The sequence below is a fragment of the Bufo bufo genome, chromosome 2, assembly GCF_905171765.1.
Source record: "Bufo bufo chromosome 2, aBufBuf1.1, whole genome shotgun sequence".
Lineage (NCBI taxonomy): Eukaryota > Metazoa > Chordata > Amphibia > Anura > Bufonidae > Bufo > Bufo bufo.
The window spans coordinates 284,027,379-284,171,557 of record NC_053390.1 but is presented as its reverse complement, the minus strand read 5'-3'; the positions used below and the strand labels follow the sequence as shown (position 1 = coordinate 284,171,557).

At 41.0% G+C, this 144,179-nt stretch overlaps 1 protein-coding gene across 7 annotated transcripts; it reads left to right on the top strand.

Moving 5' to 3' along the window:
• The first annotated feature begins 48,436 nt into the window (after positions 1-48,436).
• TBX5 (T-box transcription factor 5) lies at positions 48,437-121,339 on the top strand. 7 transcript variants are annotated; one of them, XM_040416642.1, is made up of 10 exons: positions 48,437-48,556; positions 48,669-48,802; positions 53,119-53,279; positions 53,606-53,700; positions 57,658-57,777; positions 69,509-69,656; positions 109,088-109,240; positions 110,998-111,089; positions 117,623-117,852; positions 119,949-121,339. In XM_040416642.1, the coding sequence occupies exons 3-10, from the start codon at positions 53,133-53,135 to the stop codon at positions 120,521-120,523; spliced, it is 1,560 nt and encodes a 519-aa protein (XP_040272576.1). In that variant the 5' UTR covers positions 48,437-48,556; positions 48,669-48,802; positions 53,119-53,132; the 3' UTR covers positions 120,524-121,339. The 7 variants fall into 7 exon arrangements, with proteins under 7 accessions (XP_040272576.1, XP_040272575.1, XP_040272579.1 ...); XM_040416641.1 differs by having other exon boundaries at positions 53,114-53,279; XM_040416645.1 differs by lacking the exons at positions 48,437-48,556; positions 48,669-48,802 and adding an exon at positions 49,876-50,017.
• The last annotated feature ends 22,840 nt before the right edge of the window (positions 121,340-144,179 follow it).

The window sequence follows — 144,179 nt, the reverse complement described above, 5'->3', positions numbered from 1 at the left end:
AAAAATAAAAACATACAGATACACCCATACAGATACACATTTATATAGCTTCTTGAGCCAAAGCCAGAAGTAGACTAGACTGGAGTCAGGTAAAGCATTTGCTTGTCACAGTCTCTTCCAGATATTTTGTATCTTGTTCTGTATTCTGGCATTTGTAGTTCCACAATGGTATCTTGTTCCAGTCTAGTGTGTCTCTTGCTATGTTTGAGATTTATTTGTTGCTGTGCTGTTATATTGTCCAGGCAGGTTAGCAGTTCTATATTGCTCTGTTTCCGTTCACTGTCATTGACTCGCTGTCTACTGGTCCTGTATGCCATACATCTACCATCTACTTCATTGCTGGATCATCTCCTCCTTCCGTAGCCCTCAGCACTTGGTTCCTGTCACCCATCAGTGAGTTTGTTTCAGAGTTATGTTTTCCATATATGTTGCTTTTACAACTCTTCCTTTGCTGTGCAACTGAGCCCTACTTTAATTTCTGGCAGTGTCGAAATGGAGTTCCTTGGGCCCACCAGAGGAAATTATTCTAGGGGCCCAACCGCTATATCATCAATAAAGTCTAATAGAAATTGACCTTAATGGAAAATGATTGAATCCAAAGAAAGCTCTGAATGTTAGTTTTTTTCTTCTGGACCTTTGAGGCCCATCTAAGTACCAAAAGCTATTGGAAAAGGCGGTTGCTATAGGTGATATGCACCTCCGCCATCTTGAGCACAATCGGTGTTACAGTAGCTATATGCTGCTAACATCCCTCCTAATTAGACCATTTCTGATCAATTTCTCTTTAACGTGTTAATACTTAGTCCAGGGGCAGATTGGCCATAGACCTTACAGGGAAATTTCCTGGTGGGCCGATGCCCAGGTGGCTGCCTGAGCCCTCCTCATGGCCGGCCAGTGGAAGTTCTTGGGGATGTATTTTGTGCTGCTGGTGGCAGTATTTTGTGATGGACTGTGGTATTTGTCTCTGTTGGGGAGGTATAATGTGTCACAATATGGTATTGCTGGCCCTGCCTTAATTGTGTTGGCCCTGCCTTCTATCAATTTGGACCGACTACAAAACGGGACCACTTTTAATATTTTTTCCAGGGCCACTTTAAGTTCCCAGTTGTCCAACAAATCTACCATTGATTATACAATAGATGAATAGTCCTTTAACAATTCTTATTAAGAATTCATACCAATAAAACGTGCATCATAAGATTATAATTTAAAAGCAACTGAAAAAACATGGTGCAATCTATGAGACATGCGTTATTTGTTTCTGCACTATCTGATATACAGTGTCTGCCATCGGTTTTCCTTTTATGTCAGTACAAGCGTACTATTGTAGCAGTTGATTTTAGAACATTTGTTACAATAACGTTAGACTATCAGATTATTAGTCTGTGGCCAACATGGACATGTACAGCAAATAATTCCCCAGTATTTTGTTGTGTTGCATTCAAAGCCCTTTTTCTATTATTAAAGTGATTGTAAGAAAGGTTGAGGCCGAACATATGTGGAATAAGTCTGAGAATGTTACAATTCCCTTCTGTATTAAAACTCTCTGCTGGACATTTAGCATGTGCCAATTCCCTAATTCAAGCAAAATGCTGCTTGCTGTCTTGCATCAAAGGGATATATACGTTTCTGACATCGGTGGCTCTCACCCCCAAGTGCTCTGGATTTCAAACTGTCACACATAAGCACTGGAATCAAACCAGGCTCTTACAATGTAAGTGCTGTCCTTCTTTTGACTTTCCATCTGGGGAGTATTTTAGGGTCCTTTCCGCTTCGAAAATTCTTGGCCATTGTACTTAGACTCATCTGATTTGAAAGGTAGAAAACAATATGCCATACTCCGGAAGAACGCGGTAAATAACGTGATTCTGTTTAGAGAATGAAATAACTGTTTCTACACTGAAAAAAGTATAAGGCCCCTTTCACACGAGGGAGTTTTCCGCTCGGGTGCAATGCGTGACGTGAACGCATAGCACCCGCACTGAATCCTGACCCATTCATTTCAATGGGTCTGTGTACATGAGCGTTGTTTTTCACGCATCAGTTGTGCGTTGCGTGAAAAACACAGCATGTTCTATATTGTGCATTTTTCACGCAGCCCTGGCCCCATAGAAGTGAATGGGGCTTCGGTGAAAAACGCATTGCATCCGCAAGCAAGTGCGTATGCAATGCGTTTTTCACTGATGGTTGATAAGAGATGTTGTTTGTAAACCTTCAGTTTTTTTATCAAGCGCTTCAAAACACATTGCACCCGCACGGAAAAAACGGAACAATTGAACGCAATCGCAGACAAAACTGACTGAACTTTCTTGCAAAATGGTGCGAGTTTCACTGAACGCATCCGGACCTAATCCGTCACGGCCGTGTGAAAGGGGCCTAAGGATCGGTTCACATTTGGTAGGTGCACCGTGAATTTGGCATTGTGGATTTTCATGTGGCAAATTGTGTACAGTACGAAGAAAGTGGATGAGATTTTATCTTATCAACATGCTGCGTTAAAAAAAAATTGCAGCATAGATTGAGCTGCGTTGCGGATTTGAAATCTGCAGCATGACAATATTTGCTGTGGATCTATACTATGAATTTCACCCATTACAATGGTGGGGTTGAAATCTTCAGAATTCTCTGCCACAAGACCAGGATGTAATTCATGCAGTTTTTGTTACACTCTTTGCTGTGGAATTTGCTGAGGAAATGAATTCATGTCTGCAGGTAGCCTAAGGCCTCTTTAACATTTCAGTGTCAGTGACACGTCCGTGAAAGAAAGCGTACGTGATTCATCCATGAAGATGTCCATGAAGGATCCGTGGTTGGTCTGTTTTTACCATCCATGTGTCATCCGTAATTCACTGACGTTGCTCAGCTGAAAATTCATTTCCAAAGAATCTCCTATCAGACTTCAGTGAAGAACGGATGGGAGTGTTTGGTCCACATCACGGATCAAAGTACTGCATGTCTCTATGATTTTTTTACTGACCCACAGTCAGTAAAAAAATACTGAAATGTGAACAGACACATTTAAATCAATGGGTACATATGGTGTCTGTGGAAAATGCGGACAGCGCGCGTCAGTTAAAAACAGAAATGTGCACGAGGCCTTAGGGCTCATGAACACGACCGTATGCATTTTGTAGTCTGCAAAAAATGGATCTGCAAAAAAATGACATCCGTGTGCATTCCGTATTTTGCAGAACGGAACAGCTGGCACCTAATAGAACCGTACTATCCGTGGCCGTAATGAGGACAATAATAGGACATGTTCTATCCCTTTGTGGCACGGACATACGGAAACGGAATGCACAGAGTAATTTCAATTTTTTTGTGGACTCCTTGAAATGAATGGTTCGACATACGGACACGGAAAGAAAATATGTTTGTGTGAGGATCTGTAGCAGATCACATCCACTCCATATTTGTTAGTTGCTGATTTATTTGCATATTTAAAAGGGGTTCTGAGATATTTTTACTGATCAGTCAGTATCTGATTAGTGGGGGTCCGACACCTGGGAATCCCATCGATCAGCTGTTTGATAAGGTAGCCTTCTCCAGCTTGTCAGGTAGTCACGTGGCCTAGGCGCAGATCAGCCGCATTAAAGTCAATGGGGCTGAGCTGTGACACCATGCACATCCACTATACAATGTACGGCGTTGTGCTTGGTGACCTGAGTGAAGGTCGCCACTGCCTTCTTTAACGGCTGATCGCGGGGGCCCGGGTGTCGGTCCCTCACTGATAAGATTCTGATGACCTGTCATCATTTAAAAAAAATCTCAGAAAACCCCTTTAATTAGGACCTGTCATCACAAAATGCAGTGCAGTCTGCAGGCACCATGTTATGGAGCAGGAGGAGCTGAGCAGATTGATATATTTTTGTGGGAAAAGATTCCATAAAACTTGTAATTTATACATTTATATCTCTATTTCATGGTGACAGGTTGTTTTTAAACTCTAAAGTAGGTAATGGAAGAAATTCATGACTACTCAGCAAACAATCTGCGAAATAACAGGCATGCTGCACTTTTGAAAGTTCAATCCACATGAAAAAACCTGCATCTAAAAAATCAGCACAGTCTGCTTGTATGCTGCAGATTTGTCCAAAAATCTACAATGTGCGGTCAGTACTGTGGTCACATCCTGGGATGTTTGGCACCAATTGCCTTGAGCAGAACAGTGCTGCTTCGTTATGTATGTTAGAAAATCTTATAGGTTTAGTTAGGATGCAAATAGTCAAGTTATATGGAAATATACAGTAAAAATTCCAATTCATATATTTAAATCACTGCTAAATCTAGGCTTAGGAGTCATGTGGGAGGTCTTATACACTCACCTAAAGAATTATTAGGAACACCATACTAATACGGTGTTGGACCCCCTTTTGCCTTCAGAACTGCCTTAATTCTACGTGGCATTGATTCAACAAGGTGCTGATAGCATTCTTTAGAAATGTTGGCCCATATTGATAGGATAGCATCTTGCAGTTGATGGAGATTTGAGGGATGCACATCCAGGGCACGAAGCTCCTGTTCCACCACATCCCAAATATGCTCTATTGGGTTGAGATCTGGTGACTGTGGGGGCCATTTTAGTACAGTGAACTCATTGACATGTTCAAGAAACCATTTTTCCAGTCTTCAACAGTCCAATGTTGGTGAGCTCGTGCAAATTGTAGCCTCTTTTTCCTATTTGTAGTGGAGATGAGTGGTACCTGGTGGGGTCTTCTGCTGTTGTAGCCCATTTGCCTCAAGGTTGTGTGTGCTGTGGCTTCACAAATGCTTTGCTGCATACCTCGGTTGTAACGAGTGGTTATTTCAGTCAACGTTGCTCTTCTATCAGCTTGAATCAGTCGGCCCATTCTCCTCTGACCTCTAGCATCCACAAGGCATTTTTGCCCACAGGACTGCCGCATACTGGATGTTTTTCCCTTTTCACACTATTCTTTGTAAACCCTAGAAATGGTTGTGCATGAAAATCCCAGTAACTGAGCAGATTGTGAAATACTCAGACCGGTCCGTCTGGCACCAACAACCATGCCATGCTCAAAATTGCTTAAATCACCTTTCTTTCCCATTCTGACATTCAGTTTGGAGTTCAGGAGATTGTCTTGACCAGGACCACACCCCTAAATGCATTGAAGCAAATGCCATGTGATTGGTTGACTAGATAATTGCATTAATGAGAAATAGAACAGGTGTTCCTAATAATTCTTTAGGTGAGTGTAAGTGATTGACAGCTAGCTCATGCATGACTAAGCATACAGGGAAGGCTGTCAATCACTGAGTAGGACCGCCCAAATGACTCAAAAGTATAGAAAGAGCAGAGGTTTAAAGGTATAAATTATAAGTTTTAGTAAATCTTTTCCTACCAAATCTATATATCAATCTGCTCAGCTCCTCCTGCTCTATAATATGCTGCCTGCACACTGCACTGAATGTTCATGATTAAAAGCTCCCTTTACTTTGTGTTCCTCAGTCAGAGCATACACCTTCTGCTGCAGCTGGCTTCAAATGTGCCATGGAGAAAGACTGTTGGGCCCTTAGAGAGCTTGGGACCAGCCCTGGTTTTCTTTCCCCTATTCTTATTATCAGAATCCTGTGCAGCTTCTCTTCTCCAGAGGAACTGCATAGTTAGCAATATGGGTGGTGGGCAAAATTGCTCAAGGGTAATGGAAAGGTATATGGAAAGAAAGGTTATTAGCGCGGGAAACCCATTTGTGCTTGGTGCCAAAACTGTACATCATAAGGTGGGGGGCTTCTATTAATTTTATGCAAAGATACAATATTGTGGGCTGTTAACATCTGTATACATTTTTTTGTTAATTAACCTAATTTGATAGGTATGCTTGATATTATTTGGAATTGAAAAGTACAGATTTCTAAGGGTCCTTCTAGGAGGCCCAATGTGCGGCCATAACAAGTGCCAAATGATAATAAACAAATTGATCAATGCTTGTTTAAAACCCCTCACATCAGCCAGTGGATACTGTATGGGGGATGAATGCTCATCATAGTGATCATTCATCCCCCATACACTTTACATTATATTGGCAGCACATCCCCTGTATACATTGTCCAACCTGCTGCCAACCAATGAGCATTTTTATTCTTGCATAAATGATCCAATCAGTCAACAAATGAACATTTGTCGTCTGCCAAAAGCTAACTTGCATTAAAAAAAAAATGGTGTCATACAACCCCATTCAGATGGCCACAATGCTGCCACAATTTAGGGTCAGTAATCCGGACTCAACTCCTGGCCCAAACAGAGGTCTAATGACAGGGAACGAGAAAACAAGTACTACAAAGTTCCATTTCATTTTCAATAAAAGAACTGCATCCAATACCTTTTGTTTCATATTCGGCCATCACTAAACATTATCCATGAGATGGATTTATATTTTGCCTCACAAATCATACCGGTGCATATAAACACTTAGGGGGAGATTTATCAAACTAGTGTAAAGGAGAACTGGCTTAGTTGCTTATAACAACCAATCAGATTCCACCTTTCATTTCTCAAAGGCGTTGATTGGTTGCTATAGGCAACTAAGCCAGTTCTACTTTATACCAGTTTGATAAATCTCCCCCTTAGTAACTATTCTTTGTTAGAATGTTATTTAAGTCTCTGTTTACACTAGCATCTTGGCTTCATGGACAGGTACCAACAAATTGTGCTAGACCCCATTGACATATCAGAGAGTTTGTCAGGTTTCTGTTGAAGTTCCAATAGTTTTAATAGTAGGAACATTGCTGTAGATGCTACAGAAGCCAATAATGCTAGTGTGAACAGACCCTTAGCTTTGTGGTACAAAATTTTCCGAGATCCAGCAGCCTATATTTCTGAACATTTTATAATCTGGTACTTGTGTCCAGCCCAAAATTACAATATAGCGTGGAATTTCACAAAATCAGTAACAGAAGACTGATTATTATTTTGCTCTGTCTTTCTGGGGGATCTTTACTAGGGAGGAGTGAATTTCATATTTTGAAGTTCGTTGTGAGGGTTCGTGTTGTGGTATTTACAGAATTGCATTATGGATTCCGTTACCACGGACCACAACGCAATTCCATGACGGAATGCATAGCGGAATGCCTTTAGAGGCATTCCGTTATTCATTCCATCATAATAGAAGTCTATGGGCTGCATAACGGATCTGTCCCGTTTCCGTTATGCAGGGGAGTCCTCTCCAGCATAACGTAAACCGGACAGATCCGTTATGCAGGCCATAGATTTCTATTATGACGGAATGAATAACGGAATGCCTCTAAGGGCATTGCGCTATGCATTCCGTCATGGAATTGCGTTGTGGTCCGTGGTAACGGAATCCATAACGGAATTCAGTAATACCACAACGCGAACCCGCACATGAACTTCAAAATATTATTTTCGCTCATCCCTAATCTCTACCCTTACAAGCGAATTTTAGAGATCTTTCTGTTCTCATCTAAAAATTCTGAATATTTGACAATCTATTGGGGTAATTTTACTGTATTATAGAATAATATTTAATATATTTCATAATTTTAACAGCTGCCACCAGGTGGCACAGTGTTTTCCCAGTTGAGCAGCACAAGTAATAGCATGGCTACTGTACTAAATGTATCCATCCTTCATTCTCCCACATGCAGGACCTTTTAGCAAGAAGCTGCATCCCATCCAATGCTTGGTGAACTGAACAAGAGGCGGTCAGAGACAGCAGATCTGCTGTCAAGGAGCTGTTTGATGTTTCCTGTGTGAGATGTTGCCTCTTCTACAAAGCAATCAGGCGATATAATGCATGAAACTGCATTTAGATACAGGGCTGGGGCAACAGAAAGCATATCTGTGACTCTGTATACACAGGCACATAATCAGATACTGCTGAACCAGCAAAGCATTGAAAGTACTGAATCCTGAGATGCCGAGCAAGTTGGCACAGAGCGTGAAGGGTAAATACACTAACAATGTAGGTGCAGGCTTTAAAATGAAATTAACAGTCTGAACATGGCCTTGACAGGAGAGACAGCTACAAAAAAAATGTACTCTCAAAATTATCTCAACTGTTCAAAGGCACATGTCATATAGAAATCATGAATAGACAGTGGGGTGCACAGACTTCCTGAATCAGGAATATCTCAGTAAACATGAATTTAGCTCAGTGCCTCTTCTCTTACCTACATAGCTCAGTCAAGTCCAGCAAACACTGCTCTATCCAATAGCTTTCAGCTCCCCCCTGGGATTGCCCCACAATACATATTCTATAGTTTTCAAACCAGCACCTGGATCTGAATACTTTTGTAATTGCATGTAATTAAAAATGTAGTATAGTCAGTGAGTTATTCACTGAAATCTATCAGCATAGCACCACCTGCTGTTTGTTCTTTTTCTTATTTCTGTGTAGACCTCGCAAGTGGACACAGATGCTCAGTTCCACCCTTAAACTGCCTCCTGAGCTGTTATAGGGAGAGAGCTGCAGTCAGAAATAACACGCCCCAGGAGTTCCAGCTTGAAATAAATGTAGGAGCAACTGGAGCAATGAATGAGGAGATCACTGGATCCATGTGAGGTACAGGGCTGGTTCTAATTTGTTAGAAAGACATTGTCACTGGCGTAACTATAGGGGTCGCAGCGGTCGCGGTTGCGACCGGGTCCCTAAGCAGTGCATCTTATAAAGGGAATACTAGCGCACACTTCCATAATGGAAGCACTCACTAGTCTGCAGGAGGAGGAGGAGATAAGCGCTGTGAGCGCTGTGCAGTACTTACCCCTCCTCCTGCTCACTCTTAGGGCCCGCTCTGCTGTGTCCTGGCTGCCTGCAGCGTCAGGACTTACAGAGCGTGCTCGGCGCTGCAGGAGGTCAGGTGACTGCAGCGCGGGCCCTGAGAAAAGAAGACAGGAGAGGTAAGTTACTTTATTACTTTATTATTTTACAGTCTGATCTGATATGGAGGTCTAATGGGGGGTCTGGAGAGGTCTCATCGGGGTTCTGGAGAGGTCTAACAGGGGTCTGTAGTGGTCTATGGGGGGGTCTGGATGTCTGACTGTGGGGGTCTGGAGCTCTGACTGAGGTCTGAAGTGGTCTAATGGGGGGGTCCGGAGGTCTGACTGGGGGGTCTGGAGGTATGACTGGGGGTCTGGAGGTCTGACTGGGGGGTCTGAAGTGCTCTAATAGGGGGTTCTGGAGGTCTGACTGGGGGTTCTGGAGGTCTGACAAGGGAGTCTGGAGGTTTGACAGGGGGGTCTGGAGGTCTGACTGGGGGGTCTGGGGGGGTCTGACTGGGGGGTCTGGAGAGGTCTGACTGGGGGTCTGAAGAGGTCTGACTGGGGGTCTGAAGAGGTCTGACTGGGGGTCTGGAGAGGTCTGACTGGGGGTCTGGAAGTCTAATGGGGGTCTGATTGGGGGTCTAGAGGTCTAATGGGGGTCTGATTGGAGGTCTGGAGGTCTAATGGGGGTATGTTTGGGGTCTAGATGTCTAATGGGGGTCTGATATGGGGGTCTGGAGGTCTAATGGGGGTCTTATCTGAGGTCTGATATTGAGTCGGGGTCTTACATGGAGGTCTAATGGGGGTCTGATCTGAGGTCTAAAACTGGGGTCTTATATGGTGTCTGACATAGAGGTCTAAAGGCGGCTTGATCTGAGATGGGGGATCTCATTTAGGGTTTTATATGGTGGTCTGATCTGAAAGGAAGGGGGGATTTTTTTTGTACTAGCGCACAATATAAAGGGGTGTTTTTGTACTGACGCACTATCTGTGTGGTACCAGTATTTTCAGGGGGACTGTTTCTGCAGGAAAGTATTGGGGGGGCACAGTGGACACAGTATTGGGGGTGGCAGGATGGGGTGTTGAGAAGGTGAGGAGGAGGATGGAAAAGTAGAAAAGTAAGATATCTGTGTGTTAAACTCTGCAGAGACGAGGCGCGCCTGAAAGAAGTCACCATGGCGGTCTGGTCTGACAGGAGAAGAAGAGGAAAGAGAATATCTACATCAGAGAAGTCACTGGATGTAAGAGGTACATATGTGGGGCTGTATGACCCTGTATGTTCTGTAGCTCTGTATGTTATGTTTTCCAAGTATGTCTTTAAAGGGGTTGTCCGCTTTGTATGAGCGCTGCCTTCTCTGCTCTGTTTACCTGCTCATCACTGCAAATGCTACCGCGAGCAGGTGAATAGAACAGAGAAAGAAGCTCTCATATGAGCGCTGCCCTCTCTTCAAATAGCTGATCGTCGGGGGTGTCGGAGGACCCCGGCTGATCTGATATTGATGACCTATCCTGGGGTTAGGTCATCAGTAGTAAAAAGAGGACAACCCCTTTAACAGTAGGACTGGAAGGAAGGGGGGGCCATTTTAATATTTGCCTTGGGCAGCAGAAAAGCTAGGTGCATCAATGCTGAGTGAAGGGAGGGGGGCCCAAGCTGAACTCCTGCACCAGGGCCCTTGAGCCTCTAGCTACTACCCTCGACATCGTCATGTGGTAAGTAATATCTGCTTTAAATTTTTTACTTTCATCATGGGATAGCTACTTTAAAGTCTACACTACAGCAATGAGTTATTCCTGTGTTGCAATTACAGTCTCACTTTCTACTCTTCAATGACTATGATCACCTGCCTGGCTCTGCACCACCGTCTAGAACCCTTATGGTCAGGTCCGGCTCCTCTGGAGTCCTAGTGCTTTAACATGGGGGGAGAATCCACGTGCAACAACATCCACAATGTGCATTTAACTGCTTGCTAGCACAGAGGAACCTCTACACCCTTCCTGACATACACCCTTCTTCTGTCTCTAGTGGCAAAGTGTTTGCAAATAAAGCACCTAGTAACTCTACCCAGCATGAGCATCATGGCATCCCTACGTCAATCTTCTCCGACACTGGAATGGCTCATTGGTGGAAATATACAGAATACTCAATAAATAACTCAGTCTCTATGTAAAAGCATATAAGCTGGAGAAGTAAAAGGCACTTTGATGACATATGTGTATGTAACATCAGTACTTGTCCTCTGTGTCCATCCTGTGACAAAAAGAAAAAGACATAAGGTACAGTTCACACATATTTCAGGAGGATATGTAAGATGCAGTCAATATTAACATGGGGCCTAAATGGCAATAACACCGCATTCTCCACACCTCACATTAATAATATGGCAGACTAGTGCAAATTTTCTTGACTGCTCTGTGTGGTGATGGCTATGTGAAGAGTTATGATGCATTTTTTTGTCATATAATGATATTTTGTAGTGTTTTGGCCATCATGCAATGAACCAAAAGCTATTGGCCAAAAGCATCGGCCAAACCAAGCATGCATGTGTATGGGAAGGTCGGAAGGAATATTCCAACCTTCCAATACATATGCATGCTTGATTTGGCCAAGCAGGCATGTCTCCTCAGTGTGGATAGGGAATTAGGCCACTGCTAGACACATCTCCTGACAGCTTATCTGCCTTTAAATTCAACATGACTGATCCTTTGCCCCCCAACATCTGCCAAATAATATCCGCTACCACTGAAATCAGCAGATTCCATAGCCAGCGTTAGACAGAAAAACCCAGCATGCAATGTTTTTCCCCCTGGAGTCATTTTATATAAAACATGCATACATATAGCATGAACAAAGTTATGGGATCAGTTTGCCTCCAACATTTCGATAGCATTCCAGAGGGAAACTGAACGGGATGGTCAGATATGTGAAGGGTCCTAATCCCATATTATTAGTTTTCCATTTTATGAGATATGTTTCAGATATAAGTGAATGTACCTTGCACGGGTAGGACCACCATACTCTGACCTGAGTCTATAACCTCACATTTATTTACCAATAGGTTTGTAAAGCCATATGTGAAAGGTCATTCTTGGACCCAGTGGGTTAGACACTGCCGTCTAATCTGGAAATACATGAATCACTCAGCTGGCTTTTTCTTCCTGAAGACAGGCGGAGAGCTTGCTATCAAAGGACTTAAAGAGATGTGTTTATTTTTGTAAATCTGCACAACTTTTCCCCTCCCATCCATTTCTCTAGCCTTCATTCTCTCCCAAAGCCCTCCTTATGAGCCTATTTATCAACCAATATCTGCCATTGCAAAGGAGAGGTACTTAACCCTATACTTTCTGTTATCACTGTGAAGACATAGCATGGGGATAAATGACAGAAATTATGTTCTTAATGAATGTGATACTGGATGAAGGCCATTATTAATAAGAAAAAAGTATTAAAGGTTTGTAAAGTAGAACGAGTCCTAAAGATCAATGGGCAAGCTGAGAAAGTGTTTATTTGTATTAAAATCATCCATCTGGCATGCCTTTCCTGCCTCAAACAGTCTGATAAGCTATTCTAAATGCCTAACCATTTGCATATGCCAAATCTTTAATAGCTTGTCTGAATTAGAATTAGTATGAAGTTTTAATGTTAGTCCCTCCAGTCCCCAAACTAAAATTTGACCATACATTGGAAATGCATAGTACAGTCATCATACTTGGTGCCCTCTGCTTGAATTATGGAGCCTCTATTCAGGGGTGTAACTACCATAGTGGCCGACCATGCGACTGCTATGGGGCCCAGGGCAAGAGGGGGCTCAGTTGGGATCATCCCCTTCTTCTACTGGGGGTGAAAACTTGGTCAGGACTCTACCCTCTAAAGGAACAACTTTTAGTAACTGAAGCAGTGGAAAAAATGGCTTAAGGGTCATTGAAACCCTTTTGTCATGTTTGGGGGGCCAGGCTTGATCCTTGCTATATGGCCCTTACTTCTCTATGTACGCCACTGCCTCTATTCTTGAAATCTGATTCTCTAACTCCCTCTAAATGGCTGCCGGAGTCTTAGATTAACCTATGGAACAGCTCTTAGTAAGTCTAAAAGATGTCCCCAACCAATGCCTGGGGTAAACTAGCACTGACAACGGCGCTGAGTCCATCTCATCTGTGTCCTGCTGTTCATACCAGGGCAGTGTAGGAGGGGGGCATGTCTTAGACTTGCCGAAAGCAGCACAATTGGCAAGTCTAAGACTGAAGTTACCTTTTTGGATAAAAGAACTCAGGGGACCATGTGTTAGGCATGGAGGCACCATAATTCAAGTTACGAGTAACAGGTAAGATGACTATATTGTATATTTCCAATGTACTGTATGGCCAAATTTTTGTTTGGATTGGCAGGTCACTTACAGTAATGTCTTTAGAAATCTAAGATATGTAAGTCAAAAATATCCACCTCCTGTCTCATCCTGATCTTCCATTAGGAAGAAAATTACCACAAATATACAGAAATAAGTCTCAACAGAGGTGTATATTGGATCTTTTTTTAAAAGCTGTTGGTCTACAAACAACATTTCAGTTATGTGGGAGTGACACAGATAGCCAAGCTCTATCTTCAGCAGTCCCTAACTAAATGAATGGAGCAGGTTCCAGCCACCTGGTTCCCCGTCTATCTTCATTGGACGGGGTCACGTACATCCCTGCAGCCATTGACTGGCCTCAGAAGTGACATGTCCCCAAGTGGTAGGTTACCCAGCAATGACACACTGCTTGCACATGGATTTCTCCACAGATCCCAATGGCTAGGTGATGGGAAAAGGGGTGATTTCCCCCTGAAATGTATATTCACATGTAGAAGATTTGTTGAAGATTAGGTTAGTTTAGTAACATAACCGACTAAGCCTAATTCAGAATTTTAGCATCGACTTTGACCAATGGTGAGGCCTAGGCATCACCATGTTCTGCATACTGAGGTCCCAATAGAAAAAAATTAGAAGACATTGTGGCTTCCAGTAGTATTAGAACCCCTTGGTTATGTATATAGAATGACATTTATAAAGAATGAAGTGGTTTTGTCCAGAGCAATCAAGCAGATTCTAGACATGATTATTCCAATGAAATCCAGGCATGGCCATGTTATTGGTAGCTATAGACGAGGACACTGTTTTTTCTTTCTTCACATTAGGGCATGGGGAAATAAGAAATCTAATTCTGATCCAACTTGTATTTTCAAATCTGATTCCGGTTTGAACCAGTTTCCGGTTGAAAACTATAAAAATTAGATAATTTATGCATTGAATTCTACTTAATAATAGAATTCATTTTAAATTGCATCCTAAACAAAAGGAAAGCTGGGGGCTACGTTTTATGTTCTTCTTTGGCCTCCTGCTTATTTCCCACACCCAACTACAGTATATTAACATATATTTCAGGACAGATGCTGTTATATATTACTTTAAGGAAGAAAATATTCCCCAACTCATACCATACTGTATATAAATGCCATTAATTTGCCTGTAAATGTGTTTTTGTGGTGTGTGCTGCACATGCTGTGATACTGCTTCCTTGCGGCTTCCTACGGTGAAAAGCAACATGATGGAATGACAATGTGTCAGTTATAGGTTTATTAAAGCTAAGTCTTCTAAACAGATGGGAGACTGTTTTAATTCACCCGTTGACAAACTGCAGATTGCAGAACTGGAGGCATTTCACTCATTAAGCTTTTACTCCCACCTAGACAGTCAACGAGCCGAGCTTCTGAACAGGTCTCATTTCTATAGATTTTACTTCTGTTCAAGATCTGCAGGCACAGACTCCCATATCTAGCTTGATAAAGTGAAAAGTTGCCAGATCATACAATGTTGTCTTCATACTGACCACATCAATAGCCCCTATAGGTTTGAGAAAAGCTGAAATTATTTGACAAATTTATTTTATAATATTATTTCACAAGGAGAAAGGTTTGTTCAGTTGGTTCAGACACAATTGGAAACTATATTATACTTTTTCATGATTTACATATTCATTCAAAAATGAAATCTTGCAATAAAAGGTTCTTCTGTAATGCAAATATCAGGTTTTGAGTTTCTAAAATCTAAAGTTTTTTTTTCCACTCAAGTCCCCCATTGATCAACTAATCCATGGGCGGACTGGGAAATTAAAGTGGCCTTGGAAATAACACTAAAACTGGCCCCATTTTGTGGAAAGGTCCAAACTGACAGAAGGTGGGGCAGCATTAGTAGGCAAGGACAACAGAAGTAGGCAGGGCCTCAAATACTATAGTGCTGCAAAAAATACTGTCCCAGCAGAACCGAATAGCACAATGCAGCACAAAATACGTCTTCAGCAGAAGGAAATACCACAGTGCTGCACAAAATACTGCTGCCTTCATCATAGTATTCAACTGTGAGTTCAGGAGGGCACCTGCTGGCCAGGTCCATAAATACTTGATGCTCCTAGCATTAATTCTTAGAGTATCAGATTGTTATGTAACCGGCTGGCAGCCGTGAAGAGCCTTCAGGTGGCCCTTTGGGCATTGGCCCACTGGAAAATTTCCCTGTAAGGTCCATGGCCAATCCACCCCTGAGCTAATCATAGGATGTCCCACTTTACGACAAATAAAAGCATTGCATACAGGGTTGGACTGGCCTACCAGAGAACTAGAGGATCCTCCAGTGTACCAGAGGATCCTCCTTAATAGATGATGCAGAGCTTGGGCCCTTAGAATAATTTCCTCTGGCAGGCCAAAGCAAACCCAGTACGATACTGATTGCAAATTACTCATTGAAATGAATGGACTATCTACAGTATGTAATGCAGATCCTCCAGGATGGAAGATGCTCTGTATATATATGATTGCCTAGATGACTGCCTAGGGCATTTGAAATTTAGATTTCTTATCAAGATATTTGATTACCAAAAATAAGAGTGAATTTTTTTTTTTACATTCTTGTTGGTGATCAGTGCTGGAGAAAAGACCAGTGGCCAACACTTGGGAAAAACAACATGAATCATATAGATTGAGTAACATAATTGTATGTCTATAGCCATCTAGTGCATTATTGAAAATGTTTTCATGTGCAAGAAAAGTCTGCATGTCTTTCTTGTGTTCAATGTTCCTCCTCCCTGCTCAGTCACTAACAGTCTCTCTGTCTCCTCTTTGTCTTTTCTTATCTCTTATCTCTCTCTCTATGTCCTAACTCCAAAGCACTTTCTCCCTTTGTGCCCCCTCCTCCAAGCATCCTCACATCTCCTGCCTGTTTTTTCTCCTAAGCTAACTTTCAAATTGTAATTTCTGGTAATTCACATCAATCATTTCTAGCAAAGAAGCTCTAGTTCATGTAACTATATGTGTGCGGTCACATTCCTCCTCTGTGTTCTAGGGACATGGATCTGGACGCAAGCATTATGTTGCATCAGAATAAGTGCAGCTTGTGGCTCTCAGCATCAGGTAGAGCTTTTTTTAATATACATACCATACTGTAAACACATGTATGTGCTTTACTGTGTGCATATCTAGGGTACATTTCAGAAGGAATTTTGATTTGCAAGGATTAGTGAATCATTGAGACATTACACTGACCTCATTCGTTCATTCATTATAATCTTTGCCCTTTATTGTATATACTGAAATTAGAATTCTTGCATACTAAATACTTACTTGCATACTATATAATTTTTCTGGAACTGTGTAACAGAATGTACGCCAGTTACCATTATACCATTATTGAGGAGAGACATAAATTTGTACGGTTTGTAAATCTGTAGTCATTGACCCCTGAGCCACACATGCATTGTTATAGAGAGTTTGGGACAGATAAGGTGTTCTGCCTACAACTGTCTAATGTAAATGGCTGACTGTAGAACAATTTAACGTACCGTTTATGGTTGACCATAGGCTCTGGTACAGAATTTGTATCCCCAGCTCCCACCGACCCCTGAGCTCTAGCAGCTGTTGCACAGTTTAAGAGCTATACTTTGTAATCATATGTATAGTCAAATAGCTGTGCCTCGTGTGGTAACATCATCTATAGTGTCATGTATCCAAAAACTCATCAGTCAGAGGACAAAAACTAAAGGCAACTGAAGAGCAGTGCATAGTCCATCTAGTCATTGATGTGTATGGAGGTGGACCCTCCAGACATGTTCGGGACTCTTGCTATGTTTATTTAATTATAGCAGAAGCTATTGCATTTCTTCAGCTATTCACAGGTTTGCAGGCCACTGCTATTGCTTTACAGGGAGTGCAGAATTATTAGGCAAGTTGTATTTTTGAGGATTAATTTTATTATTGAACAACAACCATGTTCTCAATGAACCCAAAAAACTCATTAATATCAAAGCTGAATATTTTTGGAAGTAGTTTTTAGTTTGTTTTTAGTTTTAGCTATTTTAGGGGGATATCTGTGTGTGCAGGTGACTATTACTGTGCATAATTATTAGGCAACTTAACAAAAAACAAATATATACCCATTTCAATTATTTATTTTTACCAGTGAAACCAATATAACATCTCAACATTCACAAATATACATTTCTGACATTCAAAAACAAAACAAAAACAAATCAGTGACCAATATAGCCACCTTTCTTTGCAATGACACTCAAAAGCCTGCCATCCATGGATTCTGTCAGTGTTTTGATCTGTTCACCATCAACATTGCGTGCAGCAGCAACCACAGCCTCCCAGACACTGTTCAGAGAGGTGTACTGTTTTCCCTCCTTGTAAATCTCACATTTGATGATGGACCACAGGTTCTCAATGGGGTTCAGATCAGGTGAACAAGGAGGCCATGTCATTAGATTTTCTTCTTTTATACCCTTTCTTGCCAGCCACGCTGTGGAGTACTTGGACGTGTGTGATGGAGCATTGTCCTGCATGAAAATCATGTTTTTCTTGAAGGATGCAGACTTCTTCCTGTACCACTGCTTGAAGAAGGTGTCTTCCAGAAACTGGCAGTAGGACTGGGAGTTGAGCTTGACTCCATCCTCAACCCGAAAAGGCCCCACAAGCTCATCTTTGATGATACCAGCCCAAACCAGTACTCCACCTCCACCTTGCTGGCGTCTGAGTCGGACTGGAGCTCTCTGCCCTTTACCAATCCAGCCACGGGCCCATCCATCTGGCTCATCAAGACTCACTCTCATTTCATCAGTCCATAAAACCTTAGAAAAATCAGTCTTGAGATATTTCTTGGCCCAGTCTTGACGTTTCAGCTTGTGTGTCTTGTTCAGTGGTGGTCGTCTTTCAGCCTTTCTTACCTTGGCCATGTGTCTGAGTATTGCACACCTTGTGCTTTTGGGCATTCCAGTGATGTTGCAGCTCTGAAATATGGCCAAACTGGTGGCAAGTAGCATCTTGGCAGCTGCACGCTTGACTTTTCTCAGTTCATGGGCAGTTATTTTGCGCCTTGGTTTTTCCACACGCTTCTTGCGACCCTGTTGACTATTTTGAATGAACCGCTTGATTGTTCGATGATCACGCTTCAGAAGCTTTGCAATTTTAAGAGTGCTGCATCCCTCTGCAAGATATCTCACTATTTTTGACTTTTCTGAGCCTGTCAAGTCCTTCTTTTGACCCATTTTGCCAAAGGAAAGGAAGTTGCCTAATAATTATGCACACCTAATATAGGGTGTTGATGTCATTAGACCACACCCCTTCTCATTACAGAGATGCACATCACCTTATATGCTTAATTGGTAGTAGGCTTTCGAGCCTATACAGCTTGGAGTAAGACAACATGCATAAAGAGGATGATGTGGTCAAAATACTCATTTGCCTAATAATTCTGCACGCAGTGTAATGTATGTATATTGACAATTTATATCTTTATTATTCTTTTTACTTAAGTTTTTTTATTATTAATTCCAACTTAAACTTACAACTGTAACATCACATGAAATTGGCATTATAATATTTATGTTGCAAACTCGAAGTCTTGCCAAAGACCCAACAAAAATCAGGACATTCTATTAGAGAAAGAAATAACAATAGAACTATAAAGAGAAAGGTACATATCTTTGAGCGATTTGCAGTAGCTTAAAGTGGCGGGCTGCTCGACAGGGGGATAGGGTGGAACATTTCATAAAACTATCTAACCTGGATTGGAAAATTGAATCCCTTTAGACATTAACTCAGACCAATTATGAGTAGGGAGGGCATAAAGTTTTTCCATTTCAAAGTTTGCCTGCACAGAGGAGACCAGTTCGCGAGTGGTCAACGGAGAGCTAGATTTACATGTTTTAGCAATCATCGCTCTTGCTGCTAAAATGATTTGGCGAAAGACTGTTCTGATCTGTACCGGTAAATCTGCTAACCCCACAAAGCACAAGACTAGAGACGCTGATTTAAGAATCCGCCAACCCACAACACGTTTGAGAAGAAAGAACACAGCTTCCCAGAAAGTAGATACAATAGGGCACTCCCACCAGATGTGTTTATAGGTACCTACTTGACCACAATTTCTCCAGCAATTTGGCAGGTATGAGTGATTAATTTTATGGATGTGAGCAGGTGTAAGGTACCATCTTAATAATATTTTAAATGCGGTCTCCCAATGAGAAGCGCTCTTGGATATTTGTTTCACTATAGGAAAAGCGGAAAACCATTCCTCTACTGCATGTGTAACCCTTAGCTCTTCTTCCCATTTAAGTACAAATGGAGGTTTTATTGTTGTCGTAGGCATTATAAAGGTGTTGTAAAATAGGGTGATTCCTTTTATGGAAGGCCTAATGGAAGAAAGGAACTCTTGTAATTGCTTGGGACATTCTAATAAATAATTTTGAGAATCAGTTAAAACATGTCTAACCCTCAAGTATTTATAGAAATCTCTTTTTGAGATGTTATATCGAACACGACTGTGCCTTTGAAAAGATGTTGGTTTGTAGAGATGCCAGCCGTCAGCCAGTTATCCAATTTAATATCAGGGATCCATATATTCAAATAATGCAACGGAAGGTTCCTTACTGACAATTTGGCCAGTGGACCCATAAGTGGCAGTGTGTTTTTTCCAAGCTATACCTGATGCTTTGATACTAAGGAGGGGTTGTTGGTCTCTGGGAAGTTTTTAAGGGTGAAAATTGAATAGCTAGATAAGAGGTGTAGAGGACGCAGACCTTTCCAATTCCACCCATCTCTTATCACTATCTCTCTCCCACCAATCTTTTGATTGAGCGAGTATACACGCCCAGTAGTATTTCCTAAGGTCTGGAATACTTATCCCATGGTCTAGTCATTGTAGAAAATTTTAACCTGGGTTTTCTACAAGCCCAGACAGTTAGCAAGTTTGGAAGGGACTTGAAAAATGATCCCGGTACGGGGACCACTACCGTGCTGAAAACATACAATATGACTGGCAACATCATCATCTTGACAACTGCTTCTCTACCTGCCCAGGACAACAGTGGCAAGGAGAATCTACTAATCATATTAGACATCTTCGAAAGCAACGGGGTGTAATTTGTAAGTCTTTGCTAGAATTGGTCAATGTGATCCCCAGGTAAGTAAAGCCTTTGTCCTGCCAATTGAAAGGATATCCGGAGGTGAGTTCCGACCGTACCGAAGGGTCCACACCAACCGTAAAGGCCTAGGTCTTTGTTCAGTTAAGCTTATAATATGAGACATTTTGGAACATGTTGATGATCCTTTGCACACCTGGGAGTGATCTCTCCGGATGGGACAATGACAAAATCATGTCGTCCGCATATAATCCTAGAGTATGCAAGGTGCCCTTATCTAAAATGCCTGAAGTATCGGGGTATGCCTGATCCTTTTTGCCAAGGGTTCCATGACTAGGGCGAAAATTATGGGGGACAATGGGCATCCTTGTCTCGTTCCATTAGAGATAGTGAAACGATCTGACAAGAATCCTGAAGTGAATACTTTAGCCGAAGGGGAGGAGTACAAAGCTAGTATTGCAGATTTAATGAATCCCTGAAAGCCAAACTTATCCAGTGTGGCCGAGAGATATCCCCAGTATACTCAGTTGAACGTCTTCTCTGCATCCAGCGCCAGAAACAGAGAAGTGCGCTCAGCCAACTGAACCAAATTGATGAACCTTCTCGTTCCGTCAGAGGCCTGTCTTCCTGCTACAAATCCCTCTTGACCTGGATGAATCAGAAGTGGAATGTATTTCAGGAGGCGAGTTGCGAGTATTTTTGCATAGATTTTAACGTCTGAATTCAATAAGGAAATGGGGCAGAAATTTGCAGGAGTAGTGGGGTCTTTGCCCGGTTTAGGAAGGGTAACTACATGGGCCATAAGCATCTTCTCCGGAAATGTACTATCTGCGCCAGCTTTGTTAAAAGCCTTCGCTAAGTGTGGTGCTATCATGAGGGAGAAATGTTTATAATAGGCATTGGTAAACCCACCCCATCCTAGAGCTTTATTATAATGGTAAGGATTTGATTGCCGATTGTATTTCTTCACTTGTAATAGGAAGTGGAAGGACCTGTTCTGAGGATAAATGAGGTAACTGGACAGAATCCAGAAAGGAATTAATGGCTTTCCCGGTGGGTTGCAGGGTATGTTCAACTTTTTGTAAGTTATAAAGGGATTCGTAGAATTGCTTAAATTGATCTGCTATTAGTCTAGGGTCGGTAATTTTGTTTCCTTTTTTATCCAACAGATAGCCAATGAAAGATAACGCTGTAGCCTGTCTAAGACGCTTAGCTAAAAAGGCACCTGCTTTATTGTTATGTACATAACTTTGCATTTAGAATTTTTTAATAAAGTATTCCTGCTGGGATGCAAGGATTACTTGTAGGCGCTTTCTAAGATCCCTCAAGGTTATGTAATGAGAGGCGTGTATCAAGGCTTTATTTAGGGTTTCAATTTGATGAATACTGAAGAGAATATCATTAATCTCCTGGTTAAGTTTCTTCTTCATCTGTGCACAGCACTGGATGAGAGTACCTCTCATCACCGCCTGGGGATCCATATCGGGGTTGTTTAAAAGTATGAAACAAGGGCTGACCTCAGTCTTTCTCTATAGTCTGAATGGGTAAGTATTACATAGTTTAGGCGCTATTGGGATGGGAGAGGGGATGATAATTTTTTCTGATAACGTGAGAGTAATAGGGGCATGATTAGACCACATGATAGACATAATATTATAGGAGACTACTTGAAGTAGGGATATTTTATTCACTAGAAAAAAGTCGATCTGCGAATATGAATGATGGGGAGAAGAAAAAAAGGTAAAGTCCCTTTCACTACCATGATGACAACGCCACACGTCATAAAAACCCTCTTCTGTTGCAGACTTTGCAAGTGAGGAGAGATGCCTCCCAGCAGCAGTAGTATCCAATTGATTACCCAAAATGGAGATAAAATCCCCTCCCACCACTAAAATTCATTTTGCTCACTGACTCTATCCTGGGAAGGAGAGACCCCCAGAATCTTGATTGGTGTCTGTTGGGAAAATACACATTAAAAGGGGTATATTAACATTAACATGTTAACATTATTTATATCACAGATTACCCCTATATAACGACCATGTGGATCCACTATTGTGTCATGTAGCGAAAAGGCTACAGTATTTTTAATCATTATGGCTACCCCCTTACGCTTGGCAAGGCAGGAAGCCATGAAGATATGAGGGAACCTCCTGTTCGTGAAATTGTGTGTCTTCCTTTTATGGAAGTGAGTTTCTTGTAGGAATAATATCTCACATCAAAGATTTCTGGCTTCCTTCCAGATCATACTCTGTTTGAAGGGACTATTAAGACCCTTCACATTCAAGGAGGCAATAGTTATTACCATATTAGAAGCATATAGTATGCTGCCTTTGTTTCCCTCCCGCGAGCAGCCACGCCAGCCCATATCACTTCCAAAAAGAGAAATGCATAGCTAGATGTACCTAGTAACGGAAAAACAAAAAAACTGAAAAATAATAACTAGTAACATAAACTATTACTGAGAACCATCTTGCATAGCTTGCCAGTCTCTGGAATAAACTAAGACCAAATCTAAGCATCTAGGAGGGGAGAATATCAGTCCCACAGAATACTTGGTGAAATGGTAATTAGAAACCTAAAGAGAAAAAAGAAAGAAAGAACACAAGTTTGTGTTCGTATCATCACAGACCCGGGCCTTGGGTCCCCTCGGATTCCTTTTTTCACCCCAGCTTTTGACTGACAGGAATTGTGGACCATTTGGCCTCGATTGTGGGCGCCGGATGATGACAATAGCGTTGGGGTGATGTTCTTCCATCTTGCAGGTGCCACTTCTTCACAACTTTCATGCCCTCTGCTGCTGAAGAGATAATGTTTTTTTTTCCTTTCCCCGAAACCAGAATCTTAATTGGGAATCCCCAAAGATACTTGATATTATGTTCCCTGAGCAACTTAGTAACCGGGAGGAACTCTCTGCGAGCTTCCAACGTGGCCGCTGATAAATCCGGAAACAAGGAAAGGGCAGTGTAAGGCGGTGGAAATGAGCCATATTTGTGTGCCTCAAATAAAATAAGCTCCTTAGCATGGTAAAAATGTACTCTCACCAATGTGTCTCGTGGAGCTTTTTAGATTTGGGGATCCTATGCGCTCTATCCAGAGTGAGATCCATAGCGGTCAGATTGGGCACTAAGGTTTGGAAAAGGCGTTTAAGATAGTCCATAAGTTCAGGAGTAGATTTTAATGCTGTTACGTCTGGACCTATCTTCTGCATCTGTAGCTTTGGTTTTGAGCCATTTGACATCTTCTTCTAAGGCGTAAAATGGCAGAATTTTCTAACGTACACAACGAGCTGGTGGATGCGCACAGCATCCACCAGCTCGTTGTGTACGTTAGAAAATTCTGCCATTTTACGTTCCAGGTGGTCAATGTGTTCATCTATGGCGGAGACAATGACTTGAAGTTTCCGGGTGAGGGACGAAACACATGTATTAATTCCATTTTGCAATAGAATGAGCATATCTTTGTGTCCACTGTAACTGGACTGGAGCTGAGGACACTAGAAATTGAGAAATATTATATTGAGGCAATACTGTAGAGATTATTTCCTCATCACTTTGCACATAGCTCTTTTTAGAAATCAGGCTTTTGCTGTTAGGAGACAAAGATGGCGAAGTTGCGGATCTCCTTTTCCCACTTTTTTCACCCACTCTCCTCTTGATGAGGAGATTATCCTGTGTCAGAGAGGAGAAGGCGTCATCTCCTGGGTGGTCTGTGTTTGATAAAGTAGGGCTCGTGGGACGCGGTGAGGATGGTGCTGATTCATTTTGTTCTACTCCGGCAGGGTCAGCAGAATCAAAGAAGTCCGGTAGCTTCCTTGGAGCAGAGGCTTTCAATTTTTTTTTGGTTGATATAGACCCTCTATTCATTTTTCCAGCCCCCTTGTTTGCATGAAAGCCCTGAAAATAGCAGAGGGAATTGGAATGCAGCTCCACTGGCCTAATATTACGGTCGTCTGCCATATCTGAGGTGCTGCATATGTCCAAGATGGTCGCTAAGACGGGGATTGATATTATATGTTTGCCCGCGATGCCTCTGTGCTTGAAAACCGCTCTTGCAGGTATTAGGGAGTGGGATTAACAGCAGTGGATCACGCTTCTTAATGCTGCTCTGACCCCCTCACCTTAACCAACGTTACTCCATGTCTCCTCTGCATGATGAGCCACCTGGATGCGCGCACTGATGTGGGAGCGCTGCCTCCAGTGAGCCGAAGTGCTCCACGTGGTCAAAATGTCCTCTGCCATTCTGTAGTTGGTAGGGAGTGGGAGTGTCAGCGCTGGGTCCCGCTGCTTAATGCTGCGCCTTCCTCCTCACCTCGAAGCAGTGCAGCACCGGAACCCCCTTGCGAGCTGAGCCTGCTGTGTGCAGGTGGCGATGTGGACGCGTTGCCTCAGGTGCACGCCCAATACAAGAAGGATCTCCAAAGATGTCCCCCGACTCAGGATGAGGTAACTTCTCACTTTGTGGATCTTTACACTGGTTTCTTGTGCTGTGAGCCGCTGTGTTCTATCTGTGGCTGGAAGAGCTGAGGACTAGGCAGCCATCTTCCTCAGCAACCCAGCTCTACCCGATATCTTTATTATTCTAGTAGCACTCCTAGGTTCTCAGAATAAATAACAGAAACCTAGTGAAGCCAATTAAAGTTAATGGGATCCGACAGGGGACATTGGTATCCTGCATTTGCCAAATCTAACACTGAGGATTTCCTGTATCTATACCTGAACAGAGAAACTGAACAGTGCCATAGAAACCAACAGTACCACAGATGTGCCACAGACCGAAGCTAGATTCACATTAAGGGCAGGCTGTTCCAGCAGAAAACAGCCTGTCTGCATTGCCATATTCAATAGATCACTGCCGGATCACATTATAGCCAATAAGTACAGCCCTGAGTGCCATGATTGCTTGGGATTAAAATGGTAGATGGGTCCAGTAGAGAATTCAGAGGAGTTTGGATGCAACGTTGCTCACATGGGTGGAGTAACTAATCTTTAAAAGGTATTGCACCACTTACTGATGAAAATAGAGTATGTGGCAAAGTGAGTCAGTGCCTGTGTGTAAAAGCCAGGTTGTAAGAAAGAAATGTTGGCCAAACTAGCAATAGACCACTGAAACTAAACCAGGCAGGCAAAAAATGGGGCAGATTTATCACAGGGGCATATGCTGTGTGATAATATCTAGCTAGACTTTTGGCTCTTTTTCTCTTCCTTCTGCTGTCTGTTGGTTACTGTAAGTCAATATTTGACTCCAAAATTCCTCAATTTTGGTACAATTTTAAGCCCGCTCCTTAGTGACTTTCCCCTTTCTATACACTTTCAAAACTGTCTAGTAAGGCTCAAAAAGTATGACAAATATGGCAAAGGCATGCACGCCAGTTTAGTGTTCAAACTGAACCAGAGTCAAGGCATATTTAAGCCTAGTAAATCTTCACAAATTTCTCTTAAAAGTTCTTGTTAGTCATGAAGGTCCACAGACAGGTGGAATGCCTTAATTGCATATAGAGCACTTTGTATTTGGTCCTATCCATCTTCAGGGGGTCTATTTAATAGGCACAATTGTACCTATAATCTTTCTAAGAACATACAGATACATTATATTCAAAAGGGTTTGTCCTTTATATTCATATTATAAAAAAAAAAGGCTTGACTGGGGCTAAACTACAGCCCGCACATTTACTGCAATCTAGCATTCACATAATATTCTGACCATAGTTATAGTGATAGTTGTTGTCCATATGTTGTTCAAAGCAGGCCTTGAAGACTGACTGTAGCCAAGTTGCCATTATAACTTTTCTGGAAACGCTTACTTAAAGAGGACCTTTCATCTGTTTAGCCCTAGTCTAATTAGGGTCTTACTTTACAGGGCGGCCCCCACTGATGTCATTGCACTTTTTTTTTTTTCAAAGTTCGTCCGCTGTTGTCCCCGTTGATTTTGGCGCCTTATATTCTAATTAGCCGACTTGGTTATACTAGGTCGGAGACTGGAGCAGTACTCTTCTCCCTGGCTGTGAGCACATCCAATCAGAGCGCACCGCTCATAGCCAGGGAGGAGCTTATTCTAAATGTATCCATCTACTCAGATTTACAGCCCTTTCGCAAAAAGTTCCACGTTATCCTTTTAATGCATCCATGATTCCAGTGAATCATTTAGCTTCTGGAACTAATGTAGCATATAAGAAAACTGTTTATGAACCTTTAACTCTAAAAGTCCAACTATTGAATTCCAAGAAAAGATTTCTTCAGGGTTCTCCAATACAGGACATACAGTCAGGTCCATAAATATTGGGACATCAACACAATTCTAATATTTTTGGCTCTATACACCACCACAATGGATTTGCAGTGAAACGAACAAGATGTGCTTTAACTGCAGACTGTCAGCTTTAATTTGAGGGTATTTACATCCAAATCAGGTGAACGGTGTAGGAATTACAACAGTTTGCATATGCGCCTCCCACTTGTTGAGGGACCAAAAGTAATGGGACAATTGGCTTCTCAGCTGTTCCATGGCCAGGTGTGTGTTATTCCCTCATTATCCCAATTACAATGAGCAGATAAAAGGTCCAGAGTTCATTTCAAGTGTGCTATTTGCATTTGGAATCTGTTGCTGTCAAGTCTCAAGATGAGATCCAAAGAGCTGTCACTATCAGTGAAGCAAGCCATCATTAGGCTGAAAAAACAAAACAATCCCATCAGAGACATAGCAAAAACATTAAGCACGGCCAAAACAACTGTTTGGAACATTCTTAAAAAGAAGGAACGCATCGGTGAGCTCAGCAACACCAAAATACCCGGAAGACCACGGAAAACAACTGTGGTGGATGACCGAAGAATTATTTCCCTGGTGAAGAAAACACCCTTCACAACAGTTGGCCAGATCAAGAACACTCTCCAGGAGGTAGGTGTATGTGTGTCAAAGTCAACAATCAAGAGAAGACTTCACCAGAGTAAATACAGAGGGTTCACCACAAGATGTAAACCATTGGTGAGCCTCAAAAACAGGAAGGCCAGATTAGAGTTTGCCAAACGACATCTAAAAAAGCCTTTACAGTTCTAAAAAACAACATTCTATGGACAGATAAGACTAAAATCAACTTGTGCCAGAGTGATGGGAAGATAAGAGTATGGATAAGGAAAGGAACTGCTCATGATCCTAAGCATACCACCTCATCAGTGAAGCATGGTGGTGGTAATGTCATGGCATGGGCATGTATGGATGCCAATGGAACTGGTTTTCTTGTATTTATTGATAATGTGACTGCTGACAAAAGCAGCAGGATGAATTCTGAAGTGTTTCGGGCAATGTTATCTGCTCATATTCAGCTAAATGCTTCAGAACTCATTGAACGGCGCTTCACAGTGCAGATGGACAATGACCCAAAGGATACTGCAAAAGCAACCAAAGAGTTTTTTAAGGGAAAGAAGTGGAATGTTATGCAATGGCCAAGTCAATCACCTGACCTGAAGCCGATTGAGCATGCATTTCACTTGCTGAAGACAAAACTGAAGGGAAAATGCCTCAAGAACAAGCAGGAACTGAAAACAGTTGCAGTAGAGGCCTGGCAAAGCATCCCCAGGGATGAAACCCAGCATCTGGTGATGTCTATGCGTTCCAGACTTCAGGCTGTAATTGACTGCAAAGGATTTGCAACCAAGTATTAAAAAGTGAAAGTTTGATTTATGATTATTATTGTGTCCCATTACTTTTGATCCCAAAACAAGTGGGAGGCCCATATGCAAACTGTTGTAATTCCTACACCGTTCACCTGATTTGGATGTAAATACCCTCACATTAAAGCTGACAGTCTGCAGTTAAAGCACATCTTGTTCGTTTCATTTCAAATCCATTGTGGTGGTGTATAGAGCCAAAAATGTTACAATTGTGTCGATGTCCCAATATTTATGGACCTGACTGTACTAGTATGTCCTTCATCTCTAATCAATTTTATACTTTTAGCAATTTTTAAGACGATGTGGCCCTCGCTCTAGTGGACTCAGCCCAACTATGTATCATACAGTTGCCTATTTATTGTAGTTTACCCCAGATACAGTATATTAGCTAAGGGTAAACTATAATAGTATTTTAGAAACCTGACCCACTGCCCCTAAACTACACGAGATGGTATATGCTATAATTGTCATTATTTGGCCATACTGTATGCATTTATAAATAATTCGTTATAGCTGCTATGCTACTTTGTGCCATAATTGTATGGGGATACTTGTGACTGGCCAGGTGTGTTCTTGACTGTATGGGTTATTTTCCTATTGTCCTTGCACTATTATTTCTCATTTGAGATGTTTGCACAATTTCCAGTCAGCAAGGGTTATATTTGGAGAAAAGATTGTTGGATTTGGAAAAAATATTCCTGTTTGATATACTTACGGCATATTGGTAGTTAATATGATTATTGGATTATAGATGATCGAATATGTAATAACCGGTATTATCACCCCCTTTCTCTCTATAATTTAAGGATAAGGATATCTATTGTGACACATTGTGCCATAATTGCATCAGGGGTTTTTCTGATTCTATGGGCATATTCCATTATACCCCTTGTACTGCTATATCTCATTTATTTTATTCTGATTTTGGATGTAATGTATGACCAATAACGTAATACTTCCCAGGCAGTATTAGGAGTGCTGGATACCTGTGTGTGTGTGTGTGTGTGTGCTGTCTGTATGGTGTCCTGTTTGGTGTGTGGGCATCTGTAATTATGCTCAGGTGCCAGTTTGTGCAAACCACAAACCTCATGTTGCCCCTGGCAACCAGTCTGCATGGCAACCGCGTCACGGTCAAACACCAATATGACCGTGACAATAACAGAACCACCACCTACCATGCATCATTTTTAATACTTCTTACGCAGCAGATTAACAACTTTAGCCCCATCAGACATCAATGCTCAGGTGTGTCTGTGACCTTTGCACCACCTATAGCTACACACCTGAGCAGGACATTGAAATCATGACAAACGTTAGGGGTTTTCTATTGCAAACAACTTTAGGAGTTCTTCCTTTTGTAGATAAGTCACATGAATATAGCAATTACTGCTCCTTTGCTTTTGGTCAAGAAGTGAAGTTTGAGCACACAAAAACTAGTTATCAATTATACTTACATATGCAGCCAAAAGATTTCCCGGTGGGCCGATGCCTAGGAGGGCCAACCAAGCCCTCCTCACAACCGCCAGCCAGGTACATAATGATCTGATTCTCTTACACACCTGGCCAGCAGCCACAGGTGCCCTCCTGAATCCTCAGAACAGTGATACAGTTGAATACTGTGGCACAGATGGCAGTATTTTGTGCTGCCCTGTGGTATTCAGTTCAGCTGGGGCGGTAATATTGCTATGCACTCTGATATTGCTGGCCCTGCCTAATTATTTTGCCCCTCTTAGGTCAATTTGGACCCGCCTGCAAAATGGGGCCATTTTTACTTTTTTTCTCCAGGGCCACTTTTAGTTCCCAGTCCGCCCCTCGCAGCCAAGGATCAAAGAAAATAAAACTGTGTTTATGGTATATTATCAACATCTATTCATTACATCGGATTTTCATGTTCATTGGACTTCAGTCAAGTTCAGTTCAGATGCTTAAGTACAAAAAATCTAAACCTGGCAACGGGAGAATAAGGCAAAAGCTGTGGCCACAAAACAAAGTGAACCTGCTATCTGTTTATCTTGGCTCAAACCAGTAGAGCAGTTAAATCATTCTTATCTGTGCTGGGCTGTACTGGTAATTACAAGTGGTGTGAAATTGCCCAATGTCTGCAAAGTACTCTCTTTTTATGACTTTACGAGCAGGTTCAGTGCTTTACTAGCAGGCAAACTAATGGGAGATCTCCCGATTTATGAGGAGATACTGATTTAAGGTGCACATCTCATCCAATAAGCAGAACCAAAGGTCTGATTTTCCTTATACTGCACCAAAATAATTTTAAGGCTCACATTGGTGTTTTGCAATTTTGCAGTCTTTAATGTTTTTTTTTTTATTATTCTAAAAGTAAAACAAAACAAACCAACGGAAATACTATCTCAATTTTCCAAAGTCATAGCATTCTGTGTTTTTATGAATCAGCCATATTGTGCCATATTGTGTCGGGGATTTTAGGGTTCTGAATCATTTATTTTGTACTGTTTTTCCTCATATATAAACATTTTAACTACTATAGAGGCATAAAAAGATATATTACCGTATCATGGAAGATAATATGGCTAATACAATTAAATTTAATTACATGGCGTTTTTTTTTAATTCTCAGGAAAGTAGAAATGCAAAGATTCAGTATTAGATAACATTTTCCATGGAAACAAATTCTATTTCATTATTCATTTAGGGAAAAAATCTAAAATATACATCTAACTAAGTTTCCCATCACAGATGGTATGTCTAGCCCTTCCATCATGATTCCCTTTGGCATAGTACTAAAATGCTATCTCTTGGTCTAATAAAGTAAGAAATACTAAGATTGCAGTGGACATGTCCTATTCATTTCCAGTTGGGTTCAGCATACTTTTGTGTTGACAGTTGGGAGAGATAGCTAGTGCCTTAACAAGTTAACCTTCATCTATCTAATTTAAATCTAATGTAATAAATCTAATCATTAAATACATTTTGAAAAACAATGCCAAGTGAAACATGAAACATATCACATGGATCCAAAGTACAGTGTCTCTATATTCCATTTGTACCATTGTAATGGTGAACACTTGTGAAGTCTACATTTAAAAAATGTGTAGTCTTCATTATTAGAATTTGTTAAAGCCCTTATTACTTAAAAAGGATGCAGGCAAATTACTGATGTCCGCATATTTGTCCTAAGCCTAACATTAATACAAAATAATCCTTGTTCAAGTCCAAATTCCAGAAAGTCATGCATGGTCTATAACATCTGAAACAAGGAACATTTCAGTTTGCCAGAGTGAAACATGCCCTATACCACTCACTCTCCTGATTAAATTAAACAACACTAAACCCTAACCCTTCCTCCCTTCATCTCCTCCTTTTCATTGATCCTATTTTGTCTCATATTATAGTTAAAACTAAGAAATGTAGAAAGCAATATTTTCTCTGTGTCCCAGGATATCAACCATGTCCCTCCTCCTCATCCACACTGTCCGGTGAGAAATTGTAAGACAACTGGCTGGAGCAAGAGCCTCCCTGCTTTGTCCTGTCTGCAGTAGGACAAAAAAAGTGCTAAGCCTCACCTCCTTTGCTAAGCATCCCCTAGGTCAGTCTCCAGCGAAAGATAAAAGAGATCAGCAGATTAACCTTTGCGTTCTCCACAGGAATTCTACAAAATTATTTGTGTCAGAATCATATTGAAAGCGCTGCAGACTGACCAACAGAGAGGCAACTATATTTCTTCATTTTTACCATTCCCTTTAGGTTGAAGTTGGCCATACACATTCAGTGGCTGTCAGCCAACATCTATTTCTCCAGGCTCACTCCCAACTCCACCATACACATACACTTTCTGTTAAGACGAGCATGTATTTGTTGTCAGTGGGGAGAAAGGAGAAAGCCACTGCAAGATGACAGACATTTCTGGTAGGGACTAATTTCCAGGGAGACCAAAAAGACTGGGCAAAAAAGTTCAGTGTGCCTGATCCTTCTCTCCACCAACATCATCTGTCAGAGGAGCGTAGAGAGCTCCCCATGCACATTAGACTGTTGGCTAAATCCACTGTTCGACCAACAATACACTAATAGGTATGAAGGATTTTAGTGTTTTTGTTTAAGATGAGCAATACCATATAATTCCTATATATAATTTTTTTATCTAAAATAACTTTTCCATCAATGCATGACAATATCCTGGTGGCCTTAGAAGCAGCTGATTGACATTGTATGCTGTAATTAAATCTACTATGCACAAGGACACCCAAATATTTCTCTATAAGTGACTCTCCCAGTGTTACATCACCTAGGACATATGAAGCACAGAGATTATTACTACCAAGATACATAACTTTACATTTGTCCACATTGAACCTCATTTGCCAAGTTGAAGCCCAATCACTCAGAGTGTTCAAGTCAGCTTGTAGTATATAAACATCTTCCATAGACTGTACAGTACTACATAGCTTAGTGTCATCTGCAAAAATAGATATGGTGCTATCAATCCCACCCTCGATATCATTAATAAATAAATTAAATAATAGAGGGCCCAGCACTGAACCTTGGGGTACACCACTTATAACCCGGGACCATTCTGAATAGGAATCATTGACCACAACTCTCTGGACACAGTCCTTCAGCCAGTTTTCAATCCAATAACAAACCATACTTTCCAAGCTTATAGACCTTACTTTAACTATTAAATGTCTACGATGGACAGTATCAAAAGCCTTTGCAAAATCCAGAAACACTACATCCACAGCCACCCCTCTGTCCAGGCTACTACTCACCTCCTCATAAAAACAAATCAGGTTAGTCTGACAACTTCTGTCCTTGGTAAACCCATGTTGGTTATCACTTATAATATTATTTACAGTCACGTACTCCTGTATATAGTCCCTTAAGAGTCCTTCAAACATTTTTCCCACAACATAAGTTAAACTAACTGGTCTATAACTACCTATGGAGGACCTAGATTCTTTCTTGAATATGGGCACCACGTTTGCCTTGCGCCAATCACTTGGCACTGTACCAGTACCAAAATATCTGAAGCATAAACAGCAAGCAATTTGACCAGTGGAGCAGGAGTCCATCATCCAGATGCAAATTCATTTAGTGTCATAGATGTAATGATAATCATTAAAGGGATTGTGCCAAGTTTAGAAGTTATCACCTATCCACAGGATAGAGTATAACTAACCGCTCGCAGGGGATCCATCCGCTGGCATGTGCTCTGCCACTCTCTGCCATTCTATTCATTCTCTAAGGCAGTGGTCCCCAACCTTTTTCGCACCAAGGACCAGTTTCATGCAAGACAATTTTCCCAGGGATCGGGTGGGGGGGTGAGGGGGCGGAGGTTCTGGGCAGGGCTTAGGGGGTGGGCGGGGGTGACTGATTCATGCGCATAACAAAACACAAGGTGCATATTAAAATATATAACACTATATAACGACTATATAAACTGACTATGGTCTCTGCTGCACTAGTCTCTGCTGCACTGGTCTCTGCTGCACTGTACCGTATTTTTCACCCTATAAGATGCACCTAGTTTTAGAGGAGAACAATAAGAAAAAAATATTTTTCATTACACCTCAGGTCAGACCAGCAATCAGACCCCCAATGTTAATCAGACCTCAGGTCAGACCCCCAATGGCTCAGATCAACCCCCAAACCTTTAGCCATCTATCAGCCCCCAATGTCAGCCATAAACCTCCCTAATGTCAGCCATAACCCCCCCCCCCAATGTCAGCCATAAACCCCCCCAATGTCAGCCATAAGCCTCCCCAATGTCAGCCATAAGCCCCCCCAATGTCAGCCATAAGCCCCCCAATGTCAGCCATAAGCCCCCCCAATGTCAGCCATAAGCCCCCCAATGTCAGCCATAAACCTCCCCAATGTTAGCCATAAACCTCCCCAATGTCAGCCATAAACCTCCCCAATGTCAGCCATAACCCCCCCAATGTCAGCCATAAACCCCCCAATGTCAGCCATAAGCCCCCATTAGCCCCTCATGTCAGCCATAAGCCCCCCATTAGCCCCTCATGTCAGCCATAAGCCCCCATTAGCCCCTCATGTCAGCCATAAGCCCCCCATTAGCCCCTCATGTCAGCCATAAGCCCCCCATTAGCCCCTCATGTCAGCCATAAGCCCCCCATTAGCCCCTCATGTCTGCCCCATGTCCCCCAGGTCAGCCATCAGCCCCCAGTGCAAATAAAATAAAATAAAAAAAACACTTACCTCTCCTGCTCCTGGTCACCATCGCGATCCTCTTCATTCTGCTGTAGGCTGGCTGTGTATAGCGGCGCACAGTGTGAGGTCACAGAGAGATAGCCGAGTCGTGGACCAGGAAGTGGTGAGTACAGATCCTTCACCGCTTCCTGGTCCTTCTGTACTAATGAAGCGCTTCCATAATGGAAGCGCTTCATTAGTACAGCGTTAAAGACTGCCCTGATCGCTGCGGCCCGGCAAACCATCTTCCAGGGCCCGGTCCTGGGCCGCGGCCCGGTGGTTGGGGACCGCTTCTCTAAGGGACCTCCAGAAATAGCCAAGCACTGTACTCAGCTAATGTATATCCAGTGGTCCCATACAGAATGAATGGAGTGGCATGTTACATGCCTGACCTGCCCACTCCATCAGATTGGGGAAAAGGATCCCCGTTCTCGGGATCGGTGGGGGTCCCAACAGTCGGACCCCCAGTGATCAGTTATTACATGAGGAATAATACTGGCCATTATATGACTTGTAATCTGATTTTATCAGCAGTTCTCACCTCTATAGGCTCCATTTCTAATTCTTAGTGGATGATGACTAGCTGCTATGATGTCTCCCATACACACCACACAGAGAAGAGATCTTCCTCTATTATCCCTCTGTAGGACAGAATCAGCAGCAGCATGGAGGATATTATACAGCAGTACTAGGCAGAGTAGCTGTGTAGCTGTGGGGGAAACAGAAATAGAAAACTCACTAGATCCACCAGCAACATCTCTGGGTGCCTATCTCTCACTCTGCAACTGCTCCTTCCTTCTCATCCCTTTCCCCTTTCCATATATTTCTATGGGCAGCAGCCTAAGGCTACTTTCACACCTGAGCTTTCCCTTTCTGCTATTGAGATCCATCATAGGATCTCAATAGCGGGGGAAGCGCATCCGTTTTGTCCCCATTCATTGTCAAGGGGGACAAAACTGAATGAAACGGAAAGTACCAGTATGCATTCTGTTCCGTTTGGTTGCATCACCCCATCACAGACAGAATAACGCTGCAAGCAGCGTTTTTCTGTCCGCGATGTGGGGCGGAGCAAGACGGATCCGTCCTGACACACAATGTAAGTCAATAGGGATGCATCCGTTTTCTCTGACACAATAGAAAACAGATCTGTCACTCATTGACTTTCAATGGTGTTCATGACGGATCCAATACCAGACAAAACCTATTGGCATGAGTGGCCCTGTTTCTGGAAGAAAGTCCATTTTATCTAATCTTGGACAACTTTGTATATTTTTTTACATAATAATAATTATTCACTGGTTCTTTTATGACTCAACTTTAAGAACTATATAAAAAGGCAATATGATGTATTATGAGCTTTAGTCTTTTTTGGTTAAAAGCATGTCCTGATTTTTATTCTTTGTAATTCTTGCAGAATAGTTTCATACATGTTCCTAGAAGAATAATCACTCCACGTGTTCAATGGATTTAAATTTGATCTTGCTTCCTCTCCTCTCCCTCTTATCTTTTCTCGCTCAATTTCTCTCTTTAAACTGGAGGTCTGACACACTCTTTGAATTGATCTGATTCATGGATAGTTAGCAGTAATAGGTCAGAAGCCCTATCAATCCCCCTTGAATATGAAAACCGAACTTGTCCTTTAAACTTATATAGGACAATTCTTGATAAACATTTTAGTAATGTATTGAACTGAAGGAATTGCCTTTTAAGATTTTGGAATATATATCACACTTCTACTTCAGTGTCCCTATTATAAAAGGAAACTGCACAAGCACTAGGCGTCACTCATAGTGCATACCACATTAATGTATTCTGATGCATGCATGTATTCCCTTATGTCAATATTAAGGACAACTATATCTACAGGTGAAACTCAGAAAATTAAAATATCGTGCAAAAGTACATTTATTTCAGTAATGCAACTTAAAAGGTGAAACTAACATATGAGATAGACTTATTACATGCAAAGCGAGATATTTCAAGCCTTTATTTGTTATAATTTGGATGATTATGGCTTACAGCTTATGAAAACCCCAAAGTCACAATTTTGAGGCACCCTTTGCTCAGGGGATACGGATTAATTAGCTGACTAGAGTATGGCAAGAAAAAAGCAGCTAAGTAAAGAAAAACGAGTGGCCATCATTACTTTAAGAAATGAAGGTCAGTCAGTCAGCCGAAAAATTGGGAAAACTTTGAAAGTAAGGGCTATTTGACCATGAAGAAGAGTGATGGGGTGCTGCGCCAGATGACCTGGCCTCCACAGTCACCGGACCTGAACCCAATCGAGATGGTTTGGGGTGAGCTGGACCACAGAGTGAAGGCAAAAGGGCCAACAAGTGCTAAGCATCTCTGGGAACTCCTTCAAGACTGTTGGAAGACCATTTCAGGGGACTACCTCTTGAAGCTCATCAAGAGAATGCCAAGAGTGTGCAAAGCAGTAATCAAAGCAAAAGGTGGCTACTTTGAAGAACCTAGAATATGACATATTTTCAGTTGTTTCACACTTGTTTGTTATGTATATAATTCCACATGTGTTAATTCATAGTTTTGATGCCTTCATAGTCATGAAAATAAAGAAAACTCTTTGAATGAGAAGGTGTGTCCAAACTTTTGGTCTGTACTGTATATATATATATATATATATATATATATATATATATATAAATATATTCATTTTGAGTTGGTATTCGAGTCATGCCAAATGCATATATCTGCATATATCTTTTTTGGACAATTTGATCGGAATAACCACGTTGGATAGTAAAGAGGCCATCGACTATTACTTGCCCACGAGTGACACCATTTTAAAATGTTTGACTTGCATGGGGCTCTCTTTCTCTACTAAGCTGGGCCTGCGAAACTAATGATAGAATAGAGAAGTGCATGACTCTAAACAAAAATCTTACCCCTTTCTCTTGGAGATTTCCAGAACTTTGAGCTATTTTGATGGACGATAGCTCCATTCACTTCAATACACATGTATTTATATGTATGGAGAGTCTTAAAGCGAACCTTTCACCAGGATTTCACTTAATAAACTATTACCAGTACCTTATAGATTATCCTCATTGTGTTTCAATGCATTCTTGTCCCGCTTTCCTGGGATGTATATTCATGAAAAAAACGACTTATAAAGTCCTCGTCTCCAGCTCCTGCAGTCACGCTAGAAGTCAAGGGGGTAGCCCTTCCCTCACTCCGGGCTGTAATTCCCCTGCCCTAACCCCTCCTCTAAGTAGTGTAACTGACACCCAGCTCAGTCGCCGGGACCGCGCTTGTACTGGCGGCGCATGCGCCGTCGGTCTCAGTAGCAGCGCGCCTGAAGAACAGAAGATAGGCAGGCATCGGGGACGGACGGCGCATTCGCGATCCAGTTACAGGATCGCGCTTCAGTCCGCGCGATAGACGGGATCGCGCTGCTACTGAGACCGACGGCGCATGCGCCGCCAGTACGAGCGCGGTCCCGGCGATTGAGCCGGGTGTCAGTTACACTACTTAGAGGAGGGGTTAGGGCAGGGGAGTTACAGCCCGGAGTGAGGGAAGGGCTACCCCCTTGACTTCTAGCGTGACTGCAGGAGCTGGAGACGAGGACTTTATAAGTCGTTTTTTTCGTGAATATACATCCCAGGAAAGCGGGACAAGAATGCATTGAAACACAATGAGGATAATCTATAAGGTACTGGTAATAGTTTATTAAGTGAAATCCTGGTGAAAGGTTCGCTTTAATATTTTATATATACATCCCCTAAGGACCCCTTCACATAGGTCTGTTGATCTGGCTCAGTTTCACTCTCGCATGGTGAAGAAAATGCCAGAGGGAAACTGAATCCAGAACTGACCCAATAGCTTTGTAAGGGATCATTCACATACATCTGGTGTATCACTTATGATGCCAGATCCCAACCAGCGCTGGACCTAAGCATTAAGTGCACATAAACAGCTATCGCTTGTGTCTGGCTCCACAAAAAAAAAATGGCTGGACACAAGTGATGTATGTGCACCCATCCTAAAAGGAAATCTGACTTGTTGCTTGCTTTCTAGTGTACAAGCCTGCTCAAACACACCATACAGCCCCCATAATGTTCTCTCATGCACGAGCCCTTATTAGCAAATCCAGTTATGGCTGATTTGGATGCCCCATCTTCTCCCTGGGTACTTCATGCACCTGAATATGTTTATATGGTTATGCCACATGAAGTAAATGGGCTTGATTTACAAACATGCAAAAATAGCTAATGGCTCTGAATAGTTTAGGTCACTGACATAGTAAATTCAACTTTTTCAAAGCGGCCAGTGAAAATAAGAGTAATAAAACAGCAAAATACCTTTCCAAACTAAATTACAACCTAAAACACAACATGCATTCTGCGTAGAAATCACTCTGTCTCGCTACCAAGGAATTACTGTATCTCACCAATCTTCACAAAAGATGTACTTTTGCCGTGTATAGTTCGACTGCCTTAAATTAAAACAAATAACAATTTTTCGTTCACGTGGATTATGTAACCAGATCTAATTGTGCTTCCAGCGGGTAGCCAGTAATGTATTAGATTTATTCATTTCTATCTTTATTGTCTGTCATTTAGTAAGAACATATTCCATGGCGCAGTACACAGAATGCTTAGTTGATTAGAGGTAATTGCTCAGCTACATTAACCTTCTCCAGATCACTTTAAATTTGGCTATATACATCAGATAAGGTTGCTCGAATAATCATTTATTTTACGCACTTTTATAGCACTGTTATATTCCGCACCGTTTTACCGACGCACAATCTAAGTTCTCTATCATTAGGTCATGGAGTTTCAGCAGGATTGGCAGATGATCTAAGGCCCTCTTCACATATATCAGTTGTGTCAAGCCAGCTACTTCAGGCCGGGAGTCGGATGCAACTGAAATATGTATACTGCACTTTAGCGCACAGATCCGGCATCTATACACTGATAGCACCGTCTTATGGATTTGATTATTTTCCGTTATAACCATGCTATAACGGAAAGCCATAATAGAATCCAGAACGCAGATGTGAACCCACCCTAACTGAAAGGGGTTGTCTCACTTCAGAAAATGGCATTTATCATGTAGAGAAAGTTAATACAAGACACTTACTAATGTACTGTGATTGTCCATATTGCTTCCTTTGCTGACTGGATTCATTTTTCCATCGCATTATACACTGCTCATTTCCAGCGGTTACGACCAACCTACAATCCTGCAGCGGAGGTCGTGCTTGCACACTATAGGAAAAAGCACCAGCCTATGCGTACTCTCACAGTCCCGATGCCTTTTCCCATAATTTACAAGCATGGCGACCGCTGCTGGATTACAGGGTGGTCATAACCATGGAAACAAGCAGTGTATAATGTGATGGAAAAATGAATCCAGCCATCAAAGGAAGCAATATGGACAATCACAATAAATTAGAAAGTGGCTTGTATTAACTTTCCCTACATGATAAAATGTAATTTGCTGAAGTGAGACAATCCCTTTAATATCTACTTGTGGTGCAACCCCTTTAACTTAGTTTTGTACAATGCAAAACTGATGCCAAATGTGCCAGTTGGATTCATTCAGTCACAATCTATTGTCTTACAGCCTCCAAAGAACACTGCATGGCTCTGTCCACACTAATATGCCTGTGTCTATTTTCATATTTTTTAGTTAAAGAAAACTTATTCATTCGACTACACATTTCTTTGTTAAACTTTGCTGACAAAGTACAAATGTCATGAAAACAGAAACATGGCCCTGATAGTATCCCTAGATAGATACACAGATAGATACATATTTAGTAGTATTCAGCGAGCATGCTCAACCGAACACCAGTTCGGCTCGAGCATTACGATGCTCAGCCAAATACGTTGTGTGCTCGAGTCAATGTATTTAAATCCAATTTAGCCTCTATTTCTGAAAAGTTTCTGCAGGGATTTGATCTCACAACCTTTTATATTAGAGGCAAGGACTTTAACCACTCAGCTATAAAGCTGAATGATAAACTGTGTCAGTAGTTTGTCATGTAGTAAGTATTCCTATACAGCAGAAGTATCATTTCATATTTCACCGTAGGTTAACATGTAGCTGTATAGCATAGTGGTTAAGCTTCTTGGCTTTAATGTAGAAGGTTGGGAGTTCAAATCCCAACAGAAACTTTTCAAAAATAGAGGCAAAATTTAATTTAAACATATATATATATATATATATATATATATATATATATATATATATAAAGTTTTTAGCCATAATATATTTACATATATTATATATTTATAATATATAATAATATATGTAAATATATTATGGCTAAAAACATCAGTAGTAGTTTCCCACATATTATGCATTCATATATATCAGAAGTATGATTTCATATATATATATATATATATATATATATATATATTATTATTTTTTTATTTATTTTTTTTAGTTATTACACATTTATTTTGTGCCATACATTTTTTACAATTACTATAAAAAATATAAATTGAATCTCTATTTCTGAAACGTTTCTGCCAGATTTTGAACTCACAACGTTCAACATTAGAGATAAGAACTTTAACCACTACGCTATACAGCTACATGTTAACCTGCATTGAAATATGAAATTATTTTCAATCTTCTTGGTCTCCCTGGCTTGCAAAATTCCCTATTCCTAGGTGATTTAATCCCTCCAGTCTGATAATAGAAAGGTTCTTTACCCGGGTCCGGTTTTCTAATGAAGATAATTAGGTGACCAGCGATCTCTTTAATTTCTCCTTCTTTTCTTTTCTTTTCCTTAGTTTGTTGTTATTTGTCTTGATTTTCCTACCCCTTATGTTGCCTTTTCTTAATTGTCGCTGTTCTACATTGGCAGCATCCAGGCGGGTGCCGTAGGACTAGATATCTGTTAAATTCTGATTTGCGTAATATAATTAGTGGCACCGACCACTCTTTACTGGTTTGACGAATATGTCTTTCATCATAAGTGGCTGCGTCCACACTGCAACTGATGTCTTTTATTTCATACCATTTTGACAATAAAAATTATTGTGAAAGAAATATGAAATTATACTTCTGCTATATAGGAATACTTACTATATGACAAACTACTATGAGTTTTTTCTGACATAGCTTATCATTCAGCTTTATAGCTGAGTGGTTAAAATCCTTGCATCTAATGTAGAAGGTTGTGAGTTCAAATCCTGGCAGAAAATTTTAAGAAATAGAGGCTTGATTAGATTTAAATACACTGGGTGTCCCCATGGTTATAAGGGAAAATAATAGCATTCTTAATACAGAATGCTTATTAAAATGTCGATTGAGGGTTCAAAAAATTAACTCACTTGATCGCTCAGCCAGCTTCTTCTTCTTTCAGGACCTGCAAAAGGACCTAATTGCGCTCACCACATGGTGAGCCTGGTGACATCAGCGCAGGTCCTGCTGAATGAAGATAGAAGATCCTTCATTCATATATTGTACAGTAGATAGATAGATAGAGTAGCCCAGATTCACTCCATTGCTCCAGTTTTAAAAACTCACTGTAGACTTTTGCCTAAGTCCAAGGAAAGGCAGCACTTATGGTGCGGTTCTACCACAGATCAACCTATTTCTCCTCTGAATGGCACTCTCTAAATGATTTGCCATATCTTTTTAAGCTTTTAATTACAACCACAACATTGTTTTTGCATGTCACATAAAGCCAAAGTTGACTTGTGTTAAACAGGGATAAGTTCTGTTATTGAGGCACAAGCTATTCCTGAAAAAGGCCTACAGATATCACTAATGAGGGTCTCGGGGTCAGGAGCTAGGCAGACAGAGAATATATCATAGGGGAAAATAAGCCACCTCTGATCTTAAATAGACCTTTTGTGGAGTAGGTAGATGGAGAATAACTGTAGAAGAGTGGAGGTGAGGAGAGAGGTGGAGAGGAGGGAGACACCAGCACAAGGAGGAGATGATGGTAAGAGACCTGATGGCAGAGGTGGAGATGGAGAGGTAGAGATCTGGGTGAGGAAGGGATGAGATCAGCCCTGATCAGAGCTTTATTCAATGTATTCTCTTCCTGCCCTGCTCCCTCCGCTCTCATAGTGTTAATGGGCATTTTATAATAATGTCCTCCACAACTTCCAAACTCTAGTCGTAAAATAAATTTTAAAAGACTGAGAGCAAATCCAAGCCGGTTGGCATCATTCACCGGTGCTAAGGATTGTGCCATTCATTTACTGTCTCTCCAATTCAGAAAGAATGAACGGATATATAGATTTTACTATGCAAATCCAACCTTTTACAGGGAGGGAGAGCGGCCAGAAAGGGCTTCCATTTCTGACCAGCATTTCAATGAATTCTATGTGTGTATATCTTAACACTTCATTCACCTGGCATGGTTGCTGTTCTTCATATGGTATGAAATAAAATAATATTAATAATATAAACACAATTTATATTTACAAGAACACCCCAAGAGTCAAATTGTTTAAAGGTGAGGACCAAAAAAATCTTTCCAGAAGGCATAATGTGATTGTGAATGTCCTTGTCTATATCTGGACAGCAGAGAAAGTCCAGCGAATTCCGGACAGATACAGTTCAGAGAATATTCAGTAGTGTGCAATGGTTGGTGAAATGTAAGGAAACTGTACATATGTGGTGTACTGTACTGCAGAGTATATGTGCACTGGTGTGTAGCATGCACAATGTCTGGGATGGAACATGTATGTATGCTAAACACATAAAAAGTGAGATGAAACGAGAAAAAAAATTACATTTATGTGTGTATATATATATATATATATATATATATATATATATATATATATGTTAGATATATTTATTTATGTGTGTGTATGTGTCACATCCATAGGCAGAAATGCGTAAATTAAAAATATATTATATTTAGATATATAATATATTAATATACAGAAAAAATGTGGGATATTTATTAATCTTTGCTCAGATTTATCTATCTAGATAATGCACACATATATCTAATATTAATACATTTATATATCTGTCCTATATGTAGCTGCATATAGGACACACACACACACACACACATATATATATATATAAATATATATATATAATTTATATACATACATATATGTAAAATATATATACATTTATATTTATTTATATTTACCTTTAGATGTATCTAAAGTGCATTATTATTTTACATTGGAACAATGTGTTATGTCAAGTGAGTAAATAAATGCAAGTAAAATAAATTCTAATCTGTCTGATGATGGAGTAAAAAGCACACCGTTTCGGGACTGTCTGAGTGACAATGTAACCCTCAGAATACCGCAGGTAATAGCGGTTCTGTGCCGACTTTCGGGTTTTATGTCCGCGAGAGAATGCCTTGATGAATTTCTCTTTTTGGAATTATATTAACAGCAGCAAAAGCACAAGTAAAAACAAGTATCTACTGAAATATAGTCAAGAACTGCTGCTGTACTTGCCTCATGATATAAAAGAATATAAACTATGAAGAGTCGTACTGTATTCATGACATAAATGCAAAATCTGAATATGTACCCAGGCATCAATGCTTCTGAAACAGGATGTGTAGGCAGTGTCCTGCGATTTACTGCACTATAACTGTTCTAAAGACCAAGCCTTGTATCTGCTGACTTGTACAGTAATATTATGACACATGTCACAGCTAGCAGAGGGTTAAAGATAATGACGTTTCGGCAGCTCGCCTTCAGACATTCCTCATTGCCTTCCAGTGCACAGCTAGGAAATGATGGCACAGTCAGCTCTGACTCAGGTCTCAGCACCTTTATCTATAGGGAGAGAAAAGTATTAGATAGATAGATAGATAGATAGATAGATAGATAGATAGATAGATAGATAGATAGATAGATAGATATTAGATAGATAGATAGATAGATAGATAGATAGATAGATAGATAGATATGAGATAGATAGACAGATAGATAGATGTATATTAGAGATAGATAGATAGATAGATAGATAGATAGATAGATAGATAGATAGATAGATAGATAGATAGATAGATAGATAGATAGATGTATATTAGATAGATAGATAGATAGATAGATAGATAGATAGATAGATAGATAGATAATAGATAGATAGATAATAGATAGATAATAGATAGATAGATAATAGATAGATAGATAGATAGATAGATAGATAGATAGATAGATAATAGATAGATAGATAGATAGATAATAGATAGATAGATAGATAGATAGATAGATAGATAGATAGATAGATAGATAATAGATAGATAATAGATAGATAGATAGATAGATAATAGATAGATAGATAGGAGATAGATAGATAGATAGATAGATAGATAGATAGATAGATAGATAATAGATAGATAGATAGATAGATAGATAGATAGATAGATAGATAGATAGATAGATAGGTAGATAGCAGCTGCTGCTACTCCTGTATTATAACACCAGGCAAAGAAAAACCTTCGCCTCCATTTCCTTATTCTTATATATCCATTTTCACTGGAAGATTTCATTACACACTGGCTGCACCAGATTATCTACACTACAAGTAATTTATATGAATGGGCAAACTGAGAGCAGAAATAGATAGGACCCTACTTGGGGAAAAGGGTCCAGCACCCACTCACCATTTTTGGAGTGCTGCCTCGTTTTTTTAATTTTGTAGATAGATAGATGAGATAGATAGATAGATAGATAGATAGATAGATAGATAGATAGATAGATAGACTATGCAAGTATGAGCTGTAGAATGTTTTACCCAAATGGTAAAGGAACTGATAATTGAGGCAGATCAACAAGATCTATCACCCTAGTCGCCATAGCTCCTGGCCCTTGGGCTTTTTTTTTCTCTTGCAGGGCTTGGAGCGGGTTAAGGGCCAAATGAAAATAAAAACCATAAGACCCAGTGATATATCTGATTTTGTGCCTCCATTTCCTGCTAAAACCCATAAAAAGCCTCTTTTTCATTTGATTTACAACACATCTAGGAACCTGCTCAGAGGAACATGTGTTCGGTCTTGTAGAAGTGAACCATAAAAAGCAAATTGCTGCAGACTGGAACCCACCAAACCTACCTTCTTTTTATTGGGACTTAATGGGAGAAGCCGGACTGGACTGGGCACTGCACCCTCATTGTGAGGAGGATCAAAGCAGTCCGCGGGGCTGTGGGGCTCTGTACAGGAAACTTGGGTGATGGACAATAAAAGTGAAGGAAGGAGCTGTGCCCAAATCCTGGAGGGATGAATGGATTCTGTATGGAACTATGATATATATATATATCACAAATAAATATAACATCTTAGCATTATTGTATAGGGAATGTAGTCGTGTCTGCCTCTACATACTTCGCCCTCCTTGGCACACAAGCAGTGGTGATTTACAGGCCTGCACCAGTGTGGGAGTGAGTGTATGAGCATACAGAATACAGGCCATTCAATGCAGGCCCCCCTAATGAGCTGAATCGGTGTAATAACCTCAATCACATGTAAAGCAGAATGCACTTATTATGGAGGATTAAGGAAAAACCTAGACTTCATGAACTACATCCCCACTGCATTTCCCCCAAACATACCTAATATATTCCATAACCTATGACAAGCATCCATTTATTTCCTATTCCGACTGCTGGCTATCAACTTGGATTTCAGTTTAACCAGAAAAACAACTTTTTTTCTCTCTGGTAAACCATTTTAATTAAGTGTAGCAGAGGGCTTTTCTGCCCTGGACTAAGGGGACATGGGATCTCAGTGAATTAACTCGTTGGGAGAAGTTTCATTTAGAAGCAGAACAGAGCTATAACCTGGTATAATGTGAGCAAGAACCAGGAGGGGAGGGATTGTAGGAATGTAGAATAGATTACAGCCTATGCCTCAGAGGGAGAAATGTCCTCTACCTATAGATATATATTGTGTGTATGTGCAGAGAATGTGACAGATATGAGGAGGGAGAGAGGTGTGTATGTGTGCTTAAATCACCCACCTGGGCTCTCACTTCTCCTGCTTACAATGTGAAGATCTCGTTTTTGTTTTACATTAACAGTCTAAAATCTTAATCCAGGTGTTGACTAAGTGTTTATCCACTCAGCCCCATGGGAGAAGGAGTGGAGGCCAGGAAATCCAGCTCAGAGCCTACCCTAGACCAGACTGCATTCACAGGCAGCGAGTTAAGAAGCCAACTGTCTAAAATTACAGATATATATATATATATATATATATATATATATATATATATATATATATATATACAGTGACTGCCACAGTGTGAAAGACCAATTATTGTTCATTACTCCTTTATATGGAATTGATTTCACTCATAGCTAAATGATATATCACCATAACTTCCACAAATGTGAGGATTTAGAACTGTTCATTAGCTGATAGGAGGTATTCCCATACCATTATGCCATCGTGTACCACTTTATATAAAAGTATGCCAAACTGTGCCACTTTGTATAAAAGTACGCTAAAGTAGGCCACTTTCTATAAAAGTATGGCAAATTATGCCAAAATATGCCACTTTATATAAAAGTATGCTACTTTATATAGAACTATGCCAAAGTAAGCCAATTTAGAAAAAAAACTATGCCAAAATATGCCACTTTATATAAAAGTATGTCAAAGTAAGACACTTTATATAAGAGTATGCCACAGTAAGCCACTTTATGTAAGAGTATGCCATAGTAAGCCACTTTATAAAAAAAAATATTCCAAAGTATGCCACTTTCTATAAAAGTATGTCAAAGTATGCCAAAATATACCACTTTATATAAGAGTATGCTACTTTATATAGAACTATGCCAAAGTAAGCCATTTAAAAAAAAAAAACTATGCCAAAATATGCCACTTTATATAAAAGTATGCCATAGTAAGACACTTTATGTAAGAGTATCCCATAGTATGCCACTTTATATAAAAATATGCCAAAGTATGCCAAAATATTCCACTTTATATAAAAGTATGCCAAAGTATGCGACTTTATATACGAGTATGCCATATTAAGCCACGTTATAGGGGCGATTTCAGCACTTTTATCTGAGCTTTGTAGAAAATTATAAACCTGCATCTATTCACCTGAATCAATAATATATATTCCAGAGAAAAACAAAAATGAAAAAAAAAAAAACACACACACACACTACTGTATATGGTAATATAACGATTTCTGCATTCGTACCTTTTGTCAAAAGTCAAGTAATATCAATCCATACCATAGAACTATCGTGTTATAAAGAATATGGCATATATATATATATATATATATATATATATATATATATATATATATAATCTTCTTTATATATATATATATATATATATATATATATATATATATATATATGATAAATAGTAGTTGTGAACTGTGAACAGAGAAGCATTTGAGGTGCCAGTAATGGATATAGTGCAGTAAATGAAGGAAATGCCTTCCCATTCTTCCCTCACATGATTCCATGGCTACATGTGCTCCATCATTTCTCTGTAAAGACCAATCAGTAAATCTTAAGCCTGGTGACTCCTCTCTCATACTGCAGACAATCTGGCAGCCCAAGTCAAGTTAATGTCAGAATTACAACAACTAATGTCTTGACATTCCCAATGTTGCCAACTGGAATATCAAAGCAGAATGGAGAGCGTAGGGGTTAGGGGGCAAACAAATAGGGACAAGAATAGCTGGATATTAAGATAGGGTGTCTGACCAGAGATAGGTGATGGAGGGAAAGACAGAAAATTGGAGAGCTGATTCATACCCAATTCCATGAGGATCCCGTTTATATGAACGCTACTCTGTGGAAGGACTCGAAATGACACTCAAGCCAGCAACAGTCAGGCTATTGTGCTTTTTTTCTAGGAGGTGGATAATGGAGTTTGGACTGAATTGTATTCATGGTCGCAGCCAAATTTAAATAATAATATTGATAATAATAATAACAACATGTGTTTTTGTTACATAAAAACTGCTATGCATGACTGCTGCCACTCATAACAGCAATGCAAGATGAAATCATCCATATATATATATATATATATATATATATATATATATATATATTAACACGTATATGGATTTTTCTATCTATTCCCTTTTCTGTCCATACCAAAAACAGCATGCATCGGATAACACATCAGTCACACTAGAGAAAACAGAGATAAGAGCTAAAGGCTAAATGTGCTTGACTGTTGTGGGCTAGGGATGCGCTGTGGCTCACCAGGGGTTAATGCAGAGTTTATCTAGGCAGAAGCAAAGGACGAATCTTTATCATAGAAAATAATTAGTCAGTGGAAGAGAAAAGGTTCAGGCAGGTTATCACTGGCTATATATAGCAGTGGCATGGAAGGTGTCAGTCTGTTCATGTGACGTCCCATTATATGCAAGGAGTGAAAATTAAAATAAATAAATAAATATATAAAATAAATAAACAAGCATAAGTACCCATCAGGCTGTCTATCCGCCTTCTCCCTCTTCTATATTAAAGCATCCTGGTGTAATCTAACGTATGAAAACCCCTCTTCATTGTCACCGAGAAAAAGCTAGCTGGCATAGGGTGCAGGCTGGCAGACCACTGCACATCTCTGCAGGTGATGACGTCACCGAGCCCTGGAGCTGCACTGTCTGCCCCTCACACAGACCTTCTGTATGCTCTGCTTTCACCAACCATAAGCTACAAGATTTCATTTTTTTTTTCTACAGGCATCTGAAAGTTGTCCTAACTTTTCCTCAGGATTTCATAGCTACTAGCTCTATCCAGAAGCCAGGACCCCCAGGGTATTAGTACTGCCACTACTGTGCCACTCATCTGGAGAACTTGCGCCACTTTATCAAAGGTAAGAGCCAAGAAGTCGCAAAAAAATGCTTTTAGAGTTTGAGTATTGTGTGTGCTGGCCTGAATGTCACCTAAGTCTTGAGACTTTACTATCTATCTTGCAACTTGTAATATATATATATATATATATATATATATATATATATATATATATATATATACACAACAGATATGTATTATACACATAGTGTAGTGTATTGTGTGCAGGTATAAGTGTATATAATATACATACACTTGTGAGATTTGCCTATATGTGGGTGATCATAGAATGTACATTACTGCAGTACAGAGAATGGTACATCTAGCACTGTCAGCAGCCCGCATACTGGTTGGGAAGATGCCATCTGTGCCAGTCACAGCAGAGAGGCCTGTGGGGCTTATTTCTGGGGTGAGCTGTACTCCACTGCTGTCAGGGTGAGGGATGGGGGGAAGTGTTCACCTGAAACCCCCACAATAAGTAAATAGCGCACCCGCCATGTCAATCCATCATGTCCAGTGCTGCACACCAGCAAGGCTAGCCTATCTTCTTATGATCGTCGATGGCCATCTAATAAATAAAAATGTCAGATGGTAATATATGGGCAGTAGTGGGAGAAAAACCTAATAAATGTATTTGCACAATTATAGTCTTGACACAGTATGTTAGAATGGCGGTGATATTGGGATGGACTACTGGGTTTACTGGTGTACATGAAAAGCGGCTTGGGATTATGAATTCAAACTATAGTGCTCATAGAGTATATATATATAGAGTGGTAGAGTGGAAAAGAAAAAGAAAGAAAGAAAGAAAGAAAGAAAGCAAGCAAAAGAGAGGGAGAAAGAAAGAAAGAAAGAAAGAAAGAAAGCAAAAGAGAGGGAGAAAGAAAGAAAGAAAGAAAGAAAGAAAGAAAGAAAGAAAGAAAGAAAGAAAGAAAGAAAGAAAGCAAAAGAGAGGGAGAAAGAAAGAAAGCAAAAGAGAGGGAGAAAGAAAAAAGAGAGGGAGGGAGAAAGAAAGAAAGAGAGAGAAAAAGAAAGAAAAAGAGGGATAAAGAAAAAAAGAAAGAAAAAGAGAAGGAGAAAGAAAGAAAGAAAGAAAAAGAGAGAGAGAAAGAAAGAAAAAGAAAGAAAGAAACCCCTGAAGAAGGAGAAGGGGTGATCCATGCTGAGAAGAGAAGAGCAGGAAGGAGAGGGGGAAGGAGCAGGGAGACATATCCAGATAAAACCAATCTCCTTTGCAGTATGACGGTTTGATTATTTTATTATAGCCGGACCTGCTGCTTTGTATACATTGTACCATCAAGTTAAATACTTAGAGCATTCCAGGGACCGAGGACTCTATTTTTACATCTTTTGATGTCTCCAGTGGTGGTGAGGAGCCAGAGATACTTCCTAGAGTTCCAGTCAAGACATGGCGCACTTCATCCAGCCCATGTGCACGTCCTGAGGGGAGGCGGCAGTGGAGGGGTTAATCGGGCAGGGGTTAGGGGGGACTAGCCGCTCAGTGGAGAGTAACCACAGGCAGGGGAGTCAGAGAGACAGGAGGTGAGTATGAGTGAGGGCTGCAGTGAGTGTGAGTGTGGGAGCGTGTGGTTGGGCAGTGTCTACACCCGTGCGCTCTCTCCCCTCCTCCCCAGCCATACACTAGGCTGTGTGCAGTAGAAGGGCTTGTATTTCTCTGTCTATCCAGCGCGCACTGCCCTCCAGACACACCGGAGACACACTGACAGTCACCCCGTCACACGGCTGCCCTTCCTGTCACCCTCTCGTCACAGCCGTGTGCCCATCTCTGGCTGGAAGAAGAGCCGCTGCCGCCTCCATGCTGGCGAGAGGACGCGCTCCAGGATCCGTCTCCCAGGGAAGGGTCGCCGGGGTCTGGGGATGAGATCCCGGCCACACAGCGAATCCAGCACGGGATGAGATGAGGAGGTCGCTGCTGCCCCTCTGACCACCATTAACCCCTCTCGGTCCTCCCTGTGCATGCATTCCGGTGCGAGAAGCCAGCCTGCACCATCTACTGCCAGAGACCAGCACATTGCAGTCTGCAGGAGCCGACAAGGGCCTTCCAGCCGACAAAGGACTCCCAGGTACCGTGCTGCCCCAAATCTGCCCCCCTGTGCCAGGCTCAGTCCACAAGGCTCTGGATCACCATTACACTGCTTCTGACTTGTAGTATCATTAGAACTACTAGGGACTATATTATTATTACTAGACGGTAGATGAGGGGTTACAGGCCTGACTACACTGCTCACATATAAGCCACACTGTCCCATACATGATAGAACAGGAAATCCTATTTCATTTACTTCATATGCACGGGCCTATCCCCAGCATACAGGTGCTTTCCTCCAAAGGGTTAACACTAATTATCTGTAAAAAAGTAAAAATCATGAACTATTACTAATGTGACTGACAATGCACATCCCCAGCACTTCTAGGTCGAGGGACTTGAAATAATGTCATAGTCCTAATAACACTAAACAGAAACTAAAGTTTGTACCTTGTATATTAATATATATCTATATATACAATCTATCTATACATCTTTATAATATATATTTGTGTGTGTGTGTATATATATATATTTATATTATGTAATCATTATCTATGTATATATCTGTAAAAAATTATAATTTTAAAACAGGTTTGTTTTTCGGAGTATTCCTATCTGCAGACAGTGAAGGGTGTCTTCTGGAGCCTACTTAAGGAATGTCAGTTATCTGGTCACTGGCTCCTTGCTAGTAATGTCAGATGGATATAGTTTGGGGGTTAATTAGATAAAGTGAAGTCAGGATAAATGTATATACAGAACATTACTACCCATAGCAACTGCAGACGGCTAAAGAGATAGTTAGATCAGTTGCAGTAGAATGGCATTATGACTTACATTATGTATTGTATATATTTATAAATTTATACTATATCTGTATATTACATTTCTGCATGTATTGAATGTATTTGCTGTATAGAAATATGTGGTTTAATATTTTAGAGTAGTAGTAGTAGTAGTAGGAGGAGGAGGAGTGTATGTATGTGTGGCTACCTCTGCTTTCTACTTGCAGTAAAATAATTATTGAATGTGCACAATATAAAATAAACATTTACCTTAAGGGGTAATATATAGAGCAAGTTATTACACACACACACATATATATATATATACACACCAGTGCAAGCACTGATTGGATTGACAGAATATTGTCTCCCCTCGTCCTTTAAAACTATTTTACAAAACCTAACTTCACTGTAAATATAGAGTAGAGAGATAGATAAATAGATGATAGATAGATGAAAGATAGATAAATAGATAGATAGATAGATAGATAAAAACATGCAAAGAGGCAGTACTCTCCAATAATGAAAAAAGAAACAGAAGTTTATTCATCCATGTTGACACATGAGCGCATAAACTTCTGTTTCTTTTTTCATTATTGGAGAGTACTGCCTCTTTGCATGTTTTTACATTTTCGGCAAGTCTAGTCCCCTTGGGCTTGCACCTCAATTTTTCTCTTTTGTTTGCTTTGGTACTGCTATTTCTCAACTTTTTTTTATATAGATATGAGATAGATAGATAGATAGATAGATATAATATAGATGGATAGATAGATATAAGATAGATAGATAGATAGATATGAGATAGATAGATAGATAGATAGATAGATAGATAGATAGATGGATAGACATAGACAGATAGATATGATACAGATAGATAGATAGATAGATATAGTTAGATAGATAGATATAGACAGATAGATATGAGACAGATAGATAGATAGATAGATAGATATGAGACAGATAGATAGATAGATATGAGACAGATAGATAGATAGATAGATAGATAGATAGATAGATAGATAGATAGATAGATATGAGACAGATAGATAGATAGATAGATAGATAGATAGATAGATAGATATGAGATAGATAGCTAGCTAGATATGAGAATACAAAAAAAAAATAAAGAAAGTAAGCACTGAATAAAGTAAGATAAGGGTGCAAAAAATCCTCCAAAGACCACCGACCCAGGGTACCTGAATAAAGGCAGTCCACTACGTTTCACTTTATTTGGAGTACTATCTCTGTTACTTTTCTGAAGATAGATATGGGATAGATAGACAGATGGATAGCCAGACACATAACAGATAGATAGACAGACAGACAGGGCAGTGGTGTATGTGAAGAGAGAACCCCTTAGCAATGTGTAAAGTAATCCAAGCAGTAATGGGATGGGTAGTAGCACAGACAGGGCCTCCTCCTCCTCCCTTTAGAAGCCAGCTTTGGTGCAGCCACAGGCACTGCTATCCAGAGACATAATACGACCTGCATTTGCTTAAAGCGCAGGGTCCCAGTGTAATATGGCGGACACTGATGAGGGATATGAGATGCCTGATACTCCGGTGGAAGCAGACCCCAAGGAGCTCCAGTGTGATCCTAAGCAGGACAGCCAGCTGGGGGCCAGCAGCAAGACCCCCACCTCCCCCCCAGCCGCCTTTACCCAGCAGGTAAGCAGCCCGGAGACACAGCCAGGGCACACTGTATGTGAGAGACAGCAGCCATGTTCAGAGAGAGGGAAGTGAGAGCTGAGTGCACCCGAGGGTCCTACTCCAGAAACTCCATCTACTCCTAGTCTGCAGCATAGCTATATATATAGAAATAACTTTAGTTTCTTGAAATATTTTGAAATGTATTTTTGCACTATAGTTTTTTGTAATATTTGCAACATTTAGTCACCATTTACACTCTACATGTAGAAATCCCCAGGATTCAGTTGTAGGCACAGGAGCCCACAGGAGTATGAAGTGATTAACATGTAGTGGTCTGTGCCCAGGGCATGGAAGGCATCAAGGTGTTCCTGCACGAGCGGGAGCTATGGATGAAGTTTCATGAAGTAGGCACCGAGATGATCATCACCAAGGCCGGCAGGTAAGTGCACAGACTGCTGGGTTTTAGGAAGAGTGGGTAAGTTTTACTTTCCTATGATAAGTGCATGCATTTATCCTTTATTAATATATTAAGAGCCAAGACCTAGAAACTCCTACACTGGTGGTAAGATGAAACTAAACATTAAGTGTCTCACTACACTATATATATATATATATATGTATATATATATATATATGTATATATATGTATATGTATATATATATATATATATATATATATATAAATATATATATATATATATATATATATATATATATATATATATATATATATATATACATATACATATATATATACACACACACACACAAAAGAAAGACATAGGAAAGTCTGTGGGTACAAATTAGTGAAGAACTTAATACCGGAGAATGCACTGACCATAAAAATACAATGGAAAGCTGAAAAACAAAACAAAATAACAAACAAACAAGACAAAACCATGTATGATAAATGGGTCCAGAAAATGTGCTAATTGGGATCAATGCAAGAAAGTGACAAGCTGGGGCTAAAAATAATAAAAGGGCCAGGAGCCGAGCAGAGGAGGTGGAGGACACAGCCATTATGGAGTCCCTGGAAGGAGTCCAGGATATCGGGCAGCGGCCTGGCAGATCCACAGGATTTTCTAGTGTGATCTAATCTGGAGACATCTCATTCTGCATGTATTATGGAGACCCCTGTGCAGTCCTGGACCTCCTGTATACATCGTGTATGTGTGTGCGACAAGTGGTTAATGCAAGTCCCTGTGCACACTGCTAAAATGTAGATGAATAGTCAGGACGATCCACTTTCCTCCGAGCAGGGAAATAAATGGCCTTTACTGCACTATTGTTTAAAAAAGAGAAAATAGCAAAAATCGCCTTTAAAAGCGGTGCCAGGAATAGGTAGGACTCATGGGCACACAGCCCCGGGCGCCCGGGAGGGTGAATTTATCTACCAGCAATATTATATGCTCCTGTACTTACAGTACGACCATTGCTAAAATACAATGATTTCTAGTGTCTTATGACAGGGGCAGGGAATAATCATCTGCATCTTTGTTATGGTTTTGAATATGGTCAGATTATAATAGTTTTTAAATATTAAACACCAGGCACATCATAAACAACCTAGTAATAATAATAATAATAATAATAATAATAATAATAGTAGTAATAATAACAGTAATAATAACAACAAAAGTATTAATGATAGTAGTAGTAACAGTAGTAGTAATAATAAAAATAATATAATTATTTACGTATAATTACTGTATTACAGCTTTATTACTTTGTGTTTTTTTGTTTATTTATTTTTTGTTTTAAAAGTAAAATGAACCCCGAAAGATGGTGGATCGGGAGCTTGTATGATGGAAAATAACCTGTAGTTATAAAATGTGCAGCTATCAGGAAGCAATGTTCATGTACAGGACAAACACTAATATTAATATTCAAAGAGCGGGGGTCCTGTCTGCGGCATCACATAGGAGAATATACATTACTGCAGAATCTTCCCAGACTTTTCTACTTATGTGATGGCTTCATGTGATGCAAGTGATTCCCAAAGTGAAATGTAACTTCAGTGTAGCCCCGGGTATTCTAGCAATATCAGAGGCTGTGCTGCAGTGGAATTCAGTTGTCAGATGTAAATATGGAGAACATAAGGAAAATGTGCAGTAATCACAGCTAGAAATAATCCCAAACCTTCCACTAAAGTGCTCAGTGCTGAATATATAGACTGCTGAGTAGGGAAGAAAGGTTGTATTCAGCAGTAAAAAAAATATAAAAAATAAATATACATATCAATCTATCTAAGCTATCTATCTTCTATCTATCTATCTATCTATCTATCTTCTATCTATCTATCTATCTAATATCTATCTTCTATCTATCTATCTATCTATCTATCTATCTATCTATCTTCTATCTATCTATCTAATATCTATCTTCTATCTATCTAATATCTATCTATCTATCTATCTATCTATCTATCTATCTATCTATCTATCTATCTAATATCTATCTTCTATCTATCTAATATCTATCTATCTTCTATCTATCTATCTATCTATCTCATATCTATCTCATATCTATCTATCTATCTATCTATCTATCTATCTATCTATCTATCTATCTCATATCTATCTATCTATCTATCTATCTATCTATCTATCTATCTATCTATCTCATATCTATCTATCTATCTATCTATCTATCTATCTATCTATCTATCTATCTATCTATCTAATATCTATCTATCTATCTAATATCTATCTATCTAATATCTATCTATCTATCTAATATCTATCTATCTATTTCTCTATCTAGTTAGCTATCTTATATCTAAATTTACACATCTTCTGTATATACATTTAAAATCACTGTAGCCATTTTTTTTTTTCACAGTTGTACAGTTGACTTGATGTTCCCTACTAATTGCCTCAGTAAAATATCATGGATTTCTACATTAATGCCACCCCTAGATTCCAATTAGAAAAGTCCAGCAGCCTTAGTATGGATCTCTTATGAAAGTCTCTGCTGGGTCTAGGTGTGTTAGAATATATGCCAGCTTTTTATGAAATGCTATAAAAGTTTAATAAAAAGAATTGGAACATGGAAAATCATTCCCACAAACACTGCCTTTAAATTCCACAATGATTATGAAATTACACAAATATTTGAGATGATTTTAAAATAATTACTGCACCAGGAAGTTTAATCTCCTGTATGACCATGCCACTTATGAATAGTTTTCTGCAGCTATCATCAATCCTGTGTCTAGGTACCTTATATCCTCCTATAATTAGTATTTACTAAGCTCTCATGACTGCATAGATGGAAGAACTCCAGCAATAGATTCAGCACCAGTTTTATCACAGAAAAGGGAATTCTATTGAGACCAAATGAATTATTGAGGAAGAGGAATTGTTCTCTGTGACTCTATTTAATTATTTTATAATGAAAAATGTATCATTTATCACAATGGATGGGCTGTATTTCCAGACATACTTCTGGCTGGTATACTTTAGCCAATGCTGTTAGATCAATGAGGAGTGGACCAAAACAGCCATAAAATGAGTCAATTCTTAATTATATATTGCAATTCTGTTAGGCTGTAGATAACTAGATACATGAATGAATGCAGCATAGTGTACTAAGTAATAAATAGGGCTCACAGGTAACATACAGTCAATCTAATAGCTGCAGAGGCCATTTACATCTTGTGATTTTTCAAAGCACTGGTGAATGATCTGTAGTATGAAAATTCATTACAAACATTGCATTATTCTAATTATCTAACAACTTTGCAAACAATAATGATTTTTTTAAATTAGAGGTTTTTATTTTACTTTTTATTTCTAGTTCTGTTTGTTAGGTGTGAATAGAGGTTGTTGAACAGGAGGACAAAACTACCTGATGATATAACAGGATCTTTATGTTAGAATTTATAATCAACCCTATGTAATCACTGAAGGAAGTCTGCCACAAAGTGTGGTTATGGGAAAAGATGGGGGAGTATATGATGTATAAACTGGAGTAAACCTTTGTAATTATTGAACCTTCTAACAGTAGTGTGCCTGCCCCAAATCCAATACTAGGTAGGACACATGAGAAATGGAGATATTTTCTATTCCATTGATATAGCAGCACAGGAAGGCAATCACATATTACTGGACCTTTGCAACATCAGAAAAACTGTTTCTTTGCTGTGTAATAGAGAATGGTATGTCTAGATAAATGTGGGCAATAATTATTAAACAGGGAGGACAGAGTCACCAATTAATCTGTGCTTATGGACAGAAGGCACACCCTAAATAATAAAACTAATATTGCCTGCAGGGATCAAGTGGAAAGAATGTGTACAATTATAACTATGTTCCAGTTTTACTTTTCCACTAAAGTTAAGAGATTGTACTAAAGTCTTTCCTCATATATTCATGCTCAATTATCCTGTTCACAGGCGTATGTTTCCAAGTTACAAGGTAAAAGTTACTGGCCTCAATCCGAAAACCAAATATATCCTTCTCATGGATATTGTGCCAGCGGATGACCACAGATACAAGTTTGCTGATAATAAATGGTAAGTTGCTTATCTTTGTCTATTTAAGCCAAGCGTGCTCATCTAGTCAGAGAATTGATGCTGATGTTTCTTTTTGGCCTATTTTGTTATAATCATCAGTTGCAAAATATGAGGTCAGTGACTACACGCAGGGACTTTTTGATCTGGTGTAAAAGATACTAGGATTTGTGCACCAGTAGAGGTATTTGGAGTTGCTTGTACATGGAACTGAAGGGCTAGACAACAGGGCCAGCCTGTCATACATGAGTGCTGTCCTCCCCTGCACATAGCTGGTTATCAGAATTTGCAAGAATGTTGGGAAATGGGGTACGTTTGGAATGCATATTCTGACATTTTGTAGTCTGTTTTGGTTTTTACTTGAATTAGCAACTTATGCAATGTTGTTTACCTGTTACCATTGAGGAAATGTGCAATGGAAAAAAAAAATGTCTTGCTACAGACACCAGATTAAAAATTAGTATCAGCTAAATTACCTGTATGTCCTGGGCAATGGTCTACTTCTACATCACAGCTGTAACATATTTTCCATTACGTCTAACTTTCAAAAAGCCTCTTATATGCTCGGTTGTGGACATCTCAATGCCTATTCATGTGGTGGTGGACCATAATTAAATTGCAGTTAAATTGGATTGTATTGGATTGGAAATTTCATGCATCCTTTAGGCTAGGGCTACACGGTGACATGTGCCGCGTGCCATTCATGTCGGACCAGTGTCGCGCTACATTTATGGTAATGATAGTCTATGGTGTCGCACTGCGACATATGACATGCTGCGACTGCGACACGACAATCACAAAAAATCCATCCAAGTTGGATTTTTGTGCGACTGTCACGTCGCAGTATGTCGCATGTTGCAGTGAGACACCATAGAATATCATTACAATCAATTTTGTTGTGTAGCCCTAGCCTTCGGTTGGGTTCACACATGACTGATTAGCTGCGGATTGGCTTGCGGCGAATCCGCAATGTTGTACGGTAGTAGCAAAGTGAATGAGAATTTCAGAATTCTCATCCACTTGCTGCATAAAAAAAAAAAGCATATTGCGGATTTAAAATCTGCAGCATGTCAATTTATACTACCGATTTCATTGAAGATTTCACCCTTTTGAATGCAAAAAATGACACTGCATATAGTCTGCAGCTTTTCTGCAACAAAATCCGCAGCATGTGCACACACCATTTGGTGTCCTGTTTCTGCTGCAGAATAGAAGCAGAAATGCTGCAGATTCTCTGCTGCAGAAAGTCCGCAGCTAATCAGTCACGTGTGAACCCAGCCTCACGTTCAGGTTTCCTCGTGCAGTTTTGGAAGCCAAAACCAGGAGTGAATTCAACAAACAGGAGCAGTCATATCTATCCTTTATACTTTCTGTCCTATTATGAGCCACTTCAGATTTTTTTCCAAAACTGCATGCAGAAACCTGACCACGTGGCCGTACCCTTAGGCCTATTGCACACGACCGTATGGCTTTTTCAGTGTTTTGCGCTCCGTTTTTCACGGATCCGTTGTTCCATTTTTTGTTTCCGTTGTGTTTCTGTTTGTGTTCCGTTTTTCCATTCTGTTTTTCCGTATGGCATATACAGTAATTACATAAAAAAAATTGGGCTGGGCATAAAATTTTCAATAGATGATTCCGCAAAAACGGAACGGATATGGAAGACATACGGATGCATTTCCGTATGTGTTCAGTTTTTTTGCGGACCCATTGAAATGAATGGTTCCGTATACGGACCGTATACGGAACACAAAAAACATCCCGTAAACGGAAAAAAAAAAACAGTCGTGTGCATGAGGCATTAGTGTTTTGAACAGTTTTAGGGCTCATTTACATGAACGTGCCGTTTTTTGCGGTCAGCAAATTGCGTATCCACAAAAAACGGATGCCGCCCCGTGTGCCTTCCGCAATTTGCGGAACGGAACAGGAGGCCCATTATAGAAATGCCTATTCTTGTCCGCAAAACGGACAAGAATAGGACAGGACTCATAATTTGTGCGGGGCCACGGAACGGAGCAACGGATGCGAACAGCACACAGAGTGCTGTCCGCATCTTTTGTGGACCCATTGAAATGAATGGTTCCGTATACGGACCGTGTGCGAACGCAGAAAACGGCCCGTATACGGAACGCAAAATACGTTCGTGTGAACAAGTCCTTACCCAGAAATGTGTAACTCTTACGGCTGCAACACAATAGAAGACACTGTCCACTTTATTTGAGGACCAATACTTCTAATAATGTCAGCCCACAACTAATATACACTAATATATTGTATTGAAAGCAATAATAACATGTTGCACACCAGGGAAGCAGAACTCATAGTAGTAAAATACATCAAGACATACATAAGGTGTGCTAAAATCTGGTGAAAAAATAGCTAAGGCTTTAATACATTTCGAAGGATTTACCATGGCAATTTTTCTCGAGTCAGAGTTGGAGTACTTTGCTCCAAATTCAAGTTTGTCAAATTTGCTGGATCTTTAAATCTAACACTTCTGTCTAGAAATGCGACTCCAGGTTTTTATGCCAGCCTCTTACTGGAGTGAGATCTTGATGTTTTTGGGACTTTTTAAATAAGTCACAGTGATAAATCTGGAGTGAAACTCATTAACATAGCTAACCATGCCCACTTTTCTAAAGTGGAGTGAGTGGCGTAAAAATGCAGAAATCCTCATTTTTTTGTACAAATAAGCCCAAAAAATAGCACTTTTATGCCTTTTCAAAGCCAGAATTCTGGGTATGATAAATTCCTCCCATGTTGTATGCTGCAATGTTACTGCAATGATTACACTTCTATTAACACTATTCTTAGGTTTCTAACTGCTTCAGAAATGTGTCCAAATATGATAACTGGACCATTCCCTGGGATCCTGTGGTTTACACAAAAGTAAGAAAGTGTATGGATAGTTTATTGAGCAATCTTAATAGAGCACAGAGAATTCTGGGATCTAATGAACCATTTGAATTGATGTTCCAGATTGGATTGGTGTTACTCCTACTCTAAAAGGAGCTGATTGTAGTATGAAAGGGTCTTTACCAGAGTAATAAACATGGGGGGAAACATGACCTGATAGAGTTTATCAAGTTAATGAGAGTTGCTCTGGCTAGGTGTCACCTTCTGAACTGAATGTGACCAATTCAGCTGACCATGATAGGCAGATGCTCTAATTGTTATGTACAAGATTGTCAATGACTGTACTCTGCAAGTGATTCCTGAATATGGTGATGCCCTATGATACCCCTAAGACCTACCTATGCCATTAATGGCTGCCACTACTAGTTACAAGGCTTTCTCCATTTCCAAACGAGTCATAATATGCTCAGTGTTTTCTCCTAGAAAAACTGTTCCCCGTGCGACATATGTTACATGTACTATATGTGGTGTCATGTTATGAGTAGTCGTGTTTCTTCATATATACAACTTAGAAGATAACAGAAATGTAAATTTGACATCTACACAACATGAAACTAGACAGAGACCTAAGCAGATATCAGTTGCTTGAATAAAATTCTGCTGTTACACTGTGTAAACATTTCAATCTGAAGATAACTTTTACACTTGGAGATGTTACTGCTACTCTCATGTTATGATTGTTAGCCATTTTGCCCACTGTCCTTGGACAGAGCTTCTTTTGAAGGCTATGTTCACATGGCAGATTTTAGCGAGCGGATTCCACGTCTGTGCCGCCATTTATGCGGGAGTCTGCCCACAGTTTATCTCCATTCAATGAGCTTGTCAGCGGCACTGAAATTGAAATATCGAGGTAGAAACCGTAGCAGAATTGGACGTGGATTGTCAAAGTCTTCCTTGAGAACATAGCCTTAGTGATCCATAAATGTAATGTTATTACCGGTCATGAAGTCTGAAAGACTTCCATTGGGCAATTCTTTTTTTATCCTAACTCTACATGAAAACACTGATTATGTAGTTTAGTGATGTTCCTTATATAGAACCAACATTTTCCACAACACTGTACATATTGTTGCCATTTACATCAGCCCTTGAACCTAATGGGGCTTACAATCAGATTTTTCTATCTTAGGCATAGACACACACACACACTCACCTATCGCCTATTTTTTAGATTGTGGGGGGAGAAACCTTAGTGGCCTTGCACTCACAGGGGAGAAGGTACAAAGTACTTTCAAATGTTGTCCTTGGCTGGATTCAAAACTGGGACCCCAGTGCTGCCACGCCACAGTGCCAATCACTGAGCCACCATGCTCAGGTTGCTACATCAGAATACTTCCTCACTGACCCACTTTTTTCAGATTGCTACATCACAATACCTGTATCCTTTCCACACCACATTGTGACAATAAGGTCACGATTTCCATAATTTCCTTCCTTCTGACTTTTTTATTTGGGAATTTTAATTAGCATTTCTAAATTGACATTTAAAATCAGTCTTTTCCTGCTCCATACAATAGAATAGAACTTGTCCTGGTCTGATGCTGGAATATCATTTCTTTGAAAGCAGTTGAGGAGTCCATCACAAGAATCTCTTAAGGATCAATGAAAAATGGAGTATTCTATTAGTCTCCACATAACCCACCGCTTGCTGAGCAGAAGATCCTCGCTCCTGCTCTGGAAAGTTTTCTCTCTCACTTCCACATTCTTGCTGTGCTGTCAGGCTGCCCTTCCACTCATTTATCAGTGGTCCTTATCTGCTTTAGGTCTGAAGGGACTGTGATACTTTGTGCTACATTGTTTGCATCCCTGCATTTGAGAGTACCAAATTCAGTTTCGAGGCACTCAATTCAAACAGCTTCTAGACTCGGCTCAACCTTCCTTTTATCTTGAAGAATTCCCTTCTCTATAGTTATGCGGAAAAAACCAATGTGGACAACTCAACACAGTACCAATAGCAGTTTTCAATGTACCAGTCCACAGTCTTCACTGATGCTTAGAAATTGTAGCTTTACATTTCACATTAGAGAGAAGCTGTCCCCTCTCCCGACATGTCTGTTTTAGTAGATATGTGTATTCTCTATGGAGTAACAATCCAGGAACATGATTTTTTTTGAGAATTCTGTCCTGTACATTCCAGTTATTCCAACTAGAAATGTATTAATAAATTGACCACTGGGTGTTATCATTCTTCGTATCAAAGGGCTGTCCCGACACAATCTGACACTGACAGTACTTATTGGACAATGTCAGACTGTGTAGGGACACCCTCCTCCCACAGTGGTACCATACAGTTGTAATTTTAGTCATACATTTTCTAGTAGGAATAACATGAAGTTATAAAAAAGGATGATACAGAATTGTTACATTATAATGAATTCAAGCATTTACTAAAATAGACGGAATGAAATAATAGTACATTGCATTTTTTAAGTTCGCACTTAGATGATAGTCTGCAACAATATTCGCGCTGGCTAAAATACATCTGAAAATACACCAATCTGAAACCCCTAGAGAAACATGAAGACCCCATTAAAAGTGAATGGCCTATACGCATCCGCCATAGCTGGTATGGCTTTAATTGGGAACTCTATTATTAACTTTAACTTAGATCTGTTAATGATGTAAATAAATTGATTAATTGATACATTATGTTTTGCTATAAGAGGAATATTGGACTTCATAGTATATAAAAAGAGGCAAAATGTGGAGCCGTTACTTAAAGAAACCAATAAGATTCTCACTTTTTTGAATTTGCTCTCAAAATCTTACAACTGGTATATGATCACTTACAATATAATTTTCAATTATAGTCAGAAGAAATACTTTTCATGAAATTAAGAGACACCACATTAGGAGCGGTTCTTTGCCATCCTCATGTATTAGAGATATATTTGTAACTTTTACTAGTAGCTTTAAATATTAATATTGCTCTGAGTTTGGCTGAATGTAGATTACGCCTGTCTTATTGGATTACATTTTCAGTATAGAGAAAAAGTGGCATTGTAAAGTAGAAAATGCCTGCTAACAATATATAGAAGGATGCTACGTTCTGTCGTACACTTTGTACTAGTAATTTGTCATGGTTTCGGCTGAATAATCTGGTCATACGTTAACAGTCACATTTAGTTGACTGTAACAATGTCTTATAGGAGTTGGACACAGTTTTGCTGCTTGGAAGGCTTTCTGATACTTAAGACAGTTTTATTGTATATCACATCTTGTTCTATTTAAGAATGGGCGTTCCAAGCATAAGCCACAGTTTAAATATGTGTTCTTGGCGGAGAAGCAGAGGAACCCTCTCAGTAGAAGCTGTTGATGGAGAAATGCTTCTGTTGATAATTGTTTACCGTAACCAGTAAGTTTTATAATCAAGATCACACCAATCATTCCGCTAAAATCTATTGAGGAAAGTAGGAAATGGAAGCACAGATACAAAGTCATATAGGTACACCGCTACATAAAATAACATTTACTGTAGGTATAAACCACCACAAGAAGGTGGCAAAGCATGTGACATGTCTTCTCCTGCAGGATATCTTATTGAACACGTGGTCCATCCTACCATGCATGAAATGATACACTGCTTATAAAGTAAAAAAATATCACAAAATGTATTAAAATAGTCTACTTAATAGTATGACAGGCACATTTCTCTTTCCTATGCCATTTTATGCCATATACACCAAGATTTTGCACCAAAAATGGTTCAAGCCTTTCATAAATTTGAAGGATTTTACAATTCCTCTTAGAAATACCTCTTTTTTTCCATATTTTTCAAAAATGTTGAGGTAGTCCTAAAAAGTATAAAAAAAAACGCAAAGCAAATTTGATGCAATCCATTTTTGTCACAATTTGTGCTATCATTCCCGCACATTTTGCAGACTAAGGGGTTGTTCACACCTCGCTTTTTAAGTAGATATAATGTATAGTTTAGACATGAAATAAACATATACAAACCTATGCAATTTTATCCTTATCCTTTCAGGTTTTTTTTAACATATATGTTTCACAGATGTGCATACTTTTCAATACATTTGTATTCTTTATTTTTGAGTGTCTCTGTTTTTTGTTGAAACCTTTCTTGTTTAAAATAATGATTTGAAGATTTGAAGGAATCATCTGCAAAAAACGGATACGTTTAACAGATGGAAACGTAATGTCTTACGTTTTCATCCATCTTTCATTGACTACAGTGTAAGAAAAAAAACGAAAGTTTCTATATGTTATTTTTGCAGGACAGAATAGCGCGGTAAGTTACACTATTCTGTCCTTCAAAAAAAAAAACACATAGAAACATAAATAGAGACAAATGGAGTCAAAAGAATTATAGTTTATGGGTACGTCAAGCAGTACATTTCAATATGATTTTACTTTGATCAAATATTTTAACTGTATACTGAAAGTAAAGCAAAATGAGATGTGAACAGCCTCTAAGGGGAAATTTATCATGAGGGATATATTTTAAGTCAGTTTTGCTACAGTCTGCATTGGAGTACTTTGAGCCAAATTTAAGACTCATCGCACGTTGTTTGTTAAATTTTCTGCATCTCATCACCCCCAATTTCCCATCCGCTCTTGAAAACTGGAGTGAGTAATGTAAAGATGCAAAAAGTTGTGACATTTTTGTGCATGTGAAAAAAATTACAAATTCCTATTTTTTGACTTTTTGAACCCAGAATTCTGGAGTACAGGGCTTGCTAAATCTTCAGTGCTTCATCGAACATTACATATGATTGACTGTGCTCAATCAGGTCTCTACATTTCCATGCAGAAATAAAAACACAGGGAAGGAATTAATAGTTAAGTTGTGTTTTTTTTATCAATAGTGTCAAGAAATACACTTGCTTTCATTGCATTGTTACACACCTGCAAAACATGGCCAAAATTGGCAGCAACCTGATTTGGAGAGACAACCTTTTTTTTAGATTTGCTAAGCACACACTTATGAAAATGGAGCACAGTAATAATAAAATTGGCGCCAGTGCAATGTGGTTGCACTTATTTTAGTAAAAGTATGCCAGGAGGATGCCTGGCTTGGAGTTTTTGCGATATTTTAAACAGTGGCACTTCATAAATATGTTACAAAAGTGATAAACTCTGAAATTCTGAAGTATTTACTCCAAATATGTAGGTGGTGCTGGATGGAGCAGTGCTAAAAAGTTGCAAATGTTTTGCGCAAGTGATCCCAAAAAGTCGTAAAAGCTCCTACGTGCAACTTTTTGAAGCCAGAATTCTGGTGTGCAGTGCTAGAAAAATTCCCTCCAAAGTCTCTTGTATTAATTTAAAGGGTTTGTCTGGCTTCCCATAATGATCAATATCAGGGGGTCCACAACTACCTATAAGCTGTTTGAAGAGACCGCAGAGCTCTCACAAGAGACCGCAGAGCTCTTCACTGTTTACCTGCACTTTGTCGACAATGCAGCAGTGAAGCAGAATGAATCCAACTGCTACGTCCAATTCAAGTGAATGGGACGGAGCAGCTGGAATTGCTCAGCAGGGCCACGCCGCTACATAAATTTGAGGCTTTCTCCAACAGGGCAGAGGGACTTTAGAACGTTGAGGAAAAAGCTGGTCCTAATAAAAGACCCCCCAAATATATCACAGTGGTACATGTTGAATAATAAATTTGGTGCAGACACTTAGACACTTTTGTTTAATTCTATACCAAGTACTGGTTGGCTTACTTTGTGACTTTTACATCAGAATTGTGGCACAATTGTGGCCAAAACGGCCCATTCCCATTCCAGTAGCCACACCCCTTTTCAGGTTAGTCATAGATCATTTTTCAAAACCTAGATGAACCAAATTGTACCACATTTTGGTGCAATTTACACCAAGTGCACTGACTTTATTAAATGTGGGCCATTCTGTTATTTTTTTAGTTGTATCACTAGTATTGAAAATATTTTTATAATTAAAGCAACTTTTTTCGACACATCATAGGAGCTATGGGCAAGGCCACATTAATGTTGATGAAGGCCCTGGGTAAAAAATTTGGCTGAGAAACTCATTCCACCTATGGAACCTAGACCACCTAACCCTTTATATCAGCCACATATTGGAGCGATGGCCACATATGCGTGTGTCCTTTCCACTAATATTCATGAGCATTCATGAGTTCGTTCACACGAACGTTTTTTTGCGTTCCGTAAATGGGCCATTTTTTGAGTTCCGTATACGGTCCATATACAGAACCATTAATTTCAATGGTTCTGCAAAAAAACGGAATGTACTCTGTATGCATTCCGTTTCCGTATTTCCGTTCCGTTCAAAGATAGAACATATCCTATTATTGTCCGCAAATCACGTTCCGTGGCTCCATTCAAGTCAATGGGTCCACAAAAAAAAACAGAACACATACGGAATGTATACGGAATGTATGTCTTCCGTATCCGTTCTGTTTTGAAAATTTTATGGCCAGCACATTTTTTTCTATGTAATTACTGTATACTGTATATGCCATACGGAAAAACGGAATGGAACTGGAAACACTACTGAAACAAAAAATGGAAAAACGGATCTGTTAAAAACGTCCCGCAAAACACTGAAAAAGCCATACGGTCTTATGAACAAGCCCTTACAGAGATGTCCAATTCAGTGACTTCACAGACAGAGCTATCTTTTGGCTGGCTAGGACCACCAAACAGTCATATGGAGATCTCTGAGAAGTAGAGGTCCCATAGGGGGTCATTGCATTCAATAACTCTATAAACAGTGGCATAACTAGAAAATGATAGATGAAGATCTAGTGCATGAAAAAGTGTGCTCATTTTAGCTCTTAATACAGTGTGCAAAACAGAACCATATAGAGTGCTGCATTGGGGCCCATTGGTTCTAGGTGAGGTTCAGTTTTCTGGTTCAAACTTACCTTTAGCAGCACAGAATTCACTGCTTCTAAGGCCTCTTGCACACGAACGTTGTGTGCCCATAGCCATATTGCGGCCCACATACGGCGGGTCCGCAATACATGGGCACCGGCCCGTGTGCACTAAGCATCATGGATGAGGACCTATTCACTTGAATGGGTCCACAATCACAAAGATGCGTAACAGAAGAACGGATCAGAACCCCACTGAAGCACTAAGGAGTGCTTTCGTGATGTTTCTGTCCGTGCTTCCGCACCGCAAAAAAATAGAACTTGTTCTATTTTTTTGGGGTGCGGACGGATCACGGACCCATTCAAGTTGAATTGGTCTCGATCCGTCCCGGCCACCGCACGGGTGTTGCCCGTGCATTGGGGACCGCAAATTGCAGTCCCCAATGCACGTAACGGATGCACAACGTTCGTGTGCAAGAGGCCTAAGGCCCCTTTCACACGGGCGAGTTTTCCCGCACGGGTGCAATGCGTGAGGTAAACGCATTGCATCCGCACTGAATCCTCACCCATTCATTTCAATGGGGCTGTATTCATGAGCGATGTTTTTCACGCATCACTTGTGCGTTGCGTGAAAATCTGTGTTTTTCACGCAACACAGGACCCATAGAAATAAATGGGGCTGCGTGAAAATCGCATAGAATCCGCAAGCAAGTGCGGATGCGATGCGTTTTTCACGCATGGTTGCTAGGAGACGAGGGATGAGCGACCCGGGTCCCCATTTAGTTTAATATTTTCCATTATAACATGGTTAGAATGGAAAATAATAGCATTCTGTAATACAGAATGCAAAGTGAAATGTCACTTGAGGGTTAAAAAATAATAAAAACATTACTCACCTCATCCACTTGATGGTGCAGCCGGGATCCTCTTCTTTGTTCTTCTTCTGCAAAAGGACCTTCGCTGACTTCAAATGGTGAGCGCGGTGACGTCAGCGCAGGTCCTGCTGAATGAAGTGAAGTCCTTTTGATGTCAGCGAAGGTCCTTTTGCAGGTCCTTCAAGAAGAACAAAGAAGAGGATCCCGGCTGCGCCATCAAGTGGATGAGGTGAATAATGTTTTTATTATTTTTTAACCCTCAAGTGACATTTCACTTTGCATTCTGTATTAAAAAATGCTATTATTTTCCATTATAACCATGTTATAATGGAAAATAATAAAATCTACAGAACACCTAACCCAAACCCGAACTTCAGTGAAGAAGTCTGGGTTCGGGTCTGGGCACCACATTCAGTTTTTTCTCACGCGCGTGCAAAACGCATTGCACTCGCACGGAAAAAACTGAACATCTGAACGTGATCGCAGACAAAACTGACTGCAATTGCGTGCCTGCTTGCGCAGGTTTCCCGCAATGCACCCTGAACGCATCCAGCCCTCACATGCGACGCCCATGTGAAGGGGTCCTAAGAGAACACTTTGTGCATTCTACCATAGGGCATATGATGGAGCATGCTGCATTTCGTGTTTTTACTGTGTATGCATGTTCCACTATGGTAATGTGCATAACATCCTGTTGAAATGCAGTGACACTATTTTCAGGATCTGTGTGATACTGGAAGTTGCCTCCTTTAACTGTTAAGCGACAATTTACATGAGCCGATGTCTGGGCCAAAAAAAGGATACAAACATTAATACAGGTACTAATGCTCATTTTTGATGATTTGCCCAAGTGAATGTGCCGGCAATCAGCCAACAAACAAGCAAACGTTGGTTTATCCGATTGTTTATGCAGCACATCGTCCTGTGTAAACAATAAAACTGTATGGGGATGAATGATCGTAGTAAAGTTCATCCTCATCTCTTTTTTGTTTGTGTTCCTGTAATCTGTATTCACATTCTCCTGCACTTTGTAAGCAAATAGCCAACTTATTACCTGATCTTGATGAGTATGATCCTTCAGTAATCCTGTGCCATTCAGTGGATTTCTTGGTTTGTGTTCTTGATGTAGGTCAGTTACTGGGAAAGCGGAACCTGCAATGCCTGGGCGTCTGTACGTTCATCCAGATTCTCCTGCTACTGGTGCACATTGGATGAGGCAGCTGGTGTCGTTCCAGAAACTGAAGCTCACTAACAACCACCTAGATCCTTTTGGACATGTAAGTATCCTTTTCCTACAATTTAAAGCGAATGTATCCACCAAAAAAAGACCTTTTGTTTAAATCAAGTTTTTATGTAAAACATTTTTTTTAAATGTTTTTGTTTTCTAGTTTTCCATAAATCTTACAATTTTCACACTGAACACTAAGCTTCATAACAGTCTAACTCTTTCTGTTCTGTAGAGATCACTTCTCAGTAGTCATCTCATTATCATCATAGGCAGGATTACAATGAAAGAGAATACCTATATACAGTTAACAGAGGATCCACCCTTCACAATAGGTGATGGCAACAGCCTCACCTCCTCCTGGTATCTACACAATGACCTATGCACGTGTCAAAGAGCACGCTCACGATACTGTGCCATAGAAGTCAAAGAATAATCTCCAGACAGCAGTTTCCTATGACTCTGTGACTGCTGTAACGCATACCTCTGGATGTTGGTTACATCAGCACTGGCAAGATGGCTGCCTGCATAATAATTTACATAAATACAATCAAAAAGAAAAACAGATTAGAAAAAAGAATATTCCTTCTCACTGCAGTAAGGTCTCTCTTTCTGCCATAGGCTAGTATGATACTTTGCTGACTGACTCCAATGCACGGCCTTGTAGATTTTCGACTTTCTAACTTCTCTTTCAGGAGCAGATTTATGCAGCAAATGTTGTTTAGCAGTAGAAACCTCAGAGGTGAAGATTCTCTGAGCTCAGGCCTAGGAGCAAGCACATATAGGTCCTTCCTCAGCAAATATAGAACAACACTCTCCCCTCAGCCGAGGGTGGACCCAGGTCCATCTCTTGGTAACCTAAGGAGTTTAAGCCAAAGTGTTAACCCTGACTTATCCATACAATACTATTCGGTATATAAATACGGCAAATCAGAACATTTCACTTAACAATATAACATTACAACAATTTAACCTTTTACAGTTATCCTTTTCAGGGGCTTGCACCATTATTTTTTTTATACAGTATAAACTAATGTGAGATAATTATTATTCATAGCAATCGACATGTGAGGACTGATGCTTAATACATTTATTTACGGTAATTGCTATGTATTCTCTTCTCTGACCAATTATGTAAATGACTGTCGATACAGTACATAGAGTATTTTTTAATGGCTTCCAATATGGCTTCCATATCAAAGTCATCTTAAATACAGGTAGACGTAGGATTTACATACAATAATACACAGCTCATATACACATAACTGGTGATCAATCTAATCTGCAGAAAATTATGAAAGCACTGTGTCCTAGCATTGAAATTTTAGTAGCTTAGAACGAGTATGTGTAAATTATGGAAACCAATTTCGCTGTCTTTTGAATATTACATATATATTATCCCAAAAAAAAAGGGGCTTGAGCATACATCTGTCATACATAAGGCTTGGTTCACATCATGTTTTTGCCATCTGTTTAACGTATACAAAAACTATATACGTTAACAGAGGCCTCATACTGATGTCATATAGTGGCATCCATTCATGATAGCGTTCCGTTGTGAAAAAAAGTATACTTTTTTAAATGGACTCTGCAGGATAGAAAAGCATGGCGTGCTACGCTTTTGTATCCTTTTTTTCCCTCAACGTATATGTTAAGAACTTTTCATGGTACACATGTGGTTCAGCACTATTGCTATGCTAAATATGTTTTTTATTTACTGAGCTTCATACTACCGCACCAGGCCGCTTGTATAAAAAGAGAAGCTATTGTTTAGTTCTTTCGGAAAGATGGTGTCCATTACCAGTTTGATATTTAGTATGGTATTACAGCATGTTTTTTTAGCATGGTATTATCACTACTATTTGCATACTTGTACCCCATCATGTACAGAAAGTGGATGCTTAAAGGGCTTCTGTCAGCCCACTAAACCGTTTTTTTTTTTTTTTGCTTAATAATAACCCCTACACTGCGATTTATCCATACATAAGTAAAATAAGAATTTTGGTTCAGTAGAATTTGCTAAAACCCTATTTTTATAATATGTAAATTACCTTGCTACCAGCAAGTAGGGCGGCTACTTGCTGGTAGCAGCCGCATCCTCCGATGGTAATGACGCCCCCTCTGCTTGTTGATTGACAGGGCCAGCGGACGGGATCTTTCTCCGCTGGCCCTGCCTGTTTTCATTCAATATCTGGCGCCTGCGCCGCGGCCGTACCTCTCTTCAATCGGCGCAGGCGCACTGAGAGGCGGCCACTCACTCGGCCGCTTCATCCTCAATGCGCCTGCGCCGATGACGTCACATCTACACCCGGCGCAGGCGCATTGAGGATGAAGCGGCCGAGTGAGTGGCCGCCTCTCAGTGCGCCTGCGCTGATTGAAGAGAGGTACGGCCGCGGCGCAGGCGCCAGATATTGAATGAAAACAGGCAGGGCCAGCGGAGAAAGATTCCGTCCGCTGGCCCTGTCAATCAACAAGCAGAGGGGGCGTCATTACCATCGGAGGATGCGGCTGCTACCAGCAAGTAGCCGCCCTACTTGCTGGTAGCAAGGTAATTTACATATTATAAAAATAGGGTTTTAGCAAATTCTACTGAACCAAAATTCTTATTTTACTTATGTATGGATAAATCGCAGTGTAGGGGATATTATTAAGCAAAAAAAAAAAACGGTTTAGTGGGCTGACAGAAGCCCTTTTAGCTGGGGCTAAAAAATTAGAAAAAAATCACTATTATTTTATTATAATTATTATTATTTATTGTATTTATTTATTGTGGTAAAATTGTAATCACAATACAAATCTTCACGTGCAATAATTCCCTAAAATTTGAAAGTGACCTTTGTGGCTATTCTTAACCTTCTAACATGGAATTTACTGAAAGTTATGGCTGTTTTCTTCTTTAAGGTTTGTGGGGAAAGTATAAGAACTTTGTAGTTAATGGAGGGACTTAGGGTTAGCATAGTAAAACCGGTGATCATAAAAAAAAATGTTATAATACAATGAAAGTGTTTCTTTAAAGCTTTATTAGTTAAAGATTCCTGTAAACCGCACCATTGTGACATGCTGTGTAGGGAGATGAAAGGGGCATAACGTGTATGAGGTACGAGGGCTGTGTATTCATTGCCTGATTATATTCTGTTAGTGAAATCATGCGGGTTTCCATAGTAACAGACTGGGAACACTGCCAAAAGGAATCTCAGATATTGCAACAAAATTCACGGCCACTCCACATTTTTTCACTATAATAATGTAACATTATGAATGTGTAACAGAAGAATATGAGCAAGGGATATGTACAAAGGGACTCTTCCATCAGAAAAAAGGTATTTTTTTAAACTCAAAACAGTTGAGAATTTTTGGCAGTTTTTCTTTTTGTAAAATTAAATACAAAATATTGTCATTATGCAGTCAACACAAACTCGAACACTTCCTATATAGATAGGTAATCCATTGTTTAGTTTACTGCAGCTATGAGGGGATGTTATCTGAAGGCTAATGCTTATGATAATAGTAGGCGTAGAATTGGGATAAGGTTATGACGTCTCCATTGTTCTCTTCTCCTACAGAAGAGCATTATAGTGATTAGAGTAATGTTCTGAGTCACTCATCTGCCCTTTCCCCTCTGGTCATATTGATGGTCTGGCAGAGAGTTAAAGGGGTTGTCTAACTTTGCAAGTTCAGGGCTGCCACTGCTCACCAGCCCTGGCCTTCCTGATGTGTATGGGGGCGTTGACTAGAAGTTTGATTGATGCAGAATGCGCTCGCACAGACAAGAGGCATGATGTTGTCATCCTAGCAGTTTGCCTCTGTAAGCATGTTCCCGAGCTAGTGCAGCTATGAGACTATCAGTGAAATAGCTGTGTACAACAGCTCCAAGGCTACTGCGCATGCCCTGGATCTGTTCCACACTAACTACAAGCACAGTTACAGGTGGCTGGGACCAGCCTATGTGTGCTCCCGCTATTCCGACCACCAGAGAGGCCGCATCAGTCTTCCACAGTGTGAAAGCGACGTTACCGCTGCTGCATTGAAGCGTTGGCTGACAACAAGCAATCTATGGGATGGAAAAATGGAAAAATAGAATAAACAGTCACAAGGAGGCAATTTGGATAAATGTATTACAATAGTAAGTCACTTGTATTAACGTTTTAACCAGTATAAACATTATAAGCTGCTTCGCTGAATTTTGCAAAAAAAAATCGCTTTGTGACAAATTACTTCATCATGAAGCACATTTCATTGTAAGTAGTGGGTGCAATGAGAGGGAGTGGCGATTGCGCTGCTCCCCGTCATTGTAGCTCTCAGATGCCACGTTCATACATGATCCTGGCATGTGATAGTAATAATACAGTGCAAAATAAATAAAAAATTCATAAAATCATACTTACCCTCATCCATTTGATCACGAAGAGCAGGCCGCTGCCATGTTGATTGAAGATCTAGCGTGAAGCGTAATGTTTCTCCATGGATAGAGTAAATTAGCAATGCAAAATTTGCAAATAAGATATCTGCCTGTTAGGTCTGAGGTCCATGGTGCATTTCTGCTGTTACGCTAACGGCTTGCCATTCACAATATCATCCGTCGTCCAGGTCACTGACATCCTCTCCATGTTTCTGCATCCATGCTCCTGCCGGATTCCCCCTTAGAACATACTCTCCTAAATCCTTCCCCAGCCAGCCTGAGTATTTAAGACATCCTCTACACTAGGGGGATGCCTGAGTTTTAGGTTACCTGGTGACCAGCAGCGGTGTTTGATAGTCTAGTGGTGTTATTGCGATTCACATTTATCCTGCATTATGTCCTGCCTGTATTCCTGCCATATTTCAAGTATATGCCACCCTGCCTGTGTGCCCCTGCATTTTCAATTCCAAGTTCAGTTAAGTTTGTGTTTAAACTAACCCAGTCTGTTTACCCAGTTTGTGCTCCAGTCTATTCCTCAGCCTGCCTGTCTCATGTTTGCCTCTTTAATACACTGCCCACAAGTCTTTTCTATGTCTCCATTAACTATGCACTGCCTGGATCTCTAAAAACCAGCATTCTGGTCTTGGTAACTGTTCAGTCTATACCTGCTGCTTTCCTTAATTTTTAGTGCAATTTCTGTACCCTGAGATTTTGGTGTTTGCACCAGAGTCCCTGCCCCCAGTGGGTCAGTTGCCAGGTACACCAGGACTACTAGGCGTCAGCAGTACACTTGCTTCATTGCATCAAATTCCAGATCCCTGTATTGAGGGTAAAGGGTGAATTCCAGGAGAACACCATAATAACATCATTACAGTTTAGCCCAAAGCCAAACCAGTTATTTGGCACAGTGGGTTCATACTTGCTGATCCATAACAGTAAACTCAAGCCTTGGAACCTGCTTGACCATCCCATGAGGACTTATCAGATGTCCTACAAGAGCTTGAAAACAAGTGTGCAGAACCAAATACTGTCCTATTTACATAATGTATCTACCCGTCTGGACTCTAACTACAACAGCAGCAGTACCGCAAAAAACAGCAACCACTGTACCGCTCCTGCAACCGTTGGAGGTTCTGGAACCAGACTGTACCTGCTTGACCATCCCATGAGGACTTATCAGATGTCCTACAAGAGCTTGAAAACAAGTGTGCAGAACCAAATACTGTCCTATTTACATAATGTATCTACCCGTCTGGACTCTAACTACAACAGCAGCAGTACCGCAAAAAACAGCAACCACTGTACCGCTCCTGCAACCGTTGGAGGTTCTGGAACCAGACTGTTCCCTTTCCCCAGCTGTGGTGGTGATGCAAAGTCTTGCTGTGGATTTCTGAACACATGGGTGAATCATTTATGGGAGAGGAATGGACCAATTACTAATAATCTGCAACTCTTCTTGACTTCTTTTCACTGAATTTTTGAAGAACTTGGCGTGCCTCCTTTGCAGAATCCTCGTTACTATGCCACTGTTAAGGCTTCCTTACTGTGGGTCAATACGCAATCCAGTTTTTACCCTTGGCCTCTGAACTGGCCTCGAATGAAGAGGGGCTGGTAGCAATCTACTGGTATGGGCTATCCGGCAAAATTAAAAATTAATTGGCTGGTCAGGGCATACCTACCTCTCTGGATGCTTTAGTAACCCTGGCCACCTGAATTGACATCCGGTTCTGTGAATGAGCCAAGGAGAAAGGGAGGGAAAGGAGACCCATTTGTCTAGCACCTAAATTTCAAAAATCCCTGTCTCCTCCTCCATTGACAGCAATTGAGCCAATGCAGGTGGATAGCGTTAGGCTGCCTGAGGGAGAACAAGGGCATAGATGTGCTAATGGACTTTGTCTATACTGTGGTGGTGAAGGTCACTTTGCCTGCACCTGTCCCAAGAAGCCAGAAAACTTCAGAGCCTAGGGTCGGTAGGAGAGGTGACCCTGGGCAAAGATAACTCCTCTCTTTCTCTGTCTGTTCCTGTAACTCTGTTCTTGGAGTTATTAGGTTCACTGTTTCTGCCCTTCTTGACTCTGGTTAGGCAGGTAGTTTCCTGCATCAGACCATGGTAGATCGGTACTGGATTCCAGTTCGACATCTAAAGAAACCCCTAGTGGTGACATCAGTCAATGGAAGGGCTCTGTCCGAGTCCGTACAATTCATCACTGAACCGGAGTCAGAGTTCTTCACTCTGAGAAGATATCTTATATGGTGCTTCCATAATTTTCTAGCTCTCTTCTGTTAAAGCAGTCAGGGCTCCGAAAACATATAAGTAACTCCAATGTACACTTGACTGACTACCTAGTCTGACCAAGAAGAAAAACCGCAACATATTAAAGAACCAGCAAGGTTTGAAACAGTGGCTCCAGTCAATGTGAGAGACATTCCTCCCAATAAAACTTAGCTGCCAGGGCCTAAGAGAAAACCATTCAAATATAGTGGACTTCCTGGGCAGCATAAAACATTTAAACTAATTTGTCAGTATTATTGAGTGGCCGGCCATGTTCAAGGATGTACAACACTAGATTTCAGCTTGCACCATATGTGCCCAAAACAAAACGCCAATATGCCCTCTTCCAGTTCCTGAGGCTCTTTGGCTATCTATTGCTATGGATTTTATTATGTACTTACCATTTTCTTCCGATTGCCCAGTTATATGAGTAGAGGTTGATTTAAAAAAAATGGCACACTTTATACCAATGTCTGGCCTTCTGTCTGCTTCTCAGTTTTTCATACTTCATATCATCCGTTTCCATGGCTTCCCATAACATATCGTGTCTGAAAGAGGTGTTCGATTTACTTTGAAATTCAACTCTACCTGTTTCTGCTTCCTCAGGAGTTTCAAAGGAGAATTTTTTTAGAATCTGGCAGGAAACCAACACGCATTGGAAAAAGGCCTTTGTTCAGATGTAGAAATTTGCAGAACAGAATCGTAAAAATCCTCTTCAGTTTGCTCCAGGTAACAAGGTATGGCTTTCGTCAAAATATATTAAGCTTAAAGTGCCATCCTACAAACTGGCTCCTTGTTTCCTTGGACCACTGGAAATTATTAAGAAAATGAATCCTGTCTGTAATACATTAAAACTTCCTGCATCTCTGCGAGTACAAAATTCTTTTCATGTATCTCTGCTCAAGCTGGTGGTCTTCAATCAATTCTGTAAATGTTCTGCTCAAGTCAGTTCTGAAGATTCTTACAATGTCAAGAATACTCTTGGAATGGAAAAAGTCAGGGCAAAATATATTTTCTGGTGGACTAGAAAGGCTATGCTCCAGAGGAGAGGTCTTGGGAGCCAAGGGAGAATATTGATGATCCTCTTCTGTTAAAGAAATTTTGCAAAAGATTGGCCCGAAGAGGAAGAAGAAGGGGGGGTGGGGGTTACTGTTAGGTCTGCGCTCCATGCACGCCACCCTCCTGCTGATCCCTGTGGGTGTGGGTACTGTGCCACTTACTATATCATGTGGCGCCCTGGTCACTGATGTCCTCTCCATGATGCTGCCTCTCTGCTTCTGCCCTGCCAGATACTCCCTTATGGTGCCCACGCTCACCTCCGACATCTTAAAAGGCCAGTGTGTGTTCTCCCAAATCCTCCCTGAGCCAATGGCTGAGGATCCCTGGGTATTTAAGGCACCCTCTCCAGCAGGAGGGTGCCTAAGCTTTAGGTTCTCTGGTGACCAACAACGGTGTTTGATAGTCTAGTGTTCTTGCAATTTACCTGCATTTATCCTGTGGTATCTCCTGCCTGTATGCCTGCTGTGTTTCAACTGTGTGCCATCCTAACTATGTGGCCCCTGCACTTTCAAGTTTAAATTCAGTTCAGCTTGTGTTTACAGTAACCCAATCTGTCTATCCTGTCTGTGCTCCAGTCTATTGCCCAGCCTGCCTGCGTCATGTTTGCCTCTTCACTACTCTGCCCGCAAGTTTTTCCTGTTTCTGCATTAATTGTGCACTGCCTGGATCTCTAAAAAACAGCATTCTAGTCTTGGTGACTGTTCAGACTATACCTGCAGTTTTCCTGTGTTTTTTGTGCATTTCAGTATCCTAAGTTTCTTGTGCTTGCACCAGAGTCCTTGGCCCCAGTGGGTGTGCTGCCATCTACATTGGAACTATGCCAGGAGGTAGCAGCCCAGTTGCTAACCCGCAGCAAAGTCCAGATCCCTGTACAGGGGTTAAAGGGTGTATACTAGGGGAGCAACGGAATAACGCCCTTAGGGTTTAGCCCAAAACCAAACCAGTTAGTTGGCACAGTGGGTTTACACTCACTGATCCATAACACTGGCTGTTGTCTGGAGGTCATGAAACACTCCTCCCTTGGAAAATTTGGGGTGACAAGCAATTGACCTACTTGTCATGTTATGAAGGTTTGTTATGAAGTAGCACTTGGGTTTGTGTGTAGATATTCTCTATGATATCTATGATAACATGCCCGCAATATATATTGAAAAGTCCACCATGTAGGCCATCCGGTTTTAATGACAATCCGCAATGTGGACCTCACCATCAGTACTTGGATGAAATTACTCAATTACAATTGTTTTTTCAGTCATCAATGTACCAATGTAATACTTAGAAATGTTATTATTATATATATTGTAGGTGCCTACTGCAAAAAATAGGAATATGAAGTCACTGAGATGAAGCTGCCGAATATTACTATTTCATATAAATGGCACTCAGTTTTGAGGTTAAAGATTCATGATTCCCTGTTTTACAAGTATGAGCCGTGTTTGCATTTGCTTATGGTTGAGCACTCCAATGTAGTAGACTGTCAGTACATGATAGTCATGTGATAAAAGTGACTTTCATTCTTACATTTTTAAGTCAGTACGGTACAGATGTTCATGACGTGTGTGTGTGTGCGTGCTATAATTGGTAAATGGCCCGATAGTCCATATGTTTAGTGCACACAGTTAAATGCCTTTGAAAATCAGACATATGGTAGTTTCATGTAAACATGTTCAAATGTTATTATAAATTATCAGGTTTCCAATGTGTGGCAAACCAATGATTTTTCAGTTTGCACTTTAGGTACTGAGACTTCATGTTACTATTTAGCAAACTGCTAAGCGAGGTGTAGAAGGTAGGATCAGTTTAATAAATACTCAGTTTTCTGAACAAATAGTATTTTTTTGTAATTTTGCATAAAACATTAAATAAAAAATAAAAAAACAGTTTTGCTGTATTGAAAATGTAACTTTGTGTAGTGATTATATCGATGTAATATTGAGTATAACAATATTACAAGCTATAGCGGTTGCTGTTCTTCAAGTTACAATAATGTTATATGACAACATATTTTCGTGTTATCAAGTATTCAGTTATGATGTGTATTTAGTGTTCTGTAGTGTCATTTTCACGAAATTAAGTCTCAGGAGTTTTCCGCTCTTCGTGCTTATGCACACGACCATTAGTGTTTTTGTGGTCCACAAACTGCAGATCCTCAAAACACGGACACCGGCAATTAGCTGAATGGAATGTCCTGCCCTCTAAAGAGCAGTCCATAAAACGGACAAGAATAAGATGTGTTCTATTTTTTTTTTGCAGGTGCTGAGGAATGGACATATGGATGCGGACAGCACATGGTGTGCTGTCTGCATTTTTTGCGGCTGCATTGAAGTGAATAGGTCCACATCTGACCCGCAAAAAATGTGGATCGGATGCGGACAAAAACCACGGTTGTTTTCATGAACCCTTAGGCCTCTTTTACATGGACGTCGCGTGTGAGGGCTGGATAGGACGCAGGTGCATCGCTGGAAAATGCGCAATTTTTCTCGCGAGATTGCAAAGTGTTTTAATGCGTTTTGCACGCGCGTGAGAAAAATCGGCATGTTTGGTACCGACCCGAACCCGGACTTCTTCACAGAAGTTCGGGTTTCGGTTAGGTGTTGTGTAGATTTTATTATATTCCCTTATAACATGGTTATAAGGGAAAATAATAGCATTCTTAATACAGAATGCTAAGTAAATTATGGATGGAGGGGTTAAAAAAAAAATTATTAAACTCACCTGATCCACTTGTTCGCGCAACCCGGCTTGTCTTCTTTCTTCTTCTTTGATGACCTGGGAGGAAAAGGACCTTTGGTGACGTCACTGTGCTTATCACATGTGATGGACCATGTGATAAGCGCAGTGACGTCACCAAAGGTCCTTTTCCTCCCAGGTCATCAAAGAAGAAGAAAGAAGACAAGCCTGTTTGCACGAACAAGTGGATGAGGTGAGTTTAATATATATATTTTTTAACCCCTCCATCCCTAATTTACTTAGCATTCTGTATTAAGAATGCTATTATTTTCCCTTATAACCATGTTATAAGGGAATATACTTAAATCTACACAAAACCTAATCCAAAAACGAACTTCTGTGAAGAAGTCCGGGTTCGGGTCTGGGTACCAAACATGCCGATTTTTCTCACGCGAGTGCAAAACGCATTAAAACGCTTTGCACTCGCGCTGAAAAATCACGCATTTTCCCGCGATGCACCCGCATCCTATCCGGCCCCCACAAGCGATGCCCGTGTGAAAGAGGCATTAATAATTCTACAGTTTGGACCTTTACTAAATCATATAGTGTATACTAATATAATCATATACTAAGAGGGCTAAAGAAGCCAAGTGTACAGTTAGTGGACTCACAGGATAAATTATCTGAAGTAAATAGCGCTCACATAAAATATGTAGATTGTAGAGTATACAAAAGAGTGTTTGATGAAAAGTAATCTATAATTCAAAAGGACTAAATGCTGAATCATCATTCCAATAACATCAATGGGAAAAATGATTGTAAAAACATGTTTTGGCTTATTTTTTTTCTTTAAATAGCACAGCATGCTGCATTATTTGGGACATAAAGTCTCATTATAATCAACAGGCTCTGTAGTGGGATCTATTACTTTGTATGATTCTACATACAAAAATGGCTATTCTAGCAGGAAAGAGGATTTACAAACATATTTGTCTTTATAACTCAGGGTCTGATTTTCTCAGTATTTGGAATGTATGGAATGAACTTTGAGTAATAGCTAAATAGAATGTATAACAAGAGCTTTTAATATATGCAGTCAGGTGCCAAATTAAAATATGTATTTCATAGGATTAATAGTAATGTATTTGGAGCCCTTTTTAAATTTGTAGGTAATGTCATATGGGGCCTGAAAGAAAATAATCCTTTACAGAATATTAAGAAATGTATAGTTATAAGCTATAGGGACCTTCAAAATTAGTCAAAATGTAGCAAACCTTCTCTTTTCATCCTGTTAAACAGTACCTAGAACTCCTCCAGAAAAATCTGGATCACTTTTTTTTTACAACTCTCTGATGTACCATTCTACTATTATTTCTTCTAGAAGTTATGAATGAATTACTGACAGTTTGCATTGAAAGTCCAGATGGGTGTTACCAGCTAGGGTTTGTCCCTGCATAGTCTGACACTGGCAGCACTGATTGGAGAGTGTCAGACTGTGCACGCACACACCCCACAACTAGTAACACCCATCTGGACCTTCACTGCAAACTGCTAGTAATTCATTCATAACTTCTAGAAGACATAATAAAGGGATGCCACAACAAAGAGTCATAAGAATAGTTGTACAAGAATTGTTATAACATGGGAAATACAGGAATATGATAAAATTCACAAGTCAGGAGAGGTTAGAGGTTCTCTTTAAAGCAGACTACTATTTTTCTCCAGAACCAGCATCATTCTGGTCCATTGACTGTCAACTTGAGTGGAACTTAGCCCTCTCTCATATGAGCGAGTTTTCCATCCGTATGTGATGCGTGTAGCAAACACATTGCATCGGGACTGAATCCTGACCTATTCGTATAAACAGGTCTGTGTACATGTTTTTCATGCATCATCTTTGCATTCAGGAAACAATAGCACATTATATGTAGCAAATAATATATAGCAATCTACAGTATATATATAAAGAAGGACTTATATATGTGTGTGTGTATTTATGTATGTTCCGCGATCACTCAAAAACGCAACCATCGATTTCAACGAAACTTGGTATACAAATCCCTTATTACCTGGAAAGAAATCTTGTAGGAGTCACAGGTCTCTAGGACGTACCGTTCCTAGGATATTCCCAAAAATGACCTGCATTAGCCAATAGAAGCCTGCAAGTCTTTCTCTTCATATCCCAACTGCCATACACACAGTTACATGTCCCTTATCAGCCAATAGAAGCTCGCAGGCCCTTAGTCTCCACATACACACAGTTTTACTCCAGGTTTCCATAACAACCCAGCCATTTTTCTTCACTGCTGTAGGTCAGCTTTAGGCTAGGGCTACACGACGACATGCGTCGCACGACACACAACTCCACTGCTAAATGTGTCGTGCAACATTGATGTCGCACCAATGTCATGCAACATTTTTTATAATGATAGTCTATGGTGCTGCACTGCGACATGTGACATGCTGCGACTGCAACGTGACAGTGGCAGAAAAATCCCTCTTGGATGGATTTTTTGCAACTGCCATGTCGCAGTCGCAGCATGTCACATGTCGCAGTGCGACACCGTAGCCTATCATTATAAAAATTGTTGACACAAAATGTTGCGTGACACATGTCGTCGTGTAGCCCTAGCATTAAAGGGGCAGGGTGCTGGGTAGGTCACTGTTAAAGGGGCGGGCACTGTGGAGGTCACTGTTAAAGAGGCGTTCACTGTGGATGTTACTGTTAAGGGGCAGGCCGCTGTGGAGGTCACTGTTAAAGGGGCCAACACTGTGGAGGTCACTGTTAAGGGGGCAGGGGCCACTATTAAAGGGGAAACTGCTGTGGAGGTCACTGTTAAGGCAGCAGGGTACTGTAAGGTCACTGTTAAGGCAGCGGGGTACTGTGGAGGTCACTGTTAAGGGGATGGGCCCCTGAGGAGGTCACTGTCAAGGGAGTGGCGGGCTGCTGTGAAGGTCAAAGTTAATGGGATGGGCTGCTGTGGAGGTCCCATTTTAAAGTGGCGGGGCACTGTGGGGCGGGGGGTCAGTGTTAAGGGATGGGGGACTGTGGAGGTCACTGTTAAAGGGGCGGGGTGCTGTAGAGGTCACTGTTTTCGGGGATACTGTCGATATCTTTTAATGACACACACAAACATTAAATGAAATAGATGAAATATACCCGTGCGTAGCCGGGTCCTTCTGCTAGTGAAATATAAATATGGAGCAATGTAAGCAAAAACTACATTAAGGGTCCATTCACACGTCCGCAAAATGGGTCCGCATCCATTCCGCAATTTTGCGGAATGGGTGCAGACCCATTCATTTTCAATTGGGCCGCAAATATGCGGACAGCACACCGTGTACTGTCCGCATCCGCACTTCCGTTCTGCGGCCCCACAAAAAAATAGAACATGTCCTATTCTTGTCCGCATCCATGGACTAGAAAAGGCATTTCTATTATAGTGCCGGCCATGTGCGGTCCGCAAAATGCGGAACGCACATGGCCGGTGTCCGGGTTTTGCGGATCCTCAATTTGCGTATCGCAAAACAGTTGCAGACGTGTGAATGTGGACCCTAAAGGAGGAGCTTTAGTTATTGAAACCAATTGTGTCCGGCCAGATGTTTGAAGATTAGGACTACATGGGGATCTTGGTTGCATCCATGATGCTCCACTCCTGGTTTTGGTTCACAATCACTGATGGAAATGACTGACCAAAACACTGACGTGTGAATGAGCCTTTAGCCTGAGATGGAAACAACTAACGGCATTTTTCTATACTTTGTGAACTGGTCCTGCATTCATAGCTGAACAGAAAAATGATGCATGCTATATTTTTCTGTCTGGCACAAGGAGACAATCAGCATTGCAAGTGATGCGCTGGATGCCAGAATTGAATCCACAGAAAATCATGGGATTAGTTTTAGCATTGTTTCTGTAAAGGAGGGAAACTGCAACATATAGCCGGATACATGTGAACCCCAGGGTTACAACTGTTGCAAGTGCTGCAATATCAAATGTTGCCATAGATTGAATAGTGTGATGTGTATTAGGCTACTTTCACACTAGGGTTCTTTGCGGATATGTAATGGATCTGCAAAAACGCTTCCGTTACAATAATACAATCGCATGCATCCGTCATGAACGGATCCGGTTGTATTATGTCTTCTATAGCCATGACGGATCCGTTTTCTATTGTGTCAGAGAAAACTGATCCGTCCCCGTTGACTTACATTGTGTCACGACGTCTTGCTCCGCCCCACATCACGGACAGAAAAACGCTACAGGCAGCGTTTTGGTGTCCGCCTCCAGAGCGGAATGGTGACTGAACGGAGCCAAACTGATGCATTCTGAGCGGATCCTTATCCATTCAGAATGCATTAGGGCAAAACTGATCCGTTTTGGACCACTTCTGAGAGCCCATGATGGATTTCAGAAACGGAAACCAAAACGCGAGTGTGAAAGTAGCCTTAGTTGAAAGAATGGTCTGATAAAGATCCTTACTAATATGTTGGAGCTTGGAAGGCATTGGCAAGCAAGAGCATAGATCAATCAGAAAATGACCCCTACTATTTAACCTTTGTTTAGCCAGCTGTACTGGTGTGAGATACAAATCTGCTCGTCATTTAGCCTTCTAGTATTTACGTGAATACGCTTCAACTATTCAGAGATGTCTGTCTATGAAAGGGTTACTTAGAACACACGACAAGTTGTAGTGAGGAGATGGTAATTGTCAGGAATTACTCTGCAAGCAGCGTGCTGGGTACATCCTTCCAAGGTTGGGTGCAGCCATCGGGTAAGCTTCGTGATCAGACGGTGGTTAATGCAGGTGATGCCAGTCATACATCAGAACATGAATGAGCAGGCTTTTGGCAGGGCCGTACTCTGCGGCTTTTCAGGATTGATGGAATGGTTGTCTTGGAAAACAGGCAGCGAGAAGCCTACAGGGACAGAGGAACCACACGAAGGGGGAGGGCTTCTGGGATTTAACTGTATACCTGATTCTGTCCACAATGAGAGATATACGTTTTATGTGCTGCTTAAACAGAAGGGAATCGACAAAGGAAACGACAAGTAAGGGTTAAAAGGTTTCCACAGCTCGAATACCCAACAAAGATACAGAAGTGACACTAGATAAAAATAACATAAAAACTGAGCTTATTTCTTATATTAATGCAACAATAAAGATAGTCTGGGGTCCAAAGCCAATTCCTCTGCCCAACCCAGTGCTGGAGAAAGTATTAGATCTCATATACCAATTCGCAGACAAGTGGAGGAGCAGCTCCTATGGAACTGGGCTTAAACATCCCTGATACGTCTAAGAAAAGACATTTCTTGGTTTATGTGTATAAATCTCCTTTGATAGTGAAAAGGAATGCAACTTTATATGTTGAGTTTATCCTAACCGACCTCTGTTTGCTGTTAGTGAATGAAAATATTCCTGTTCACATTCAGTGGCTGAAAACACACCCTGACCTAAACCTGCACCCAGCAGTGATGGTCAGTTCGCCAGCGAACACATGCGGGCTGCCATCTTTAGTAAGGTAGACTCACCCGTCTGGCGATGCACAGGTAAGCCCTTACCTGTGCCTGTGCCCGAGCCGGTCTGAAATCAAATGCGGTCACCGGGAGCAGGCAGTTCTGAGAACAACCCGATGAAGGCCCCCGGCGGCTGTTCTCAGAACTGCCTGCTCCCGGTGACTGCATTTGATTTCAGACCGGCTCCCGGCACAGGCACAGGTAAGGGCTTACCTGTGCCTCGCCGGACGGGTGAGTCTACCTTACTAAAGATGGCAGCCCGCATGTGTTCGCTGGCGAACACTGCGAACTGACCATCACTGGCACCCAGTACAAATGGGTTGTTAGGAGAGAATCACTTGGACATAATCATAGCTGTATCTGCAAATTGTGGATCCGCAAAACACGGATACCGGCCATGTGCGTTCCGCATTTTGTGGAACGGAAGTTCTGGTCCTCTATAGAACTATCCTATCCTTGTCCGCAAAACGGACGTTTTGGGGGGGGCGGGGCAGAACGCACATACGGATGCGGACAGCACACAGAGGGCTGTCCGCATCTTTTGCGGCTCCATTGAAGTGAATAGAAAATGCAAAAATACGTTCAGGTCCATGAGCCCTTAGTATGAACAAAGCAATGACTTTTTGCTTTAACTATCTATGGAGCCATAAGTTTTTTTTTCCTGTAGGATTCAGTGCCATGTCATATTATGGAGGTATTTTCCCTATAAGCTTTACGTGCCATATTGAGAGTCATCATACATTGCACACACATCTCTGTCATCTCTATAAGATCAAGTACAGGTATGTGTTGCATATTTCAAGGCAAGAGCAGGATCCAGTAATATCAGCGCTTCCCTGTATGGGTTGAGAAACCTATAGATTTAGGCCTCATGCACACGACCATTTTCCGGGTCTGCATCCGAGCCGCAGTTTTTGCGGCTCGGGTGCGGACCCATTCACTTCAATGGGGCCGCAAAAGATGCGTACAGCACTCTGTGTGCTGTCCGCATCCTTTGCACTGTACCGTGGCCCCGTCTGTTTTGCGGACAAGAATAGGCATTTCTACAATGGGCTGCCTGTTCTGTTCTGCAAATTGCGGAAGGCACATGGGCGGCTTCTGTTTTTTTTGGATCTGCGGCGCTCTCCATCTAATGCCTCATGCACATGACCGTATGTATTTTGCGGTCCACAACAAACGGATCCACAAAAAATACAGAAGATGTCCGTGTGCATTCCGTATTTTGCGGAACGGAACAGCTGGCCCCTAATAGAACAGAACTATCCTTGTCTGTAATGCGGACAATAATAGAATATGTTGAAGTTATTCCATCAAAGGGGCAGCCAGCCAAAAACATGTATGTCATATTCCCAGGATATTCCATGAATGTCTGGTAGAGACCTACCTCTAAAACTCCTACCATTGTGATATATACAGGTCTCACTGGACTGTTTCTGTAACCCGCATATGGAGAGTCAACTCTCTCCTGCATGTCATTAACATCAAGCTTTTATGGCAAAATGGGTTCAGGGGACTCCCCTTCCTCCTTATGTATTTATAATAAATCTTTTTGGCTGGCATACCACTTCAAATATTTGGTTTCTGTGATCTTGGAGATTGCATCTGTATGGACATAATGGGGATTCATTTACCATGCCCCTACACCTCTGGGTTTCCGACTTTTTAAATGCCATTGCACCTAAATTTGGGAACTATTGGTGTTTTTATGCCACTTTTTAAAAAAGTAGTTGGGGTGTGGCCAGGAGGAGGCAGGCAACGGGTGGGAGCTCCATGACGTAACTCATTCACCAACATTTCAGCCAGAAATATGGTGTATATTACACCAGAAGTGTACGCCAGTTCTATTCTGGCGTATGGACAGAAGACGATGCAACAGATTTCTTACTTTGTTAATAAATTTGTCACATCTATCTTCAGTGGGGTATTTAGTAAAACCGGTGTGTGAAATGCTCTTCTTTAGTAAATTACACCCAATATATCTCATTAAAAGTCTAATTTCAGGGCCCTTTTACATGGGCTGTGAATCTGAATATGAACATTCATATGGATGTTCATTCCCAATAACTGGCTAGCGCAAGAGTGCCGCTGATCACCAAGCAAACAATCAAACACTCGTTCGTTGGGTGATAGAATTGTGCATGCGGCACTTAAAATCATTGTTTGCTGGCAGCAGATTGTCCTGTGTAATCATTCATCCCCACGCACTTGTGATCATTCATCCCCAGACAGAGGAGATGATTGCTGCTTGTAAAAGCAGCTATCACTTCCACTCATGATCTGGCAGTTATCGGTTCGTTACTGGTAGCTGCCTGTGCCCAGAGAAAAGGCCCCGAAGTAGGAGAAAAAGTACAACATATCTACCTGAAGCAAAGAAATGCAGACAATAAAAGCAGCATCCAGACTTGAGCGTATCCGCTCACATAGCCAGTAAGAGCCTTTACACTTGGCAGCACTATTCAGAATACTGTATATTTAATCATTACAACAGCTATTCCCAGAAGAATAGGTTCTACTGTATAGCGCTCCATATGAAATATTCTATTCAGTTCCATCAACAACAAAAAATGTATGTATAAAACAGAAAGATATAAAAGATATTTGCCCAATATGAGTCTTTCTCATTTGGTAAAAAAAACAGTGCCTGCTAATCTAATGAATTAGGGTTGATCTGATATATCTGTATATATCATTCTTTCTATACATTTCATCTTTCATGTTGAGTGGGAGGAAAGATAGAGAAAGTGTTCACACTCACTGTTGCTGCAATAAGTATTCTGGCTCAAGTGTAAAAAGACATAAAAAGAGGAGCGCATCGTAGTCTGAGGCACAGTTGGCAATAGACAAATATGCAGTTGCGCTCACCTATTACAGTTGTGCGTATCGGCACAGCTACCGTAAAGGCATTTAATGAAGTAATTCCTCGTGACTGCAGTTCGGATCCCCGCCGGCATCAAGACTTCAAAACAGGAACAGAAATATAATTCAAAGAGAAGAAAAATAGGATCTTGCATTGTCTTCAAGAATAATATTTGTGGAGTGTTTCAGATTGTTGATAATGTAACAGGTTTCGGGGCCATCATTCTGTTAAATGATCTTTGAATGGGACCAGTGCAGCCCCAAAACGTGTTACATTATCAACAACAATATCTTTAATCTGAAACACTCCACAAATATTATCCTTGAAGACAGCGCCACCAAGCAAGATCCTATTTTAAGGAGGACCTGTCACCACTCCTGACATACCTGTTTTAATAGCTTCATGCGTTCCCCATGTAATACCGATTCTGGAGCATCTATTCCTATGTCTGTATGTTGTGTCATTCCTTTATTATTTCTACTAGAAGTTATTATTATTATTTATTATTAAAGCGCCATTTATTCCATGGCGCTGTACATATAAGGGGTGCACAAACATAATACAGACAATTGACCTAAGCGTGAACAATTCGAGTTTCAAACTGGTACAGAAGGAGATAGGGTTCTGCCCGTGAGGGCTTACAATCTACAAATAAATTGCTAGCAGTCTGCAGTAAGGGTACAGGGGGAGGTAACCAGTTGGGGGGTGTCCCTGCACATTCTAAAAATGGCAGCACTGATTGGATAGAGTCAGTCTGTGCAGGTACACGCCCCCAACTGGTTACCTCCCCTCTGTACCCTTACTGCAGACTGCTAGCAATTCATTCATAACTTCTAGTAGAAATAATAAAGGAATGACAACATAGAGCCATAAGAATAGATGCTCCAGAATGTTAGTACGCGGGGAATGCATGGAACTATAAAACAGGCATGTCAGGAGTGGTGAAATGTCCTCTTTAATTATCCATGTACAATAAGTATCGTAGAACATATTCAGATATTCATTTTTGGCTGGAAATACATTCTAATCTCTATGTACGCAACTAGTCAGTGTGATGGCCTAGTGTCAGGAGATAGAGCAGCTTACGTCCAAAGCTGATGCATGCAATGTACTACAGACTTCCAGTAGTAGGTAAAGTTAGACATTGCTTAGGATTGACGCAAACATATCCTGATGATGTTGGACTTCAGTATTCTTTCTCTTTTTGGGAAAATGTTACATATGCCTAAAGGGGTTGTCCAGTGAAAAATATTCTACAGATTTCAAACCAGCACCTGGATCTGAATACTTTTGTAATTGCATTTAATGAAAAATTAAGGCCTCATGCACACGACCGTATTTTGTTTCCGTGTCCGATCCGTTTTTTTTTGCGGATAGGATGCGGACCCATTCATTTAAATGGGTCCGCAAAAAACGCGGACAGCACACCGTGTGCTGTCCGCATCAGTATGTCCGTTCTGTTGCTCTGCAAAAAAAATAGTGCATGTCCTATTTTTTTATAGTTTGCGGACAAGAATAGGCATTATTACAATGGATACGCAAAAAAAAAGGATCCGCAAAAAAAAACGGATGCCATACGGAACGTCATCTGTTTTTTTTGCGGACTGCAAAACACATACGGTCGTGTGCATGTAGCCTTAGCATAGCCACTAAATTATCCGATAAAATGTATCTGTATAGCGCCACCTGCTGTTTGTTCTTATTTCTTTGACCTGCTCACTGAGAAGGCCGCACATGTTCAGTTTCATCCTTCATCTGCCTCCTGAGCTGTGATAGGAGAGCTGAGACACACCCTGAGCTGCAGCAAAAAAAAAAAAAACACTCCCCTTGAGCTGTCAGCTTGATATAAATCTAGCAGAGCAATGAATGGGGAGATCTCTGTATCCATGTGAGGTACAGAGCTGGTTCTAGGCTTTGTTAGAAAGAGACTGTCATGTATTATACACTCACCTAAAGAATTATTAGGAACACCTGTTCTATTTCTCATTAATGCAATTATCTAGTCAACCAATCACATGGCAGTTGCTTTAATGCATTTAGGGGGGTGGTCCTGGTCAAGACAATCTCCTGAACTCCAAACTGAATGTCAGAATGGGAAAGAAAGGTGATTTAAGCAATTTTGAGCGTGGCATGGTTGTTGGTGCCAGACGGGCCGGTCTGAGTATTTCACAATCTGCTCAGTTACTGGGATTTTCACGCACAACCATTTCTAGGATTTACAAAGAATGGTGTGAAAAGGGAAAAACATCCAGTATGCGGCAGTCCTGTGGGCAAAAATGCCTTGTGGATGCTAGAGGTCAGAGGAGAATGGGCCGACTGATTCAAGCTGATAGAAGAGCAACGTTGACTGAAATAACCACTCGTTACAACCGAGGTATGCAGCAAAGCATTTGTGAAGCCACAACACGCACAACCTTGAGGCGGATGGGCTACAACAGCAGAAGACCCCACCGAGTACCACTCATCTCCACTACAAATAGGAAAAAGAGGCTACAATTTGCACGAGCTCACCAAAATTGGACTGTTGAAGACTGGAAAAATGTTGCCTGGTCTGATGAGTCTCGATTTCTGTTGAGACATTCAAATGGTAGAGTCCGAATTTGGGCGTAAACAGAATGAGAACATGTATCCATCATGCCTTGTTACCACTGTGCAGGCTGGTGGTGGTGGTGTAATGGTGTCGGGGATGTTTTCTGGGCACACTTTAGGCCCCTTAGTGACAATTGGGCATCGTTTAAATGCCACGGGCTACCTGAGCATTGTTTCTGACCATGTCCATCCCTTCATGACCACCATGTACCCATCCTCTGATGGCTACTTCCAGCAGGATAATGCACCATGTCACAAATCTCGAATCATTTCAAATTGGTTTCTTGAACATGACAATGAGTTCACTGTACTAAAATGGCCCCCACAGTCACCAGATCTCAACCCAATAGAGCATCTTTGGGATGTGGTGGAATGGGAGCTTCGTGCCCTGGATGTGCATCCCTCAAATCTCCATCAACTGCAAGATGCTATCCTATCAATATAGGCCAACATTTCTAAAGAATGCTATCAGCACCTTGTTGAATCAATGCCACGTAGAATTAAGGCCTCTTTCACACTTGCGTTGTTGGGATCCGGCGTGCACTTCCGTTGCCGGAGGTGCCCGCCGGATCCGGAAAAACGCAAGTGTACTGAAAGCATTTGAAGACGGAACCGTCTTCCAAATGCGTTCAGTGTTACTATGGCAGCCAGGACGCTATTAAAGGGTTTCTATCACTTCGTTTCACCTATTTAGCTTTCAGACACTAGCGATCCGCTAGTGTCTGCTTTATCTAACCATCCTAATATAAGAGCTTATTGTCCTGCCGTTTAGCTAAAAAAATAACTTATATAGATATGCAAATGAGCCTCTAGGTGCTATGGGGGCGTGATTAGCACCTAGAGGCTCCGTCTACCTTAACAAAACTGCCGCCGCCCAGCGCGTCCCTCCAGCCCGCCCATCTCCAGCTGAAGCGATCCTCTCCGTGCGCGTCTCTGTTCTGCGCATGCGCAGTGAATGTCTGATCGCTTCCCTGCTCAGACATCTCCACTGCGCCTGTTCCTCGGAGAACTATGACGTCATCGGCGCAGGCGCAGTGGAGATGTCTGAGCAGGGAAGCGATCAGACATTCACTGCGCATGCGCAGAACAGAGACGCGCACGGAGAGGATCGCATTCCGGAGGAGATGGGCGGGCTGGAGGGACGCGCTGGGCGGCGGCAGTTTGTTAAGGTAGACGGAGCCTCTAGGTGCTAATCACGCCCCCATAGCACCTAGAGGCTCATTTGCATATCTATATAAGTTATTTTTTTAGCTAAACGGCAGGACAATAAGCTCTTATATTAGGATGGTTAGATAAAGCAGACACTAGCGGATCGCTAGTGTCTGAAAGCTAAATAGGTGAAACGAAGTGATAGAAACCCTTTAAAGTCCTGGTTGCCATAGTAGGAGCGGGGAGTGGTATACTTACAGTCCGTGCGGCTCCCGGGGCGCTCCAGAATGACGTCAGAGCGCCCCATGCGCATGGATGACGTGATCCATGCGATCACATGATCCATGCGCTTGGGGCGCCCTGACGTCACTCTGGAGCGCCCCCGGGAGCCGCACGGACGGTAAGTATGCTGCTCCCCCGCTCCCCACTACACTTTACCATGGCTGCCAGGACTTTAGCGTCCCGGCAGCCATGGTAACCACTCTGAAAAAGCTAAATGTCGGCTCCGGCAATGCGCCGAAACGACGTTTAGCTTAAGGCCGGATCCGGATCAATGCCTTCCAATGGGCATTAATTCCGGATCCGGCCTTGCGGCAAGTGTTCCGGATTTTTGGCCGGAGCAAAAAGCGCAGCATGCTGCGGTATTTTCTCCGGCCAAAAAACGTTCCGTTCCGGAACTGAAGACATCCTGATGCATCCTGAACGGATTTCTCTCCATTCAGAATGCATTAGGATAATCCTGATCAGGATTCTTCCGGCATAGAGCCCCGACGACGGAACTCTATGCCGGAAGACAAGAACGCAGGTGTGAAAGAGCCCTAAGGCAGTTCTGAAGGCAAAAGGGGGTCCAACACCGTATTAGTATGGTGTTCCTAATAATTCTTTAGGTGAGTGTATAATGTCTGAGTTTCTTTTTTTACATTATTTAAAGCATAACCAAATGAAAACAAAATGCTAGATTACCCTATCTGTGTTTTTCTGTTATGTTCCATGTATGTGTCAGGAACTCATTTTAAAATGCAAGATAGTGAGATAATAATTTGCCCAGTGGATGCAGAATTTAAACTTTGCTATGCAAGATAGGCCAACATCTACAGATCATAATATTATTATTGCTTAATATTGTGCAGCTCCCCCTCGTGTTGCCAAAGCAGCTATGACTCTTGCATGGACTCCACAAGACCTCTGTAGGTATCCTGTGGTCATATTTTGTATTCCCCTTTAATCATGTCTCACGTTTTGAATATTTTATTTACAATCATGTTGGGGGTTGTATTTTATACTGTACATTTAATCATGTTTCATACAAAAATATTTTATAAATCCCTAGAATTAGATTGCCATATGGATATATTAACATATGTGGGACTTAGGTGCAGGCACTGCAGTCTCCCGATTTGAGGAGCGGTGTGTCTTTGCGTTCCACGCTGACGCGCTTTGAACTTCCGGTTTTGCCGGTGGTGCGCTCCAGTGTGGAGCGCATTGCCGCTTCCCTATTTGGGAGTGAGTGGTGGCTTTTGCATCTAACACCGGAGCGCACTCATATCTGTTTTTTCTGGATGTGCTCTCCGGCGTGGGGTGCGGCGCTGCTTCCTCTCCCAGCCGGACAAAATGTGCGCGCTGAGAGCCTCGTTTTGGCCCGGCACGCGCGATGCATTGCTGATTTTCTTTCATCAGATGACTTACGCCACCTGGTGTTTAATTAATAACAGCCATGTTAAGATATAAAAGAGGAGCTTTTGCACGTGACTTTGTATCCCCGGAAGAAGCCTGGTTGGCGAAACGGTGTCGGGAGAAGAGGGCTGCAGAGGCACGTTCCCACATTCGGTATGGCTTGACGGTTATGCTTTATATTACTCATGATACACTCTATTATGTTGGTATGTATTGATGTGCAATGTGTTTTTATACCGCTACTTATTATAATAGTTGTTTTATGGGTTTGTTTTTGTATAGCCCCTTTTTTGGGACCCAAGTACCACTATATCGTGTATCATTATGGTAAAAGCCATTGCCTTAAGTGATTATTGTGTGTGGAGGACTGACTCTGCTGCCCCCTCCTTATCCTCCTTTAGAGATGTCGCGAACATAAAATTTTCCGTTCGCGAATGGCGAACGCGAACTTCCGTGAATGTTCGCGAATGGGCGAACAGCCATAGACTTCAATAGACAGGCGAATTTTAAAACCCACAGGGACTCTTTCTGGCCACAATAGTGATGGAAAAGTTGTTTCAAGGGGACTAACACCTGGACTGTGGCATGCCGGAGGGGGATCCATGGCAAAACTCCCATGGAAAATTACGTAGTTGACGCAGAGTGTGGTAAGTTGAATTCCCAATGCGATTAATATAACCTGCATTAATCGCATTGCGAATTCAACTTAGAGCTAAGTTCCTAATGGTTGTATTGCTAGAATTGACGAATATAACGAATATAGCACTATATTCTCAATCTTCGTTATATTCTAGCAATACAACCATTAGGAACCCAGCTCTAAGTTGAATTCGCAATGCGATTAATATAACCTGTATTAATCGCATTGCGATTACAACTTAGATCTGAGTTCCTAATGGTTGTATTGCTAGAATTGACGAATATAACGAATATAGCACTATATTCTCAATCTTCGTTATATTCTAGCAATACAACCATTAGGAACCCAGCTCTAAGTTGAATTCGCAATGCGATTAATATAACCTGTATTAATCGCATTGCGATTACAACTTCGTCAAATTTGTGACACTGCAGCTTCCGAATGAATCTAAGATGGATGCTGTCCTTGCTTTTTGATAGGAGGTGGGAGGGTCTGGGAGGGAGGGTATGCTGATTGGCTGGAATGTGTCTGCTGACTGTGTGGCACAGGGTCAAAGTTTGCTCAATGATGATGTATAGGGGGCGGACCGAACATCGCATATGTTCGCCCGCCGCGGTGAACGCGAACAAGCTATGTTCGCCGGGAACTGTTCGCCGGCGAATAGTTTGGGACATCTCTATCCTCCTTAGGGGTTGTTATTTGCTGCTATTCTTTTTATGGAATTTTATATTTTTATGTATTATACTCAATAAAGTACAATTTTGTTTGTAATAACTGGAGGATTATTGATAAATTATTTTTGGTGGATTATATCAGAGACAATTACCTCTCTTGTGGAAATTACGTGAGTGCCTATATTTATGGTTTGGTGTACATCCTGTGGTATCTGTAAAGATATTAGCAAAACATCCTTTAAAGGAGTTGCGCCACAAAACCTATTCAACATTTTTCAAACCAGCATCTGGATCTGAATACTTTTGTAATTGCATGTAATTAAAAATTTAGTGTAGCCACTGAGTTATTCAATAAAATGTATCTGTATAGCGCCACCTGCTGTTTGTTCTTTTCCTTATTTCCTGTCCACCTCACTGAGGTGGTCGCACACTCTCACAAGCTACACCTTCTGTTAAAAGCTGTGTCTGTTACAGGGAAAGAGCTGCAGTAAAAAGGACATGCCCCTGAGCTGTGATAGGGAGAGAGCTACAGCAGAAAGGACACACCACCTGAGCTGCCAGCCTAAAGCTAGAACAATGAATGGGGAGATCTCTGGGTCCGTGTGAGGTACAGGGCTGGTTCAAGCTTTGTTATAAAGGGATTGTCATGTCCTATACGATGTCTGATTTTGAAGTTTACATAAGCGATGGCATAACCCCTTTAAGTTCTGTAATTTGGGGCCTCCAACTTGAACAGATTGTAATTTGTGGTACTTAAAGGCCAAGATAACACCTTGAACTCTTTGGCATGTTCTTCAAACCATTCCTGAGCAAATTTTGCAGACAGGATATATTATCCTGCTAAATAAGGACACTGCCATTAGGTAATATTGTTAACATGAAGGGATGTACTGGTCTGCAGCCATGTTTAGGTAGGTGGTACATGTCAAAGTAACAACCACATAAATGTCGGTACTCAGGGTTTCTCAGTTGAATGCCTATGTAAGGCCCCTGTCACCACCTGCCAGTGGTTTTAATGTTATGGATGATTGATGTAATTATAGGGTTGGAAGGTCTAAGCCGTATCGTGGAGAATAGCCTGAAAACAGAAAAAAGAAGACACAGCTCTTCAGCCTGTAGGATTATCTGCATTATCCTGACACAAACATTCTTGTAGTTATCCTGCAGAGAACACAGGAGTTAATCTCCAGCTCATTTCTTCCATGTTCAATTGGTGGTCAAGTGACAGGCTTAGTAAAGGTTAACTGTCCTACTGCAGACAGAGCAGAGGAGGCAGCATCGGACTAAGGTCCTTTGAATCCAACAGACTAAATGATTCTGAAGGTCCACAATCTAATCTAATGGCCCTGTTTTATTAGGGGTCAGTTATTGTCAGGGTTCGGGCCCACCGGATTCTCTGGTACTCTGGTGGACCAGTCCAACCCTGAGAGGGGAGACTGCTGCTCCAGACAGTTATTTTACAGCTAGTTACTGATTCTGGACTTTTATCTGCCATAATTCATGAGTAGTGCTGCATATAACGAGTCCAGATCGCCATTTTCATACTGCCCCCTGTTCCCCTATTGACAGCGCTCAAAGCTTAACTGAAATACATGTTGGACAGTGTATTTCAGCACAGCTTTAAAGCGGTTAGCCAACCCCTATAAGGACCCCCCCAATGCCTGGACACCTCATATAGATTATACTTACCCCACTCCCTGGCCCCCGTGTCGCTCCTGATCCCCGCACAGATGCCGCTGCATCTCCCCGTCGCGCAGATCTAAACAACCGGTGAGGTGGGGTGGGGTGGGGACGGGGGCTGCAGCCAATAGCAGGCAGTGACGGGGATGAGCTTCCCTAGCATCGCAGGTGATGCTAGGGAGGTTGGTCCCCGTCATGGCCTGTTATTAGCTGCCCCCTATCGCCGGATGTTTTGATCCGCGTGACGGGGAGATGCAGTGGCAGCCGTGCGGGGATCAGGAGCAGGGCAAGTATACCCTATATGGGGTGCCCGGGCATTGAGGGCTAATGGTGCAGAAATCGCTTTCTTGTCTGCCCGATTCAACACGGCTTGCCACCATCAGAATGGTTCAAGGTGTCATGATAGACCAACTCTGCAAATGACAGCGAAGGAAAATATAATTTAATTGTCTGTAAAACTCCTGGAAAGAGTGCTCATAAGAAACCAAAATGGAGGCTATGTTTGTTTATACTGGAGTTTTCTAGGCATATTTGGCATAGATATACACTGGAAAATTAATGGATTTTTTTCTGGGGCAAATATAATAGATTGAACTACCGTACTTCAGAAAAATATGAAAATACTGGAAAAAGTATATATTTTTTCCTTTTATACCCGCAGATCAGTCCAATTATCATGAACAATTGATTATTTCATATAAAGGTGCCGCCGATCACCCAACAAACAAGCAAAAAGAACCTAAAATCATTGTTTGTCTGCTGCTAAAAATATGCAAAGTGAATGGGGGACGAATTATTATAATAACAATCGTTCGCCCCCTATTTACTTTGCATTGTGTGAAAGGTAATTTTATTAAGAACCTATCAAATTGCCTCATGTGAGGGGACACTAAGGGGCAGTTCACACGACTGATTTTGAAACACACGCATGGAATCCGCATGTTTTTTTTTTTTCAGCGCGGAACAACGTGCGTTCTTAACGTGCGTTACGTGTGTTTTTTTTTACGCGTGTTTTTATTCAACCAATAGGTGTTCACTTCAATACAAAGCTGCATTTTCAGCTTGAAGTTTTTGATGTGGATCTGTGCCAAAAAACGCACAAAAAAATGCATGGACTTACATAGAGCTGTTTTTTTAATGCTTCCCATTCATTTCAAAGGCAGATTCAGCGCAGATTCTGCCCCAGAATAGGGCACGCTGCTTCTTTTTTCCATGTGCTGCTTCCCACTGAAATGAATGCAAGGCTGTTTTGAGGCATTTTCTTTTGCTGATTTTGAGGCAGAAACGCTCCAAAATCAGCGCCAATAATCTCTGTGGGAACTGGCCTTTAAGGGTGCCTTCACACTCTCCGGATTCATTCGAATGGGGCAGCAAGCACATGGATTTCTACAAGCCTCATTCAGGCGAATAGAACAAAACTAAAAATTCCCCTTTGTCAAAACCCAAAACACTGCTGGTTGTGAAAGGGTTAAGAGCAATTTTAGTAGGTTATGTAAGCAATTAGAATGGACGCCACCTTTAGATATAATGATAAAGCAAATATCTAAAGAGAATTATTGCTGTCTGAAAATGGCCAGTATGAGAACTTCTTCTAGTAAATAAGTGTGGATGGACTCTTCAGAAATCAGTGGAGGACACAGAAATGATGACATCATCAGAATGTTTATTTGTAATATGTGGAACACAAAGGCAGGGATGAGGGGTTGAGAATGGTGCTGAGCGCTTATCTGGGAATACTGCTTGTGAGTGTGCAGATAAGAGAGCGTGACTTTGGATTTAACCTTGGAGTTCCTGGGCCTTTCACATGGAGATATCATTCCAAATGTACTGATCTACAAGAAGTACATTTAACTCACTGATAACTTACATTTGTCTGTGCAGCTCATTACTACCAAATATAACGATGCCAATTAGGCGTTGGGAAAACCTTATGTTGTACAGATGCTATTTCCATGACTTTAGTATACCACACTGTTCTAACTAGACTAATATCAGTTCAAATGCCCTTACGGTAGGTTTCAATACGGAAAAGATAAAAGCAAAGCATAAAGTAACATTAAATATACATATTTTATTTTTTAATATGTCCTTAATTAGTAATATGTTTATCGGTCCTCTCTTCTACTACATTTTTTTGGGGCATTTTTTGCTGTGTTTTTTTTTATGGCAAAAAACACCAGTTTTAGCTGATGCATGGAAGTCTATGGGAAACATTAAATGCAGGATCCGCATTTTTTGCAGGTCATACTGACCCATTCACTTCAAAGGGGCGGCAAAAGATGTGGACAACACACGTATGTCTGTTCGGCGACACCAGCCAAAAAAATACAACAGGTCCTATAGGACAGTTCCATAGAGGGCTGGATGTTCCGTTCCGCATCATGTGGAACGTATACGGTCGGTATCCGTGTTTTATGGATCCAAAATTTGCACAGCGTAAAAATGGCAGTGTTTTCCACTGCAGAATTATTTTCCTATTGAACTAAATGGAGAGATTCGCATACAGGAAATCCGCACAATAATTCACACCAAAAAATTTGCAACTTTGTAAAAATCTTCACCTGTGGATTTTCTGGTGGAAACTCCTGTCACTTGTGAGGGCACCCTAATTGAAAAGGAAAACTAGGATATGCCATCACTTTATGATCAGTGCAGTGTAACCAATGGGAACCTTACCGATCCGGAGAATGACGGGATTTATTCAGTGCCGGCCCTATTCACTGGAATGGACCTGTGTTGCAGGGATAGACTGTGAAGGTGCTGCAGCACTTAAAGGGGTTATCCCATGACTAATGAAATGAAAACCAGATGTCATATAGGACATGACAATCTCTTTCTAACAAAGCCAGAACCAGCCCTGTACATGGATCCAGAGAGCTCCCCGTTCATTGTTCTGCTAGATTTATATCAAGCTGGCAGCTCAAGGGGAGTGTCTTTTCTGCTGCAACTAAGGGGGCGTGTCCGTGCTCTCCCTATCACAGCTCAGGAGGCAGTTGAAGGATGACACTGAGCATGTGCGGCCTTCTCAGTGAGCAGGTCAAATAAGTATGAAAAAACTAACAGCAGGTGGAGCTATACAGATACATTTTATTGAATAACTCAGTGGCTATGCTAGATTTTTTATTACATGCAATTACAAAAGTTTTCAGATCCAGGTGCTGATTTGAAAACTGTAGAATATATTTCATGGGACAACTCCTTTAATTTATGCCCAATTTATTTGGAGCATCCCAGAGGTTCCAGAGATCGGACACCCACCAGTGATAAATTGATGGCATATCCTAGCAATATACCATCACTTTATGAGTTAGGAATATCCATTTAATGGATTTCAGTTGTTTGACAAGGTAGGGACCTACACTAATTGTCAGTTGTCCAAAACAAATACATTCAACTCTTTCTCATTTGTAATATGTGTACTACTTTCCCTTTGGCATCAGCATCCATTAGCTAAATAACTGTTTGTCCCTTGGTACTCCAAATGCTCAGCCCAAATGCCAAACAATTACATATGTGGATGGCCATCTGACTTGGCCAGTCTGGAAATATTGACCAATATACTTTAGTCTGCAAAAAAAAAAACAGAGTAATACATGTCAAAAACACGTAATAATTACATAATACAATCATATTCATATTGGTACGGATTTCTTTTTCAATGGGTTTCATAATTTAAAAAAGAGTAAAACAGATATAATCAGAAAGATTCTTACTATTTAGGGAAGCAAGGAAGACTAAACCATACTCAGGTAAAGCATAGACACATTAAAACTTTCTAAAAACTGGTCTACTGCTATCAAAGACTTGATGCATGACCCTCATTAGCTAAACTGACTTGGTCTTCTCAATTCGCATGAACAAAGAGACAAAAGAGACATCTCTTGCAATAAACAAAGGATCAAATCCAGCTCACATCCACTATTGGATAAGGAGTTCCAGAGACAAAGAGATCTAAGCAACGAGGAGAGCAGAGGGCAACATGAGGCCGGATGGAAGTGCAAGCAGCTCCTTCCAAGCCTCAGTCACTCTTGCAGGGGTTAAGTCACTCTTCAAAGGCTTCTACAGATAAGTCCCGCTTTGAGCCTGTATATTTATCATAAGACAACAGGCAAATTCTATCAGCATCCGTTAGAATAGCTGGAAATTCCATTTCGACATATCTTGTCTACTTTAACCCTTTAACCCCCATATGCATGTAGATTACCCCTGAAGATGGCATAACTAAGATGTTGTAAATAATTTCTATAACTCTCACAGACGCTCAACATGCTGCCAGATAGCTGGCAGTAAAATGGTTAAAGGCATTATGAGCAATCTGAAATTCCGCCACTCACGCTAGCTCTGGAATGTTAGAGTACAGTGATAGGAAATTTCAGTCCAAACAGATTTCCTCATTTCTTGATTGTAGGTAGTAGTAAACACTATGGTGATGTAAATAAGCTCTTATCCGGAAGGACTTATGGGCTACCCTAGAAATCAATGTCTGGCCCTTTAAAACAGGCCTTGGAACGTAACTTGACAATATAAAGCCAGAAATCTTTTCCATAACAAAAAAAAAATCCACCCATCCACAGACAGCTGTTTTGGGGATTTTGCCCCTCATCAGTACAAAGCAGGGAACTGGCTGGCTGTGGGTCGGGGGATGGGGTGGGGGCGACTGCCAAAGTGACTTAATGAGTCTTATAAGTAAGGCAATGCACCCTGGACAAAAGGGAATGTGAATAAATCCTTTTAAAGGGCAAGATATTGACTTTAGATGCCACCACAGAACCAGTCCATCTGGATTAGAGCGTGTTTATAGTCCTCTTTACCCAGGGAGCATTGCCTGGCCTATAAGACTTCATACACCAACTTGGCAGTCTCCACAAGGAGAAACGTTACTATATCAGACTAGTAAGTAAACACACACATCTCTTTAGGTGATAATCTAAGTTTACCTATGGCGTATATGTAGGATGAGTGCCCTTGCATTGAGTGAACAGAGTGGAGGATTGACCACACATGCTCGACCACTGGAAGGAACCTCATAGATGGACGTACTAAGCAGGCAGTGCTAGTAACGCCAGAGGATGCTATCCTTTGCATCGAAGACATCTTTGAAACAGGGCATTGATTTTAATAGAGGAATATGCCATGATTAATGTAAAAAATGCCAAACCTCTTACAGTGAATGACAATCTCTTTCTAACAAAGCTAGAACCAGGCCTGCACCTCATGGATCCAGAGCTCACCTCATTTATTGATCCAATTACTCTGCAAGATTTATAGTATTTCTACTTGCCTTCTCAGAAGGTGTGTCCTTTCTGCTGCAGCTCTTTCCTTATCACAGCTCAGGGGGTGTATCCTTTCTACTGCAGTTTACCCCTATCACAGCTCAGGGGGTGTATCCTCTCTACTGCAGTTTACCCCTATCACAGCTCAGGGGGTGTATCCTCTCTACTGCAGTTTACCCCTATCACAGCTCAGGGGGTGTATCCTCTCTACTGCAGTTTACCCCTATCACAGCTCAGGGGGTGTATCCTCTCTACTGCAGTTTACCCCTATCACAGCTCAGGGGGTGTATCCTCTCTACTGCAGTTTACCCCTATCACAGCTCAGGGGGTGTATCCTCTCTACTGCAGTTTACCCCTATCACAGCTCAGGGGGTGTGTCCTCTCTACTGCAGTTTACCCCTATCACAGCTCAGGGGCACTTCCTTTTTGCTGCAGCTTTTTCCCTGTAAGGGTGCAGGTTTTTTATGCAGCTTTTGAAGGCAAAATCATGAGTGGATCACAAAAGAGAGGAAGTATTAAGGAAAATACCACTTCTCATTTTAAATATTATTTTCAAGAACTGCATAAAAAATCGGAACTTGTTTCCATATCCTGTCACAGCTTCTAACAGTAGATGCAGCTGGTGGCAGTTGAAGGATGGAACTGAGCATGTACGACCAGCTTAGTAGGTGGACATGCACATTTTTATACAGATTAAACACCAAGGGGCACCATTATGACAAGGTAAAAAGAATATTTCACAAATGAAGCATTTTTGTTACAGACCATATATCACCAAAGTAACTAGCTTTTCATTTTGGATTGTATTAAAATAATATAATTTGGCACAACTGATTTATTGGTTTCAGCAGAATTACATAGCAATATGATGGTGGCACAACCCCTTTAATCCTGTTTTTTTCTGACAGCAGGGGACATTTGGACTGCTGTAATGCACATAAAATAATTGTTGTCAGTGCTGGTTTATAGGGAAGGCAAAAGGCTTCTACCACTCAGGGGCTTTCACCTCATAGTTTTTTTCCCCACAGACACTCCCAGCAGTTTGAAATGTTTGTGAGTATAGTTCCAGAAATAGAAAAGATTACATAGGTAGCAGAGGAGGTGCTTATGCTCTATTAATACTATTGCCAAAAAAATGGGAATTTCTGCCATTTATCTCAAGCTTAGGGCTCATGCACATGAACATATTCTTTTCCTGTGTCCGTTCTGTTTTTTTTTGCTGACCGTATGCGGAACTATTCATGTCAATGGGTCCGCTAAAAAAACGGAAGTGCATTCCATTTCCGTATGTCCATATGTCCGTTCTACAAAAAAATAGAACATGTCCTATTATTGTCCGCATTATGGACAAGGATAGTACTGTTCTATTAGGGCCAGCTGTTCTGTTCTGCAAAGTAAGGAATACACACGGACGTCATCTGGATATTTTGTGGATCTGTGTTTTGCGGACTGCCAAATACATACGGTCGTGTGCATGAGCTATTAAACAAAGGAATAAGTACCTTCAAATGCAACATGTTGTACCACCCCTAACGTATTAAACATCCTGCTTAGATTGCTACACATTATATGACACTTTTATCAGAGAAAACAGGGAACTTCAACCAATCTTGATCCGGGCCTTGATATTGTAGAGACCATGAAGACACCGAATTAAGACACTGCATGATGATACCACATAGCAAAAAACCCCAGTGTGTACCTGGGTCCCTGCTAACAATCTCCTCTACTTGACACACAGGACTTGAAGTGAATACACTTAAAGGGGTTGGCCCCCTAGGATAGTTGCAGGTCCCACCTCTGGGATGTCCAGAATGGAGACCTCCAAAGTGAAGGAGAGCACACCGCACATGCAGGAGATAGGACCTACAACTATCTGATATTAATAGGAATACCCCTTTAATCATAGCTGTACTGAGATTGACTGCTATGTACAATGAAGACAGTTTTTCTTTTAGATGGTTTCATAAATCTTCCCATGTATATGCAGACCACCATGATTGTGAGAGGAGCTGAATGCAGCAATCACTTCCTCTGTATGGGGACAAATGATTAGTGCCTCAATTGCTCGTTCCAGTACAGAGCTATTGCTTGCTGGCAGGACATCCATGTTTACACAGGGCAATGTGCCACATGAAAGATGTGATCACCCGATCAGCGAGCATTTGCTTATTCATCAGGTGATCAGAGGCTCTTTTAGATGGGGCAATTATCGGGAATGCGCGTTCTTACAGCACCTATAATTGCCCTGATTCTCAACCCATGTAAAAAACACAGCTAAAAAATATTCATCAGGGAGTCCAAGGAGTGAAGTTAATTTTCCTACACTATTAGTAAAAGGGGATTTTGCTGGTTTTTGTTACTTGTTGAACTTTTATTACAGAAATGTGATTTCTATCTACTGCTTTTCTTATGAATGGATTTTATGAGTGCTAACGTTCTACCTGACCATGCAAACCTAGATGCTGTTAGTAACTCACAGGGAATTATCTGGATGGTAGATACACAGACAGATGCATCATCTCTAAAGGCTACAAAGAGTCAGCGTGTAACGAAGCATGTCGTTATTGCAGCAAAGTGGTGGGAAGTCAGGGGGAGAATGGGGGTTGGGCAGACACAAGGGGGTAACTGCCATGCCCCTACTGTGAGAAGAGACTGAGGGAATAGGGTAGCTTGCCCCCCCGAGAGCTATAGTGCAGCGGTAGCCTCTCAATTAGAGTCACTGTAATGAAATTAAAAGCCATTAGATCATTCACCGCTGAGGCCTGCAAGTTACCTACATGTCAAAGGAATTTGGCTAAGCCAACAGGATGAGAGGGGCCTCGTAAGCTAGGATGTCTCCCTTGTTGCAATGGCTGGCGCGACTTGGCTTCTGCTGACGCCACATGTTGTAGTGATGAAGTACATGTGGTCATCCATTTTAAATGACAAAGACTACATTTCCTTTACATCTATACAAGTAAAGATGGAAGCCATCTTATTTTTATGAAGTCAGTAGACTAGTATCAACTTAGAATGTGATTTTTATTTTGTTGATCTCCAACCTACTAGTATTACCAACTCTCTAGACATCAGGGAATATATAACACCACTCACATCTCTCTACTAGGTCTACAGGAATTGATTGTGCACTTTTACAATAGCCATTTTCACATTTTTAATACATAAACAAGGTACCATTTGCATAAAAAAATATACTTGCATTGCACCAATTACATCACACAACCCAAAACATGGGGTTAAACCTTAAATTTAGGATAGTCGGTGAAGACATGTTTAAACCACTCCGTCTTGGCTAACTAATCCAGAACACAGATGCAAACTATGATTATAGAACCATTTATGCCAACTTACATACAGCTGTTTCAGGTTTGTTAGTCCTCATCAGTGCAAGGTATGGAAATTATGGCCCTGCTGCTCTGCGCCGCCAGAGGATGCATTTAATTCATGATTAAGCACAAGCCTCGTCATAAATTAAATGTCTCCTCCAGCAGTCCGTGTGGCAGACTAAAATTTTAGCTGGCTTAGATTTCAGACATCATTTACTCCAGTTTCTGCATAAATAATGATAAGTGTGTTACTGCCAAGGGCTCTGCCCTTGTCAGACCCCTTTTTTGGAAACCAGTGAGGGTTAGGGTGTTAGGGCGTTAAAGATGGCAGTTGTGACTAAATCTTGGCACAATGGAATTTAAACCGGGTTTTGCGACTTTTTAATGCCTAAGGCAAGGCATATGGGGATGGTAATTCTCCACTTATGTTTTCATATCTTGGTGAAATGCACACATTATTTGACACAGTGAAATATGTGACTATACTCACTCTTTATTATCCATGTATACGTGTTGAATACTCAACAACAATGTCTATTCCATCTCTATTCCATTCCCCAACATGTAACTGTAGAAATCCCTGGAGATATGTTATTGAAGAGTTAATATTCTTTTTAAAATCTGTGTTTTTTATGTTATATCAACATAATTGCCTTGGAAGAGAGGGCAAAAGCCTGCTCCTTCAACCTGGCACCTAGCCCTCGAAATGGTTACGCTTCCAGATTCTGTAAATTTTATAGATTTTCCTATTCAGGAGTGGAAATCTTTAGAGTTCTGAATCGGAGCTGTGGGTGACATTAATTAACCTTTAACAGAAGATTGAATGACGTCAGAGAACACCTTAAAAGTCTGTATTAAAAGTATCCAAATCCAGTGGTCAGTCACAACTAACCCAAAGTAATGATTAGACATCACTGTTTGTAGAGCAATAATATATGCTGCCATGTAAAGTACGGATTTACTAAGCCAGGACAGTAACAGTATACGTTCTCGGAAATTGCTCGGTTCACGCCTAAATAGAAAGTTAAATAACATAAAATAACAATAACTTTATTGATAAATATAAAAAAATCGGGCAGCGGCCCAAATAGAACTGAATCAGGCATAAAGGATATATTGCAGCCACACTGGTAAAGAAGCTTATGTTACCCAGTGATATTGTGCTGCTGGTGTGCTTCAAGCATTCAAGATACACACCTGTGGTGCACCAGGTGGTACTGTTATTGAGATGTTAAGGTTCCTCCTTGTTGGTGTAATTCCACTACCCTCACAGATTAGCCAGGTAGTGGGTCCAGGGAGCACTAAGGACTACTTGTACCCCTGAAGCCAATGCTTTGGAATACTGGTGCACAGAATGACCCTCTGCTGGAGGTCAGCGCCGGTCAGTGTGTGTCCCAGTTGCCATCTTTAGCATTGCAGGAGGAACCTCTCTGCAATGCTTTAGCCCTGCACTGATGATGATTACCGAGTGGCCCAGTGTGGTTCTGACTGTAACCCCACACACTCAACGCGTTTCTGCAGTGGGTATAACCCTGCTCGTCATTAGGAGCTTAGGTAAGGAATTGGTGGACTGATGGTGTGCGGTCGGCCAGTAATCGCACTGTGGAGGCCGTGAGCGCGCCATCCACAGCTCGGCTTTTTAAAGGGAAGCCTTCCCCGCCCTCTGTGGTGTGTGTCTGCAGTTCAGCCAATCGGGGAAGTAGGCGTGGACATCAGCCACACACCCCAATCTGACTTGCTCATGTCTAGGAAGGAGCTTCAAAGCGAACACTGTCACCATGGATATCAGTGAAGCTCAATTAGGATCCCATATTACTCTAAATTAATGCCGTCCTGCCAGACCAAGACCAATAATGCAGGTACGACAAACGAATAAGGCCGCATTCACACTTCTGAAATTCCGGAGTCCATATTCTGGACAAGTTGGACAACCATAGATTTAATGACCCAAGATAACTGCATTATAGGAGTCTATGATGCAATGAGTTTGGGTCATTAAGTCTGTCCAGGATGCGTGTGCAGAATACAGACATGTGTTGCCAGCCTTAATTGCATTTTAGTTTTTTCTTTTTCCTTTGCAAAATCATGTAAAAAACTAATATGACCTGAGCATGTGAATTTAGCGTAATAGTGTGGAAACGGAACTATTGCTTCGTTTTTATACTTTCGCTGTTTCTAATCCCAAATGCTTCTTATTCATTTTCACGAGGGTGCTTTAGTTTCTTTTGTTGCTTTAGGTGGCTCTGTCCCAGATTTTGCTTCTTACTACAGTATGGAGCTCTTTCATCATTTGTCAGTAGTAAGTCCATTTACATTGAAAGCATTTTGGTGCATTTTTGGAGTAAAACTAAGCCAACAAATGGGTGCACGATTTATCATCCTGCATCAGCGACTGTGATAAATCTGTCACAGCTTATAGGGGTTATCCAGTAATGTTTAATGATGACCTATCCTCAGGATACGTCATTATCAGCGCATTGGCGGGGGTCCAAGCTCCAGCCCCTCGGCGATTAGCTGTTTCAGGGAGCAGCTGGGCTCCTGGCATCCCTCCCAAGCACAGTGCCATATATTGTATAGCGGCTGTGCTTGGTATTGCAGCTCAACCCCATTCTCTTCACTGGGGCTGTGCTGCGCCTAGACCATGTAACAGATGTACAGTGACGTCACATGGCCTAGGAAGAGGCCGCTGCACTAAAAGAGCGACGGCCTCTTCTAACAGCAGATAGCCCCTTTAAGAGTTTAAAGGCATTCCTAAGTTTAAACCGTCTAAGTATTCGAAAGGATTAGTAAATCTGCCCCAGTTCATTAGTTAAACCTGGAGGTTTCTTACAAAGGTTTGTTTGTAGTATGTAACCATAGAGTTACATAGGTCTGCACTGTTTAATGGATCATTCATAGGAAGCTGTAAAGATGCATTTCCATGTGCCGACTGCGCAGGCAATTATAGGGAAGAAACCCTTTCCTCCCAATAATTGCCTTGTTATGAGTGTAGGTGATGAGCTGCATTTACAAATGCTTGTCCTCATATTTATTCATCATTTCTGGGCAGAAGAATGCTGTTTTGGCACATGATCTGCTGCCCAGAAAAGATGAATGAGGTGTCTGCATATACAAGGATTTTACCCAATGAATGAGCATTTTGCTTGCTCATCAGGTGATGTGCGGCACCTTTACACAGGCAGATTATCAGGAACGAGCGTTCATACTAATGTTCCTTCCTGATAGTAGGCCCAACTGTTGCCCCCTGTACATCCACTTTTAAGGGGTTAGCCAACCCCTATAATGACCTGGGCATTGGGGGGGGGGGGGGGGGGGGCTGGATAACCCCTTTAGCTTTCACCTAAGTAAACATACACACAGACAACAGTTCAATCACCTGTACATTTATATTATTACCCCGACAAAACAAGTGCACTCTTGCAGTTCATCCAATATTCCATTTTATAATATTGCACTTCACTCACATGTGAATATAAGCATGGAACCACACATCTGTGTTTCCATAAGCTTCTCCTTTCTTCTCTACTCTTCTGGATCATCAGTGTTGGGTTTGTTCTCCCCCTATTCCTTTCCTTGCGTTTTTAGAACATAAAGATAAAAACGTCTATTGCTAACATAGCTTATGGTATCAAGGCATAAGACATTCTGCATTATTAATATCCGTTGATCGACGTGTTAATGCTTGTGTTTTCTCTTTTAGATCATTCTGAATTCTATGCACAAATACCAGCCACGGCTTCACATAGTTAAAGCAGACGAAAACAATGGATTTGGGTCCAAGAACACCGCTTTCTGTACCCATGTTTTCTCAGAGACTGCATTTATAGCTGTAACATCTTACCAAAACCACAAGGTAAAAACGTCTTGCCTCTAGCTTGTTTCTCTCACCACAAGTAATATTAACCTGACACTTCGGTGGCAAATTAAATTGGAAACAAATGAAATAGCACTACTGCTGCTAATGCTTCCCTCTGTTGGGAGAAAGAGAGTACTCTGAAACCATGGAACTTAAAATCTTCAATTTCAACTTACAATTAAAACAGTAAAGATTAGTGTCTGGGTAAGCAGTGAAAGGGTTAATGAAAAAAAGCTCAACCAATGGTCCTTTTCTGAGCTGCCAAGCCTCTCTCAGGCTTATAGACACATTTTACGGGTTTCTGGAAAGAAGCACAGCCAGCCAATGCTTTTTTCTTCTGTAACATCTGTATATAAAGTGAACTATTTTGCCCATGTGGAGAAATGTTAAAAAGAAGAAAGAAATAAAAATATATACAGACCCTTGGAAAGAATTTCATCTTCGCATTTGAAATTAAGGAAGGAGGGAGAATTATAAAATATCTCACTGTAAACTGCATGGCCTGACAACTGGCCAAAAGAATGCCGCAGATTTTTAGCTTGGAAATGTGTTGTATGTATCAGTATTCTCCAGCAAGCTGCAATTTGATTCACACATGTTATCAATTGCGTTTTTGTGAAATTTCATAAGATTTTTTTAAGCCATAATATATCGATAAGAAACAATTAAAATATTGATAAAACAATAACAGAGGCTATCAAAGTGGACGTGGAGCCGCTCTATCATTTGACTAGATCTGGCTGCTAAGGGCATTACCTAAGTAGCCCCCTGGTCTTCACCCCTTAACCCCTGTAAAAGGATCTAGACTCCACTGCCTGGGAACCACAAGGCTGATGCCTCGTTGAGTAGTCTCTGTTCAAGTGACTACCGACCCATTGGGCGTCAAGAGACACCAGTGCGGAGCACCGAGGGATCAGGCAAAAGAATGGTCAGGGCAGGCAGAGTATGTGCAATCCAATAAACAGAATGAGGTGCCCAATATATATGTGTTCTCACTTGCTTTTTTCTAATTAATAGACTTTTCATCTATTTAGAGTCCTTAGTCTGTGAATATAATACTCTGTTCTAGCATTTTTACGCTAAAGCAGGGTTTCTGACTTCCAAGTCTTAAGTTCCTGATTTCTGCATTACTTTCATACTTTAATAAGAGTAACACTATCAGTAATCACCACATGAAGATCACCACATCTAGGACCCCATCTATCAGGAGAGCAGGGGGTCCCATGAGCTCTATTCCACTAGATGAGGAGGACAATGCATCCAGGCAGAGATTGCATGGAGGTGGCTATGCCTGGATGAGACATAAGTAGGTCCCCAATGTATGATGTATTCTGTGGATATGCCATAAATATCTATGGTGGGAAAGCTCCTTTAACTTGAACCTATCATATTAAGCATGATGTCTGATCTACAGGCATCTTATAGAGCAGGAGGAGCTGGGAAGAAGAAAATATACTTTTGTGGAAAAGATTCAGTAAAACTTGCAATCTATTCATTTAAATTCCTGCTCTTTCAATCACAAAGTAGGAGCAATCATTGGACTCCTAAGGATAGAGAGAGCAGGGATATAAATGAATAAAATGCAAGTACGACTGAACCTTTTCTTATGAAACTGTATATCAACCTGCTCATCTCTCTGTAACATGCTGACAATAGGCTGCACAGAATTCCCAAGACAACAGCTTCCATTTAAATACTATACTGCCTAAACTTCCACAATGCAACATTCTGATTACAGTTATATCTTACAACAGATAACCCAGTTAAAGATTGAAAACAACCCATTTGCCAAGGGATTTCGAGGAAGTGATGATATGGAGCTGCATCGTATGTCCAGGATGCAAAGGTATGCCTTCATTATGTCTTCTGTAGTTTAAAGAATGACAAAAAGCCAGGGGTGGATTCAGGATCTAAATCTAGGTTTTGAGGAGTAAAAAGCAGCATATTTTTCTTTGTTTGGTCATGCACCTTTTCACTCCCATGAAAACCACACCATCAACACAAGAAGAAAAATACAATTGGAACATAGAAACACCATCCTCACAGGCAGGTATAGAAGTGTATTGCTGTTTTGGTTTGCTAGACATGTATGCTACCATGATATAAAACTACTGCCATAAACAAGCTAAATACCATGTCTCTACCAGAAGGTCTATAAAATATTATCACCATATACACTGTATAAGAGAATGTAGTATTGATTACATAGTGTCACAGACAAAATACATAAGTGTCAAACCAAGTGACTCACAGGTGATATATTCTCCAATTGAGTTCTTTGGCCTTCCTTTTATCTCCATCCAACCCAGACCACCATGTTAATGTGTTTCCTTCTCCCTGACTGCAAAGTTTGCAGTCCAGAAATTTTTTGACACCTCACTTCTACAGCTCATCCTCACCCTGTGTAGCAACACAAAACATGTAGAACCCAGACTAGATGCCTAAATAAATTCAGACTTCTATATTAATTCAGATCCCAGTGTCCGCTTGTTTACTTTATGTACCGCACAATATGAAAAACAAAAATAATTGATTTAAAAAATCCCAATTTTACCTAATATACCTTGCATGAAAAGTTAAAGAAAATGCATGAGTTAAAAAGAACCTTAAACTAAAAATAAAAAAACCTAAACCACTTCATCAACAAACCTATATGGCCAGGAACATTCTGCATTAAATGGATGGATTTTACAATGGTGTGATGCACACATGTAATAATGTATACATATCACGATTATGTTATTCCACATCCAAATTATTTTGTCAGTGATTTTTGTCTACCAAGCCCCACCCCTATCTGCTCTTACTTACACATTAAAAATTTCTGTATGCAGGTTTAAAACTTTAGCTCCATATAAATGTCCAAAATAAGAGTTAAGAGCAAATAAAATTAGTGTTTTCTGGCATTTGAACAAAAAGTATATATATTTAGTATACTCTAAATGGGTATACATTTCTGTGCATAAACTAAAAATATAAAAGTACAAAAACATAAAATTTGGAAGGAACCATGTAAAATAAAAGATACTGGTTATTTTCTGGTACCACATTAAAGCAGCATTTGTGCCATAAGAAAAAAAAACAATAAAGTGTGAAATTTGAATTCAATGTTTTATGTAATTCCAAAAGATAAAATTCTCCTGTCGGCATTTACATGTTAAATGAGTTATTGGTCCGCAAATGGTTATAGGGGTTGTGTAACAGCGGCTGTTGTGTGCCACTGTTTCCCTGCTTATCGCCGCAGTCCTGGGTGCCGTGTTCAGCGGTGATGGCCACAGCATGCTTGCTGCTTGTTCCTGCAGCACTTCCTTAAGGGCCGGCGCGTGTCACTTCCTGAGCTTTATGGATTTGGTCATGTGACCTTGCTGACCTATCCTAGCCCTCCTGCACATATATAAGTGGCTCAGCCCCCTTCCCAGATGCCTCAGTGTCAAGGTCCTTGTGTCCTGCTAAGGTTCCTGTTTTCAGCTTGTGTTCTTGTGTTCCTGACTCGTATCTGTATTCCTCGACTCTGCTACCTGTTATATCCCTACCTGCTTGCCTTGACTCTCCTGTTGCTGATCCGGATTGCCTGACCTGTACCTGTGCCGCCTGCCCTGACCTTTTGCCTGTCTGACTACGCCTCTGCCTCATCCTTTGGTCCTGCACCTCTGGTACCTTTCTCAGGTACCTCCTGGTCCGCCTGAACCAGCTGCCTCGTGTGCCTATCCTCCTCAAGAGGTAGCGACCCGGTGTTCCCCTCGGGAAAGTCTATCCCCACCATCAGGGGTACTGTGAAGATCCAGGGGTTCACGTAGACAACACACTCAGAGGAGGTAGGACACGTGGCACAGTGGGTTCGCACCCGCTGGTTCGTGAAAGGTTGCCTTAAAAGAAAACACTTTTCTAAATGGAAGCTGGACCAGTGATTAGCATCTGTAGCTCCAAGTGATCTGCTGTTATCAGTAGGGGAAGTAATATCCAGCTATTCCTTTCCAGTGGATGGCTCATAAATATAGGTCCTTATGGAACAAGTCCTTTGAGTATAGTGAATTTACAGTCATGTCCTAAAGTTTTGAGACCAACACAAATTTTGGTTGTAACGAAGTTTGCTGCTTCAGTTTTTATAGTGGCAATTTTCATTAACTCTAGATGTTATAAACAGTGATCAGAAGAATTGCAATTAACTGGAATGGTTCCTTGTCATGAAGATTTATTTAATCACAAAAAAAAATTTCCACTGCATTTCAGCCCTGACAAAAAAGACCTGCTAGCACCATTGATCATTCAGTGATATTTTCGTTCGCTCAGGAGAAAGTGGTAACAAAGACAAGCCAACTGATATCAGTTTGTCATGCTGATTGAATTAGAGGAACAGAGTGGTTGCTTTAAAAGGGGGGCACTGCTGCTTGTAAGATTTCACCTAAATCAACCATTTATTGGATCATCAAAAACTACAAGGAGAGATGTTTAATTGCTGTGAAGAATGCTTCATGGCTTTCAAGAAAGTCTAGCAAGTGCCAGGACTATGTCCTACAGTGATATGCTATGGGATCGGTTGATCACCAGTGTAGAGCTTGCTCAGGAATGGCAGCAGGCAGGTGTGACTGCAGGGAGGTTAGGGCTTTTGGAGGATGGCCTGGTGTCAACATGGGAAACAAAGAAGCCACTTCTCTCCAAAAAAAAACATCAAGGACAGGCTGACATTCAGGAAGTACAGGGATTGGACTGCCGGGGACTGGTGTAAAGTTATTTTCTCTGATGAAGCCCCCTTCAGACTGGTTGGAGAAATCTGGAAAATGATTGGAGAAGAAAAGGTGAGTGCTACCATGAGTCCTGTGTCAGGCCAACACTAAAGCATCCTGAAACCATGTGTGGAGTTGCTTCTCATCCAAGGGAGTGGGCTCACCCACAAGTTTGCCTAAGAACACTGCCATGAATATAGAATGGTATCAAAACATCCTCCAAGAGCAGTACCTCTGATCCAGGAGCAATTTTGTGATGAACAATGCTTTTTTTCAGCATGATGGAGCACCATGTCACATGGCAAAAATGATAACCAAGTAGCTCAGTGAACAAAACATTGCAATGTTGGGTCCCTGGCTGGAAAATTACCCAAATCACAAAAAAAATACAGAAATTGTGATAAATGCCAAGCACTGATTAGGCAAGAATGGGTTGCCATCAGTCAGAATTTGGCCCAGAAGCTGCTATCTAGAATGGCAGGGCGAATTGCTGAAGTCTTGAAAAAGAAGGGTCAACACTGTAAAATATTGAGGGGGAGATTTTTGTTGGATGTTTCAATGGTATACTGAAGTACATTTATAAGCATTTCTTAGTTTTTTTTTTTTCCACTTTATTGGCAAATAGATCAAGTATAAGCAACCAATCATAGTCCACCTTTCTTTTTCCAAAGGAACTGTGAAAAATGAAAGGTGGAATCTGGTTGCTATGGGCAACTAAGTCAGTTCTACTTTACACCAGCTTGATAAATCCCCCTGAGTCTTTGCATATACTTGATCTATTTGCCAATAAAGTGAAAAAAAAACAAAACTAAGAAATGCTTATAATTGTACTTCTGTATACAATTGAAACATCAAAAAAAAAGATTGAAAAACACTGAATCCGCAAACTTTGTGAAAACCAAAATTTGAATTAGTTGCAAAGCTTTCGGCCATGACTATATATCACCACATTGACAGGTCAGAGCTGGAGCACTTTGTGCCAATTTTCAAACTGTATTTCATAATAACACTTGACATGTAGCATAGGGTAAAAGGCTTTTCAATAAATATGTTTCAAATATAATTCAAATGCATAATTCTACAATATTTTCCTACATCATAAATAAATCTGCCCTACAGTGAGGGCCGTATTTACAGCTCACACTGCCCTAGGCACTAAGACTGAATACAGTTCCAATAAAAGCCTATTTATACTGCCCAATTATTGTCGTGTCATTGTCAATAATAGTTGCCCAGTGTTAATCAGAGAGATCAATAATAAATAATGAAATGATTGTGCTTCCATTAAAAATTATCATTAAAGAAGGCATAATAAATAAATGTAAACATTATCACCATATAGTAACTAAATAATACCACAATAAAACAACTAAATGCCACCATACCATGACCATATAACACCACAATACTGTGACTGAATCACCACCTACAATAACTCAATAATATACTGACAAAAATAAAAAAAATACGAAATATACGAAAAAACTAAAACAAGAATGGTGTTCATGGAAGAACACCACGAAAGAAGCTGCTGCTGTCCAAAAAAAAAGTTTTCCCAAGGCCACCTGAATGTTTCACAATACTGTGAAAATGTTCTATGGGCAGATGAGATAAAAATGAAACTTTTTAGCCCAAATGCACAACACTGTGTTTGCAGGAAGAAGATCACTGCACACAAAGTCCAAAATCTCATCATCTTATCAACTGTGAAGCATGGTCAAGGGATCATCATGGTTCAGGGTGGGTTTGCTGCCAAGGGGCCTAAGAACCTTGCAGTCATTGAGGGAGCATTAAGGAACAATGAAAGGACAATAAATAAGGTGGATCCAAATAATTTACAGGAAAATGTAAAGTCAGCAGTCCATGACCTCAAGCTGAAGAGACATTGGGAGATGCAACAACACAATGACCCAAAGCACACAAGTAAATCAACTAAAGAGTGATTGAAAAAGAAGATTTATGTTTTGAAAGAGTCCTGATCTTAACCCTATCTAGATGCTATGGATGGCATGGCTGTAATGACCGACGTCACGCACAGGGAGGAAAACAGGGAAAGCCCTGCCCAAGGGAGAGGGAAAGGTGGTGACCCCTAACTCACCTTGCGGCTGGCACCTGACTGCCCTGACGTCCCTAGATGGGTTCCTCACCCGTGCGGCGATCACGTGCCTAAACCCTGGCTTTCCCTAATATGAGCCCTAGATAGTGAACGGGCCGGTGGGATCACTAGTCCGCACCACTGACACTAAGAGGGAAACACCAGGGAGAGGACAGACAAAACAGACAAACACATACACCCAGGTGGGCGACCACAATAGACCAAAAAGGTCCAACAGGGATCCGGAGGGTAGCGTTCTGGACCAACTACCAGAGAACGCAGCAACACAGCTTCAGAAGGTCAGAATAGATGTCCAGGCAGGAAGCTCTATCTCTGGCAACCAGAGAAGTGTGAGAGAGGAATATAAGGAGGTCTGGGAGTGCTGGACAAGGAACAGCTGAGGAGAAGGAGCTACGGATCCCTGAGTGAGCCAAAAGGGTTTGCAAAGCAAACCCAGTAAGCTACCGTAAGGAAAACAGCCCTATCTTAAATAGAGCGTGCAGCTGCGACTTCCTGACCCCGGGTATAACGGAGTCAGGCGTGGTTCTCGATACCCTCGTGACAATGGCATGACCTGCAGAGATCTGTGCATGCAGGGCATCCCTGAAGTAGTGACAAGCCAAAACACATTGCATGGGGGAATTAACCAAAATTCCTTCTCAACATTGTGCAAATCTGATTTGCAGCTACAATAAATGTTTGGTGGAAGTGATTGCTGATGAAGAGGAAACTACAGGTTAACTTACCTTTCCTCCCGGCAATGTGGATGTTTACTCAATCTACCCAATAAAAGACTACTACAATAAAAGACTACTACAATAAAATACAACATTTTATTACTAATCAATGTAAAAATCCCAGTGGTTCCAAAGGGGTCATTTACTTTTTCATTCGATTGTAGATGACAGCACCATCTTAATTTATATGACTGGCTGTTTCAATATTAGTTGGATAAATTCTATAGGATTACTTAGTTTTTTTTACTTTTTTAGCTCCCTTGGGCTGTTATGCCATAGATTGTGGTCTTTTACCATTGTAGTCTATGGTAACATTTTAATGTTCCTATTAAGCCCTGAGCAGTTAAATCCTGAGGGCATCTGAGTAGTTAAATGACAAAGATGGTAGATATCTCAGATACCAGTTGCTGTGACTGTCGGCCTCCGCTCTATATAGAGTGGCCTCCCCTCGCTTCACATGTACGTCATAGTGTGTTATAGGGTTAAAAGACCGAATGAGCAGTCTGCTTTCTACAAAGTTCTGTATTAATTATACAAGTAACAGAATGGACAATTGATCCTTCAGGGAGAACATGTGAACAAAAATAAAAGCAAGGCTTTCCACCATACAGCAATGTTTGGTGACTGACGGTTGACAGATACATTTCAGTAACTTACATATGCTTAGCTTTTTCAACCACAAAAAAACATTTTCTAGAACCAATTAAAAAATGTTGGAATAAACCTTTTGATCTGCAATTTAGACTAAATTAAGGCTTGCTGTGCAAATTCTCCTTGAATTATATGTTATTTTATTCTACATTTGCTTATGTTTTTTCTGCAGCAAGGAGTATCCTGTTGTTCCAAGAAGCACTGTGCGACAAAAGGTTTCATCTAACCACAGCCCATTCCCCTCTGAATCACGCAATATAACTAGTTCCTCAAACCTCAGTTCCCAGTTTCAGTGTGAGAACGGTGTAAGCAGCACCTCTCAGGACTTAATGCCTCCTTCTAACTCATATTCTTCCTTGCCGCATGAGCCTGGACCTATATACCACTGTACAAAAAGAAAAGGTAAGTGGACATGATCAGTGATTATAAGAAGAGAGCCACATTAAAAATGTATGCTGTTATTTTTCTAACATGAGTGAAGGAGTAGTAAAAATAAGTTAATTTTAAACCTGTTACGATGTGTGTTAACTATAAATTATAAGTGAATAAAAGTGTTACAGGCACTGGATGTGGACCCTCTGTACCAACAACCAGTTTGACTTTGGGCCAACTCTAAGGGCACTATCTTTGCAATCCCCTGGTTTTCACCCTTTAAACCTATACAGTGATCTGACCTTCTCCACCGGGGACCCATCAGGTCACTACTTTCAGATCATCCTGGTGTCGTTGGCAGCTGACCCACAACTGTCAGAGACAAGGGTGCGAAGCACTGAGCGTTCAGGCAATATATGCAGTCCAGTATTAGACTGAGGTTGTGGCAAGCAGCATACAATAAATCTCAAAAACAAGTCTGATGTCAGGACAGGTGGCAATGGGGCAATACAAGAAACAAGCAAAGGTCAGTTGACAGGCTGGAGTTCAGTACACAGGTAGTAAAACAGAGAATAATACCTTTGCTGGTAACTAGAGATTAGGTAACCTAAAGCTCACTGACTGGGGAGGGCACCTTAAACACACATGGTCAAACAGCCATTGACTGGGGAAGGCATTGGATGCTCACATGCTAGCCCTTTAAGAGGCCATTCATAGAGCAGGTATGTGCTCTATGGAATAGGCTTGAGTGCCTTAGGACCAGACAGGCAGGCTGCGGCCTGCAGAACACTCTGGCAACGGAACCACTGGAGATGGAGGAAGAGGGCTGGACAGTGGGGGGTGGCTCGCAGGAAGGAATGCAGCGGCAGGCACCGGGCACCAGTAGGAAACTTTGTAATATATCTTATTAGCAAAAAATGCCTCTTCTCCCCATGACTCCTGCACTGATCATTTACTCTCAATTCGCTACTAAAATCCATCTTGAGAGATATGACAAACTATCAGCTCACTGACTTATCAGGTTACATGCTGCCCTTAAAAAGTTTATGGAGAGTTGAAGGGGAGGAGTAAGCAGCTGCAGAGTGAGAGACAGACATTGAGACATAAACAGGGGCTGCTGCTAGCTCTAGTAAGTTTTTTGTCCCACCCCAGTGTTGGATTCACAGCTAAACTGCTCAGTGCTGGTGTATAATGTCACGCATGCTGCTGCAGCTTATGAGGGGGTTCTATAGAAAGAATCTGTGCACTGTGTATGGGAGACATCACAGCAGCTAGTCACCATCCTGATGGAGCTGAGCTAAGGGAAAATTGACAATTAGAGATGGAGCCTACAGCGGGTAACCAAGTGACATAGAGTAAAACTTCATTGATCACTAAATGATTTTTGTCCCTTTGTTTGGTGGGATTGGGGATAGGGTTTAAAATTAATTTTTCATTGTGATATATTGTTAAAATGTTTAATAGATTATTAAAAAATGGAGAATACCACAGGGCAGAGAGTAAAACTTCATTGGATCAATTCAAGTGGTTTTCCATACTTTAATATGTGATTGGCTGGTTCTGATGACCTGCACCCTCACTTATCAACTGTTCTGCACTAGTTCCAATGCTGACTTCCAAACTACACTGCTCTGTCCATTTCCGTAGTGGATGGAGCTGGTTCGGGGTAAAGGGGAGTAGCACTGCAGTAACCAGCTCAGTCCACTATACATAAAATACAAAGCTGTAGATCCGGTGCTGACTTCTGGCATTGGAGCTACTGCAGAACACTTGATCAGTGCGTTGGAACCCCGCCGATCAAATATTGATGGCCTTTCCTTAGGACAGGTCATCAATATTAAACTGCCAGAAAATCCCTTTAAGAATATCTCTATGTGAGGAACAAATCAGCACCACGCCTTCCCCTTCTATAAATCCCATATTGTATCTTGCAAATGATATGCAGTATTCCGACTCAGGTAAGATCATCTCTTAATGTAGTCTCATAAGCATTAAACGGAAAATGTTTTATGTTTAGCATATCTGCTAATATGTTTTATGACAATTAATCATCATCATAGATTTTGTGTATTATGCGTGATAAATATATATATGCTCTCTTTAAGAAACCTTTATTTTCTTTGCAGCGAGTGAAGAGTCAGCTGAACATACTTATAAGAAGCCCTATATGGATACATCTCCTAGTGAGGAAGACCCATATTACAGGTCTGGGTACTCGCAGCCATCCTCCTCCTCTTCATCTTCAACATCCTTTCGCACAGATTCTGCCCAACGCCAGGCCTGTATGTACGCTAATTCAACACCTACCACAGAACAAGTTACAGGCATAGAAGACATTTCTTGTAATAGTTGGTCGAGTGTACCATCCTATGGCAGCTGTACTGTGGGAGGAGGGATGCAATCCATGGAACGACTGCCCTATCAGCACTTCTCTGCTCACTTCACCTCCAGCTCACTCATGCCCAGACTGGGTAACCACGCTGGTACACAATCTGCCGAAACCCACACTATGTTTCAACATCAACCTTCTCACCAGGCTATTGTGAGGCAAGTTGCTCCACAGTCTGGATTACAACAGGCCTCGTCACTTCAGTCCTCTGACTTCCTCTACCCACATGGTGTTCCACGGACCCTATCCCCACATCAGTACCACTCTGTCCATGGGGTGGGCATGGTGCCAGACTGGAATGAGAACAGCTAACAAAGCAGGCATGAGACAAATGTGTTGGGTAAAGTCTAAGCAAAGTGTCTCTAGGACTGCACAAAGTGGACATATGTCGAAAGGACAAGATTTGTACTATGAGCTGTTATTCCTTGAACACCTCAAAACAAACAAACATTCACCTTGGTCTTTCACTTTCTCCCTATTTCTTCTGACACCAGAATCACAAATAGGACAGAAAGGAATGTTGGATGGCCGATATGTTGGTGGAAAAAATAAGTCTGTTGGAAAGAGCCTATGGAAAGGCTTTGCACTTCACATAGCAGGCTGCACCATGATGGTGCCCACATATGTAAGAAAGAAAGTAAAAAAACTCATGCACTTCATGAATTCACCTGCATGCCTCTGCCATAAATAATTGGTGTTTGCAGTGTCTTACACTGTGTGATATTGGAGGCTGGAACTATGGGTTTAGAAACGTCAGCAAAAAAGTGGACACAGCAAGGTTGTGTTAGAGAGCGGCAATGATTCCATCATGCATCTATGCCTTGCAGGATATTCTAGTGTTGTAATTTTATTTTAATTTTTTTTAAAGGGGGGGTAAGGGCTAATACATTTACAAATCCACACATAAATGTACACACAGCCTAAAGTGTATGTGTACAAGATGTGATATTTAACACAACACAAAACCATTTTTTTCAAAACCATAACACATCCAAATAGCCCAAGTCTATTCAGCTTCAGGTTTTACATTTTTTTTTATTTGTGGTCATCCTTGGTACAACATTTATACATTTCACACAGATTCTACCGCTTTTGTTTTCAAGTACAACGTTACAAAAGCATCTCCCTTGACCAGATTCTACCGCTTTTGTTTTCAAGTACAACGTTACAAAAGCATCTCCCTTGACCGATACATTTTGTTATTGAAACACTCTTAAAAGAATGGGTCTACTAAAGCATGTTTATCACTGAGTGATTTTTAAGGTTGCAGTGATAAATTTGAGCTACTTCCCAGCAATCTTGTTGCCAGTCTAACCTCCTGTCATGCCTGGGCTTTGGGTCCGTGCCCTCTCCAGAAACACGCTGTGTTCCGTTTGTTAACTGTTGTGTTTTGATATTGTTATATAATAAAAGATAATATATTTTTTCTGCTTCATCTTTTTGGGAAAATTTCTTATACAAATTTCTATTATGCACAAACTATTTTAAACTTTCACTCAGCACAGAACATGTCATAAATGCCCGATTGGTGCAGGTCTCATCAATATGATTCTATGACATCAATCAGTGCAGAGGTGGCTATGCTTGTGTGTGCAGCTCTCCATTTTTGTCTATGGGAGTTATTGAAAGAGGTAAGCATTGACTGGAATCCTAAGGTTGAGATGCCAGAGGTAGGACCCTCACCTATTAAGATTTTATGGCATATCTTGTCGAGAAAGTAGGCAATATTCTAAAAAGCATGTTTGTCTACAGGTTTGTTTTAAATTGTAAAAAAACACACTAAATTAGATTTGCCCTTTATTAAGTAGCCGAGCAAGTTACAGACAAGAGTTAGTACTGAAATGTGGATGTAAGAATCTTTATCTTAGAGGGCGCAAAAAGTATTTTTTAAGAGGAGACATAAGAAATTTTTGTTGTTACAAATGCATTTTTCAGAGAAAACCACATTCCACTAACATAGCTGACAGCAACTATTTCTAGACCAAGGAGTTAAGTAATCATCACTCCTGATTGCCTCAAGATTTTTGTGACTGAGCATGCATGGATAGGCAACGAAAGAAACAAGAAACCACAGCTATCTCTCAGGGGGGTACTTAGGAAGAAAGGCAGCAATGGATCTGCCAACATGAGCCAAGAATCAGGAAACCTGGAATTTGTTCCAGACCTTATTTATGTGGTTATCACAAGGTAAAGACCCCAGTTATATGGAGGTCCTCTAACCCCTCCCTAGTTTGGTGCAACCACAGGATTTATCGAAAAGAGTTGTGAGAGAAAATTAGATGCTGTGGAGTGTGCGTAAAAATATATTGCATAAAATTGCACACAGTGGCACGGGATGCATGTCTACAAAGAGATTAGCCAGTAGCAAATGCATCTGGAAGATGAAAGGCTTAATCAGGATGCAGCACCTTAGACTTAGGCTCCATTCAGACGCCCGTAGTGCATTGCGGATTCGCAAATTGTGGATCCGCAATACACCCCCATAGAAATGCCTATTCTTGTCCTAAGAATAGGACATGCTCTATTTTTTTGGGGAGCTGCGGACCGGTAGATCGGGGCCGCGCTCTGGAAATGCGAATGCGGAAAGCACATAGTGTGCTCTCCGCATCTCTTCCGGTCCCATAGAGAATGAATGGGTCCGCACCCATTCCGGATAATTGCGGAACGGATGCGGACCCATTCTGCGGACGTCTGAATGGAGCCTAAAAGGGGATGTCCAAGTTATTTTTTTGTTCTTTGAATGTTTCTAAGCAAATGTAAGGGGTTTTCAATTCACTTACTTAATCTACAGTGGCCGCATTCTCCTACTTAGCTGAGCATCACATGACCTGTGATGTCAGCTTCTTTCTCTGCTCTGATGACCTTCCGTGTACAAGCCTTAGGGAGCAGAAGGAGCAGATCTGCCTCTGTGGATAGAATGTCACTGTGAAGGCTGTGGATTGACAAGCCACGCCCCCTGCACTGCTGATCTGCTGGCTTAGCTGTCTGCCCTGAATCGCCCCTCCCACTGGATTCTTCAGCACAGTTTAACCCCTTCTACCATCAGCAGCACAGACTCAGGTTTGGAGGCTCTGTCTCAGGTACTGAGCAGCTGCCAGGTCTCCTCTTCTCCAGGTATTGAAGAGATAAATGCTGTGCACAGGATCTTCCCTCCCTCCTCACCCCTACAAACACAAAACTGACAGACTGGAGGAGTTCTCTCCTCTGTACTCTTCTGCTGACTGTGAAGAAGTTTCTGAAGAGCACTGCGCAATAACAGGTAGGAGGAAGATCCTGTGTATATCAGCAGTGTCATTGTACAACTGGGACTTGTAGTCCCACACACCCACAAATATTCATGAGGAAAACCTCAGATATTGTTGTAACATGCCCCCACAGCTTTGCAACTGCATGTAAACAAAGGGCCAGAACAGAACTAGGGAAATTAGTAAATATATTTTTTTACCCTAAAACTTGCTTATCTTATGTATATATTGCTGACCATCAGATTTACAGTGCTTTATTTATTTATTTTTACATAACTCGGACAACCTCTTAAAATAGTGAAAATGAAAAGTATAAAAGGCATGAAAGGAAGGAGAGGGTCCTCCACAGTGTTTATTTTACTGGCTTCATTACGCATTATGTCAGATTGCAGTTATTGACATGTAATGCACTGTCCCCCAAGTGCCTGCCAAGACTATGTTTCATAGGAGAACACAAGGTTTTTCATGGGATAGTTCCTGTTCTCATTTCCACTATTGTGCCACTGCCAGAGTTCTAGAGGGAATGTATCAACTATCTTTTTTTTTTTTTACTAATTAAAACCAAATACTGATATTTAGTCTAGTTTTCTAATCATTTTTTTTTCTTTTTTTTCTGGCATTTAAAACCAGACAGTGCCACACATTTGTTTTTGTTTTCTTCGCAAATCTATTATTTATTTGTTTTCTGAGCGTAGATTTTTTATTCTATTTTCTGAACATGCTTATGGGGCCTGCCATCTTGCATGAAGTGCTGTGAACAGCGTTTAAATATATGCTTTACAGCAGCCACCATGGGCCATAACCATCAGTAGTCTGAAGGGGGCTCCTGTGTCCTTTTCACATTTTGTTAGATTGCGGCCTTGTGCTAAAATAAAAACAGTTTTTTTAATTCCAGTTTTTACCCATCATTTTGCACACAATATCCCATAATGACAAAGTGAAAACAGAATATTAGAAATCTTTGCTAATGTATTGAAAAGGAAAAACTAAAATCGTATATTGACACAAGTATTAAGAGTACTTAGTTGAAGCACCTTTGGCAACTTTTTACAGCCACCAGTCTTCTTGGGTATGACACAACAAGATTTGCACACCTGGATTTAGGTATTATCTGCCAATCATTTTCAGGACTCTCCAGAGATGGTTGGGTTCAAGTTAGGGTTCTGGCTGGGCCACTCAAGGACATTTACAGAGTTGTTCCTAAGTCACTCCTGTGTTTTCTTGGCTGTGTGCTTAGGGTCATTGTCTTGTTGTCATTGTCTTGATCTTTGGCCCAGAGTGCTCAGGATCAGGTTTTCATTAAGAATATGGGTTCTTGGTCACCACTCTCACCTAGGCCCTTATCTCATGATTACTTTGTTTGGTGGGGTGGCCAGCTCCAGGAAGAGTCCTGGTTGTTTCAAACTTTTTCCATTTAAGAATCATGGAGACCTCTGTGCTCTTGGGAACTTTCAGTGCAGCACAAATTTTATTGTGTCCTTTTCCAGATCTGTGGCTTCATACAATGATGTCTCTGAGTACTACAGGCACTTTCTTTTCTCCTCATGGCTTGGCTTTAGCTCTGATATGCATTGTCAGCTGTTAGACCTTATATAGCCAAGAGTGTGTCTTTCCAAATCTTGTCCAATCAACTGATTTTGCCACAGGTGCACTCCAATCAAGTTTTAGAAACATCTAAAAAACTATCAAGATAAATGAGAGACCTCCAGAGTTAAATTTCAAGTGTAATAGCAAAGGGTCTGAATACTTATGCCCATGCCACATTTTTTTAAATAAATTTGCAAAAATGTCTAAAATTCTGTCTTCACTTTCTCATTATGGGGTATTGAGTGCAGATTGATGGGAAAACATTTGGGAATTTTTATGACTTTAGCATAAGGCCACAACATAGCAAAATGTGTGAAAACTAAAAAGGTCTGACTTTCTGAATGCATTGTATATCAGTGTTGCCTGTGATGATAATGAGATGACTGCTGAAAAGCGATCTTTACAGAACAGGAAGTGACAGTCTATTATTAGTCTTAGTTTGCACAGTGAACATTGAAGATAGACAGTGACATGAAAAAAAATACTTAAAATATGTGTAGCCTTATAACTTGATTTAAACAATAAGTTATGTTCTGATGACACATTCACATTCAACAGTTTCAGTTAGAGGCAAATAAAATGGTCTTATTTCAAATTAATTATACAGGTTTAATAGGGTTTTTAATAAATAGTGCATAATCATAAAGTGCATACCATGTACAAACTTTACTGTTTCTTGCTGTTCCATGCCTGCTTTTTTTTTTAAATGGCATCATGTATGTTATCTATAACAACATCATGTCATGAAGACACCATGAAAAAGTTTGCTGCTTTATGCTCATAAGCATTATGTCACAGTGTAGGCCACTGTGACACGGGTTGCCGTCTTGCTCGCTTTAGTAGCTCTCAGGTGTACTGGTTGCAGTGGATTCCGTATAGGCTGGTCACTACGACCTACGTGTAGTTGCGGAAGCCTGTGTGTGTGTACTACTCCTGGTGTATGCTTGCTCTCCTCCCTGTAGTCTCTGTTCTGGTAAGTGTCACAGTGTGGTCACTGTGATACGAGATGTTTGTGCTATGGCGTACTGGCTCCAGTGGACTCCGTGTATGCTGGTTGCCAGGGGCAACATCCAGTACTGCAGCCTGTGTTTACTTCTCTGTTTATGCAGGCTCCCCTCCCTGTGTGGTTCTGATGGGGTTAATGGTCTTGATCTGGGTGTGGTCAGTAGGTTCTCGTATACCTGTGTGCCTGGGTTTAGGTGCAGTCTGTCTCCAGCCTTGCTGGGGCAGGAGCTATGCACTTGACCTGGTGATTCCATCGGCCCAGTTTGCGTGGCCACCTACTATGTCATCAAGGTCACCTGGTCTTGTCCTGACTTGCCTTGTTATCTGAGGAGTCTGTTTAGTGTCTGTGTGTGAGGTCTTCTTATGTGGTTCTATGTTTTAACTCTGCATGGGGAACAGGCAACTGCTAGTCTTGTTCCATGTCTTGTCCGTTTGGTTCCGTGTCTGGTCTGTGACTGCCATGTGTCATCCTGCATGGAGTCCAGACATTTCCCTGTGTGTGTTCAGCTCTGTCTGTTCGCCCATGGACTAACTCTGCAAGGGGAACAGGCATCTGCTATCCATGTCTAGCCGGGCAGTGCTTAACTGCTTCTGGTCCTGTCTGTATGTCCGTGCCTTGTGTGCAGCTCTGTCTGTTCGCCCATGGACTAACTCCGCATGGGTAACAGGCATCTGCTTGTCCTGTCTCTGCTTTTGGTGAGAGGGCTCCTGGAAGGAGGACATTGAATCTGTGTGCAGCTCTGCATGTGACTGCCATGTGTCGTTCTACATGGGGTCCAGGCAGCTGCTTGTGTACTGGTTCCTGTTTATCCTGTCTTTCTGGTGCTGTGCAGTCTCGGTTCCAGTAGCTTGCTCGGGTACCAGTCCTGTTTTTGTTGACTGCTGTTGCTTCTCCAGCAGTCTCTACAGGTAAGTGGCCAAGTGCATCGGGACCATCCTGGAGGTGCAACCAGTGAGCCTCGGCTAAGTTCATCACTACCATCTGGGGCTCTGTGAAGAATGGGGCTCGCTGTGTCTCTTCCCTCTGGGTTTGGCCCTAAGTAAAACCGGTGCACTTAGTCCAGTGGTATTTCTTGCCACTGATCCCTTACCTGCTTATCCAGTTTCCTGCTTACTGTCATGTCTTGTCTCTGCTTGCCCTGTGTGCGTGTGTGTATGTCCCTGATATGTTCTAGCGGTGGTGGCTCCTAGTTAGAACATAACACATTATTAAAAAGAATGAGAAAACCTTTATAATTAGAGATTAGTCCTTATTCATTCCCTCATTCAGTAACTGCTACTAGAGAAATTATTACATAATATTTTGTGCAACCAGTGAATAGCTACTCAACATCAGCTTTCTGATTTGGCTCATAAAAAGGTGGTCCTGAGTAAGGGACCCATCTTTGTGATGTGTATAGAAAGGGGTTGTCAGGATGAAATATCTTCTCTAAGTTTTGTAGACAGAAAGATATACTGGTTTAATGGCTAGAAGGGCACCACACTAAAACCTAAGAAGAGAGATGGATATCAATATGCAACAAGCTTCAAAATATCAATGTGAATAAAGCCTCCTGGAGGGGAAGAGAAGTGATAGCTATTTTGGATTTTATCGAAAACTGTCTCTTGTGAAACCAAGTGTGTTAAATCTTCTCTCTATGTGTTTAGGCATTGTATGGTACTTTATATTTGACAGTGTCATTGTGCTTATTTCTCTTACTACATAAGGGATATACTGGACAACCTGTTTAAAATCAATCAAGCTGGTTTGAGCAAAATGTAAACTATGTATATATATACAGTACAGACCAAAAGTTTGGACACACCTTCTCATTCAAAGAGTTTTCTTTATTTTCATGACTATGAAGGCATCAAAACTATGAATTAACACATGTGGAATTATATACATAACAAACAAGTGTGAAACAACTGAAAATATGTCATATTCTAGGTTCTTCAAAGTAGCCACCTTTTGCTTTGATTACTGCTTTGCACACTCTTGGCATTCTCTTGATGAGTTTCAAGAGGTAGTCCCCTGAAATGGTCTTCCAACAGTCTTGAAGGAGTTCCCAGAGATGCTTAGCACTTGTTGGCCCTTTTGCCTTCACTCTGCGGTCCAGCTCACCCCAAACCATCTCGATTGGGTTCAGGTCCGGTGACTGTGGAGGCCAGGTCATCTGGCGCAGCACCCCATCACTCTCCTTCATGGTCAAATAGCCCTTACTTTCAAAGTTTTCCCAATTTTTCGGCTGACTGACTGACCTTCATTTCTTAAAGTATTGATGGCCACTCGTTTTTCTTTACTTAGCTGCTTTTTTCTTGCCATAATACAAATTCTAACAGTCTATTCAGTAGGACTATCAGCTGTGTATCCACCTGACTTCTCCTCAACGCAACTGATGGTCCCAACCCCATTTATAAGGCAAGAAATCCCACTTATTAAACCTGACAGGGCACACCTGTGAAGTGAAAACCATTTCAGGGGACTACCTCTTGAAGCTCATCAAGAGAATGCCAAGAGTGTGCAAAGCAGTAATCAAAGCAAAAGGTGGCTACTTTGAAGAACCTAGAATATGACATATTTTCAGTTGTTTCACACTTGTTTGTTATGTATATAATTCCACATGTGTTAATTCATACTTTTGATGCCTTCAGTGTGAATCTACAATTTTCATAGTCATGAAAATAAAGAAAACTCTTTGAATGAGAAGGTGTGTCCAAACTTTTGGTCTGTACTGTATATATATATAGCTACTGCCTTCAGTATACAAATGCCATATAAAATATATGGGCATCTGTCATTGAAAAGTCAAGTAAAATATTATATGAAACTGTATTTCAAATATCTAGTCTAATTCTACTGATTACTTGAAATAATGACAGCCTCCTTGTAGGTGTAGTGGTGAGAAATGTGAATTGGAATTTAACATTAAATAGGCACTATATTTTCTATAAACTTTGTATAAAGCAATTTTACAAGTGAATATAAGAAACTTTGTAGTATAACTTATCAAAGTAAAATGGCTTTCAGCACTTATCAGCGGCTTCATCTCCCCCCCCCCCCTCCTTCTACACTGATCATTTACTCTCAGTTCATTGGTTAATATTAGTTTTGGGAGACAAGAGGAATTTTTCAGCTAAATAAGCATATGTTGAGGGAGGGGGAGAAAGAGGAGTGAGCAAGTTGCTGGAGATAGACAGAGGCAGAGACACATGCTGCTGCTGGTTCTAGTAACTGTTTTACCTCTCTCTGGTGCTGAATTCACAGCTACACTGCTCAGTACTGCTGTGTTATGTCCTCCATGCTGCTGCTGCTTCTGTGTTAAAGAAAGCTAGAGCGGCAGAATCTCCTTGTCTCTGTGTGTCCATTGTATGGGTAATAGCATAGGTGCTAGTCTCCAGTCTCAAGCTTAGGAAAACTGACAGAGATAGAACCCCCGGAGGGGTAACCTGGCGAAAATTAAAGTTTTGTAATGGCCAGAAATAGTGTAAATTCTCATGTACATACAGTACATGACAGATTATTGTGAACAGTAGCCTTAAAGAGAACCTGTCATCACAAAATGCAATGTAATCTGAAAGCACCATGTTATAGAGCAGGAGAAGCTGAGCAGATATAGGATATATAGTTTTGCAAGAAAAGATTCATTAAATTAGCAATTTATACATTTATATATCTGCTTTTTCCTGTGAATACCCATTGGAAGAGGAGGGAGGTGTTATCAAAGATTGACAGCCATCTCTGTCAATCTTTGATAATACTTCCCTCTTTCAATCTTTTTATACACACAATGCTATCAATCACTGATAACCCCTCCCACCTGTACCAATGGGTATTCACAGGAAATGGATAAAGTAAAGATATGAATGTATAAATTGCAGGTTTTACTGAATCTTTTCCCACAAAAATGTATATCAATCTGCTCAACTTCTCTTGCTCTATAACATGGTGCTTTCAGATTGGACTGCATTTTGTGGTGACAGGTCCTCTTTAACCCCTTAACGCCCAGCGCCGTACATGTATGGTGCGCTGATCGGGCGGGTGCAGGAGCTGCGCCCTGCCGATCCGCGGCAGGGGTCCGGCAGTCACTGATAGCCGGACCCCTGCTGTATGCGCCGGCATCAGTGAAAACAAAGATGCGGGCGCATTAACCCTTGATGTGCAGCGGTCAGCGCTGACCGCAGCACGTGCGATGTCCGCGCGGGTCCCTGCTCTGCATCGTGGCTGCCTTCCGTGACAGCCTGTGATATCCAGCCCCCTGGATCTCACAGGCAAGCAGGCTGAAGTGTATTACATTCAGTAATACACTTACAGCCAATACTTTACAATACAGAAGAATTGTAAAGGGGATCAGACCCCTAAAAGTTGAAGTCCCAGAGTGGGACAAAAAATACAGTGAAAAAAGAAGTAAAAAAAAAATAAAGTGTTACAAAAAAATGTAAAGTTTCAAGTAAAAAAAAAAAAAAGCGTCCTTTTCCCAAAATAAAGTAAAAAAGAATTGTAAAGAATAGGGGAAAAAGTAAAGTAGACATATTATGTATTGCCTCGTCCGTATCGACTGGCTCTATAATAATACCACGACCTAACCACTCTGGTGAACACCGTCGAATAAATAAAATAAAAACTGTGCTAAGAAAAACATTTTTTTTGTCACCTTACATCACTAAAAGTGCAACACCAAGCAATTAAAAAGGCGTATTCCCCCCAAAATAGTACCAATCTAACCGTAACCTCATCCCGCAAAAAATGAGCCCCTACCTAAGACAGTCGCTCAAAAAAAAAAAAATATGGCTCTCAGAATATGGAGACACTAAAACATAATTAAAAAAAATAAAAAAATGCTGTTATTGTGTAAAACTTAAATAAATAAAAAAAAGTATACATATTAGGTATCGCCGCGTCCGTAAGAACCTGCTGTATAAAAATATCACATGAACTAACCCCTCAGGTGAACACCGTAAAAATAAATAAATCGGTGTACATCACAAAAAGTGTAATACCAAACGATCAAAAAGTCATATGCACCCCAAAATCATACCAATCAAACCGTCATCTCATCCTGCAAAAAATGAGATCCTAAGACAATCGCCCAAACAACTATGGCTCTTGAAATATGGAGACACTAAAACATGAAATTTTTTGGTTTGAAAAATGATGTTGTGTAAAACTTGCATACATAAAAAAAAGTATACATATTAGGTATCACCGCGTCCATAAGAACCTGCTGTATAAAAATATCACATGACCTAACCCCTCATGTGAACATCGTAAAAAAATAAAATAAAGTGTGTCAAAAAAGGCATTTTTTGTCACCTTACATCACAAAAAAGTGTAATACCAAGCAATCACAAATTCATATGCACCCTAAAATAGTACCAATCAAACCGTCATCTCATACTGAAAAAAATTAGACCCTACTTAAGACAATCGCCCAAAAAATAAAAAAAACTATGGCTCTCAGAATATGCAAACACTAAAACATGATTTCTTTTCCGAAAATGCTTTATTATGTAAAACTAAAACAAAAACCTAAAAAAGTATACATATTTGGTATTGTCGCATCCGTAACAACCTGCTCTATAGAAATACCACATGATCTAACCTGTCAGATGAACATAGTAAATAACAAAAAATAAAAACGGGGCCAAAACAGCTATTTTTTTGTTACCTTGCCTCACAAAAAGTGTAATATAGAGCAAAAAAAAAATCATATGCACCTTAAAATAGCACCAACAAAACTGCCACCTGATCCCGTATTTCCAAAATGGGGTAACTTTTTTGGAGTTTCTTCTCTAGGGGTACATCAGGGGGGCTTCAAATGGGACATGCTGTAAAAAAAACAGTCCAGCAAAATCTGCCTTCCAAGAACACAGGTATGTTTATGATATGCAATGGGGCTTGATTCTGACCTGGGACCTTGATTTCTGTGGTACGTTCCATGAGAGTATGCACCTAGACACACATATATTGCCACCTCAGTGCCTCTATGGGTTATGGAGGAGTCTTCTGTCTACCAGCAGGAACTGGGTGTTCAGAGTGCCTAGAACTCCACCTCCACAGCCAATATGCAACCAACAGAAAAGACTCTGCACTCTTATGGGTTAACAATGGCTCAACAGAATAACAACGACAAGTCTTGAGCAATCTTAACACAGTAGTTGTTTAACAGTTGCTAACTGCAGCAGCCTAAAGGTTCAATTACATCAATAGTTAACTGATTCAATCAAGTGACAAACAAGTAATTATTTGATTAAGGCTGCGTTCACACGGGCGAGATTTCCGCGCGGGTGCAATGCGGTAGGTGAACGTATTGCACCCGCACTGAATCCTGACCCATTCATTTCAATGGGGCTGTTCAGATGAGCAGTGATTTTCACGCATCACTTGTGCGTTGCGTGAAAATTGCAGCATGCTCTATATTCAGTTTTTTTCACGCAACGCAGGCCCCACAGAAGCAAGTGCGGATGTGGTGCGATTTTCACGCACGGTTGCTAGGAGACGATCGGGATGGAGACCCGATCATTAATATTTTCCCTTATAACATGGTTATAAGGGAAAATAATAGCATTCTGAATACAGAATGCATAGTAAAACAGCGCTGGAGGGGTTAAAAAAAATAAAATAATAATTTAACCTTAGTCCACTTGATCGCGCAGATCGGCATCTCCTTCTGTCTCCTTTGCTGAACAGGACCTGTAGTGAGCATTCATTACATGAACAGGACCTTTGGTGACGTCACTCCGGTCATCACATGATCCATCACCATGGTAAAAGATCATGTGATGGATCATGTGATGACCAGAGTGACGTCACCAAAGGTCCTGTTCATGTAATGAATGCTCACTACAGGTCCTGTTCAGCAAAGGAGACAGAAGGAGATGCCGGTCTGCGCGATCAAGTGGATTAAGGTGAGTTAAATTATTTGTTATTTTATTTTAACCCCTCCAGCGCTGTTTTACTATGCATTCTGTATTCAGAATGCTATTATTTTCCCTTATAACCATGTTATAAGGGAAAATAATACAATCTACAGAACACTGATCCCAAACCCGAACTTCTGTGAAGAAGTTCGGGTTTGGGTACCAAACATGCGCGATTTTTCTCACGCGAGTGCAAAATGCATCACAATGTTTTGCACTCGCGTGGAAAAATCGCGGGTGTTCCCGTAACGCACCCGCACATTTTCCCGCAACGCCCATGTGAACCCAGCCTAAAGGGCATCTGTCAGCAGATTGTACCTATTGCATGTGCACTTGGCAGCTGAAGGCATCTGTTTTGGTCCCATATTCATATGTGCTTGTATTGCTGAGAAAAGTTGTAATATATGCAAATTAGCTTCTAGGAGCAACGGGGGAGTTGCCTTTACTCCCAGAGGCTCAGCTCTCTCTACAACTGCCACGCCCTCTGCACATTAATTGACAGGGCCATGGGCCAGGCATTGAAAACATGATCACGCCTGGCCCTGATTTCTTCTAAAGTCAACTGATGTGCAGAGGATGCAGCTTCAGAGAGAGCTGATCCTCTAGGTCAGGCATCCTCAAACAGCGGCCCTCCAGCTGTTGCAAAACTACAACTCCCAGCATGCCCGAACAGCCTACAGGTATCAACCTACAGCAGGGGATTGTGGGAGTTGTAGTTTTACAACAGCTGGAGGGCCGCAGTTTGAGGATGCCTGCTCTAGGTGCAACGGTAACACATCTGTTGCTCCTAGTGTCTCTTTTGCATATATTAAAACATCATGTTTCTCAGAAATGCAGGCACATATGAACATGGGACCAACACAGATGCCTTCAGCTGCCAAGCGCACATGTAACAGGTCAGACAGGTTCATAGGTACAAATCTTCTGACAGATATGTACCAATGAACCTTTACATGTAACCTGTCTTATATGAGGTCATGTAAGAAATCTTTTGGTAAAATGATTACGCAGGCACTATCTACTTTCATCTACTTTAGGCTAGCTTCCCACTAGCGTTCGAGAGATCCAGCAGGCTGTTCTGGCAAGAAACAGCCTAAAAGGTCTCTCTGGATCCGGCATTGCCAGAGGCTATATGAATGCTACCTGGCCCCATTAACTATAATGGGGACCAGTGGAGATCTGGCCAAAACCCGGCAAATATGCTGAGAAGCGACCGGACAAATACCGCTACGCAGACAAATACCATGTCTGGTCAATTCTTGACATATTTGCTGGTTCATATCATTTCCGGCAATGCCGGATCCAGAGACCTGGCAGCCTGCCGGATTTCCTGAACGCTTGTGTGAAACTAGCCTTATAGACAATGCCTGTTTACAACTTCTGGAATTCACAGCGATGAATGATAATTTAAGTGTATAGACCAATGATCTTAGCAACAAATGATAAAATTATCAATTGTAATTTGACTGTTGGGGTTGCAGATCTACAACGTGGAAACAATACAGTCTCTGTCTTACATTTAGACCATTTTCTACATCTAAAACAGGCATATAAAATGATGAATGAGATGGCCCTGCCGGCCTGTCCCCTTCCATGCCCATGCCACACCCACAATTTTAGACCTGGTGTGAGCGCGGAGAAGTTGCACAGTTGCACCGCCATCTACACCTGAAGTATGCCTAATTTAGGCATATTTCCGTATAAAAAATGAGCCCCTAAATGCGATGTAGGCACTGCTGTTTTTCCATGATGAGCGCTCATGGAGTCTCTCGTTTCCAGCTACCTGAACTAATTACCATATGGTCTCAGCCACGCAAACAGTTCTTCGTGCTTACAGTATCTACAAGTAGTTTGTGGCACTACAGTGGAATGTCGTGGCAGCATGTACCATGGCAGAAGTACCTTCAGTCAGTGTAGGGTGCGATACAACCCAGCTTAAAGGCATATACACAAATAAAATGTGTTGCTGGGTGAAATGTACCCCCTTAACCCTTTGAGACCGACCAAGGGACGTATTTGTCCCATGGTTTTAATTGCCTATATCATCTGATTAAGAACTTAAAATACTTTTTTTTTGGTTTGAGTCAAAATATTAGTTCTTATCAACAAATGGATCTAGCTTTATTTATTGTTCAAATACATTCTTAAAGGGAAAAAAATATAATTATTTTTATATTGATGACGGTAATCTTATGGTCCTCAAAGGGTTAAAGGTCCACAATGGTAGTTTAGAAGAGTTCTCAGGTATATATACAATGATAGGGAAGTGACTATTCTGGTCAATGCTAAAGAAAACTGTTCAGTAGTGTAATAAATCAAAATACACTATTGACACCTCATTACTATATTGATTTTGAGGCCATGCTGACTTTCACCAAGCACCAATCTGGTGCTGGTTTAAACAGAAACATCTTTTTCATTTTTTATAGCCAACCCAGTGAACTTTGTATTCCTTTTTGCTTTTCATGGAAAGATAGATCCATTCATAGTACTATAAAAAAGGATTTCTGTATACAATATATATGACGTTTATTGGTAAATGTGTTTTGGAGTGCTTCCAAAGTTTTACATTTACTCTGTGCAAAGTATACTATGCAGGAAGAGAATATGCAACATTAATTTCATGAGATGCAGACAGACATGGGGTTAAGCTTCTCCCATAATAAAGTAATACTAAAGCATGAGTGAAGCTAAACTCCTCCTTAACGAGGACCTGTCACCACTCCTGACATGTCTGTTTTAATAGCTTCATGCGTTCCCCATGTAATAACAATTCTGGAGCATCAATTCTTATGTCTGTATGTTGTGCCATTCCTCTGTTATTTCTACTAGAAGGTATAAATGAATTGCTAGCAGTCTGCAGTAAGGGTACAGAGGGGTGTTAACAAGTTGGGGGGGGGGTGTACCTGCACAGTCTGACTCTATCCAGTCAGTGCTGCCATTTTCAGACTGTGCAGGTACACCCCCCCAACTGGTGCCATTTGCTCTCCAGTATGAGAACAGAACGGAATGCATTTTGGAACATTCCGTTCTGTTCAGTTACATTTTGTCCCCAATGACAATAATTAGGGGCAAAACGGAAGCATTTTTTTCCTGTATTGAGACCCTATGACGGATCTCAATACCGTAAAATATTAACGCTAGTGTGAAAGTAGCCTAACCCGTATACAGGAATGTGGACTTCGATGCGGGTCAGCGACCAGACCAATACCTACTGGCTTGGTGCCGGTATACTTGGCAGCTGACCCTCGGACTCAGGAACTCTGGTGCTAGCACCTGGAGGCACTGGATACAGAAAATGCACCAAAACTACAGGCACAGTCTGAACAGGAATCAAGACTAGAATGCAGGTCTCTAGGATCCAGAATGCAAACAAAAACAGGGAGACTGGAACTAGAGCTAAAATACCAGACTAGATGCAAAACAAGAACAGAACCAAACTGAAACCAAACTCAGGCAGGATCAGGTCAGACACGACCACGGACACAGATCAGACAAACAGAACAACAGAAGCAGATATAGAAAATGTGGGGGAGATTTATCAAACTGGTGCAAAGTAGAACTGGCTTAGTTGCCCATAGCAACCAATCAAACTCCACCTTTCATTTTTCATAGCTCCTTTGGAAAATAAAAGGTGGAATCTGATTGGTTGCTATGGGAAACTAAGCCAGTTCTACTTTACACCAGTTTGATAAATCTCCTCCTGTTTCTTTTGCTCAGCCAAGGGGCAAGACAGACAGAATATATAACTGAGTTCATCAGTCAAAAACACACGCAGGTGCACACGAACAGAGAGAGGTCTTAACCTCTACAGGGCACAGAGAACACATAGCAAGCAACAGGCAATTAACCCCTGCTGCACTGAACAATGCGGAGATACAAACACAAAGATCATGTTCACACCCATAAGTATCTGCGGTCAGTGTGCACCAGACAGGAGCGGATGTGCAGTGCTACACCGACACATGGCCATAGATGCACATCCACAAGTATCCGGCAACCAGCCCACACGGCATACAATGGAAAACCATCGTAACAGTTAGTTATAGGATAGTTAATGCATCAAAGATTAAATATTTACTTTTGAAGGATGACAAATTAAAAATCACAACCATTAGTGCATACCTGAGGGACAAATCAAGGACAATCTGGAAAAAAATTAAAGGCATAATGCAGTCACTGTAGGAGTTAACAAAGGCCTTTTAGGCCGAGCTGTAGGCACAGCCGAATACCTTGCCGGTCAGTTTTACAGTGACAGATAATAAAGCTTTTGTACACTCAGTATACCAGGGCATTATAAATGATCACATTGTGAAGTCCCCTAGTGGGACTAGAATAAACGATTAAATAATTATTAATAAATAATAATTCAAGATTTTATTGTGAAAAACACACTAAAACATTAATACACTATATATATACCATATATATATATATATATATATATATATATATATATACACACAGCTTACGGTAATTGTACCACTTCTTAGAATAAACGTAAATTAAGTTAGTTATTCTAACTCCACACATGTAGGTATTTTTAGGCTAATATCAGAAGAGGATCATAAAAGGAAAGAAACTATTAAGGACTAGAGATGAGCCAATTTCCCAAACTTTATTTTGGGTTCGATTAATTTGAATTGGCTGTCAGATTTGATTTGGTCTAAATTAATTAATTTCAAATGCCCCAATCGCCCTGAAAAATTGTGGATGATACTCTGAGGTCTCCAAGGACTATATTCAACCCCTTTCAATATCTTCAATGACAAGACAGCATTAGTAATGACAAAGTGACAGAATTATAAAGCTATGGGTAAACAGAGGGTTAGCTGGTGGCGACAAACTGTATAAAAACACACTGCACTGTCTAATTATTATTTTTTTTTTTATTAAAAAACAGTCCGAAAATGATCAATTTTTGGTGGCAGATGCCTTCTTCTCTGTCTCCTGTAAAATAGTGCCTGCTATTTTTAGCGATTCCTACGGGATGAATCAGAAAAGTCTTGGATTGGCAAAATTAGAATCTTTTGGGAAATTTGTGACATATTTGATTCAGGTAGAATCAATACGCTCATCTCTATTAAGGACAGCTGCTACTTTCTCCTGGTTTGGCATAAAAAAAGTGCATAAAAAAGCCTACCCATGTGGCCTTACCCTTAGGCCTAGTTCACACGATCGTTTTTTTGCGAGTGTACGGGCCGTTTTTTTGTGTTTCGTATACAGTCCGTATACGGAACCATTCATTTCAATGGTTCCGCGTTAAAAACGGAATGTGTTCCTTCCGTTTCCGTTCCGTTGAAAGATAGAACATGTCCAATTATTGCCCGCAAATCACGTTCCGTGGCTCTATTCAAGTCAATGGGTCCGCAAAAATAAACGGAAGACATACAGAAATGCATCCGTATGTCTTCCGTATCCATTCCATTTTTGCGGAACCATCTATTGAAAATGTTATGCCCAGCCCAATTTTTTCTATGTAATTACTGTATACTGTATATGCCATACTGAAAAAGGGAACGGAAAAACAGAACGGAAACGGGAAACACAACGGAACTGAAAAATAGAACAACGGATCCGTGAAAAACGGACCGCAAAAAACTATAAAAGCCATACGTTCGTGTGAACTAGGCCTTAATATGAATAAATGTTAATAATGTTGTATGGTCAAAAAAGCTTTGCAGGGCTGCATTTGACCCAAACAAAGTATTATTGGTGGAAAACTGTTCTGCCATGATCATCTAGTAATGTGTACATGTTGATGCAATAAAAAGGGTTACGATGGAATTGTCCACCATAGATAAAATGACAATTTTATTACAATAAAATACAATTAAAACAAAATAGTAGACAGGTATGACACGTTTCAGAGGCGATCTGCCTCCGTCTTAAGACACCAGAAGGAGACAGATTGCCTCTGATGGCATTATACATGCCTGCTATTTAGTTTTAATTGTTCTTTAAAAGGTTTTTTTTGAGATTTTTATACTGATGATCTGTTCTCTGCACAGGTCATCAGTATGTAATCGGTGGGGATCCGACACCTGGGACTCCCACCGATCAGCTGTTCAAGAAGGTAGAGGCACTCCTATGAGTGCCGTGGCCTATTGTATAGCAGCTGTGTATGGTATTGTGCTCAACCCCATTCACTTGAATAGGACTGAGCTGTGCCTAAGCCATGTGACCAATGAATGTGTTGTCACTAGCCTAGGGAAAGAAGGCTGCTGCCTTCTGAACCACCTGATTGGCGGTTGTCCTGGGTGTCGGACCCCTACCAATCAGATACTGATGAACTATTCAGAGGATAGGCCATCATTATTAAAATCTTGGAAAACCCCTTTAATGTAATAAAACTGTCATTTTATCTATGGTACCTGAAGAAGGTGGCAGATCGCCTCTGAAACACGTCATACCTGTCTGCATTTTAGTTTTAATGTAATGAAACAGTATCTATGGTGAACAGTGCCCTCGTAACCTCGTAATTTTTTTCCATCAACGTCTATACATCATCTACGGAGCCTGAAGCGGTGATCCAGTGGGAGGTGCAGCATTCTGCATGTGTTTTATCTAACAGACGCTCTGCACCGAATTGTGCCAGTCTCATGCACAGCTCTATTTAGTGAGTGGATCTCACTTTTCCTTATTCTATATTATCACAGTTTTACATTACGGAACGCCTCTTTGTGTTCCTCCTCCTTCTAGCTATGGTCATTTAGTAAAACTGTGGTTATCCACGTTGCATTTGCTTTTCTTATCAAACGGTTCTGGAAATGGCTTTTGTTCGGGTGAATACACAGCTGTGGATAAAAGAAAAAACTGCTGAAAGAGTTAAACTGTATGAGGATTTACTACCAAAATAAAAGGCAAAAAGCAACTTATCAGTACATTGCCTTCCAGCATTTACAGTGTACAAATATCTGACCCAGAAAAGTGTGCTTTGTTAAGGAGACTTTTCAATGTCTTATGCTCCCCCTTCCTTGGTTCAGATAAGGCTAAGATGTGAACACGTACACAAGAATGAATAAGTGTATAAGGTACAGTAGTGCAACCATGTACAAAGCAGTGCTCTATTTGATGTTGAGCAGATCCCTTCTGTGGAAAGGCCAGCAGCTCCCTCCTTAGAGCCTTTAGTTACCTATGAGTCCCCTCCCCTTATCCTAGCAGAACTAGTTCCATATGGACGTGTGGCTGCAGTGTGGAATCCTGATAAATTGCTGTGCACATTGCGGGCAGCACCAACATTAGGAGGGAGCCAGCAGCAAGTCAAATCTTAACCAAAGCACTAGAAGAAGGAGAAAGGAGGGTGAAAGATAGAGGATAAAGGGTGGGGGATGTCAATTTTTCTTAGTGGCAGGAAGAATTTTTATAAACATCTGCATTACCTAAACGGATAGACAGGGAGTGTGTGGGTTTCTCTATTCAACCAAATGTGAAGAGGATACAAACACTCCCCAAGTAATGATAGAATCAGAAATATGTAATTTTGGCAATTGGATACGGACACTAAATATAGCATTTAGAGAAAAGTTTTAAAAATATGCGTTTGACCTAAATTTTTTGCAACAGGGTCCCATACAGCAGGTGTAATAACACTCACTGATGCGATTCAGATCTAAACTCTTAAAGGGGTCTGTCTGGTAATAGATTCCCCTTAACTACAATTTACCATGAAAAATATGAGGTCTTTTCATGTGGCCACCATGGTCAGGAATCTCACTGGCGCTAGAGATGTTTGCAGAACATCTTCCCTGACTTGCGAGTGCTGTCTAGAAGGACTTCAAAAACGCCAAGAGTATTATGTGAAGGAGGTTTTAACTTCTAAACATCAACTGCCAGATTTATACAGATGTCATTAGAATTTAAGGCAGATGCAGAGCTTGAGCTTAAAGGGGAAATCCAACAAAATGACTCTTCGGATATGTCATAACTGACATGTGAGAAGATCACAGTGGTGAAGTTTGTTACTCAAAATCTGACCCATAGTTCTAACCAAACATGGATTTCTATAGATCTCTTCTTGGCTTGTTGGGACAGATATTCAATAGCAGTGTTTGCAGTGTCAACATGTTTCCTATACAGGGTGGCCCACGAAAAAGATTAACAAGTGGATTGTTATTTTTTTTCAATTACCCTCAGGTCACAAAAGATGCTGAAAGTGGTCCCCGTTCACGTCTATGCATCTTTGGGCAGGTCGGATTATGTTGGCCGATGCTGCTTGTGATGCTGCAGACAGTGTTTGTGATGTTTTCCTTGACTTCATCCAGAGTATGTGGATTGTTAGCGGACACTTCCTGTTTTAAGTTTCCCCACAGATAAAAATCGCATGTGGACAAGTCTGGGGAACGTGGTGGCGAATCACAATTCGCTCCTCCGTGCCAGTGAGTTCTGTGAGGTGTGGCTTGTTGCCCCATCTTGTTGGAAAAAGCAGGACATTTTTTCTTCAGGTGTTACTTGGTTGTAAAATTGTTCAAAGATGTCTAGGTAAATTGTGGTATTCACAGTTGATTTGAAGAAAATTAGACCCACTATTTGTGTTCCTGCGCACCAAACGCCTACGATAGATTTACTATAAGGCAGTTTGATTTGGAGATATTGGAGGTGAGCTACTTTTTCGTGGGCCACCCTGTAGATCTTTTCTATTTTAAAATTGGTGGTGGTTTGATATCACAGACTTCAGCATTGGGGTCATCTCACACATACTGCTAAAGAGAGCCAAGGAGCTGGAACGGAATGGCAATGTGCAGGTGAGTGCAGTTTTTTTTAACAGGTACAACACACATTGCTGGCCACAGGTAAAATCCCAAAGCTGGAAAGCACCTTTAAAATCAAACAAGATTAGTGACTTCTAACTCCTGTTGTACTCCTAATAGATCATGCACAGGTGGTATTTTATTGTGTGTAACATGGAAGTTGTCATGGCTGTTAAATCTATCGGAAACCATCAAATTTTGCATAACCTGTTGGGTACAAAGGGATTATGGCAAGTTTAAAAGTTATCGTCCATCCACAGGATAGGTGTTGGCAAATTGGTGGGAGTAAGACTGCTGGGAACAGTCTCCATTTGAATGGAGAGCCACTCCATCCTTTCTCCATGGGACTGAGCACTGAATTTGGCAATCCATAATTCCCCTAGAGAATGAATGGAGAAGCAGCGCACATGCTCAACCTGTTACATTCATATGGAAGATATGGGACCCCCATCCATCAGACAGTTATCCCCTAATGGATAACTTTTAAACTTGGCATAACCCATTTAAGGACTGAAGCTGACAAACACTTCTCAAGAGACATAAATCTTCTCTGCAGGCAGTGTAAGAGCGATATGGGCAGTAAAAACAATAAGATGATATGTCTATAATGACTACTGTTGGGGTTGATTAACCCCTTGGCGACATATGATGTACTAGTACATCACAGCTGGAAGTGACTTCCCGCAAATTAAAGTACTAGTCAGTGATGAGCGGCAGGGGCAATATTCGAATTTGTGATATTTTGCGAATATTTGGGCGAATATTCATCATATATTCGCGAATTCGAGAACTCGTCATTATTTTCTTGATTGCGAAAATCGGCAATTGGAAAGTTTGCGATACGAAAATTTGCAATCAACACTACTCCTAAAGTCAAAGATCTAGAATATTCGCGATTATGAAGATATAGCACTATATTCTAGATATTCGCAAATTCTCGAAGTGTAAATATTCGCAATAAAAATTAGCGATTAGAATATGCGCGATCAACACTAGTACTAGTATGTATTGATGATCAGGTGGGCACTGGAGCTGTGACCGACCGGTCAAAGCAGGGGCCTGGCTGTAACTGTAATACTGAACGATCAAAAATTCTTAAATACCCAAAAATGGTACCAATAAAAACATCAACTTTTCCTGCAAAAAACGATCAGCAGAAAAATAAAAATAACTTATGGCTTTCAGAAAATGGAGAAAATGCTTTATTATGTAAAACTGAAACAAAAAAAAATTACATATTTGGTATTGTTAAGTCCGTAACAACCTGTTCTTTAAAAATAATGCATGATTTATCCTGTCAGATGAACACCGTAAAAAATAAAAACAGCCATTTTTTTGTTACCTTGCTTTCAAAAAAGTATAATATCAAGAAATCAAAAATCATATGTACCCCAAAATAGTACCAATAAAACTGTCACCTTATCCTTTAGTTTCCAAAATGGGGAGTTTCCTCTGTGGGGCTGCATCAGGGGGTCTTCAAATGCGACATGGCAACTTAAAATTATCCCAGTGAAATCTGCCCTCTAAAATCCATTTGGCGCTCCTTTCCTTCTACGCCCTGAGGTGTGTCCATATAGCAGTTTACGTTTTGCTGTTAACTCTTGTTGCCTTACAGGGAAAAAATTGAATAGATTAGAATAGAATAGAAAAATTGTAAAAAGAAGTTCTTGTGGAACACCTAAAGAGTTAACAAAGTTTGCAAAAATCATATTTGAATAACTTGAGGAATGTGGTTTCTAAAATGGGGTCATTTATGGGTGTTTTTATTATGTAAGCCCCACAAAGTGACTTCGTATTTGAATTGGTCCTTTAACCGCCTCCGGACCGCCTCACGCAGGATTGCGTTCCGGAGGCAGTCGATTCATTCCTCCTTGACGCACCGGCGCGTCATCTCGCGAGACGCAAGATTTCCTGTGAACGCGCGCACACAGGAGCGCGCGTTCACAGGAACGGCAGGTAAACGAGCTGATCTACAGCCTGCCAGCGGCGATCGTTCGCTGGCAGGCTGTAGATGCGATTTTTTTAACTCCTGAATGGTATATTAGACGCTGTTTTGTTAACAGCGTCTAATATACCTGCTACCTGGTCCTCTGGTGGTCCCTTTTGCTTGGATCGACCACCAGAGGACACAGGCAGCTCTGTAATGTAGCACCAAACACCACTACACTACACCCCCCCCATCACTTATTAACCCCTTATTAACCCCTGATCACCCCATATTAGACTCCCTGATCACCCCCCTGTCATTGATCACCCCCCTGTAAGGCTCCATTCAGACGTCCGTATGTGTTTTGCGGATCCGCGGATCCGCAAAACACATACGGACGTCTGAATGGAGCCTTACAGGGGGGTGATCAATGACAGGGGGGTGATCACCCCATATAGACTCCCTGATCACCCCCCTGTCATTGATCACCCCACGGATCAGCAGATCTGCAAAACACATACGGATGGAGCCTTACAGGGGGGTGATCACCCCTT

Coding starts and splice junctions, on each gene's coding strand:
- TBX5 (XM_040416640.1), top strand. CDS start 50,758: ATGCATTCCGGTGCGAGAAGCCAGCCTGCACCATCTACTGCCAGAGAC. Junction 53,701..57,657: donor ATCATCACCAAGGCCGGCAG/GTAAGTGCACAG, acceptor TCCTGTTCACAG/GCGTATGTTTCCAAGTTACA. Junction 57,778..69,508: donor AAGTTTGCTGATAATAAATG/GTAAGTTGCTTA, acceptor TTCTTGATGTAG/GTCAGTTACTGGGAAAGCGG.